Genomic DNA, 144179 nt, shown 5'->3' with positions numbered 1-144179 from the left:
GTGCCTCCGGGCCAAGAAGCTATCCCCTTCCGCCATTGAGCTAAGAAGAGGCCCAGCCCAGCTGCCAAACAGTATGGAGTTCCTGGGGGGTGGGGTTGATGGGTGTCCATGGTGTGAGACCTGGAATCTCCTGAGGGTCTGGACAGTCCCCTTGTACAGCTCAACTTGGTTTAACTCAGTTCCTGCAGTCTTCAGAGGCCAGCCCCAAACACCAGGTCCAGCTTTCTTCATCATTTGGCTCCTCAGTGATCAGCTTACTCTAAACTTTGACAGACAGTGAGGAGGCATCTCCCTCCAGGTTAGTAGCATAGTGGGGACCAGAAGCTCCTGCCTTCCATCAGGCTTTCTGTTGGTCTAGTGACAGGAGGAATAACTTCTAAGGGAACTGGGTCCTAAAATGAGCACACAAGGAGAAAAATTGGGCATAGTAGAAATTCCCCTTGAACATCTCTCGGAAGGACTTGCCCTTGTTGGAATCTGAAAGAGTCAAAACACAATCATTTTCCTCCAGGAATTTCTGCTGGACCATTTTCCTCTGGACCATTTCTGCTTCTTGGTGCCTCAGATGTCACGGCTGGCTTACTTTTGGATGAAATGAAAAAGTGTATCTAGAGTCGCTCTGTGTGCAGTGGTGATGATGTTATAAAAGGTGGCAGTGGGCTGACCGTCAGAGCACAGCTTCTATCTGACACTCACCTTGGGGTCCATGGTCAGTGGTTAAAAGGACAGCCCAAACACCTATACTATTGGATGACTTCTCTCTCTCTGGTTGTTTTGCTTCCTTGCTTGTTTGAACATATCCAGCTGACTTTGTGTAAGTTTCATGTAGCCGTAGGGAGAATCCACTTTATATCACAGTTAAGAGCAAGAACTTTGGAGTTGCACTGATGTGGATTCTAATTTGGACTCTGCCCCCGTCTTGTGATCTTGTGCTGTTTACTTAATTCTTTCTGTACTTCTTTCCTCACCTCTATAATGGGAGTTATGATACCTCATAGGGTTCTTGAGAGATTCAAATGAGAAAACATGTGCAAAGTGCTTGGCACAGGGCCTGGCTCGGACACTCAGTCAGCTGTTGGCTCTGAGGATGCACATGAGGATGGAATGATGATAATTTAGCGGTGTTCCTGGGGGCTAGACACCGTATATGTCCAGAACTCTTCTAATTTGGGATTCTATGCTCTCTGCTTTCTCACTTCCTCCTGATTTCTCTGCTGTCTCTTTTTAATTTGGCTTCGTTTACTCTTTTGCTTGTTTGGAAATAAAAGACAAAGCAAAGCAACAGAGGGTAAAGGTCTTTGTGTGGGTTGCAGATTGCAGGCACAAGGTATATATGCTTAAGTGAGATTCCCCTTCTCTCAGGGTGTGAAATAATGTCTTTTTAGCCCATGTCTCAAAGGAAAAGGCGCATATTTGACTGAGTGTAACTCTTGATCTCATTAAGGACAGAATAGTTGCATTGGGGGTATTAATTATCTAAGAACTAATAATCCAGACTAATTGTTATTTATGCTGAACAAACGGAGACATAAAAGCCAGTCCTGTGTCTATTACATAGTCACAAGTATCCTTGGGCAAGTCACTTTTCTCTGGGTCTCAGCTTTTCTCTTTGTATAATGAAGAGGTTGAATTACTTTTACTAGGAAAAGCTTTTCATCCAGCAAAATCCTACAAGGAGCTCCAATGTACAAAATTAGATCAAAACGGAGCTATTCTAGTTGAAGAGCTCTTGGGTGGCCTAGAGCTTTAGTAATTGGGGACCCTTTTTGTCTCCCCAAAGAGCTTCTTATGTACTTGCAGGATACCCTCTGCTCCGAGGAAAAAACCCTCTGTCCTCAAGTCTTAATTAAATGGTGCTTCCACCTTTAACAGTCTCAAATCCCCCAGATCCCAGTGAGAAAGGAACTAGATATAAAATAGAATTGCAAAGTGGCTATCCAAGTAAACATGCTGTCTACCATTGTTAGACTGCTCTTTCTGAACCACTGTGCTCAGTCCCTTGAAAAGATCACCTCCTTTAAACCTAACAAAGTCTCTCAAAAGTAGCTACTATTATCATTCCCATTTTACTCCAGGGGAAACTGAGAGTCAGAGAAAAGTAAGTGGCCCAATGTGATAGGGCTAGGATCTGAACCAGGTCTGTTCATCTCCAGAGTTCACAGTCTTAACCATTTATTTTTTTTTTTTTCAACGTTTATTTATTTTTGGGACAGAGAGAGACACAGAGCATGAACGGGGGAGGGGCAGAGAGAGAGGGAGACACAGAATCGGAAACAGGCTCCAGGCTCTGAGCCATCAGCCCAGAGCCTGACGCGGGGCTCGAACTCACGGACCGCGAGATCGTGACCTGGCTGAAGTCGGATGCTTAACCAACTGCGCCACCCAGGCGCCCCAAGTCTTAACCATTTATCTAGCTTCCAGTCGTTGGGGTCAAGGAGAGATTCTCAGCAGGCTTGAGGATGGCTGCTCTATTTTATTATCTTGCTCGCTTCTTAAAACCACAGTTACTGTAATTGTTTAGAAGTGGTTGCCAGATGTAATTTTTGTTAGTGGATCTGTGTAAACTTGCATGTTATGAACATAAATAATTCACATTTTGAATGAGCTTGTTTGTTGGAGTGCCCTCTTCATCAACACTGAGACCCTGAAAGAATCGTTCCATGTGTACCCTGGGAGACAGACTGTAGGATGAGTTTCGTAGATGACCCAGTCATCCTTGGGCTGGACAGGGAAGGTTGCTTTCTCTTTTGGCTGCCGTCTTAGCTTTTCCCAGTCCTTAGCCAAGTTCAGGAGCTCCTCCCCACTCAGTCATCCAATCAGCTTGCAGTCAAACTCCTGGCTGGCCAGGCACCTGTTAATCAGGATGACTCAAGCCAAGAGCTAAGCCAACAGCCGTCTTGACACGTTAAATGATGCAGGCAGCCCAAGAAACATGTTGGCTCTGCACTGTCCTTCTGACTCATCATCTTCTACGTGACTTGACTCCTCTGCCCCCCTCTCCCATGTCTGGGGTATTTTTCAGTTTACAGAAACATTTTAAAATCCATTATTTCATTTGATCCCCAAGTCACCTCCAGGAGCTAGATAAATCTTGGCCCCTATGTCTAGATGTAGAAATCAAGACCCAGTGGGGTTCCATGACTTCTCCAAATTGCATGGCTACTAATTAGCAGAGCCATGACTCAGATCCAGGCTTTCTGTGCCAAATGATATATCTCAGTTTTGACTCAGGCTATGGGATTTAAAATTTTCTGTCTTTCTTTTCTCCCCTAGTCTGACCTCTGACTTCATAAGCTCCATTCTTTTCATCCCTGATCACATTATAGGGGTTGGTAATTTCTGCTTTGGACCCTGGTCATTATTCCTTAAGGACAACACAGTGACTCCATTTTCCTCCAGTTCATTCCTTCATTTTGTCATCCAGTCATTAACATTTATTAAGCACCTACTGTGTACCACGCAGTGGTACTGTGTTCAGGGTTGGGGTTATAAGGAAGAACAAAAGACTATCCTGACGTCTGCCATGTTGGATGCCACTGACTGGGTTCTCTTTTTCTCTTTCCTTAATTGCCTTCTTCATCCATGCCTTAAATGTTGGTCCAAAACAAACAAGCCAACAAAAACACAGGAGGAGGGCCTGAGCTGAGAAATGCAGATCTAGAGCACTGGTGAGGACCGGGCTGGAGTGTGGCCTCTGGAGTCACTGCTCATGCTTTGTGCTTAAGGCTCTGGAAGGAATGAGGCTGCCTAAGGAAAGGACACAGAGCAGGGGTGCCTGCAGGCTGGATCTGCTGCTCAGATGCTTGTGTTGAGCCTACACTGAACTTAAGAAAAAAGCAAATTAGTCATCGACACTTAAAAATCAGAAAACATTTCATAAAAATCTAGATTCCTGGCTTCTCTTCAGTATTGAAAAGATCTGGCAACACTGGGCCCACATCAGAGAGCAACAGGTGATGGGAGTTGAGTTGCTGTGTCCTTGTAGAGAAGCACACACAGCCTTTTCAGGTCTCCCTTATCCCCTGCTTCTGTCACTTCTATGACCTCCCTGGCCCTTGAAGATGTTTGGGTTGTGATCCTGGTAGAGTCATGGTTAGACAGTATGCCTGGAGGACACTCATATTCATTGGAGAATGTACTCCTAGGGAGACTCCTTTTTCTGGTTACCTCAAACTCCTAATCTTTGCTCCAGATTCTATTCATAAGATGTAAGTTTGATCTTCCTAATGTGAAGGAAGGCAGAGAAGTTTTCAGAGGCAGAGAAGTTCAGTTGCAGTGGGTGTGGGTGGAGGGGGTTATTCAGTCCTACTGATAGAATGAAGCTGATCCCCTGGTCTCTAGAGCATTGGCATGTAATCAGTGTCAAAGGAAGTTGGAAATTAAAAGAATCCCAGGCCTGCCTAGTAAAAAGAAAGAATAAGGAGGGTTGGGAGTTCATGGTTCAGTTTTAGAGCCGGTAACCACTCAGACCAGGGCTGGGAAGCAATTTGTTTTTTGCTCTCCAATTGCCACTGGACTGACTTTCCCCTTGTGATGTAACCTTGTTATGCTGCGGTTACACTAGACCATGTAAATTCAGCCTTTGTTCACCAATGAGACAAATGTTCCCTGGCCTGCCCTTTCTGCTTTTATAGAAGAAAAATCATTACAGTATTTTCTACCTTAGACGGAGTATGTTTTTACAAGAAAAAGAAAAATAGGAACCCAAAGGCATATCTTATTACACATGATCCAATGAAAACGGTATTCTGGGTTCTGAGTTGTTTTTGCATCCTGTCTGAATTCTTTGAAAGCTCTGAAAATCATACTAGTTCTGCTTGTTTGTTTATTTATTTATTTAAGCAAAGTGGTTCATCATAGCTGAGGCTTTCCATAATAATGGCCCCAGTTCCAGGGCTCCCAAGGTGCCTTTTTAATTTGTTCTTTCATAAGATACTATCAGCTAGTGACCTGAATATAGTGTGTTGAGTAAAACACTTGGCTGGGAGTTAGGGTCCTGGATTCTGCTGCCAGTTTGTTGTGTGACCTCAGGCATGTCACTTTTCCTCTTGGCTTCGAATCTTCACCTGTGATATCAATGGATTAGACTGGATCGGGCTTCCCCAAATTCAGTCTCTCAAGTATCACTTTCCACAATTGTCTTATAGCCTCATATGTCTGTTTTCCTGTTGGTATACTATTTTTGGCTGCCTGTTAAGTACGTCTCTTTTACAAATACGTTTTCTATTGCTATTAAAAATGGCAAACCAAAATGTGTCTCCCAACCAAAGTACAATGAGAACAAAGCTATTACATTTCAGTCAGATACCATAAGCTGCCAAGTGATGGGAGCTCACATCAGCCAAGGGCTCTGGGCCAAGCCTGCCTGCTTCCCATGAAGTTACTCATTCAATCCCCATGGTAACTCTATGACGCGGGGACTGTCATTACCCCCATTTGACAGATGAAGAAACTGAGCCACAGAGAGGTTGGTGAACTCGCTTATGGTCCTGGAGTCAGTGTGTGCCTTACCTGGGATTTTAGCCCGAGTAGGTTGTGCTATGTTGCCTGTCAGTGTGCACCGGCCCCCTCTTTGTCAAAAAAAGGGAGAGTACCCTTGTCAGAGGGTGTTAAAGCTCTAAAGGGGAGTTTCTGACTGATGGAATCATAGGGCATAAAAGAGAATCAAAAGGGGACCTTTGCTCACCAAGGAATTCAATATTTTTTGCTCCTTAACTTATCCTGGGTGCCTGTCATTTCTCATGTCTACCCGACTGAAAAAGTTCTATTTTGTGATTCGCTTGCTCTGTACCTCAACCCTTATCTTGTTCATTTTCAGTGGCTGAATATCACATGTTGCCCCTATTTTTCTTAAACTAAATTTTAGAAGAAAGGCACAAAATGGGATTTTTCACCTGAAGCAGCTCTCCTCCATTAGAAACACAAAGGGAGTCCGAGATTAGCTGTAATCAGCTAAGTCCCCATAATGTTGCAGTAATGACTTGGAGTATCTTTTTAATAGCAGTTAACAAATCCTGGAGGATTTGAGGGCCAGAGTGGCTCCCTGGCAATTGTCATTCCCATCACTCAGCACCTCTCTCTTTCATCCTAGGTTCCTGGGTGATTCAGGGCGAATGCAGGCGACAGCAGGTGGGAATGGGAGGAGGGTATGGGAGGCAGGCAGTGAGGGAGACCGTTGTCTCTGTCTCGGGACCATCTCCGTGGAACTGAGTGGGGACTGCAAGGCTGACTCATAGCAGGCCCAGGGCCAGAGTCATGAAAAGTTGATTCAAACATTTGTGCAAAGCGCTTCCCTGATGTGCGATAAAGGGCCTCCATAAATGTGACACATTTTGCATTTTCTAAGAGATGTTGAATGTGGCTGGCAGGTGGAAGGCCTGGAACTTCCTGCCAGAAGTCCAGCTCATTCCCTCTGGCTGAGGCCTCACACCTGGGTGGCTCTCACAGCATCTGAGGAAAGGGGTCAGGTAGCTGTGGTGTGACAGGCTGATTTCACAGTATGGGGACTGCGGGCTGGTTCTTGCTCGTGCCTTAATAATCATATCAGGAATAGGTATGGAACCCATGCTGTGGATGAGGCATTGCACTAAGTGCTCAACATGCATGGTCACATTTAATACTCTCAGTCACTCTCTGGGGTTGCCATTATTATCAGCCCCATGTTAGAGATGAGAAAAGGGACCCTTGGAGCAGTGAGGTAACTAGTAGGTGGTGAAGCCAGGGTTTGAAGCCAGGCAGTCTGGCCTCAGTGCCAAAGCTGTTAAGCCCCATGATATGCAAAGGGAAGGCGTTTATTGGACAGATCCTGGGCAGCTCAGAGAATGGAAGGGAGAGGAACGTCGGGCAAGGCAGGAACCGGGGCAGATCCAGGACTCTTTCTTTAGGCCACTACTATCGAATGACTCAGCTGTAACCAGCCTTCAGGAGTGGATGATACATCAGCAGCTGTACTTCTGCTCTGTGATTTGGAGGGGCAGCTGGTCACAGACTATGCTGTGTTTTATTACCCTGTGCTCTGGGCTCAACTCTGGAGTTGGAGGTATGAAGATCATGGGCTGTGTGACCTTGGGAAAAGCATTTAACCTCTCTGGGCCTTAGTTTCCTTATCTGTAAAACAGAGGCCAAAAGAGTACCTATCACGTAGAGATATCGTGGGGATTAAATGAGTAAATATTTGTCAAGCATTTAGAATGGTGCTTGACTCTCAGCAAACCCCATGGAGTGGCTGTCAGTAGAGGATGGATGGCTGGTGGGCTCCTGACAGCTGTGGATTCCGGACACTCACAGGGTCCCACCTCTTCCTTAGATTATGCGGTCAGCTCACACAGAGGGAAGAGACCACTTTGCCTGCATGGTCTTCCAGAGAACCCTGTGACTCAAAGTGTGGTCCTCGGGCCAGTGGCAGCAAACCACTGTTTGAGATACAGGAACTCAGGCCTTACCCTAAACTGAATCAGACTCTGCACTTACTAAGCTCCCCAAGTGAGTTGTAGACACAGTCAAGTTTGAAAAACACGGGGACCCCTGGGTGGCTCAGTCGGTTAAGCATATGACTTCAGCTCAGGTCATGATCCCACCATTCAGGAGTCTGAGCACCGTGTCGGGCCCTGTGCTGACAGCTCTGAGCCTGAAGCCTGCTTCGGATTCTGTGTCTCCTTCTCTCTCTGCCTCTCTCTCTCTCTCTCAAAAATAAATAAACAGTAAAAAAATTTAGGGGCGCCTGGGTGGCTCAGTCGGTTGAGCATTTGACTTTGGCTCAGGTCATGATCTTGCAGTTCATGGGGTCTCGCCCCACTCGGGCTCTGTGCTGACAGCTCAGAGCCTGGAGCCTGCTTCGGATTCTGTGTCTCCCTCTCTCTCTGCCTCTCTCTCTCTCTCTCTCAAAAATAAATAAACAATAAAAAAATTTAAATTGACCTCTTTCCCTTAAAAAAATGTTTGAGGAGCACAGTTTTAGAAATTTTAGAAGCAGATAAAAGATGAAAAAAAAAATCTAAAACCTTCTTTTCTGTGTTGGCGATTAAGTCCAAATTATACACTTCTGGTTCCCCAAGCTAGATCCTTCAGGATAATAACTCTCACATCAGGAGCACTTTATAATCTGAGTAATGGACTTTCACACCCACTTTTTGCTTGCTCTGCAGTACCGCCACCCTGTGAGGCGCACAGAGCAGTCAATAATATCTCCCTTGTACAGATGTGAAAACTGAGGCTCAGAGCCTTATGTGGCTTTCCAGAATTATCCTGCTACGAAATGTCAGAGCCGGGAGTCAAGCCCAGGTGTTCTGTTGTAATTCGGGGCTTGCTGCATTTAACACCTGTTCATCAGTGATGAGAGAACTGTTGCCGGTTCTTTCTCCTCGATTATCCAGACACAGCCTGTCAGCAAGTCCCCTGACTGTTCCATCAGGATGACTTGGAATCAGCCTCAGCTGAGCTCTTGCAATAATAACAATATTAGAGCATATTGAGACTTACTCCACTAAGATCTTTCCTTGCATTACTTATCTCATCGAATTCTTCCAGCCACCCTGTGAGAGGGTATTATTATTATCACCATCTTATCACAGAGGATGAAACTCAGGCTCCAAATGCGAAAGTATCCAGAATCGAACAATAGCAGGTAATGGAGCTGAGATTTGAATGTGAGGCGCTGGTCGTGCCCGTGTTTGCACCTGCTTCTGAGCTAGTCTGTCCACCTATGGCCTGTGCTCCAAGCCTTTGTGACATGGCTGCTGTCTTCCCTCCCCTTCCTTCTGCCTCCCCTGGTAGCCTTTTCTTGAATAGTACGTTCCAATGAAGCTCCCTTCTTTTTGCATTTCACAGCACTTGGGAAAATGCATTACACTTTATTATAAATTACTCTATTTTTTTTTTTTTTTTGTTATTTTCATGACAGTGTAAGTTCCGTGGAGGCAGCCACGTCTTCTTGGTCACAGATGTTGTCTTGACCTATAAGAGTAGGTGCTTGGTAAATGTTTACTGAATGAACATCACTTATTGCATGACCTTGGTTTCTTCACCTAAGCAGTATCCACAACTACTTTTGTAGCCCTCACAGCACAGAAAATAGTTCTGGAACAGTGTAGATCATTACCATTCCTTTCTTAAAGTTTATTCATTTATTTATTTTGAGAGAGATAATGAGAGAGAGGCAGAGAGAGAGAGAGGGAGAGAGAGAATCCTAAGAAAGCTCTGCACCATCAGCACAGAGCCTGACTTGGGAATTGAACCCATAAAATGCGAGATCATGATCTGAGCTGAAATCAAGAGTCAGAGGCTTAACCGACTGAGGCACCTAGGCACCCAGATTATTACCATTTACTGATATGAAGCCATGTATTCTCCTCAGTTATTCATACACTCTGAGCATTTACTGAGGGCCGACATAGGCATTGGTGTTTAGTCTTCTGGGTTCTTATCTCTGTCTAGGACAAGGTAAGGTGAGCCTCTTAGAATCACCTCACTTATCACCATCAGGATCCTGATGGGAGATTTCCGGCCCCGAAAGGCCAGTAGTAAGGAGATACTCTACCTCAGATGATGTCTTGGACTGTGCTTGAGGTCCCGTGAAATCAGTGGCTCCATTGACCACAGCCTGAGTCTGGGCTCAGATGCCAGGCAGGGCCCTGCAGAAGGCCAGAGCATGCCCCTTCCCAGCCCCTTGGCAGACACCAGTGCCAATGAACTAGGGGAGGAATTTTCTGCCTTGGAGGCATGAGCCAACTGAGTGGCTGCCACAGATCAGCTAAGGACATAAGTCATCCCAGCCTCCTGTGGTTTGCCCAAGAGCTGGTGCCAGACTGGGAGCTGGGCAGACCTTCCTAGGAAGGCTGGGAGCTGCCAGAGAGAACAGCGGAGCTTAGGTGAAAGCTTTTTGGATGTGATTGCCCAGGCTCCCGGGAGTCTGACTAACCCTTTCATCTTCAGGGCATGGTCTCACAGTCCACCCCTTGGCTTGTCTTCTAACTGCTCAGAGGCCATAGCTTATTGGGAAGAATCTCCCCCTTTGGTGCATTTCAGGTTGGCAGGGGCTTTCTGTGCTATTCCATGGGGTGAGAAGATCCTTCTGGTTGATTGCTTGTCAAGGAGCTGGCCTGTGGTCTGTTCCACCTCACAGTCCTATACTGCGAGGGCTAGTTCTACCTGCCACCCACCTCTCATCTTGTGGAAGAGTCCTGTTCTTGTCTTCCCTGGAGTTGAATTTGCCTGGAGGTGAAAGCATTTCTATGACAAAGGTCTCAGAAGAGTGCCTTAAAGCAGTACAAGGGGGAGAGGAGGGGTTGTGACGGTCTCTGGGGGGCAGTCTCCTAATGTGGGCTTTGGGAAATGTGCCACCAGATGCCCCACCTCTTGCCTCTCAGCCTTTTTAGTACCATCCCAGTCCCTCTTCAAATCTCTCCCTTTCCTCAGATCCTTACTGCCTCCCTTGCCCTGCTCCACCCCTCCTCTTCCACCCAAGGTCCCAGCCTCAGTGATCAGAACCTTCTTGCAAATGACAGTTGGCTCAGGCTGAGGCAGGAAGTGGGGGTGTGTAAGTCATCAAAGTGATTTGTGAGGCAAGATGATTTATTGGAACATTAATTTGTTTTTGAACTTCCTCAATTCTCTTCTTCCTCTTCTTTTTAAGCAGGTAGTTTGGCCCTTTGGGGCTTCTTGCTTCAGGGCTTCCTGTCAACAGAAGCAGCCTGCAGCCCACAGCTCATCTGCATCTTGTGAAGAGATACCATGAGGCGTCCTTTGGGGAGGAGAAAAGGGAGGCGATGAGTGAGTCTCCTGGGGATGGACCGGTACACCTTTCTGTGGCAGCTCCCTAAGGAGATGGGAAGACCTCGTGTGGAAGACGACCTGACGCGCCCAGAAAGGCAGGAGCCTGGGACTGGAGAGCTGGGTGGCGGTGGTGTTCTGTGGAACACAGGATGAGGAGAGCAAGCCGGGCTGCCTTGTATCAGGGAGTCACCTCAGGGGTGCACCTTGAAGACCTCAGTGGTTCCCATGACAGGCTGAACACTATGGATCCTTTCTCTGTTTCCAGGGCATCACGGCATCCAACTGTTTGTATTCACATTAGGAGTCGAGGGGCTAGGGATGCTGTACTCTGGAATCCCTCATCTCCAGTCTGGCAGATTGAGGGCTCGGAGGACGAAATTAACTGATTTTAAAAACATAAAGAAGGTGCTATTTCTTTCAAACTTGCATCGGAGGCCTACAATTTGTACTTGCCTTCTTGATTCCAAGGTGCAGACACATCTTTTCCGGCGACAATATTTCCCTTACAGAACTTGCACAAGCCTCTACTTTGACATTTCCATTTATTCATTCAGTCCATAAATACCTACTATTTGTTAGGTACTGAGGTAAGTGTGGAGGATACAGTGATGTACAAAGCTGGCCTTGACTCCGCCCGTGGACCTTACCACTTCACAGGGGAGAATATATATAGTATATATATTATATATTCATCAGATAATTCCACAAATATATATATATGTATATGTATATGTATATATACATATATATATATTATACACCTGGGTAAAGACTGAAAGGAAAAGGTGAGTAGTAATGTATCTGGTACAGAGCAGGCTGGAAGTGGAGGGGTGGGCAGGAAACAGAGGAAGTGATGTTTGAGCTGAGTTTTAAGACTAGATGAGGTGCACGTGAGTGTGTGTGTGTGTGTGTGTGTGTGTGAATACATGTGCAAATGTGAGCACGCATGCATATGTATGCATGTGTATACATGTATGTGCATGAATGTGGGTGTTTCAATGAAAGGGAAGAACATTCTAGAAGACCCCAAGGTGGGGGCAGGAGCCCAGTGCCTTTAAGGAACTACACAATGTCTGTGTGGCTGCCAGTTGAGGCCTAGAAGGGAGACACATAAGGCCTCAGGGATCGGATTGGGCAGTTTGGCCTTTGTTTTTTTTTTTTTTTTTTTTTTTTTTAATTTTTTTTTTTCAACGTTTATTTATTTTTGGGACAGAGAGAGACAGAGCATGAACGGGGGAGGGGCAGAGAGAGAGGGAGACACAGAATCGGAAACAGGCTCCAGGCTCTGAGCCATCAGCCCAGAGCCCGACGCGGGGCTCGAACTCACGGACCGCGAGATCGTGACCTGGCTGAAGTCGGACGCTTAACCGACTGCGCCACCCAGGCGCCCCTTGGCCTTTGTTTTAAGAGTAATGGGAGGCCACTGAAGGTGTTTAAGTCTGGAGGTAATAGAATCTGCTTTACATTCTAAAAAGATGATTCGGACTGCTGTGTTCAGCCGGGATGATGAGAAGGCAAGAACTGAAGCAGGGAGACCAGGAATTTACAAGGAGGTAGATCTAGCTGTAATTATAGTGAAAGAAAGGCGTTTAAAACATTTGTAAGTGAAAAACAAAACAAAAACAAGTTGCAGAAACACAAGTATGATTCTCTTTGTAATTTTAAAAAGAACATGCATATGTATGTTTATAAATTCCGCGTGTGTTACTGACACCATAGAAATTTGTGCAGACATAGCTGGTTTCCAGCTCTGAGCTGTTGTTGACACTTCATTATAAAACGGAAAGCATCCTGAACTTGGGGCCCACAGGCTTGGGCTACTGCCCCTAACTGCTCACTTTGGGCATGTCTTTTAGCTACTCTGTGCCTCAGCCTTGCTATACGAGAAGGGTACTGGGCCAGATGAGCGCTAGAAATGAATTCCTTCTACTTCTGGGTTCTTTAACTCCAGGCAGAAGGAAAGTGCAAATAGGAGGGGACGCAGCGGACATTATGCAAGCGAGTCACGGAACCCGGCTCTGTTGGAACCTCGCAGAGTTAGGGTGACATTCTGTAGGAGCAGCAGCAGGACTGTGGAGAGTGAGAACATCTCACAGGGCAGCCTGACAGTAGGAGGGGTGGGCAGCTGTCTGCTGTGATTTGCCGCCTGCCTGGATCAAAATAGCCCTGTCTCCTGGCCCGTTCCAGGAAGCTCCTTGCTAGTAAATACGAAATCCACTTACCCAGGGCTGGTGCCGGATCTACATCAAACTCTTTCCTTCCAGCATCCCATGAGCCCTGACGAAGTAATTATACTGGCAGAAATGAACCAAGGGGACCCGAGGAAGGCAGGACTCAAGGCCTAGTCCGTTTTAAAAGGGAGAGTCTTGGAGGCACCCCTACCCCTTGTGACGGGCTTGATTGAGGTGAGGCTGTGTGTCGCAGGGGGCTGGGGTGGAAGGGTAGCCCTGGAGGAGGCACACTCTGAGTTACATAGTGGCTCTGAAAACTTCTGCTGGAACAGGGTCTACATCGCATCTGCTCACATCCCATCGTCCAAAGCAAGCCTTACGACCAAGCCTTACACTATCGGGACAGGGAAGTGTACTCCTCCCATGGGAGGGCACTGCCAGTCACATGGCGAGGATGAAGATGTCTAATCCTTTTGCTGGGGATCCTTGGGAACAACAGTACAGTCTGGCACAGACTAGATGATATCGTACTTCCTTCAGCTCCGGCTTTGGCCTTTCTCATTTTCTCCTAGAACATATCCAAGCTCTCGTAGTCCTGGTTTCCTCCCGAATGGAACTTTGGACCACTGATTTTTTTAATGGAACTTAATGAAAAAGAGATGATAGGCTCCACTTGTTTGCAATTGACAGCAAAATTCTAGAATGTGTTTTTGCAAAGACAGTGATGAGCATTTGGATTAAAGAGAGGTTGCTGTGATTCAGCCTGGTTCTTGCCAGATTTGTCTCAGATGGTTTTAGAGGTGTGATGAGACCGGTGGCTCTGGGGACTGACAATCACAGTGAGCTGGGCTTCAGCAGAACTTTGGTAGCGTCTCTTTTGGATGAGATGGGATATGTGACAAGGATGGTTCATTTTTTTTGCTGGGTGAGCCACTGTACCTGGCACGTACGAATGAAGAGGTTCCTGGTTTGCCTCAGGGCTTTGCACTCAGGCTTCCCCCATTCGGTCTAATGCTTCTAGCCACATTTGGGTTGAACGAGAGTTCGTCATATGTGTCCCTGATATTAACCTGGGAAGGGTAACGAATGCACGGTGTGATGGAATTGGGATCCCCAAATCATCATAGGTAAGAATCATGGGTAAAATCCACAAGATGAAATTGAACAGGAGTAAATGTTAAGGTACAGTGTTGAGATTTCCAGAACCAATTACATAAACAGATTAGGAAGGTGTGACCTGATAATTGTCCTTCTGCTAAAAGATTGTATATCCTGGAAGTTGGTTGAGAGTAAGTCTAATATGAGCTAACATAAAATGACTGCTAAAAATATGGTGTGGCTAATAATTTGAGATTTTATTAATGGAAATCTAGTGAAATCTAATTTCAAGTCTATGGACTCTGATGGGGCAGCACAATTATAGAGGGAGGGAGGGAGAAAGAGAGAAGGCAGGAAAGATATAGACTGAGAGTATGAGAGAGAGAAACTTAAATTATGTGGAAGCTTTGCCTGCCCTGCCATTCAATGAGTGTGTGTGCCTCAGTTGAGCAAGAGCTAGGATTTGTTATATTCACTTTGCTAGTTTCATCTCCTTTGTGTCTCTCAAAGTATGAATACTTGCCTGTACTAAGTCTGACTCTGTTCTATATAGGTACAAAGTACAAATACCACGTATTAAAGTGCAAGCAATTGATTTGTGATCAAAGAGCATGATCTGTTCTAGCATTGGCGGAAAACCGTAGGTGTTGGTTTCCTGAGAGGTGATAATGCTGTTCTCCAAAGTGACACCTCTTTTCAAGGGTAATTTAGGTGGCATTCAGGGTTTGCTCACTTCCTACGTGAGCTATGATTCCACTCTGTAGTGTCAGAATAGATGGATGTGATGGTTTTGCTCTAATTCGAGAGGGGTGTTGACAAGTCAGAGCCCACAAGGAGGAGGGTGAAATGCCATTAGAACAGTTGACGGAACTGGGATGTTTTGCCTGTAGAATGGGAGCTTGAGAGGATTACAAAAATTGTCTTTGAGTATCTAAAGGGCTGTAATGTGCCGGGATTTGCTCCTTCTGTATTGTTGCAGGAATGAGGTCAGATAGCCTGTGGAAGGTACATGTGACCTGATACAGGGATGATTTTTCTAAAAGTTTAGCACAAAAAGTGGAGGTCACTCTCACAAGGTAGTGAGCTCCCCGTCCTTGAGGGAACCTAGCAAGAACTGAATAACCCAATGGAAAATGGGTCCGAGATGTTTACAGGAGGTTTTTGTTCTGTTAGCAAGCTTCTATTCTCCCTTCTTTTGGTTATTATACCTGAGTTTACTCTAAGAACTCCTGACAAAAAGTCTACTCCCAATTTATGTGTTTTGGGTAAAATGATGTTGACTTCATCCTTGGCTTCCTGGATGAGGCTGTGGGATTCAGGTCTGACCTCTTGCCCCTCTGGCTACAGTGATGGGCTAGGGTGGGCACATGACTTACTTCTGGCCAAAGAGATTTGTTGAGCAAGAAGCATGGCTCTCTTTTCCATTTGGGTTTGAAGCAGGAAAAATACGTGCCAGAAAAGGATAACCCTCTTGACACCATGATGAACTTGAGAATGGAGAAATCATGAAGGGGAGTAGAGCCAAGAGCTGGAGAGGGACCAGGTTCTGAGGGCCATGACACCATGCCTGAAGTTAGCAGTCCTGCAGGACCTATCACTTATGCGAGCCAATACATCCCATTCCGTGGGTAGACACTTTGAGTAGGGTTACCTATAGCTCACAAAGAGTCCTTGATAGCTATGATATGATATGTGCGGTGCGGTTATAGTCTATGATTCTCCATGTGGTGAATTACAATGTTATTTACCCATTTATCTCTCAGACATATCAGTGGAGGAGCTAAATGCCATCAGTGAGCCTCCTGAGCAAGAAATACAATGCAAGTGGTAGAAAATTCCTGAGCACAGAGCTGGAACCCATTTCTGTTAAATGCTTCTGGATGCATCTCCTCTTATTCTAGAGGTAGAAGCAGCAGTTGAAAAGAAAAGTAGCATTTGATGTTAATATTCTTGGGTGTTACAAAAGCCACTTCAAATTCTTAGTTCATAGTTACTAACTTAACCAGAACTGCCACATGCCATCATACGTGGGTACTGATGGTGGGATAAGCAGGGCCTGTAATGTGAGAGGTTGAAATTGCACCAAAGGAATTTAATGAGCTCAGATACAACAAGAGCAGGGGGCAGAAAGATTATGGATTCATCTAATCCCAGAGATGAAAAGGACGCCTGCATGAACTCCAAGACTATATGACTTGATAGTGTGCTTTCAGTACAGTTGGAGACCTTGGAGTGCCCTTAGTGGCTTCTAATTCCAAGCTTCATTCTTTCTCCTTCATCACTGAAAACAGGAAGACCAATTCAGAGTGATTGCACATTCACTCAGTAAATATTATGGATGCTGGCTGAGACTTTCAGGTGCTGGGAATACTGCAAAGAACAAACTAAGTCCCTGTCCTCATGGAGTGCACACTTTGTGGGGAGAGACATGTACGTAAACGAACAACGTTCGATATATCTTCGCTTAGTGTGTCAGTTTCCTGTTGCTGCTGTAACAAATTACCATGTATTTAGTGGCTTAAAAAACCCAAAGTTATTCTTTTATAGTTCTGGAGGTCAGAAGTCTGGTATGGGCGTTACTGGGTTAAAATCAAGATATTGGCAGAAGTGTGTTTCCCTAACAGGCTCTAAGGGAGAACCTGTGTCCTCACCTTTTCCAGCTTCTAGAGGCTGCTCCAATTCCTTGGCTTATTCCTTCCACTTTCACTCAGACCTCTGCTTCTGCCGTCAGAGCTCCTTCTCTGACTCCAACTCTCCTGCCTCCCTCTTACAAGGATCCTTGTGTTTACATTGGGCCCACTTGGATAATCTAGGGTAATCCCAGCATTTCAAGATTCTCCATCCCACCTGCAAAGTCTCTTTTGCCCCATAACATGACATATTCACAGGCTCCAGGGTTTAGGGTGTTACTTTTGTGGGCCACTCTTCACCTCACCACAGGTCGTTGTAGGTGTTATGAAGAAAATTAAAACAAGGTGAAGGAGAAGAGAGTGGGGTGGGGAGAAGGCCCTCTGTGGCAGTAACATCTGTGCTGAAACACGAAGTGCAGGGGTGAGCTGTGGAACAGCTGAGAGGAAAGACTTTCCGCCAGAGGGACCGGTGAGGGCAAAGCCTCTGAAGCGGAATGAGCGGGGCTGCCTGAAGAACCGAAAGAAGGGCTGAGGCTGGAGCCGAGGAAGCAAGGAATGTGGAAAACAAGGAGGTTGATGAGGCAGGTCGGGCCTTGCGTGTGGGCTAGGTGTTCCCACTAAAGGTTTGGATTTTTTTTTTTTTTAATTTTTTAATGCTTACTTTTGAGAGAGAGAGAGAGACGGGCAGACAGAGTGTGAGCGGGGGAGGGGCGGAGAGCGAGGGAGACAGAATCTGAAGTAGGTTCCAGGCTTTGAGCTGCCAGCACAGAGCCTGATGTGGGACTTGAACCTGAGAACCATGAGATCATGAACCTGAGAACCATGAGATTCACCAAGTCGGATGGTGAATCGACTGAGCCACCCAGGCGCCCCTGGACTTTATTCCAAGTGTGATCAGAAAAGGTTGGAAGGCTTTGGTCAAGGAAATGACACGGTCTGACTCAATGCTGGAGGAGACCCTTCTGGCTGTTGTGTGAACAGGCCCTGGGGGCCTGGGCAGGGGTGGAGGCAGAGAGAGGAGTTGAGGCTCCCTCTGAGGGAGGGGTGATGGCGTAGCCTATGGGGTCGGGTGGAGGCACTGAAAGTGGTCAGGTCTGGGCCATGTCTTGCTCTTGGAGCCGACAGGACTTGCCGGTGGACTGCGTGTGGATTGTGAGGGGAGGAGACGTGTCGAGTGTGACATGTTTTCAACTTGAGAACCTGGGTGAGTGGGGTGCCATTTGGGCTACAAGAAAGCACGGCAGGGAGGAGCTTTTTTTTTTTTTTTTAATGAGAGTCAGGGAAGAAAATCAAGAATTCTGCTTTGGACATTTTACATTTGAAATGCCTAAAAGGCATTAAGAGGCGGTGTTGAGTGAGACGTTAGATAATCCAAGTCTGAAATTCGAAGGAAATGCTGGAGCAGGAGACACAAGTTTGGGAGCGAGCATATGGATGGTATTTAAAGCCACAGGACTGGGGGAGATCATCCAGAGAGCGAGGAGAGAAGCTGGAGAGAAGAGGGCACAAAGCAGAGCCCCTGGGGGTCTTCCAACAGAGAGGTCAGAAGGACGCAGCAGTAAAAGAAATAGAGAAGGAAGTGCAGACTTGATAGAAACCCCAGGGGAGAATGGGGGCCCTGATGCCTAGTGAAAATAAAAGGAGAGGTGGTCAGTTGTGCCACATGCTTCTGGTGGTTCAAGGAACACTTGTGAGTGAGGGCTAGGGACCGGCCACCCATTGGGTTGGTGACATGGAGGTGTCCAGACACCTCTGGGGGAGATGTTTCTGCAGAATGGAGAGCTGGAAGCCTGGCTGAAGAGGATGACAAGGACAATGCATGGGCAGGGATTGAAGGTGGCGAGCAGAGACAACTTTTTCGAGAGGTTTGCCCTAGGGGAGACAGGAAAGATGGCAGTTGCTGGAGGCGGAGGCAGATGTGGGTGCCGGGACAATGGGAGATATTGCAATGAGGCTGCAGGCCTAGGGAATGGTCCAGTGAAGAAGGAAAGGCTGGTCACATAGGAACACACAGGGAAAAAGGTATCAGCAAGGTCCCTGAATAGGAGAGAAGCAATGCCGTCCCTTGCGTTGGCCCTAGTTGGGTGATCAGTGGGGATTGGAGGTTTGTGGCCTGAAAGTTAGAGTAAGACTAGTCAGCCTTGTCTGTGTCTTCTTTTTTAGTCACAGTGAGGTAGCTGCTTGGGGTGGCAGGAAGTTGGGTTAATTCAGGGCTGGGGTTTTGCCAGGAGGCTATGCAGATGGTTGAGGGTATTAGCAGCGATCAGAGGGAGGGCTGAGGGGGAAGTGAGGAGCCTGAGGTTTTGAGCAAGGTGTGATCCTAGCCCAATGTGAATGCAGCTCAGAATTGTGCAGACTTCCGAGGAGTCTCTGAACCTCTGACTTTCTTCTCGTCCTGCTCCCTCTTCCTAACTGCCCATTCCTCCAACCCAAGGCGGGTGGTGTTTCTCAGTGATGGAGAAACACCTGGTGCCTGTTGAAAAGGCAGATCTCTGGGTCCTATCCATGACTGACTTCATTCAAATCTTTGGAGACAGGCCCACTGTTTACATTGGAAGCAAAGGCCCCGGTGTTCCCAGCTTCACCAGGTTGAGGACCAATGCCTTGGGAGCTTCAGCTTGCTTTTAAAAGTAATCTTCACTTAATTCTTGGCTTGAGGTCATAAGAGCAACTTGATGTGGAGAAACTGCCAGGAAATTTTGATTCTTTGACCATTCTTCCTTCTAACGAGCACTGCACCTTCTTTTTTTTTTTAAAATTTCCCATCCCTTCTGAAAAGCTGTCATTGAGTACTGTGCTTCCAGTGGAAATGCCTGAAAGCTGCTAATATTTGGGATCTGGAGGTTCCTGGGGTGTGGAGTGTTTGGCTAAGAAAGCGGAGCGTTGTGGGCTCATGAAGAAACTCAAAGGACATATTCTTGTCTCCTTGAAAGTTTATTTCCCAACAGGAAAGCCATCTGTTTTTCCACTACCAGCCTCAGCTCGGCAATATATGAAAGCTGGTTTGCCCCTCCCTTTTGGCCATGAACTCATGCCATTTGGCTTCACAGAGGTATCCATTATGCTCAGAAAGTTATTTCACATAAGGTGTAAAATGTTAAAACGAGGGCTTGCAGGGGACAAGTTCAAGTAGATTTGTCCCTCTTGTCAATGGGTCAGTATCAGTTGCTGTGAGAATCATTGTCTTTGCTCCACTGGTGGCCAGGCTACCCTGGTCTGCTTTCAATTTCTTTTTCAGGCCAGGGTCTTTACATATGCCCCAGGGCCTTTGCATACACCATTTCCTCTATCTGCAAGTCTCCTCCCTCAGTTCACAGGGCTGGTTCCCTTTCATTCTTCAGTCCTCTGTTTAAATATCTCCTCCTCAGAGAGGCTTCTTTGACTACCACGTCTCCTACAGGTCTTTGGAGCACTGCCCCCTCCCCCATTTCTTATCTCAGCACCATATTTGTTTCCTTTATTGCTCTTCTTACAGTTTGTAATTATTATTTATTTACTTAATTATCACCTACATCCTCCAATAGATAGTAATCAATAAGAGAGCAAGGCATAGTCTGCTTTGTCCCTCATTTTGTTCCCAGGGCCTGGCACATCATAGGTCCTTAATTTATTGATTGATTAATTTAAATATACTCAGTACAGGGAGTGATGTGATTAAAATACGTTCAGGTTCATATTCCTTCAGTACCAGTTAGGATTAAGTTCAGCAGAAGATGACAGAAAACTAAAAACAACAGAGGCTTGAACAAGATAGGACTTTATTTCTTTCTCTGGTATGATGGTTCCATGGCAACCCAGACTCAGGTTTCTTCAAGCATTTAGATGATAGGCTATGGGTATGGCCATTGTACCCAAGGTCTAAGATGACACCTAGAGTTCTAGCCATCACATCCATAATTTGAGGCAGAAGTTTAGAAAAAGAGGTGAAACATATGATTGAAAAGAGGGCCCATGCCAGCCACCTTTCAAGAAAGTTTCCCAGAAGCTATCATCACAATATTTCTGACTCCGTTTCACTGGCTAGTACTTAGTCACATGGCTATATCTATCCACAAGGAAGCCTGGGAAATGTAATTCTTTTGGGAGGCACATTTCTACTCTAAGTAAAATTCGAGGTTTTGTTAACAAGGATGATAAGAGATACGATACCTGGGTAGGCAACTCTCGATCTCTGCCATATGTCTCCTGCTCACAAACCTTCAATGGCTGCCCAGTACTTAGGTCAGGAATTTTTAACCAGGACTATGTACCAGAAACATTTTGGAAACTTTTTCAAAAGACAGATTCTTGGGTTTCAACCTCTGAGATTCAGTAGATCTGGGGAGGGGTTTGCTGTTGGGGCTTGAGAGGGTTAGTCATATTTTGTCCCCAACTTCATTGCAAGCCTGAGTTCTAGACCATTTGAGGAATCAGGCAAGTGAGGATCAAAAACTTGCCTTTCTTCTCTATAAGGCTGTTTGGAGAATGTAACTTTGAGCTGTACTGACCAATAGGTTTTCTAGCACTTCCATCCCCAGATTAGGCTGAATTATCTGGTTGTAGGTGTAGTAGGATCACCATGTGCCTCTTTGTGGAGAGGACCTTTGCCTCTGAAACTGTGGTGAGAGCAGGCCACAGCACAGGTGCTCTGTGGGCAGGCAGGTCCATAGGCACTGAGCCACCACACCCATTTCCCCTTCCAAACCCCCTGATAAGATGAGTTGTGCCTGTTTCCCGTCCACTTCCAGGGCAGGCATGAATAGGAGGGAGGCAAGAGACCAGGAGGGTTGCTATGGGAAAGCTGAAGAGTGGGGAGCAGTGTAAAGGCCCCTAAACTGCATCCTAAAGCCCAAGTTCCCTGGCAAACATCTGAGCACTTTTGTGATCAGCCTGGGACCCATGCCTGCAGCTTTCCTTCTTCTTGTTCCCTCTGCTCCAATATTTTCTTACCCTAGTGCCTTTGTTCATGCTATTTTCCTGCCTGGAGGGCCCTTCCTTTTTACCTCTGCATGTTGCACTCCAACCTCCTTCAGAGTCCAGAGCTAATGCCGTGTCCTCCAGAAGGTCCCCATCAACCCCATCGCACCTCTCTTTGCTCTGTGTTCCCATGGCATCTTGTCCCACCACTTATACCATCTTCTCATTATCAAGCATCTGTGATAGACACTGCTAATTGCCTACTAGGGAAACAACAAGAGGGAGGTTCATATGAAAAAATATAGGACACTTGGAGGGTTGGGAGGTAAACACAGGACAACCTTTGGTGCAGCCTGGTGGCTTCCCCCATCAGACCAGACATGTGTTCTCTGGTCATTATCAACCTTACCACGCCCTATATTTATTATAGGTATATAATATACCTAATATATAGGTACATACATTTATTATAGGGTCCTCACATAATTATATTACCTGTCTGACCCTTGTAGAGGTTTGGCCTTGTGATCTGTGTTCTACAGCCCCCCTCCCCCCCCCCCCCCCCGCCCCGGGCCATGGCTGAGCCCACCTTGCCTGCAATATTTCCAGAGATAGAGAAATGTTCTCTTATAGGTCAGCCCATGGCCTTGCAAACACCACCATTAATCTTCCTGTAACCTGCACCGAGTGGCCCAAGTCCCATCTCTTGGGGTCACACAGAATACATTGCCTGTCTCTTGCACATGACAGTTCTTCTGACATCTAAAGTCAGACATGTCACCACTGTTTCAATGTCCTCTCAAAGATAAGCACACAGTAATATTAATTGTTTTGTGATGATGTTAATAAAGTTATGACTGATTGTTAAATGCCAGCTGTGAGCATCTAACAAATGAAGTAGGCCTGGGTCAGCTAAAGGAAATCAGAGTGTCAGAATTCTATGGGCATTTTAGAAATCGTTAACCCAGGGATGACAGATAGCTTCATGTGCTCATTGATAAATGGGGAGTGGCTGCTTGGAGCATGGTGCTGGTTCTCTGGCATATCTGGGCTCACTGGGAGGGGAATCTGGGATGGATTAATAATGGCTGCCAGGAAGAAGGATAAGGAGACAGTGGAGGGTTGAATTTTCTTCCTTGTGACCATGCTGCCTCACTGCTGTTGGTGTCTTCCAGGGCTATTCAGAGGCCACTAATGTCTTGTCTTACCAAGATGTTAATGGGGTTTTTCTTGCTGTTCCCTTATTTTCTTACCTATTGGCTCTCTCGCCACTTCTTCCAAAGGCTGCTTTAGGCATTAATCTGCCTATGCATCTCTTTCCCTAGTTACATAAGAAAGAATCATCCGGCTTCTTCCGCTGCCATTCTTTTTGGAAAAGCACAATAATCAGTCTCTAATGAGCTTGTGACTCTGAACCGAGGTATAATAATTTCGGTGACTGTGCGCTTCCGTTGATGGAAATATATTTATTTTAGAAGCTGATGACCTGTGGGAAAAGACTATTATTCTAAATATCATGATGAGGTCATGGGAGCTCATGGAGGGCTTGGGGAGAGGGGGAGGAGAGGGGAGAGATCCAGTGAAAATTAGAATTGCATATGAATGAAAATAGACTGCTTTCTGTTCTGTTCTGCTTTCTGTCAAGAGATTCTGGTTTTGTGATTCTTTAGGGGTGTTGAAGCAAAGTGTACACAGATGGGAGAAGTTTCTTGAGGCTGGTTCAGCCCTTTGTCCAGGGCTCCATTAGGTGACACCCCTTGCAGTAGCTGAGGTCAACCTGAGGTTCCAGAATAGAAGACTCATAGGAGTGGAGAATGGGATGGCCAGTGGTTGTGTTTCACATCTTTATAGGATCTTAGACATTTTCCTGTACTGCCATTTTACCTTCTATTATATAAAAGCTGGAGCACAAAAAACGAATAAACAAGCAGAAGTGCATAGGTCCCCATAATTCCATCCCTCAGTCATTATCGCTAAGCATATATACACCGCCCCATATATAGTATGTATACACATGCACACACACATGCACACACATATCTATTTTGTAAGATGGGGTGATAGTAGACCCAGTCTTTAATTTTTTACTGTATAGTATGTTGTGATCATCTTCCTTGGTCAACAAATGCAGATCTGTGATGTTGTATTGCACATTCACTGATTGCCTTCCAAACAGCTATTCCTACCTTCCTGTTTCTTAACAGAGTGTAGAATTTCTAAGCCAAGTGGTTTAGGTGAGTCATCCTACCCCAAGCTCCAGGATGGACATTGATTAGATTGTGCCAATCAGTTTATTTTATTAACCAGACTTTGGCAATTGGTTCAGAGATGAGCACTTCACCCTGTTTGGACCCAAGAGGAGACATTTGCTGAGGACTTCTGAGATAGAAAGTTTCTCTCTCTTTCATGGAAGTGTTTGGAATTGACATTTTCTTTCACCTCAGGTGGTGTAACATAAGATGGTGGGACTAGAAGTCCAGTGACCATTATTACTCATAGGAGGGGTTCTAGCTGACACTGAAACTATAAGACAGAGTTGAGAGAATGGCAGAAAACATGAGTCAGAGCTCAGACTCCTTCAAGAACCTCTGGATCAAACCATGCCTGAGACTCATGCCACTTCTAGACTTTCAGTTCAATGAGTCAATAATTCAAGCTTATTTGAGTCATATTACTGACAGCCCAAAGCATCCCAAATAATACATTCATTTAAAATTGTATTAAAATAGTATTAAAATACTATAAAAATTGTATAGTATTACATAGACGTGTTCAAAGCATTTTCATGTTTACTACCCAATTTTATCTTTAAGTGGTCTTATGAAGCAAACAAGTATCTATTCAGCAAGTGTAGAACTAAGGCCCGGAGAGGGGACAACTGACCTATCCAAGTCAGTTAGCAGCAGAAGCAGGCTTCCTGACTTCTTGAGCAGAGCTTTAATAATCAGTTATACCTCAATACAGAAACGTTGTGGGGGCACCTGGGTGGCTCAGTAGGTTAAGTGTCTGGATTTCAGCTCAGATCATGACCTCACTGTTTGTGGGTTCGAGCTCTGCATTGGGCTCTGTACTGACAGCATGGAGTCAGCTTGGGCTTCTGTCCCTCTCTCTCTGCCCCTCCCCTGCTCATGCTCTCTCTCTCTCTCTCTCTCTCTCAAGATAAATAAATCAACTTAAAAAATAAAAAGGGAAAGATTGTGGACTAGTGAATAAAATAATTCTGAAGAATGGGACCACATTGTTAGGTTGACAGGATGTAAAAATGGCTTGTCATGTGAATCAGTTGCATCCTGGACTTGAAACCTAGGGATGTAAGGTATGAAAAGGTTTAGAGAGATTAGAGCAGTGGTCCTCAAATTGCAGTCTGGGATCGCCTAGTGATTCCTGAGATCTTTTCAAGAGGTTTGTGAGGTCAAAACTATTTTCATAATAATGTTAACATGATGTTTTCTCTCCCATTCTCATTCTCTCATAAGTGTATGGTGTGATTTTCTAGAGTCTGCATGGCACGTGACATGCAACAGGCTAAGAGTGGAAGGAACTAGGCGAATCCAGCTGTCATCTATTAAGCCAGACAAGTAAAGAGATTTGCAGAAATGTCAAACAATGTCACTCTTCCTACTAACTTTTTTGTTGTTGTTTAGAAAATACAGTATTTTCCAAAAATGTGTTACTTATGTTAACATGTAATGTTTTTATTATTTTTGAAAATGAATTTATAAATAAAAAATTCAATATTTTTTAGATTTAATTTAGAATATATTAAGTATGGATAGACACAACCTACATACACAAAAGCTATTTGGGCCTCAGGTTTGTGTTGTTGTTTTTTTTAAATCAGTATCTTCTAAATACTTTGTGGTAATATTATTTGTGTGTGTGTGTGTGTGTGTGTGTGTGTGTGTGTTTTAATGTTCATTTATTTATTTTTGAGAGAGAGAGCGTGAGCAGGGGCAGAGAGAGAGAAGGAGAGAGAGAATCTCAAGCAGGCCCCATGATGTCAGTGTAGCACCCGACATGGGGGTTGAACTCACAAACCGTGAGATCATGACCTGAGCTGAAGTCAGACATTTAACTAACTGACCCACCCAGGTGCCCCTGGGTCCTCACTATTTTTCAGAGTGTAAAGAGCCACTGCTCTAATCTCTAACTTTATGAGAACAAAGTTTGAGGACTGTTGGATTAAAGGACAAATATTTCAATTACACTTCTTTCAGAAGACTCATTCAGGACAAATTGAGTATCCCGTGGCTTCTGACACCTAGACTCCAGGAACGAAATACAATGTGCGCTGGAGAGTTTACCATCGATGGGGAATAGGATTGGTATCGCTTAAACCAGCTTGTACAACTTTGCCCACAAGTTGCCTTTGGGATCAAAATGACTTTGTTTTGTGTACTTTAATCAAATCTGTCAGAAAGTGACTAGCTCTGTTCATTACTTTGTAGACACAAAAAGCCATTAAGGTTCTGTGTCTTGAGAGGTAGGTCTCACACTGATGCGGCACCTATCAGTCAGGGTTTCTGATAGCAAGCAACAGAGTGCACTCTGGCTAATTGGGCAGAGAAGTTAGTTATCAAAAGGATATTAGGCGGTCTTTGAGTTGTTAGGCAGATTGGACGGCCAGGCTCGAGGCTCAGTTTCCAGGAACGATGAATGTAACACTCCATAGAGCCGCCATGATGAGGACCGCTGTACCTGCTGTTGTCTCATCACGCCCTCGAAGGAGACACTACTGCCACTGTGCCACATCTCAACCATGCAAACTCTGTCACCCCAAAAGTCAGACCTGTCACCAGCATTCTTGCCAGCCAAATACATCTCTTGGAAAGTCTCTTTCCTTGAGTTGCTCTCTTCAGAACTGAAGTTCATAAGGCTGTGCCTGATTGACAGAATCGGAGACACGTGCCCTCATCCATGTTGCAGGAAAGGCTGGAATTTTATTTGATTTTTCTAGGTTCTACCTTGGAGAAATGGGATGCATTTTATCCGAATTTATTTGGGCTGAAATTATCCCAAACATAACAAGGGCGTTTAACAGGAACTGAGACATGAGAAAACATGAGTGATGTCTGTAACATGTGGTGCACAGAGTCATAGAGTCATGGCTATGCAGAGAACTCCAGGGTTCAAACTCTAACCCTGTTGCTGCTGGCAGCTGTAAGACCTTAATCAAGTCGCTCGCATAGCCTCAGTGGTCTTACCTGCCTCCTTGGGTAGGTATGGAGATTAGGTTAATTTCTTGGATGCAGTAACATGTAATATAATATTGTGTGTACCTAGCAGGCACGCAATAAATGACAGTCATTAATATTACCAGTCTTTGGGCTCTGCCATTGACACATTTTCCCTTAAAGGGGCAAGGGGAAGCTGAGGCACAAGGAGGCCAAGGGACTTGCATAAAATTTGAGCAAGAACTAACTTTAGGACATGCTTTTGAGCTCACTGGTTCTGATACCAGCTCCTATCCCCATTCCTGAGACCCATCATCTCTGTGTGCAATCAAAAGGTGACAGAAGTAATAAAGATCTCATGTTAGCTGGTTATTTTGGGGTGGGAAGGTCTAAAGTAAGTTTTACTTACCTTCCTTATTCTTTCCTGTGTTGTTGGAAAATTTACTAATGAGTACATAGTATTAAAAATAAATTTTGAAAAGTTTGTAAATAGCAGTGAAGCCATTTTTATTCTGGGAAACAAAGATCTGTCTCACTTTGGGTTCCTCTCAAAGCTGTGCATGAGATGAAGATTTGGGAACAGGTAGTTTATGTTGAAAGTGATTGAAGTTTAACTTCTGTTTTTCTTTTCTTTTCTTTTTTTTAGTCTATTCAATTTTTTTTTTTGAGAGAGAGAGAGAAAGAGAGAGAGAGAGCAAGTGAGCATGCATGTGAGTGGGGGAGGGGCAGAGAAAGAAAGGGAGAGAGAATCCCAAGCAGGATCCATGCTGATAGTGCAGAGCCCCATGCAGGTCTTGATCCCATGTACCCTGAAATCATGACCTGAGACGAGGTCAAGAGTCTGAACTGAGCCACCCAGCCATCCCTGACTCCTGGTTTTCTAATGAACAAGAAATATTAACGACGAACATTTCTCAAGTGTGGATCATTGTCAAGAGTGTGTTACCAGGGATTACCCAAATAACAGGGATCCATGGTGAAATGAATTTGGGAGATGCTGGGACAAAAAGTTTGTTTTTGTTTTTGTTTTTTTGTGTTTTTTTGTTGTTGTTGTTTTGTTTTGTTTTTTTGTTTTACTGCAGGACTTCTCCGGGGTTTTGTCCTGCTAATACACAGAGAATCTCTTGAGAGGGACTCACAGCACCATTCCCCATTGTTATCCTAAAATTATTTTGTAGGGTCAATACTCTTGTGAGCATTTTGGGAAACGTTGGATGATCTCAGAGGTCATTTCAAACTATAAAGTTAGAGATTTCTGTGATCTCACTTAATCTTTTCCCCAAGTCGTCAAGATGAGTAACCACGTTCAAAATCATTCATCAAAACCAAGAAGCCGATTATGTGCAGAACTGGGACTCAAAGCCAGATCTTTGAACTTTTTTTTTTTCATACCAGATACACAGAGGGAGGACGGCAGGCATTATGGTCAAATTGTGACCCTGTAAAAGATATTAATCCCCAGTACCTCAGGATGCGATCTCACTTAGAGCCTTTATAGAAGCAACCAAGTAAAAATGAGGTCCTTAGGGAAGCCCTAATCCAAAATGACTTGTGTCCTTATAAGAAGGGGGAATTTGAACACAGATGCTCGTAGATGGAAGATGCTGTGAAGACACAGGGAGAAAGCCAGGTGAAGGTGGAGGCAGAGTCTGAAGGTATGACAACACAAGCTGAGGAACATCTGGGGCTATGAGAAGCTGAAAGAGACCAGGGAGGACCTTTCTCATACATTTCAGAGGGAACATGGCCGTGCTGCCACCTTGATTGTGGACCTCTAGAATCTAGAGCTGTGCAACAGTAAATTCCTGTTGCTCTAAGCCACCCAGTTTGTGATACTTTGTTACGACAGTTCTAGAAACTACTATAGCTGATGTAACAAGAGCCTTGGAATGTGGCTTCTGGCTCCTTTTCAGTCAGACTCAAGTCTGATCTACAAACACAGCAGGGCACTAGATGGCCTGTAGGGAAAGCTAGTGGCTTCAGCCAGGGGAGACAGTGCCTCTGTTTAACAGCTCAGAACAAGGAGAGTCTCCATGCTTCCCTTGGACCCCATCTCCTTCTTCCCCTGTTTTCTCGCCTTGGCAGCAAACAAGAGAACGTCGAGGCTTGTAAACCTTTATAAATAAATGGAGCCCCTTGGATGTTCACTTTCCAGTGTGGCTGGGAAGGTCTGTTTCCTAGTGTCAGGCTGCTGGGCCATGGAATGTGACCTCTCTCTGTGGGAAGAGCCAAGAGCAAGTTTTGCCAGTGGAGTTGGCAGGTACGGAGCTGCTCCCAGTACAGACACCTGTTGCTTGAACCTATTTGCAGAGACCTCCTGGGTGCTTGCTGCCCCACCAGGCAGAGCTCCAGCCTCTGACTGTGTGAGTCATTTCTGTATCATTGTAAGACCTTCCACTGATGTGCCCATCACAAGATACTAGGGGGCTCGTGAACTGATTTAATCCCCTCAGTGACTCTAGAAAACAGGCAGGGCATCCCCCTTTTACTAATGAGCAAACTGAGGCTCAGACTGAGGAAGGGACCCTTCCTATGGTCATAGAGTTAGTTCATGGTAGAGGAGAGACTCTCCTGAAAAAGAAGCCACCCGTGGGAAGAGCTGGATGTCTACCTGAGAAAACAGGTGCAAGGCAGTGGGTGCTTGGCGGGCAGAGAAAAGAGCAGCCTCCAGTCACCCCGCCCCTTTGCCTGCAGCTGACCCGGTGAGCGCCGGTCCCTCTGTGGTAGGCAGGCTCAGCTTTGGGAAGAAGACATCACGCTGATGCGGGGTGGGCTGGTGGGCCAGGCAAGGGCCTCGGCAGCTCGTGGGAGCTGGGGAGCCAGAGGGGCTCTCGGCCCACAGAGGCGATTTCTGCATTTTACTCTAAGGGCCTGTGAACAAAACAAAACAAAACCTGGTCCGAACTTTCCAAAATGCTCTCAAGTACTGCCAAGGCTGGATCTGTTTTCTGAGCCACGGCTGAGGCAGCCTTATCTCCTACTCCCTTCAGAGGAAAGGCACTGTGACCCTTTGGGGGCAAGCATTTGTCTTGAGCAATGTCGAAACTGCTTGATCATGCTTGTTTCCCCAAGGAGGCTCCTGGCTCCCACCCCTGTGCCCCTCATGCTGAGATACTCCAAACAGCAGCTGAGAAACAGGGTTGGGATAAAATGCAGGGTGAAGAGGTCCGTTCTGCTGCAGGTGATTAACCCCATGGCCCCTCAGTATTGAATAAGAGGCCCAAGTCCTTGAACTGTTCACTCTTCTCCTGTAGAAATGTTTGTTCCCTGCCTGGCCCCCAGCACACATCTCACAGCGACACTTCACTGCTTTCAGAGTCTTCCATGGCTCCCTATTGTCTCTACCTTCTAAGATGAAGTTAAAATTCCTTAGACTGGAGTTCAAGGCCCTTGAGGGTCTGGCCTCAGTGTTCCTCTGCAGCCTGTCCTTTCTGGGGTCTCATGTGAACCCAGACCAGCTTTACCCTGGACTTGGAGTTCCTCAAAAGCACTTGGGGATTCTATTCCATCGTGTCCATGGGAAAGACCGGTGTAGTGGAGACAATGGTAGGTGCTCGATTTGTAGCTGTTGAGTCAAATCATATCTTCTTTTCCTCTCTAGTCATCTTTACAGAACACAATAAAAATAAAGACATAGGTAAAAGTAGCTATGAAAAATTGACCTTAAACAAGGGTGATTGCCACAAATTCCTGATGCTCTCACGTCTATCCAGCCTGGATTGTAGGAGGGTTGTCTCAGAATTAAAAAGAGCAAATTAGAGCTATTGTCCTGCCCTTTGACTGGGGGCCAATAGCCCTAGGATGGACTATCCCACCCACTACTAGCCTCCATCACACTCTGCCCCCTACTCCATATTAATCACTCAAGTGGAGAATGGGGGGCTATGGAAGGAGCCTGGGAATGCCAGAGAATATGGAGGGAAAACAACAATTTGTAAGAGGGCACCTTTCTTTTCTCTGTAGGGGACCAAGTCATGTTGGTCCTGATATGATGGCTAAAACCATTTTGGATGTAGGATTCCTGGGTTGGGAAAAACCTGTTAGCCCCAGTAACCTTCTGGTGTGAGCTATAGTAGGGTGTCTCTCACTTCTCATCCGGGGGCATTTTTGCCCCCCTAGGGATATTTGGCAACGTGCAATGTCTGCAGATGACTTGGGGTGCTCTTCCCCAGGTCACGACGCAATGCTTCCTCAGAGAGGTCGTCCCTGTCCATCTCATAGTTGCTGTCTATGGTAATCATTTCACTTAATATTCTTCATAGTACTAACAATATATGATATTATCCTATGTGTTTGTGTACTTGTCTATGTTCCCCACTAGGAAGTAAGTGCCAAGAAAGCAGGACTCCTATCTGTCCTGTTAGCCCCTACATCCCAGTGTCTAGGGCAATGGCAGGTGAGAGGAAGCTTTCATCCTTGGTGGATGTTCATCCTTAACTATTCATCCTTCACTACCTGTCTACATTTCACTTCCTTAGGCCTAGGTAACTCCTTTCTTTTGTGACTCCTGTTAGCACTCTATAGCGCTGATAGACTTTTGTCTACTCTGTTGTACATTTGGATTCTGTGGGCAGTGTGTTAAGCCTTCTGCCCTGCTGTATTCTCCTTGAGGACAAGGACTGGGCTTGACCTCTGGTTGTATTTCCTGATTTCTTCCCACAGTTCACACTGCACAGAGTACTGCCTGGATATCTGTCGATGTCTGTTGCATTCGATTCCATTCTGATTGCCTCCCCAGCATGGACAGGGAGCTTTCTTCCCCCCAGGGGTCTTCAAGGTAGAGATCTAGTCTTTAGCAAACTAGATTTCACACCTAGTGAATTCTCAGGCAGACAAGTGATTGTTATGGCAAGAGGTTGTTGAGTCAGGCTATTGTCTGAGTTCCTCTCAGTGTATTTTCTCAGCAGAATCTGAGAAATCATGAAAGGATGAATAGGGCACTGAAGCAGTTGCAAAGTTCCATACTATCAGTGAAATGTGGTTTCTGATCTTCACGTAATCACTCTTCTAAGCTGGGCTGAATAATGTTCTCAGATTCTTTTTTTTTACCAGAATAATTCCATGGGAGAAGAGGAAACATTACATTCAAGAGAGCTAGAGCTGGGAGGAACCTTCCAAATAATGCAGCCTGACTCTCCTTAATAAAAGCCAAGGAGCGTGAAGCTCCCGAGTTGTATTCAACATCACACAGGAGTCGGGGGCAAATGTCAGGTAGCCAGGCTGGCCTCTGGGCCCTTGGTCAGTGCTGTTTTCATCGAAATGTGAGGCCCTTGATCCCAGCAGCTCTTCTGATGCTGTTACACAACATGTTTCTTCCCCCAAACTGCAGGTTCCAATCCTTCATGCACCCTGGCTGGTGGGAGGGGGACCTGCTTCCATGGCCTGCTTTCAAAGACATCAGGAAATCTCCCCTTTCTCCCTCCCCACCCCAGTCTCCCAACCTGGCCAGTCGCTGGTGCCAGAAATTGCACCATCAGAGACGAGCTACTCTATTATTTTTTAAAATTTATTTATTTATTTTGAGAGAGAGAGAGAACCAGCAGGGGAGGGGCAGAGAGATGGGGGACAGAGGACCTGAAGCGGGCTCTGTGCTGACAGCAGAGAGACTGATGCAGGGCTCAAATTCACGAACTGTGAGATCATGACCTGGACTGAAGCCGGACGCTCAACTGACACAGCCACCTAGGTGCCCCCCATAATGTGTCTTTAGACCAAAGATTGCAACCTCAAATGCCTATGGGGGCTGAGCAGGTAATATAAATGGTGAATTGGCACAGGTGGGCTGTGGTGGGCTGGAGAGAGAGAGAGGGTGCAGGCCAAGTCCAGAGGGCCTGAAAGGGCCACAGTGGCTCTGCTCCAGCCAGAGGACCAGATTCTTTGTGTTTTCAGGAGAAGCCAGAAATGTGAGTTTTTTATTCATTTGTACTCTTCTGAATTTTAAGCCCAGGCAACAACAACAGCAACAACAACAACAACAAAATAAAGGACAGTCTGGCTAAAAAATCAACCAAACAAAGCTCTCGCTCTTCAAGCTGGATTAGAATTTTTTTTTTTTTTTTTTTTTTTTTTTTTTTTTTTTTTTTGCACAGGAGTATGCAGCCATTTATAGTTCTTTCTGATGGAGAGGGGATGAGAGAGATCAAAGAAGTAAAATGTTTCCTCAGGGAACTTCATGGAAGCCAAATCTGGGTGGCCAGTACAAAACCCGGAGTCGGGGGAGGTGAACGAGGTGCATGGGGTGCAAAAATTAAGGGGGGCTCACTCTCAGGGCTGACCCTGAACTTGCGTGAGGAGTGAGCCCCTCCAAGCACTGGAGTGAGGTGGTGTGCAGGGGAGAAAGGACAACCATATCTACAGGTCAGGCTGAGTGGAAAAGACTCCAAGAAGCAGGTAAAGTGGCTTGAAGGCTGCAGGAGGCCCATCTTGCTGGAGGTATGGTTCTGCTCTGACCTCCCTGCCACAGAGGGGGCTGGGCAGAGTGTGTCCTGTGCTTACAGCGCCGCTGTTTGCTTCCCTGATGCAGCCACACCCTCTGGAAGACTCCACTCGGTCTTGCCCCAAGTGACCTCAGTGGAAAGTGTGAGAAAGCAAGGAGCAGCAGTTGTTTTTAATCTCCAGACCCAGCAAGGCAAACAGTTTCAACACTGTGCCTGGGTCTAGGGCCTCAGTCTCTTTGATTGTCCAGGAGCCTCCCCCCTCCCCCCCAGCGGCCGGGGGGGGGTGGGGGGGGTGGAGGACCATTTGTGGTGGGGGTGGGGCAGGGGGTGGGTGTCAGCTCAGTCAGAAGCCCCAGGAGCGGGCATCCACAGCTGCTGTTTCCTGTGGGCTCCCTGGGGGGCAGGGCAGACTTGTTGCCTTGGTTCATTCTGACAAGGGGAAGGCTCGGCCTTTGCAGGACTCAGGAGGCCTCCCTGCCTCCTGAGTGGAGCTTGGCAGGGATCTGGAGGAGCAAGACTGAGTAGCAAATCCCGCCGCCTGTTTGGCTCTCCAGCCAAATGCCTGCGGTTTCGGTCCGGTGTCGGGGACAGCTGGGTCTGTTTTGGTGTTCAAACCAGGGGGGAGGGATGTGGTTTCAACATTGAAAAAATAAATTGTTTTAAGAGAGAGACAGAGAAGGCTTCCAGCGGGAGTCCTTGAAGGCTCTAACCCCGCCTGGCCCCTCACAATGTCAGAGAATCAACGCCTGACGCGAGCCAGGAGTTAGCAGGCGGGCCCCAGGGAGATGACAAGCAACGGCCCTGGAGTGGCACCAGTTATCCCCAGGATGCCTGGAGGGCCCACAGGGTCTCTGGGACCCCCTCATTCACGGATCCTGGCTGCCAGCCACTTGCTGTTTTTTTAATACCTGCCTCAGGTGACTTCTGATACCCCCAAATCCTGTGGGGGCTGCTTGAGGGAGCCAGCAGGGAGGAGGGACTCCGGGGGGCAGGAGAGAGATGACAGCTGTCTGCAAATGCTGGATGTTAGAGAAGCTGTCAGTTGGAAATGGGGAAAAAAATAGACTTCTCTGGGACCCCAGACTTTATAATTAGGACCAGAGGTGGAGCACCTTTTCCTGCTCATATAAGCAAAACCACAACAGACCCAATTATTTTTTTTAAAGTTTATTGACTTATTTTGAGAGAGAGAGAGAGAGAGAGAGAGAGAGTAGGGGTGGCACAGAAGGAAAGAGAGAGAGGGAGAGAGAGAATCCCAAGCAGGCTCCACACCGGAAGCACACAGCCTAACCTGGGGCTCTATCTCACAAAACGTGAGATCATGACCTGAGCCAAAACCAAGAGGTGGGCACTTAACTGAGCCACCCCAGGCGACCCAGACCCAACTCTTTTTTTAAGCAATCGGGGATGTCTGCCGATTGTTGTGTGTTATCTCAGTCACCTCCTTGGTGAAGACTTCCATGAACAACTCCCCGTGGCCCCCATTTCAATTTGATCCTCTGCCCAGTTACTCTGTTCACCTCCTGCAAGTTACTTACCAAATTCAATACATGTCACTCTTACTGCCTGCTTACTTGTTTATTTTCTGCCTACGAGTCTGGACAGTAAGCTTCACAAGGGCAGAGATCTTTGTGCCCTGTTCATCCTAGCACAGGGCCCAGCACATAGTAGCTCTCACCGGAACAAACAAAGAGTGAATGAATACTTTGGGAAGAAATAAATTCCCTACCACTGGAAGGGCTTAGGCAGAGGCTGGGTGTCTGATAGTCAGGATGCTAGAAAACCCTCCCTCCTCTTCCCTGCACTGGTTCATGTTATGCTGGCTGCTGTGACCAACAGACCCAAACTATATAATGGCTCAATCATGAAAGAGTTATTTTTTCCTTATGTAACATCTCAGCTGGGTATTTCTGATGGAAAGGCAGCTCTTCTCTAGAAAGTGGTTCAGGGATTGAGGCCCCTTTCATCTTGCGGTTTCATCATCTTCAATATGTGGTTTTTTTAGGTCCCCATGCTCAACAGCATCGAGTAGTTAGGGGAAGAGGTAACTAGAGGCCATGCCTGGAAGAAGGACACATTCCTTCCATTCACATGCCATGGGCTGGAACTCCATTGCCTCCAATTGTGAGGTTTGGGTCATGGTCCAAGACAGAGGGGAGATGAGCTTGGTTCCTAATCTGTCAGGCTGAGCCACGCCTGTACTGGGCAGGAGGTGGGATCAGGTGGCTTCCAGGAACCTCTCCAGTTTCTTTTTTTTTTTTTTTTTTTTTCAACGTTTTTTATTTATTTTTGGGACAGAGAGAGACAGAGCATGAACGGGGGAGGGGCAGAGAGAGAGGGAGACACAGAATCGGAAACAAGCTCCAGGCTCCGAGCCATCAGCCCAGGGCCTGACGCGGGGCTCGAACTCACGGACCGCGAGATCGTGACCTGGCTGAAGTCGGATGCTTAACCGACTGCGCCACCCAGGCGCCCCTCCAGTTTCTAGCACTTACGTTTGAAAGTTTGCGTTTCCCTTTTGCAACAACTTAGCACATAAGGGGAAGTCACGTACTTGTCACCTCTCTTTCTTATCTAGCTTTCTAATTCTTTTTTCTTTTTCTTTCCAAGTTTTTATTTAAATTCCAGTTGGTTAACACAGTATAGTGTTAGTTTCAGGTGTAGGATTTAGTGATGCATCACTTCCATACCACACCTGGTGCTCATCACAACGAGTGCCCTCCCCAATACCCATCACCCATTTCCCCCACTGCCCTGCCCACCTCCCCTCTGGTACCCATCAGTGTGTTCTCTACAGTTAAGAGTCTGTTTCTTGGTTTGTGCACCCGTCTTCGTTTTTTCCCTTTGCTCATTTATTTTGTTTCTTAAATTCCACATACGAGTGAAGTCATGTGGTATTTGTCTTTCTCTGACTTACTTCGCTTAGCATGGTACTCTGTAGCTCCATCCACGTTGTTGTCATCTAATTCTTTTTTCTTTGGCTCAAGAATTCCCTTGGGCATTTCTGGTGTACCATCATAGACAGTGAGAACATTTGCTTACGCGACCACAGAAATACCCAAGTCACACAGACCTGGGCAGGAACCCCAGCTTCATCACTCCCTGGGTATGTGGCCTTGGGCAAGTGATCCCACCTTCCTGTGCCTCTACTTTTCCCTCTGGAAATTAAGGACAACAGGATCAGTAATATTTACTTCATAATACTGTGAGGCTTAAGAGAACAGAGGTGTACCATTTATGAGGCGTTTACTCCAGGTCACTGTCCTGAGGACCTTATTTTCATCAACTTTTTAAAGTTTTCATAACCAATCTATGAAGTAGACTCTATTATTAGCTCTAGGTTTATAGAAGAGAACACGAATCACTGAGAGAGAAAGCAGCTTGCCTGAAGTCATGCTGCTAATGTGTTGGGAACGGGGTCTTGACCGAAGTCATGCAATTCTAGAGTCCACAGGGCATGTAAAAAATGACGGCAATCGTGGGTACCATGAGGCTGACTTTTTGTGGTTATCATTTGTTCCAGAGCCTGAGCCATTCTAGGCTTACTTATAATAATAGTCATGATTTGCAAGACATTTCACAGTCTATAACGTGCCTTTATGGCTCTTAGCTTAATAGTTCTTCACTATGACTCCGAGGTACTTTCACTGTGGTATTCCTTTTATTGAGGATTAAAAATGAGCCTCAGAAGGCATGAGTCACCGGCCCAAGGTCACACAGCCAAAAACTGGTGCAGTTGGCTCTCAAACTCTGACAAACTCTTGTGACAAGGCCGTTGTGCTGGTTAAATTCAAGTTAATATTTGTTAAGCACTTAGAATGGTGCCTGGCACATAGTAAGCATGAAGTGTTCATTAAGTTAAGTGATTCAGTAAATATTATACCCTGCCAACCTCTTCAACAAAACTTTCTCTAGCACCTGCTACCATCTGGGAAGTTAGGGGGGAGCCATACCTGTGATCCCAGGGCTCTTGTTCCCCCCGTCCCCCCCAGCACCCCTGGGCCAGTGTCCTTAAGCTGCCTCCTGGCTGGGCTCGTCTGTTCACCTTCTCTCCTCACTTTGGTCTGCACTTCTGGCAACTCCTCATGATCTGGGCATGTCCCTGCAGTTAAAAAAAAATGGCTTCCCATTGTCCCTGCTTGCTTATATATAACCTGATGGAATCATCTTCTGGAAAGGTGTTGTTAGTAAGCAGTGGTCTAATGGGTCATAGTGACCTCTCAAATAGCTTGCTTACTTTATAACAGGGGGTCCAATTAACCTAAAGGAATACGGAGTGGCAGAATTTCAGGCTTCTGCACAGCCAGTCGGGAAGACACTTTTGGATGAGAGGGCCTGCAATCACACCATGGACACTTGTGAAGGAAGGGACAAGACTGCTCAGGGTTTACCTGAAGGCCCTTCTGATTGGGGGTTGAGATCCTTCCCTTTCACTCTGCCCACTTTCTCAAAGCTCTTCCTTAAGTTGCTTTAGCAAATTCCTAACATTCCTTGTCAGATCAGGCCCCAAATGACTTCTAACTCATGTTTTCAGTGGAACAGACCCAGACATTCCCAAACAATGAGGAAATGAAGTCAAGACACATGTATACATTTATTCAACAAGTTTTACTGAACCTCTGTTATATGTCAGGTTCTGTTCTAGGCACTGAGGAGGCAAGGTGAGCAAGCCAGACATCCTCCTGAGGCTTTTGACGGGGCCTGTGAAATGTGGTTCTGCCTTTCAAACCCAAAGTGGGAGCTACACGTGCAGATCCCCTAAAGTCTCTTCGGATTTAAGATCTAGGATCTTCCGACATGACAACCTCTTATTGTGGTCGTTCAAAGAACTCCTTCCTGCTGCAAGTAAAGTCGTCAGGACACCCGGGTGGCTCAGTCGGTTGAGTGTCTGACTTCAGCCCGTGAGTTTGAGCCCTGCATCAAGCTTGCTGCTGTCAGCACAGAATCCTCTTTGGATCTTCTGTCCCCCGCTCTCTCTGTCCCTTCCCTGCTTGTGCTCTCTCTCTCAAAAATAAATAAATCTTAAAAAAAAATACAAGTAAAGACATCATGAAGATTGGGTGTATCTGAGACTTCCAGCCATATCTTGATATTCTTGTGTTTTCTTCTCTAGTAGTAGAGAATGGCTGGGCATTTGGCTACAGAGAATACAGATGTTATATTCTGTCTTCTTTGCCTCTGTGAGTGTCCACGTGGCTAAATTCTGACCAATGAGATGTGAGCAGAAACATGGGTACAACTTCTGGTTATGCTCTTAAAGGGAAGATGTGCTTTCCCTCTCCATTTCTTCTCACTGCAGGGAGCAGAGATGTGGTGAGCCTTCATGCACCATGGGAATAAAAACACTCCTCCCGGGGGAGGGTGGAGCAACAAGTAGCTTTATATTTAAGCCAGTGATATTTGGGGGCCTCCCTATAGCACCTGCTTAGCTCTATCTGTTAGCAAGAAAGTGGATGGGGCACTTGGGGGGTGCAGTCGATTAAGCCTCAGACTTTGGCAAGGGTCATGATCCTGAGGCTCAGTAGATTAAGCCTCGGTCTTTCAGCTCAGGTCATTGTCTCACGCGCGGTTGGTGGGTTCGAGCCCCATGTTGGACTGTGCTGACAGCTTGGAGCCTGGAACCTGCTTCAGATTCTGTGTCTCCCTCTCTCTCTGCCCTTCCCCTACTCTCTCTCTCTCTCAAAAATAAATAAACATTAAAGCAATAAAAAAAGTAAGAAAGTGGAGTTTTCCATCAATTTTTGCTTCGTGCATTTTGAATTTTAGAAGCAAACATTTATGTATTTAAAATTACCGTGTTGTCTTGATGACGTGACCCTTTGTCACTTTGAAATGCTCCTGCTTACCTTTAGCATTGCTTTTTTGATTCAAAATATGCTTTTCCTGGTTTTTCATTTGTTGAGTAATTTTGAATCATATCCTGGATATTACAAACACTGCATCGTGAAGACTGTGGAGTCTGTCATATCCCCCGAGTGTAGATACTTCTGTTTCAGCTGTCCATTAACTCAGTTAAACCCACAGTGCAAATTCTTGCCTGTGCTCTTGGTTCAGTTTCAGTCACAAGATGCTATGCATCTGCTTAGTGCATGCCTGGGACAGGGCAGGGTTTTTACACAGAGTTTGGGGGCACCCCTTCTCTGACCTTCTCTTTCCTAACTTTGTTTTTAAAAAAAAATATATTTTTTTTTTGAAAGAAAGAGAGCACAGGCAAGGGAGAGGGGCAGAAGGAGAGAGAGAATCCTAGGCAGACTCCATGCTCAGCACTGAGCCCGACGTGTGATCACGACCTGAGCTGAAATCAAGAGTCGGACGCTCAACCCGCTAAGTCGCCCAGGCCCCCCTATTTATTTTCTTCACCATCTACCAGCTGTTCTTGCCTAGTTTCTGTCCTTTCAGGCTAACAAGATGGGGGGGGGGGTTCTTTGGAGTTTTAGCTGCTTCAGGATACATACACCACTCCTGTGGTCTCACCTAAGCTGAAGTTACAAAAGTGGAAACTTTCTTGGTGCTGGTCCCTTGTTGCAAACTTTGATCTTCCTCCAGAATATTCCTGTTTTTGTTTCACCTACTGATAGTTGTTTGTACATGCAGTCTCCAGAGTTTATAGCTGTTATTTTTCAGGATGGTCAGTCTGCTAGGAGTTTAATTTGCCATACCAGAAATGGAACTCTGAATTAACTTTTTTTCTTGGCTCTTAAAGAAAATTTTATTTATTTATTTATTTTTTTTAAATTTTTTTTTTTTCAACGTTTATTTATTTTTGGGACAGAGAGAGACAGAGCATGAACGGGGGAGGGGCAGAGAGAGAGGGAGACACAGAATCGGAAACAGGCTCCAGGCTCTGAGCCATCAGCCCAGAGCCCGACGCGGGGCTCGAACTCACGGACCGTGAGATCTTGACCTGGTTGAAGTCGGACGCTTAACCGACTGCGCCACCCAGGCGCCCCGAAAATTTTATTTTTTGAGTATAGTTGACACACAATGTTACATTAGTTTCTGGTGTATAATATAGTGATTTAACCACTCTATATGTTATGGTATGTTCACCATAAGTGTATCTGTTTCCTGTCACCATATGACTCTATTACAACACCATTTGCTCTATTCTCTATGCTATACCTTTTATCCTCGTGGCTTATTTATTCCATAACTGGAAGCCTGTATTAACTCTTTATGCATGTGTCTCAAACTATATGAAAGAATCTAAAACTCCTGAACTTATGCTATGGGACGTCAAGTCAATGGCATACGATGCAGACATTAAAAACAATTAAGACCAAGTAGCAACCATATTTGTGATTAACGAAATTTGCATGATATAAAATCATATCTCCACTTTGATCACAGCTGTCTAAAAATTCATGAATACATATAAAAAAGAATTGGAAGAAAACTTGAAAGAAGGTGACAATGTTTTATTTTGTAATATTGTTGCAATTCTTTATATATTAAAAAAGCATTTCTCTTATGTGTGCAATCAATTTCAATGCTGTTAAAAATAACTTAGGGGGAGAAAAATTAGATGGAAACACTATATTGTGTTTTGAACATAGTATTGGAGGAAAGAGAGATGAAACAAAGTCTAATTCTAGGCAGTGGACAAAGTGTCACTGGGCTGAGGCTTATAGACACCAGCCAGGTTTGGAAACCACAAGAGCCTTGGGTTTTGGAGCACATCCCCTTTTCTCTGAAGGCCAAGTCCTTGCCCTCATGGGGAGTGTAACTAACCGCTTTATAGACAAGTAGCCCAGAGCAACTCCAAAAGACATAAACTTCAAATGGGTGCTACAAACCATGGTGATATGTTTAAGGACGTGAATCAGAAACATATGGATTAAATTTTGCCTAAAATGACATGGAGGTTTTAGTAGACAGAGAAAAGCACTCTCAAGGGAACAAGTATGTTTGGGCATTCCTTACCCAAATCCCAAACATTTGAGAGATGCTTTTGAATATTTTCTTTTTTTTTTTTTTCAACATTTATTTATTTTTGGGACAGAGAGAGACAGAGCATGAACGGGGGAGGGGTAGAGAGAGAGGGAGACACAGAATCGGAAACAGGCTCCAGGCTCTGAGCCATCAGCCCAGAGCCTGATGCGGGGCTCGAACTCACGGACCGCGAGATGGTGACCTGGCTGAAGTCGGACGCTTAACCGACTGCGCCACCCAGGCGCCCCTTGAATATTTTCTTAAAAACAGAAACAAAACAAAACAAAACAAAACAAAACAAAACAAAACAAAACAAACCATCCTGACCTTCAGACCTTGAAAAGCAAGCTGAATCATTATGTTCTTTCCATAGCTTGTCGTCAACCACTCTCTCTATATAATAAGGGATTTTCCGGGTGTAATATTGGCACAGTGGAGGTCCAAGGAAAAAGCATGATCTGTATTCCAGATCTGCTCTTTGCCATTTATTACCTCCAGGAACTGGAGGGGGTTGTTTTTGTGGCATGAGCTTTAGTTTCCTCATGTGTAAAATAGGACTTTTATGCCTTCTTTTCGGAGTTGTAGGTAAGAGAAAATACCTGTAATGTCTCTGTCTAAAATTTCTGGCCATACTTAGCCCTTGATAAAGTCCTAGCAATTGTTATTTGTATTGCTATATAATTTTTTTTTTCAACGTTTATTTATTTTTGGGACAGAGAGAGACAGAGCATGAACGGGGGAGGGGCAGAGAGAGAGGGAGACACAGAATCGGAAACAGGCTCCAGGCTCTGAGCCATCAGCCCAGAGCCCGACGCGGGGCTCGAACTCACGGACCGCGAGATCGTGACCTGGCTGAAGTCGGACGCTTAACCGACTGCGCCACCCAGGCGCCCCTGTATTGCTATATAAATCTGTCTGTAGAGTATAGGGTTTTCCTCATTCCCCTAACATAGTAATAACTTTACTTTCTGGCTAAATTAGTCTTTAATTTATTGTTTGCATTAGAAGAAGGGAGAAGCTGAGGACTGGGCTAGAGAATTGGTTAAATATGCTATTTTTAAGTCATCAGAACTAGGTTCACATTCTGCCTCTACTAGTTACTGATTACTGACTTAGTCAAGGTATTTTAATTCCTCTTTTATCTATACAATGGGAACAGCAGCACTTGCCTCTTACTACTGTGATGATGAAATCAAACAGTGAATATAAACTGATCAACATACTACCTGCATAGTAATTGCTCAAAAAATGGCTGCTATCATCACCATCCTCATCATCCTCATCCTCATCATCAAGGTTCTATTAGATGACAAATAGTCTTTCCTTTCCTTACTCTTCTTTACCTTAGATATCCCAGTCGACTTAGTTACCAAAAATGACATCTAAAATAAAACACTACCTACAAATACACAGATACTTGCCTTCTTTCTTCTCTTTTTGAGTCAACTCTTCTTAACATTACTTTTCAAATTCGTCCCAGGAAGCGTTTGCAGTTACAGTTTGCTGGAAAGATGATGTCTAACTATAGATTTCTTATAATTCAATTCATTATCACCATCGAATTGAAAAGTTTTGATATCATAGTGAATGATCATTGAATGAGCCAATTTCATGCCTAACTTGAAGCCTGGGTTTCTTGGGCCTTGATTCTGCAAAAGAAGCAGATGACTCCAGGTATAGATTTACCTTCTGTATGTCCTTGAGAAGTCTGTTGGAAGTAGTCATAGCAAGTAAGGGCTACAGGGCACCTTGGAGGGAATCTTTGACAGATATTTATTGATCACCTGCTCTGTGCTCAATGCTGTGCTAAATGCAAAAACTCAAAAGGAAAATGGATAAGATACAGTCCTTGACCTCAGGGAACTCACAAACCAAATAGGATATTAGAGGCTTGTAAAAGACCAACTTTTTGCAAAGAGTAGTATCTTTGGCAGGGGACATTAATTGACTTGGCCTGGGGAATAGTGGTGCTTTACATGAATTCTCTCTGTGGTCCTTGTGACATCCTGAAACAAATGCACCTTATTATCTCCATTTAACAGATGAAGAAACCAAGACCCAGAGAGGTTATATAATCTCTCTACTAAAACAAAAAACAAAAAACAGAAAAAAAAAAAAAAACAACCAGTGAACTGTCTGTGATTTGCTGAAAGTCCGACCCAGACAAAAATAACCTTTCTAGTTGAGAGAGAGAGAGAGAGAGAGAGAAAACAAAAACACAGGACAAGCCTTTCCACTTTGCCCATCTGTAAAATGGGTTAATAGCTACTAACAAGCAAGGAACAAAAGAGACAGAGTGAGATCCCTGTAGGAAATATATTTGTTTATGGTTGGAATACTATAAAAATGTTACAGCTCATACTCAATTCTCATCTCTCCACTCTTTCCTCATTCTGTGACAGTGTTCCTAAATCAAGCTGGCTTCTGAAAGAGTGCTCCGAATATGCTAAAACATTAGGCCATTTCACATAATAAGACAACATCCAGTCTGCATGTAGATCTTTTCCCAATAAGGTTACAGTGACAAAAATCAACAAGTTTCTTGTCAGAACATCTTGGTCATTAAAAATACATTAATAGCTCATTATTCAAAATACTGTACTAATTCTGCTCATTTCCTACTGAAACTTATTAAATAGTAAGAGCCTAATCAACCCGAAGTAGTGTTCGGTGGCCACAAAGAGTATGTTCCATTAAAGGGAAAAAAAAAGAATTATGACCAAAATGGTAATTCTAACACATTGTATTTATCTGTCACTGAGCTCCTCTAATGGTTGAATGGCTTTATAATTCATAGAGTAAAGGGTTGAAGACGCAATGTATTCAAAAGTAAAATTTAAGGTGTGTGTGTGAGTGTGTGTGTGTGTGTGTGTGTGTGTGTGGTGGTGGTGAGCAATAAGGTCTTAAGGACTTTTAGAATCCTCCAAAAAGGAGAGATTGTGAAAAGTGTTTCTGCAGTGGACTTGCCTTTTCTGTTTCCCCCACTACGTAAATGTCTATATATCTAAATGAGCAGAGTAATGGAGCCACCTTGCAACCAGAATTCCCCACTCCCACATATTAGCAGTGTGACTTTGGACATTTTTAACACTTTATTTAGCCTCCAACCTTGACTATCATGTTTCAGATGTCATTCTCTGGGTCTATGTACAATCACACTAAAATACGTTGCATGGGTTGTGCTAAGATTCAAGATTAAGGTAGGTGGAATACAGGCACATTATAGACACTCAGTGATTGATGATATTACCATTCTTGCTCCCACTGGATAACTGGCAAGGATTATATTTTATTCAACTTCGTATCCTCAGCACTAGCACCATGCTTGGCACATGGTACATATTCAGGATGCATTTGCTGCACTAAACTGAAGTCTGAAATCTGAGGCAATGTCTAATCTTTAAGACCTGCCCCCCCCCCAAGCATTATAACATCTTGTTCTCTGTGGGTGCCCAATAAATGTTTGGTTTTAGCTGTTCAATAAGAATGTATTGCGTGGTGATTAGATACTGAACTCTGATTTCACCCTCAAAGAACTTAAAATTGATTTGGAAAAGCAAGGTTTATACACATGAAATGATGGGGGAACATTGCCTGTGATGAATCTCCATTTCTCTTCTCTCCCCAACATCCATTTCCTCTTTTCCTGGCAACACATCCTGGATTTTCTTGCTGAAGTTGCCACTCCACACTCCAACGTGCTTTTAAGAGCTGTTTGGCATATTCTCCAATAAAAATGTGGTATTAAAGAATCCAGTACTATAGTCATTTCTGCCATGTAGCCATGTAGAGCTGTTCAGGGAGTCATGTGACCTAGGCCTGACCAAACGGAGTGTCACATTCCTGTGGCTACAGGACTGGTTCAGAGATGAGCAGAATGTCCTCAGAAGCTTGTCAAAAATGCGCTCTTTGAACCGAACTCTTACAGAAGTTACAAATTACTTTGACAAGCTCAAAGAATATATTATGAGCAGAGTATACCAGAAGACAGCAGGCTGTGGGATGTTCAGAGACTTCAGCTTCTTGAGAGGCCCCAGTTCCCCATGGAAGATTCTCTTGGGTTGGTGGTGATGGAACTGGGTTACCTTCTTGGAGCCATGGAATAGAGGATAATTATTTGAAAATTAGAGGATATTTGGGTCAGTAACAAAGGGAGGATTCTACAGGCTGGAACAGATTTATAAAAACATGGAAGAGGGTAAGTGAAGAAAGGGAATATGGAAACAGTCTGGTGTGACAGGAAGGGCACTGGCCAAAAAGGTCAGGGTTCTAGTCCTGACTCTTTGCAAGTAACCATGTGGCCTTAGAAAGAGCACTTTTGCCTTTTAGGACTCAGTCTCCCCTATGTCAATGCACAGAATTGGATTCCTAGATCTCTAAGATCCTCTGCAACTCTACCTTCCATGGGTCTATGAAATCTTAAAAGGCTGTTCACAGTTGGTATATTTAAACATCTTTGCAGAGTTACATACATGCTCTTGGAATACAGATTCTCTCTGGTCTTGAGTCTCCTCCCCCCCTGCCCCCCACTTCCTATCCACTTGCCAAAGAGCAATCTCTTTCCCTCGTGTTCTGAATGAAATGGAAATGGACAAGCTACATTCACTGAAAAGCCATGACTTAAGTGTTGAAAGCACTTGATTGTGCCCATAGAAGGCTTGTCTCTGAGTGAGAGTGATGAAAGCAGCACTAAGGGGCCGCCTGGTTAGTTGTGCTTCTGTGGGGATTAAAGCATGAGCAAGGAACTTGGAGGAGCTTTGCTCTTTCCAAGCCATCTCCCTCGACCCCCTTCCTTTTCTGTGGAAGAGACTTTGGCACCCAGGTCTAAATTAAATTCCAAGCTGTATTGTCCGCAAATCAGATACTGAATGAGCAGTATAACTGTGTCGTCTATAGCATTTGCTGAAGTAGTGCCATGTATCCCCCCAAAAAACATTCTCATGTCCATAATGCAATGAAGACCCACACTAATTCTCACCTGGGCACACATTCTTGGTTGGAACAGGTTAAAACTGTTGCAGAAAGACGTGTGGGAATAATTAGAAATCTTCAGGCTGGATTTGAACAGAGGACTTCCTCAGGCTTGTATCCCCAAATTCTAAGTCCCCAAGTCACTCTCTAACAGTATTATGTAAGTTGGTTTACTGTCTGTCATCATCTTGAAGGCAGGCACATCACCTTATTTACCACTTAATACCTGAGGCTGGCAGAGAAAAAGGGATCAATAAATATTCAGTGAATGAGTGAATGAACAAAAACTAGGTGATAAAAGATCTATGCAGGATCTATGCGAGTTGTTTTAATTAATTAGAAACATAGATAGTTGTCTATCGGAGGTTTTGATCAGATGAGAAAAACCACAGATCCCACACAGAGCTGGTATAATTCTAGCTCAAGACAAGGATACCTGGCATTGTATGTACCTTCATTGTAGATAAATGCACAGTATTTAGCTTTTGGAAATTTTGAGAATCGTTCACGGTCTGATGGGTTCAGAGAATCCAGCTCGAGCACATTTAACTTCTCTTAACTCCTTTCATTTTGCATGTTATGTATAGAAAAAGATTTGTGTTCTGAGCACATTCCCGAGACTCCCATTTAGAGAAACTCTGGCATTACTGAGATGATGATGCTTGGTTGGATATGTCTGCCTTGACATATGAATGTTGGCCAACATCAAGGTCTTTGAGAGAGGGCCGGAACTGCTGTAATATAGACATTTTTGAGGGTGTCTGGGAAAGAGAGAGAAAAATCGAGAGAGTTGACCTGATGGGGTGGAGTGAGGGTGAGGCTGAACTGTGGGCTACGACTCCTTCTGTGACCTCTCAAATTGTTTTTAAAGTCGCTATACCCCTGGGACACTTGGGTGGCTCAGTTAGTTAAGTGTTTGACATCGGCTCAGGTTATAATCTCATGGTCTGTGAGTTTGAGCCCCACATCATCAACATGGAGCCCACTTTGGATCCTCTGTGCCCCTCTCTCTCTGACCCTCCTCTGCTCATGCCCTCTCTCTCTTTCTCAAAAGTAAATAAATATTTAAAGTCATTAAACTCATGGGCTCCTAGTAGAATTTTCCTTTTTTTTTCTTGCTTAGATGCATAGGATCTGAGTTTCTCACCTGGGAATGTTGGTGTGGGATGGATAGGGGCAGTACTTATCGACCTAAGTCAGAGATACCCATGATAAGGCATGCCTTTGAGGACTTGGAGACACTATGGTCTGCAGCAGGCAGTAGTAGATAAGGAGATGTTTGAGTCAAGGTTCTTTAGATGTCTGCGGGATGGGTGTGGCTTCAGCTGACACTAGGGTTGCGTGCACATGAGAAAGCTAAGGCAACAAGACATTGATAAAAGCAAACAAAAACAAACATAGCATAACACAGCAAAAAAGATTCTGAGTCTAGAACCAAACGCCCTGTACCTGAGTTTGAGTCCCCGCTGTCATACCAGCTCTATGGCCCTAAGCAAGTCAAAAGCCCTGTGAGCCGCCATATCCTCAGTCCCTACCTCAGGAGATTGTGAAGGTGACAGGAGAGGAAGCTTGTCAGCTCTTATCTCAGAACTCTACAAGTAGTTTGCATTATTTGGAGCATAAGGGATTTGCCCAAAGCATCCAGACCAGAGAGTACCAAAGCAAGGAATAGAAGCTGGCCCTCTTGCCACTTCATCAGCAGCCCTTTTCCCAGGCTCTGAAACTTCATTTCTATTTTCAAGGTAACAACACAGATGGAAGCACCAGCTTTGTGCTTTTCAAAGGCCCAGCTGCTACTTGATAGAAAACATCCTGCCCCACGTGGCTTTATAAAAGCCAGGACATCATGACTATTTTAAATAATAGGAGTGAATTGTTACTTCCTTTGTATTTATTAGGAAAACACTGTAAATGGGAAATTGTTGTGGTGTTCTTGGGGGAGATAAAGAATTTAATTCCATGGGAATCCCATTGTATTTCCCCATCAGGGCTCTCTTCGCTGAGGAGATATGGCATTTATCATCTGATGTCTAACATGACATTTATAGTCTTGTGGAAGCTGTTAGTAGTGTTGATGGGCTGCTGACTAGAGTCGTCTGAAATCAGAGCTTCAGTGAGGTGGGAGGGAGTCCAGTTGGATGGGCAACCCAGCTGTCTGTGTTCAAAAAGGATCCCATTTATTGTGTTTGGTTGTAGGAGGATCATTTTCCATCTTGGGGCTTCAGGACCTTTCTCATTAAAGCAAAAAATTCAGGGGCGTCTGTGTGGCTCAGTCGGTTAAGCGTCCAAATCTTGGTTTCAACTCAGGTCATGATCTCACGGTTTGCTCTGTGCTAGGAGTGAGGAGACTGCTTGGAGTTCTCGCTCCCTCTCTCTACCTCTCCTCACTCATGCCCTCTCTCTCTCTCAAAATAAATAAATTAAAAAAAAATTTAAAATAATAAAGCAAAATTAAAGGCTTGGCTTAGACAAATTTTAAGGGCCCTTCCAGCTGTAGTATTACATTATTCTAATAACTTTCAGCCAGTTTCATCACTGGTCTAGAGGGAAGTCATTCCTTTGCTGACATTTGCTTTGCATGCTCTTTGGATAGGTTCTGCATATGTCTGTGTGCTGCTTGCCCAGCAGGCAGCTTTCTGTCTTCAGAGTGAGATTCCAGGCCACTGAGCTCTGTGGACAACCTCAAATTGCCAGCTTTCTCTCGTCACCTGCCATCCTTCTCCTCACCCTGTGCTCTGCCCCTGGGATCTGCCTGGGCCTGTCCAAGGAATTCACATTGTCTTCTTTGAAGATGACAACCTTCCCAAGCCTGCAATAAGGAAGTGCTGGACTTAGTGTGTGAGAAATTCTGGAGGTTCTCAATGATGGCATCTTTCTCCGGGGAAAACTTTGTTTTCTTTTAACCAGCAGTTATAGGAGGAAGAGATCCTGCCTCTCCAACCAGGGATGGAGAAGAGAGTTAATGAGGGTTAGTCTATTTCCAGGTTTTTCTTATTCTTGATCTTAAAGGAGAGCCTGGCGCTTTCACCAGGGCTCCCTCTGAACCCCACCCCTGTCTCTCCAACTCTGTGAGAGCTAGGTTTTTAGCTTCTGACCAGCTGCCTTCTGCCGGGTTTCCTGGCTTGTCACTCCCATCCAGTTTAGGATGCAGCAAACTGCTTAATGTGGAAAGTAGAGCAAAATGTCAGGCTCATTTCTCTAGAAGTCTCTTTCCTCTGATACCTTGTGCCAGTTCTGGCTGCCTTGGCTGTTCTCTGATACCATCCAATAGACTCTTCTTTGGTCTTTGAATTTAATCCAGTTTTTATAGTTATTTTTAATTAAAAATAATAGAAGGGTATGGCAAATCAAGCTACTGTACAAATCAGAAGCACAAATAATATACTAGGTTAATTTTAACCACGTTTTAGGAGGCAATCGCCTGGGTCCTATGGTGGAGGAGCCTCAGAATCCTATAGGACCTGGCTTGAATGCCAGTGCTAACTTTCATTAATTCATTCAAGAAATATTTATTGAGTGCCAACAATATTCCAGGTACTGTGTAATAAGCACTGGGGATATAATGGGTTTCTATTCTTATAAAGCCCCCTTGGGAAGCATTAAATAATACATTAAATAATACACAGATACAAATTATAGTAAGGTCTTTGAAGAAAAAGAACATGGTGCCCAGTCAGAGAATGACAAGGTAGAAACAATCTAGACGGGAATGATGGTCAGGGAAGACCTCTTCGAGGAGTCTCTTAGGTTGTGAGCCGAAGGCTATGTCAGAGTTAGCAGGGTGGAAAATGTGGGTGGTGGGCAGGTGGCGAAGCATGCCAAGCATAAGGACCAGCATGTGCAAAGACCATGAGATAATGAAGGACTTGATGAATTCGAATAACTAAAAGTAAGGTGAATCTCTATGGAACACAGAGATCAAAGATACCATGAGTAGGATTGTGACAGACTAAGATTACTGGCCTAGGAAAAAGTTTAGGTTTTATCCCAAGAGGACTGGGAAGTCATTGCAAGGCTCCTTAAGCAGGGGAATGGTGAGATCTGATTTATTTGGTGAAGATTACACTGGCTACAGTGAAGAAAATGGATTTGGGTTGGGATAGGGCAAGATTTAGGGAAACCTGGTGTAAGGTGATTGTGGTGATCCAGCTGAGGGATGAAGGTGGCAGTGGTAATGGAGATGGGAAGAGGTAATGAATTAGAAATATTAAGGAGGAAAAGCATCAGTACAGCTTGATGCTGGTTCAGATGGGTGGGTGAGGGAGAGCGAGGAATCAGTAATGACCCCCAGGTTTCTGGCTTGAACAATGCCTGGCAAGGTGGGTCCACAGTCAGTCACTATATTAATTTGCTAGGGCTTTTGTAACAAAGTATCCCAAACTAGTGGTTTAAACAACAGACCTTTGTTATGTCACAGTTCTAGAGGCTAGAAGTCTAAGATCAAGATGTTTGCAGGGTTGGCTCCTTCTGGGACTGTAAGGGAGAATCTGTTCCATGCCTCTCCCCTGGCTTCTGGTGGTTTGCTGGCAATCTTTAGCGTTCTTGGCTTGTAGATACTTCACCCAGTCTCTGCCTTCATCTTTACATGGCGTTCTCCTTCTGGGCATGCCTCTATGTCCAAATGTCCCCTTTTTATAAGGATACCAGTCATATTGGATTAGGGCCCACTTTAATGACCTCATCTTACTTACCTAATTACATTCCCAATGACTCTGTTTCCAAATAAGGTCACATTCTGGGGTCCTGGGAGTTAGGGCTTCAACAGTTTTTGGGCAGTGGGGGACACAATTTAACCCAAACACTTAACATTTCTGTGCCTCAGTTTTTTCACCTGCAGACTGGGGACAAAAATACTTACCTCATAGAGGTGTTACAAGGAATAAACAAGGAGATATATTTAACGTGCCAAGAATGGTATTTGGCACATAATGGGATTCAGGAATTGTTAGTCTTTTTTTACCCTATTGCCTAATCCACAGAAAATGGGGAACTTCAGATCAGGAGGGAGGATAGGAGAATCCATTAGGGAGGCATCCCGGGGCACTTGGGTTTCATGGTTTCTCAAAGATCATGCCCTGTTAGTGCCTGCTTCTAAAATAGTGCAGTCTTGATTCCCCATGATGAGAGCAGTCCTGGGGTTGGATGGGTGATAGAGACTATGCCGCCCAGGTCAGGGAAACAGCACTGTCCCAGAGGTTGGGGCCTCTGAGTTCTAAGGACGGAATGAGTAAGCTTGGGCAAGCACTGCCTCCTCTGGGCCCAAGATTTCCATTCAAAATATCAAGTCACTATTTATTTGTTGGCTGAATACATGTTGGATGAATAAATTATAGAGCACTTACTCTGTGCCAGGCCTGTGCTAATGGCTTATATCCACACTCTAATTTAATTCTCTCAATAGCCCCATGAGATTTCATGGGTGGGGAGCCTGGGCCTTAGAGAAGTCCAATCATTTGCTACACAATAAGTGGTGGAATTGATATCAGGTCTCTCTTCCCTCACCATCTGGTTCTAAACCACTATTTAGTCTGACTTCCCTGTTCTCTGGCTTTAATATTCCAAGTCTCCAAACATCCCCATAAACATGCTCATACTACTTCTTCAGCCTCTGGGGCTCCATGCATGAGTCTGGACTTCTGAACCTGGCTGCCACATTGGGAGCTTCTGAATTTCCCAGCTTTGCTGGAGAGGCCCAGTAACCCTGGAAGGAGCAATTAGGAGTTGTAACCAGAGGTGTATGAATCAGAGATCCATCCCTTTAAATATTTTGATTCACTTGCCATGTATTTGAGCTCTAATCTATATTTATATCTCTATCTTTCTGAAAAGGATTTCAAAAGGGATGGGAGAGGGGCGCCTGGGTGGCGCAGTCGGTTAAGCGTCCGACTTCAGCCAGGTCACGATCTCGCGGTCCGTGGGTTCGAGCCCCGCGTCGGGCTCTGGGCTGATGGCTCAGAGCCTAGAGCCTGTTTCCGATTCTGTGTCTCCCTCTCTCTCTGCCCCTCCCCCGTTCATGCTCTGTCTCTCTCTGTCCCACAAATAAATAAACGTTGAAAAAAAATTAAAAAAAAAAAAAGGGATGGGAGAAGTAGGTATGAAGACGAAGCTTCCCCTTTCTGGACAATTAGCTAGGGTTGTTTACTGCAGGATTATTTTACCCTTAGGTAATTTCGGGGCTGCTTTTTCTCATTGCCCCTAATACCATTCATTTTGTTTCAGCTGCCAACATTTGGGCTGCCCCTGTAAGAAAGAGGAATTGTGGGTGGCTCTGAGGCAGCAACCACGGTGATGCCATTCGAATATTAGAACCTGAGTGTTGTTTGGATGGGTCCCTAGTACGGGACATGGTTTTAATGGGTTTATGAGGTTTATTGTGCCCCCTCTCATGGTGGAAGGAGAAAAAGGTACAAAGAACAGTGAGAAAGGGGGAAACCTCTCTCCTTCTCCTCCTTCTTGTTTGGTATTTAAAATATAGTTTAATGAAAACACTTTCTCATCTTTAAGTATACTTTAAGTACAGTAACAATGATTTGGATCTTTTATTTTTTTTTTAAGTTTTATTTATTTATTTGAGAAAGAGGGGGCGGGAGAGAGAGAGAGAGAGAGAGCACCCCAAGCAGGCTCCACTGTGTCAGTGCAGAGCCTGAAGTGGGGCTCAGTCTCACGAATCCTAAGATCGTGACCTGAGCCGGAATGAAGAGTTGTTCGCTTAACCGACTGAGCCATCCACATGCCTCTGAGTTGGATCTTTTGATGGGAAACTGCCTTAGCATCAGGACCAAACTGCTTCCTGGAGCACAGGGTTTCCACGCCACCACACTGCTGAGTACCCGGTGCTCTTGAGGTACACATGACACAAGGCCTCCTCCGCTGGGAGTTCTGGGGGTGGCTTCAGGGGCTTGACTGTTATCAAATGTTCATCTGCTTTCAGTTTTACATTCACTGGAGGGGTATCTTGTGAACTTGAGGAGTACGTGCTTTTTCTAATGAAGGCAGCTTCATCGTATCTGTCCCCCACTCTGGACGTCTCCTTGTACTTTTTATTCTGGTGGCAGCATGCAGTTTATGAGGGTGCTGTGGATCCGCACCATATTTTTATTGGTCTGCAGATGAAGGCTGAAACATTTTCTCTGGAATTCTTGACCTGGAAAATGAGTAATGAATCCAGGATGTACAAATGAGAGACTCCACACCTTTGCTCACGGTTTGTAGTCTGCCTGCAGGCTTCGAAACTACTGAGTGTGAAATCCCTGCCGTGAGGGTGGTGGTTATTCCCTTTAGAGGCCACCAAGGGGAAGCTGAGCAGAGGAAGGACCCTGCCTTATGAATATTAACAATAATAAATCTTTTCTGAGAGTTGGCTATGTCATAATTTCCATTTTACAGATGAAAAAATGAGGCTCAGTGAAGTGACATCGTAGGTCCCAACTGATTCCTTTGGCAAACAGCAGACCTGGGAATTCACTCCCACATTGTCTTGAACTAGAGCTCATATACACATGCCCACTCTATCTGCAAACTCAGATTTGCAAAGTAAAGTCGTCTCAGGTCACAGAACAGCTGATGGGCATCTTAGGAAAATAGCCTTGATCCTGACTTAATAATAAGAATCATAATCTGAACCTCAACTATTTATCTAGGGCATGTGATGAGCCATCACTGGTCTTAGTAAATGCTCAAGTGCATGACCTCGTTTCTTTCTCACAATGTTCCTAAAGAAGTGGGTACTATTATCACCCCCATTTCATAGGTGAAGAAACTGAGGTTCAGAAGTAAGAAGTGGCATGCTTGTGCCATGTTGCTAATAAATGGTACAGCTAGGGTTCAAAGCTGTGTATTTTATTTCATTTTCATTATTCCACTCTCAATATCAATGACTTGGAAATTTCTTTATCAACTGGAGATTGAAGCTGGGGGCATTTTCATGAACCTAAAGGCAACATTCTTATTAGTAAGCATTTGTAGTTTTCTCCTTGGTAGAAACATATTCTGAGGAATGACTTGCTCTTTATATCCCATATCCATATGGCCCTAATAATCAGACCTTTTTGCTCACTCTAATACTCCTTCTTTCAAGGCTCAGACAACAGCATTGTGTCCTCAGATCGTGTGAGGGCTGGCTGATTCAGCATGACTCAAATGGGGCAGGACCCTTTGCAGTGTCCTCCCGTGTTTATTGTTCCCTTCCCAGGTGATCAACCCCTTCTCCACACCAAAGCTGTCATATGATGATCCCCTTCCATTTCCCTTCTGTGACTTTGGTTTATGCTTTCCATCCCCAAAACCTTTGTCTCCATTTCCCTCCCTTGTAAATAGTCTTTAGTGATACACTAGAGAGAAGCGTATGATCCCTTAAAACCACAGATTGTTTCATCCTGCCTCCAGGGGGTCTTCCTTTCCATTCCAAAGGAGGTGAGTAATGCAGAAAGAAAAAATAGCTAAACACTCTGACTATGTAGAAAAAGAATAGTCAGCACAGTCATTTCCTGACATACATGAAGAAACCTGCATTAAATGAAAGCAGCAGAGTGTGGGGTTCTGGGTAAAAGGATTTTCTGGATACTTTAGGAATAATCTTGCTAGAGTGTACAAGTCTACTTTCCTGCTTCTGGAAAAGTGGCATACCAGGCATAGTGACTCTTTGCTGATTGAGCATTTTTCCTAGTCCTGAGGTCATTGTTCTGGGTAGACATGGGCTTCCATAGCTCCTCAGGCAGACCCAAGCCTAGGACTTCGCTCTTCTTGTGACAGGAGAGATACCTAAAGAATTGTGTCTTCCAGATGGTTAACAGACACATGAAAAGATGCTCAACATCACTCATCATCAGGGTAATACAACTCAAAACCACAATGAGATACCACCTCACACCTGTCACAATGGCTGAAATTAACAGCACAGGAAACAACAGATGTTGGGCAGGATGCATAAATGGGGGAACCCTCTTGCACTGTTGGTGGGAATGAAAACTGATGCAGCCACTCTGGAAAACAGTATGGAGGTTCCTCAAAAAGTTAAAAATAGAGCTACACTATGATCCAGCAATTGCAATACTAGGTATTTACCCAAAGGATAAAAAAAATACAGATTCAAAGGGGTACATGCCCCTTGATGTTTATAGCAGCATTATCAATAATAACCAAACTATGAAGAGAGCCCTAACGTCCATCTACTGATGAATGAATAAAGAAGATATGGTATATATATATATATATATATATATATATATATATATATATATGTATATATAATGGATCATTACTCAGCCATCAGAAAGAATGAAATATTGCCATTTGCAATGATGTGGATGGAGCTGGAATGTATTATGCTCAGTGAAGTAAGTCAGTCAGAGAAAGACAAGTATCATATGATTTCACTCATATGTGGCATTTAAGAAACGAAACAGATGAACAAAACAGAGGAGGAGAAAAAAAGAGAGAGGAAAACAAACCATGAGACCCTCTTAAAGATAGATAACAGGGGTGCCTTGGTGGCTCAGTCAGTTGAGTGTCTGACTCTTGATTTTGGCTCAGGTCATGATCTCATGGTTTGTGAGATCGAGCCCCATGTCAGGCTCCATGTGCTGAGAGCACAGAGTCTGCTTGTGCCTTTTCTCCCTCTCTCTCTGCCCCTCACCCACTTGTACTCTCTCTGTCTCTCTCTCTCAAAAAAAAATAAATAAATAAACATTAAAAAAAAGAGACAGAACAAACAGGGTTGACGGAGGGAGGTGGGTGGGGGATGGGCTAGTTGGGGGAGGACACCTGTGATGAGCACTGGGTATTTATGTATGTAAGTGATGAATCCTTAAATTCTACTCCTGAAACCAGTATTTCACTGTATATTAACTAACTAGAATTTAAATAAAAATTTGAAAAAAAAACCAATGTGCCCTCCACGAGGGTAGGATTTTCATTGTCTTTGCACCCTGCTATATCCCTAGCACCATTTGGCACACAATACCTACCTCTAAGACATTTTTGAATGAGCGAATAAATAATTTCTTTTCATTTGAAAAAAAATTTTGTCTTCTCTCTTTCTTCCTGACACCTAGAAATTTTCTTTCTTGATTTTCAACCAATGTATTTTATTAAAAACCAAAAATAATATTTAGGCTGACATTTCTAATGCTGAAGGGGTAGGGCTTCTTGCCTCACTGCCATCCTGACAGGAAGTTGACCCTGTGTCTCCAGTATTTAGTACTCAGCCATTAAGGCATTAATAAAGGTGGAGGGCTCTCTTGTTTTACAGGATTTGTCCAATGGCCCATTTCACTTAGGTGTGCAGGAAGGAGAAGTAAGGCACTTAGTAAGTGCAGCACCTACAAGTTACTTCTTTTAATTCTTACAAAACCCGTCAAATGTAGGCGTTCATTATCCACACCTGAGAGCCTGGGGAAACTGAGGTTCAAAGAGGGTCAGTAAGTTGCCCAAAGTGAGAGAAGAAGTGACTAAGAGAGGATTTGGGCGTAGGATTCTCAGTCTTTAATGCAGAAACTCTTCCCACCGGCACCCACTGGCTGGGTTGGAGTCCAAATATGGAAAACTCATCCCTCCCAACTTGGAGACCTCTTGGCCTTAAGCAAGGGGGGGGCCATTGGATGCTTGGCAAAGATACGTTCTGGAGGCCTCATCCTCCTGGGAACGTCTAATATTACCAACATTGTCGTTGACCAGCCCAACCCAGTGTATCCTTCCCTTGAGCTCCTCCACCTGCCCCCCTCTCCCTTTACTATAAGCAGCCTGGGAGAAGATTTCTTATAATCTCCAATGTGAGTTCATTCCCCGAACCACTGGTGCCTGGTTATGCATCTTGGCCAAATGTGGCAACACTTCTTAACTTAATTTACCTGTTTGTATATAGGTACTCATGATTCCTCACATTAATATACAAGGTTTCAAGCACATTCTCATTCCCGTGGTTTTATTTTGTCTCTAGGAATTTAAATTAATTTTTGAAAGCTCACTTATTGAGCATTTATATGCCAGGTTCAAATCTGTTTAGATTCATGTTCTAGTTTATCTTCACAATGCCCCTATGGAATCATTATTTCCATTTTAGGACTAGGAAACTGAGATTAAGTAACTCATCCAAAGCCCCATATATCCATGAAGTGAAGGAAATTGTCTAAATCAAGAGTTGAAATACACAACTTCTATCTTTTACTCTTTATTAGATTATTAGATTATAAAGTGTTCTTTCCACTTTTCAGGTGCTAAGAGATATGCCTAAATACACACATCAGCAGAATAAGGATTAGAACAGGCCTAAGGCATAACTTTATGGATGGAGTGTTTGTGACACAATCATGCAATCTTTCTTCAAATTCATAAGGATGCCTTCAAATTCATAGAGTCTGTCCCACATTACACCAAAGGCTGATGTCAACAGTTCCTTTTGAGTATTTTACTGTCCCAGATTAGAGTCTGTCCCACATTACACCACAGAAATGCGGTGCTGGTGACTCCATGAAATAAATCATATTTGCATGAAGTTAGGTAAAGCCCCCTCCCACCAAGGTCTGGAGGATGCCTAAGGCCTTTCCTCAAGCGGTCCTGCCTCCCTGTCCACCACTAAGTGAGTTTGCTGGCTCTGTGCCCATACCTAGGCCTGGGATTTATAGTCCAGGCTGCCCTCACACCCCTGGGGGCCCTCCCACAGCCTCCAGAGCCCAGACTGTGGCCTGAAGCCCCAGTGACCCTGCTCTCCCAGGAGGCATTGCTCCCTGCTGGCAAGGTGCCAGCTTTGGGTGGGGTGGGCTAAGGTAGACTGGGGCAGGAGAGGAGCCAGTAAAGAAACAGTTTATTTCTGTGCCCTGACTTTGGCACAGAGAGACATTTGGGGGAGTTTGAGTCCTAGTGACCAGCCCCAGAAGTTTTCAGGGATTTGAGATTCCTGATTTGGCCCCAAACAAGCCCATGTAGGATCTGCTGATAGTCTCCATTGCCAGAAAGCCCAAAGATGACCTGAGGTCTCCATGGGAGACCCCTTGGATGTCCACACTGGGGCCCTCCACACAGGCACGTGCCCTCCAGGCAGCCAGCATCCCTCGAGGAAGTCAACTGGGGCTGGAAGGGCAGCTTGGGGTAAAACAACACCAAACTTCCCAGAGTTGATGGTTCTGTTTTATTCTTCAAGTTTTCTCCTCTCTCCTTCCTTCAATTCCTTATCTCTTTTCTCTTCTCTCCCATCAAAGAGCCGGCACATTCTGGGTTCAGATACCAGTTCCACTTGTAATCAGCCATGTGGCTGTCAGGAAACTACTTAACCTCTCCATGTCTCAGCTTTTTTTTTTTTTTTTTACCTGTAAAATAGGAATGATAAAATCTTTGCAATTTCTAAGAATCGGAAGTAGAGTGTGTTAAATGCCAAATAAATGGCAATAATGATAATAATTTAATATTGCTACTCTGTGGCATGGTTGGGAAACTAGCTAAAGAATTTTACTTCATCTCTAAGTGTACATACCAGATGTATCATTAGAGATCAAGACTTTAAGGAATAAGCCTTTAATCAGGGCTCAGGGGCTTTTAAGAAGGAAAATATAGGTATTAAAGCTATAGGAAAACATTGTAGAGACCAATAAGGATCAATCACACATGTCGCCTTCTGAGTGCGAAGAACCCTCTGTTACTCTGGGTCTCTCTAGGTCTCTGGATACATGTACCTTTATCTGTCACTGGAAAAAATACACTCACAGACCACTCCCACCTTGAACCCTTCAATCCTGAAGAGAGACAAGAAATGAATTATAAGATCATTGCCCAAGCTCAAGAGAGAGCAAGAAATCCAGTGTGATGCTGGACAGGCTCAGCATTCCTGTCAGCAGAAGATTCTGTTGGCTGATGAAGCGGACCATGGGGACACGTTGGAGGTATACTAACTCTACGGGTGCAGTCTTGGGGAAGGCTGATGTCAACAGTTCCTTTTGAGTATTTTACTGTCCCAGATTAGAGTCTGTCCCACATTACACCAAGCCCTTTGTTCTCTAACCAACTGGCTTTTTATGTGTCACACACTGGGAACAGATAACCAGACCGAAACTAGGCGATCAGAAGGCTAGTTCTCCAAACCGGGCAACTTTACAAGGTCAGGGCAGTGGGCACTAAAGTGTCAAATGCAGGAGGCAACAAATAGACTGCAGTGATAAATGTTCAAGGCTAATTACTCGAGATTGAAAATGGGGGAACAGAGGTGAATGAAAGAGAGAAAGAGAAAGAAACCTCCTATCTGAAATTGAAATCCTTCCCCTGAAGAAGCACACATCTGGAATTCATTCTTGCAGCAGGCAGCCACAGACTAGCTCTCTACCAGGACCCTGCCCAGCCACCGTGTGACGGTGACTGAATACAGGCTGTGCTGTGCGTGGGGCTGATAGAATGTTTCTCTGATAAATATTCCTGCCAAAGTTAGTTTTCAAGCCATGGTTCATAAATATACAGTATTCCAGCAAAAAAGTACAGAATGTCCTCCTGGGGCTGACAAGCAAATAGTTTCATAAATAACCCTCTTGACACGTGTAAGATGTTAGCATTCTTGAGGTTTAGGGCAAGGGCAGATGTGGATTTAATTGCTCGATTCAGTCTGGAGCCACCCTGGACTTGGACGTTACCTCTTGGGGGCCAATGGAAATGTTTTTCTTGGCTCGAGATACCGCATTGCTTGTCAACACTGAGGACAAAGGCTTCTCCTCAGGACATTTTGGTCCAGGGTGGAGTGCTGCACAGGTGAGTCTGACCAGATCGGCATACAAGGGGATTCGCACTGGGACATCAAATAAAAGGCATTTCTTTACCTCAAGGAAGGGCTCAGCTGAGCCACAATATTGACTGCTTTGGGGGCACTGAGTGCCCAACCCCGGGCAATGTTGACAGGGAAGGGGGAGAACGTTCCAAAGAAGCCTCCTATTTTGATAATTTTTTTGTTTTGTTTGTTTGTTTTGTTTTGTTTTGTTGTTGTTTTTGGTAAAAAACAACAACAACAACAACAAAGTTTGGGCAGATTCTAGAGTAGGCCAGATCAAGCACTGAGTCTAGGGGGATTTTCATATGAGCAGCATGATTGGATCCTTAATTAGTGGGACAGAGTATAGTTTGTCAAAAATGGGTATTATACTGACCCCATCACATTTCTAGGATTCCCATCTCTGAGGTCCCATCACTGAAGTCTAACCTATTCATACAGTGTTATCTAGGTTGAAAGAATGAGGACATTACACTCCTGAGCATCTTAATAATCATTTCTATGGCGCCTTAAAGCTTTCCAGGCCCTTCGACATCCACAACTACAACTGAGTAGCCCTGTGAGGGAAATTGGGCAGGTGGTACCATTCCTATGTTACGGATGGCAATGCAGAAGCCAGGTGAGAGGAAGGTGACTGCACGGGGAACCCAGAGACTAAATGACAGAACAAGGATTCGCATCCAGGCCCTTGGCCTCTTGAAGTTATGTCAGTGAATGGCTTGGTTTCTCAAGCATGCTAGATAAGCAGGGAGCAGGAGCAGGGAGAAATGAGCTCTAGAGTGGGAAGATTTTGACGGTGGGCAATGACAGGAAGATTTCTCAACATGCTGGGGACTCTGTTCCGAGGGGACACCTTAAGCAGACTTCTGGAAGATAATAAGCCACACCAGCAACCTTACGCTCCCTCCCTGTGACTGGAGCCAGTGGCAGACACAACATCACCTTAATGTTCTGAGGTGTGAGAAGGGCCCTTGCAGGTCTCAATTACAGTGTATCGACAGACCGCATGGCGGCCTGTTTCCGAAGACGGTTCTGAATTCGCCTGTGAAGACAGCAGCTTTAATAGTTTTTAAAAACAGGGTAAGAAATCTTTCCATCCTTTCATTTACTAAGTGTATTGTATTTCTGTGCATTGACTAGAAGGGCTAAATCAGTTAGCAGTGGATAGTAAGATAAAGGTACTAGTAAGAATTGTTGTCCTCCGACAGCTGAGTCGAGTACCTGGGTTAAGCACTTGATATTTGTACCCAGTTTATCAAGTGGGCTGAACTTGGGGTGGGGGGCACCAACAGGAAGTGGATTTCTTTAGCCCTCCAGATGCTGTGCTCCTGACCACGCTACAGACCCCTTGCCAGCCCCCTGGTGGCATCTTGGACAGATCTATCCCCTGTTTTCTAATCAGTTTAGGTTATAAAAACAGGTACTGCTCTGGTTATTCACACTCAACTCAGGTATTAATGGTCCCCTCAAGGCTATACTAAAAACTTCAATATCCCCTCTCATTCAGAGTGCCTGCACCCTGAACTCAGGCTAGAGGGACATGCAGTGGGGATGGGGGGTGGTCTCTTCTTTCACTTGTTCTTAATGTTCTTTCCTGTCCCTGTGGCTGGCTGGCTTCTTCAGAGATGGGGCTGGGGGATTAAGGAAAAAGGGACCCTCTTATGGGACTGAATTGGCCATCCGTGCTCTGTTTGGCAGATGTGCATTTGGTGGCTCTTATGCATATACTTGCAAATTCTCAGAGGTCCAGACTGAACACTGAAGCAGACCTCTTGTAACATTCTTAGCTCTTGCCCTGTTGTCTGCTCAATAGCATCTTTCTACTGGGGGCCCACCATGAGGGCTTAGGCCCCTCTGGCTTCTGCAGCATCCCCATGGCCCCTGGAAAACCTCCTGTGTTCTTGCCTTGCCAGATGGGTGGCCTGGCTTTTCCCTACCAGGTCCTATATCCTGGCTCTACTGTGGCATGTGAATCCACCCCCCTCTAGTCTTTTGTAATGACCAACCTCTGTAGTCATGGATGCCACCAAAGGCATGCCATCCTATCCCAGCAGCCCTCTCACTGCTCTTGGCCTTAGTCCCAGGATAGCACTGGTCCTGCCATTCTGCACTTTTGTGAAGACCTGGCCAGGTGTGAGATGCTTGCCTTCACTTCTTCCGGGCATTCCCAGTCTCTGTGACTGTTTCTTTTGACTACACTCACCCCTCCTTCAACACATTTGTTTTGTGAAGGGACACTTCTCTGTGCTTATCCCTGAGCTCGGGAGGGGACATGCAACAAGAAACCTTTCTAGACAATTCCCACACCTTTGAACCTCCAGTCTTCTCTTTCATTGCTTGTCAATCAGTTATTCTTGCTGTACGGGTCCTGCTACCCTATATGTTATTAAGTCTTCCCCAGAGAACTAGCACCTCTGTTTAGCATATAGGGGCACTTACCTTTTATGGCACTGAGTGTGAGAGCGTTAACTGAATTTTAGAGACAATAGGAATTTAAATTTAACATTCTATTTATATACCTAAACTTGACAACAACCCTGTAGCTCTAATTATCCCCATTTTAAAGACGAACACACTGAGACCCAAGGAGTTCAGTGACATGTCAAACGACAGCGAAGCAGCAGGAGAGTCTGGATTGGTTCTCACTCTGATCTGAACCCAAAGCCAGTGCTCTCAACCTGGGACATGAAGACAGCAAGAAAGCCATTAGCCCAAAAGTCTGCAGACCTAGCGAAAGAAAGAAGTGGGAAGGAGAAATTCTCAAATCTGTGTCCTGTTTGTATCTGTTATCCGAAAGCCTTGATTTCAGTAGTCTGTATGTGATGGTGGGGCTGGAGCAGCTCAGTTAATTTGCATCTCGTGAAAGCTGAATCACGCTGGCCTTAATTGACAAGCACAAATGGCTCTGGCAAAGGTGAAGGAGCCAAGTGCAAGGGACAACGCCATCAGAGTTGACAACAGAAGTTTGATTAAAGAACGAGCTAACCAGGGTTCCCTGTGTGATGTCAGTCCTCTTACCGATCTCCTGCGTGTAGTCAAATGAATAATTATAGTCTACCTGAAACACAGATTTTCCCTTTCAAAGTGCATTCACCTTTGTGATGTTTTTAATGTGTCCCCTACAATCAGGCAGTCAGAGCAAGGACTGCAAGACCGCCCAATTTTTACATAAGAAAGCCAAGCCCTGGGAATCCTGGAGTTCCCCCAAGGGTAAGGACTGGAGATCCCTTTTCCTCCCTTCCTCTGAGTGCTTCGCTCAAGTGAGACTCTTCAACAGTATATTCAAAGAGGCCTCAAGGAAAGCAGATGTCCCTGGCTGCTCTCTGAGTTCCTGCTGGGCTGCTTTTGTAGGCACAGGGGAGAACCCTTTCCACTGGCCTGAGTCTTGCTTTTGTTCACTCTCCCTGTCTACACTCTCACTGTATATATTCAATTCCAGGCACTTTTTTTTTTTTCTTTTTTAGGAGAAAGCAGAAGACAGATCAAGGGGTTGACAACATAGGGACAAACTTAGTATTGTGCTGTCTATCTCTAGGGGGTGCACAGGCACTGCCTCCCACATTCCCTTCCCCTCTGTTCACAGGAAGAACTGGGAGCAATAATTTCAGTAGTAGCTCCTCTTTGTTGAGCACTGACAATGACTGTGTGTTAGGTATGGTGTTAGGTGTTTCACATGCATTGTTTTCCTTATTCCCTTCAACTACTGGAGAAAGAGGGACTTCAGGTCCATAGCTTCTCCTCTAAAACCCTTGAAGCCAGGTGTGTTTCAGAATTCAGAATATTTTAGTTGTTAGAAAGGTAACACGGTTCACCTGCTCTATGTTATCCAACATCCTCAGCAGGGTCTGTGGCAGCATCTTGTTACCAAACACATTCATATTTCTGTGATGAAATGGAGAAACAGCCATAAAAGAGGGATAACATAAAGGCTATAAATAGCCTCATGTCAATATAGATCAGTTTTTGCTGCCATATCAATGTATGCCAAACTTGGTGAAGAAACTTGTGTTTTTCAGAGCTCTTTGGATTGTAGAATTGCAGATGAGGGATGGTGGGTCTGTATTATTATGCTCATTTATAGGTGTAGATATAGAAGTTCAGATAGTTTCCATGAGTTGTCCGAACTACAGAGCTGCTGAATGGCAGAGCTTGGATACAAACCCAGGCCTCCTGATTCTAGCACCTGCTCTATCAGCCACAAGACTTCCATAGTACATCTGTCCCTCGAAGCATCAGACACAATATTTGCATTAACCAGCAGCTGTAGTTTTTATTCATTGAGGGCAAGGGCAGGAGAACCTTTGGAATCTCTCAATTCAGTTTTAAGAATACGTATAGTCTGCCACAGATGGGCACTGTGTGCTCTACTTAATATTGGCCCATGAACCAGCAACGTCGGCATCACCTGGGAGCTTATAAGAAATACAGGATTTCAGGGGTTCCTTGGTGGCTCAGTCGGTTGAGCATCCCACTCTTGATTTTGGCTTAGGTCATGATCTCAGGGTCGTGAGGTTGGGCTCTGTGCTGCTCACAGAGACTACCTAAGATTATCTCTCTTCCTCTCTCTCTGCCCCTCCCCCCCCCTCTCTCTTTTTTATTTTTCAAGGAATTGCCCACTTATGCTGTTTCAGATCTTCTCGTGTGATGAGAAGCTTCGTGTGGAGGCTGGGCACAGTTAGAGTGGCACATTTCCATTTTTAAAACTTTATTTATTTATTTATTTATTTTTGAGAGAAAGAGAGAGACATGGCACGAGTGGCGGAGGGGCAGAGAGAGGGAGACACAGAATCTGAATCAGGCTCCAGGCTCTGAGTTGTCAGCACAGAGCCTGATACGGGGCTCGAACTCACAAACCGTAAGATCATGACCTGAGCCGAAGCCGGACCCTCAGCCGATTGAGCCACCCAGGTGCCTCTCTCTTTTTTCCTCTTTAGGAAGAAAGAAAAGAAAGAAAAGGGTAGGATCTCAGGTCTCACCCCAGACCTCTGAATCAGAAATGCATGTAACAAGCTCCTTGAGCGGTTTACTGGCACAGCCCAGTTTGAGCAGCTGTGGCCTGGAGCTCTTTTCTTGACTAATCTCATTTAAGCCCCACAACAACTCTGTGAGGTAGGCACTGCTGTCATCCATTTTAGACAGCTAAGAAAAGTGAGGGCCCGAGAGATTAAATAACTTGCCTAAGGTCACACGACTGGTAGGTTCCAGACATTGGGGGGGTGGGGGGGGGTTGGCATGACTCCAGGGTTCAGTTCATCACCAAGCTGTCTTTTTCCTTGCAGGCAGGAAACAAAACCTGAGATACCCTCAGGGGCATTGGATGGGCCTGCTCCTGTTGAATGGTAAGGAGAGAGATGAATCCCAACTGAAAACTGGTGGTTGCAAAGGAGCCTTTTTCCTCCACCATCTCTCACCCTCAGCTCCTCTATCGGATATAGCAGCCAGCAGAGCTGTTACACCTGTTCTCATTCTCCACCTCCTAGACACAGAGTATAATTTCACTGCCTTTTTTCACTGGAACACAGGCAGGTCATATGCCTTGCTTTGGCCAGTGGGGAGTGAGTGAAAGTGCTTGCATCATCTCCGGCCGATCCATTTACTTCTCAGTGCCAGACAGAGCAGCACCCCTGATCCCTAGCATAGTGGTCCTGGAACCATAACTGGTGATGAAGCGTCTGTCAGCCTGGAGCCCTCAGCGATTTCAAGGAGCAGAGCCCCCACTAAACACACACTGGACAGATAATGCAAGTGAGAAACAACCTTTGTGTGGTTAAGCCTCTGAGATTTGGGGGGTTGTTTGTTACCCTGGCATAACCTAGCCTATCCTGGCTGACTCTCTGACTCATCTTCCTTTGCTCCGGAGGGACTGATTTACACTGCAGGAATGCCAGCCAGCAGCTCTGTGGGTGGGAAAAATGTACCTGCTTTTATGTACCCAAGCTAATAGCCGCTTTCTCCCTACTGCCTGTGAGAGTTTGTCTCTTTCTCCTCCTTTCTTTCTTGGTGCCAAATTTATTTCTGATTTGTTTTCCTTGTTGAACCTCTACAACTCCTTATTTTCCAAAGCTATTTTTAGTGACTCTATTCTACCCTGAAGGAAATAGTTCACATCTTGGTGCCCGGGGCTTTTTTAGCTCCTTTTAATGGGAGAGGATAGCACATATCAACAATTCTTTTAGTCACCAAGTCATTTCCCCAAGAGGCTTAGAGAAGAACAAAATGTCTCCATCAAATGAGTTTTGGATGCTAGACTCCAACTTCCTCATTGTGCATGATCTTCCCGGTACAAACAAGACTTTAACTTTCCATTGCTTCCTTCCTTTTGGAGGTTAAAGCCTGGGTTCCTTAAACCTGGTGATTTTCCTGGCCTACTGGACTGGTCTTTGGGAGTGGGGTTCAAAAATCTATGTCTTTTAAAAGCTCTTTAAGTGATTTTCTAGAGAGAATTTGATGACAGCTGTTTGGGAAGTCTTGGGTTGGCTATGTATTCTACATACTGAGCCACATATATTTGTTGTAACGTGATATTTCCCTGTTCATCAAGAAGTCATCCTTGATAGAAAATATATATATATATAATTAAAAACAACATTCCCCATGGATATTTATAGCAACTTTATTTATAACTGCCAAACTTGGCAACAACCGAGATGTCTTCAGTAGGTGAATGAATCTATAAACCGTGTTATATCCAGATGACAGAACAATATTCAGTGCTAGAAAGAAGTGAGCTACCAATCATGGAAAGACACAGAGAGCCTTAAACGCATATTACTAAGTGAGAGAAGCCAATCTGAAAAGGCTACATACTGTATGATTCCAGTTATATGAGATTTTGAAAAAGGCAAAACTATGGAGACCATGAAAAGGTCAGTGTGTTCTAGGGGTTGGGGGGCGGGAGGGATAAACAGGCAGAACACAAAGAAATTTTTGGGCTCTGAAACTATTCTGCACAGTAGTGCAATGGTGGAGGCATATCAGTGTATGTGTCAAACCCCATAGAATGTACAGTACCAAGAAGGTAAACTATAGACTTTGGTGATAATGATGTGTCCATGTAGGTTCATGGGTGATAACAAACGTACTGCTCTGGTGGGAGATGTTGATGGTAAGGATGATTGTGCATGTGTGGGGTCTATGGGAACTTTTTGCACCTTACTCAATTTTGCTGTGAACTTAACACTGCTCTAAAAAGCCAAGTCTACTGAAATAACAACAGTAACATTCTCTTTCATGCTTCTGGAGGAGATGATACCTTCTTGGGAGCGAGTCTGAGGGGTGAAGCTGAGCACTCCAGTTCTCTTACGGGTTTGCTATTTGCCATTCAATGTCTTCCATCTTGCCAGCAAGGCCAGTCAGAACAAAAACAGGTGTCAGAGAGTAGGAAGTGCTTAGGCATGAACTGGAATAACTAGGATGAGCAAGGCCCTATTAGGGGGCAGGTTGTGACCCATTTCTTATCCAGCAATCTACAGCCAGACTTCTCCACTCTGTCTTCTCAAGGGATGTCAGGGAAGTGATGGCTTTGTATTTTTGCTATTTGTTCTGTGGGGGCCATGATCATCATGGCTTGTGGAGACCAGGAAGGAAGCAAGGGGTAATCGGGCAAAAGGGCAGCATGTACCACAGAAGCACCTGGAGAGATGCCAACAGACCACAGGCAAGGAGGCAAGAAGTACACAAAATTCAGAAGGTAGGAGATCAGAAGCCAGGCGAGTAGACTGAGTAATGGATGGGAGGCAGGAGCATCTGACCAGTGAGAAAGCCTCTTATCAATTTTATTTTACAGGGGGAGCCTGTAGTGTGAAATGAGACACTAGGGTCCAGTGGTGGCCATGATGGTGAAGAACAAGTGGGGTAACCTCCCAGTAGGGGGAGGGAGGTGCTCAGAGTCAAGGATGCTACCGGCTCATCACTGCAACACGTGACCAAGAGTAACCAGCTTTCACAATGTCCCCTGGAAGTCAGTTGCCAAACCAAGGCTCTCCCATGCCTGGGAAGGAGAAGAAAATGGTTAAAAGACAGGAAGCAAAAGTGTCTCCATTGGGCAGCCACCGAATTTACCAGCCATCAAAACCTTTGCCTTTGGGGAGCCTGGCTAGCTCAGTCGGTTAAGTATCTGCCTTTGGCTCAGGTCATGATCTCACGGTTCGTGGGTTTGAGCCCCGCATGGGGCTCTGTGCTGTCCGCACAGAGCCCTCTTTGGATCCTCTGTCCACCTCTCTCTGCTCCTCTCCTGCTCACTCTCTCTCTCTCTCTCTCTCTCAAAAATAAATAAGTAAGTAAATAAATAAATAAATAAAATTAAAAAACCCTCTACCTTTGATACAGCCTGGGAATATTTTAAGAGAATATCTGTTGATACTTAAATTAAAATAAAAGGGTCAGCCTAGTTCATGAATAGCTGTGAAATAACAATCAAGAGCCTAGCTTATGTTTCAAGAAGGAAGCTGAAATCTGCTGGCCTAGTGTTTAGATGCTAGAAACATGCTAATGGTAATACTAGTAGTCTTTGTAATCATAGTAAGTAACAATAACAATAATAATATGTCAGTAACTGCTGAACCTCTCAGCTATGGTTAGAGAATGTTGCTGTGCAGGTCTGGCCCGGGGGCAAAGTTTCTGGGCTTTCCTGTGGTTTTCCAGTTTTCCTCTGGACTGTAAACCCACCTCCAGCCCGGGATGTGGTATAATTGACACTATAGTGTAAACAAATGTGAACGTCAATGTGATCCCTGTTTTAGGGAGGTGCTGTCCAAATCCTATTTTGATGGTGGAATGCAAGGTAAAGCTGCTGATGCTGGGCTTTAAGGTGGGAGGAGGAGTGGGGTGAGGGGTGGTATTTGGGGGGGGTGCAGACTGTGTGATGTTGAGGCTTATTAGTGGCTCTTCCACAGCCCTTGAAACCATACTTTAACAAGTGAAAAGCTTTGCAAGCTGTAAAGGACTATTAGACGCCAAAACAAATTACTTTTCTTATTATAGGTGACCAGGAGCAGATACTGATGCCACAGGAAGAGCAGAGGGAGCTGGAGGAGTGAAGGTTGAGAGGTGAGTTATTAACAATTTCCGAGTACATGAAGCACTACAGAGCAAAAGTTGAGACGCAGCTGTTCTCGACAGCCACCAGAGTCAGGAAAATAAGCATGACTGACAGCAGGAGGAGGGAATTAAAAAAGATCTAGAACAGTATTAAGTACAGGAGAGTGTGGCAAATAGTATCCATTCACGCAGTCATTCAGCAAACCTTTACTGAGCACCTACTGGGCAGCAGGCACTCTGCTAGGTGTCAGAAGTATAAAGATAAAGCCAAAGCCTCTGCCCTCAAGTGGTTCACAGAATCACATCAGCCCAGTCGTCACCTCCGCAGATATGTGCCTTCCTCCCTGTAAATGCCTCGTAGATATTCATCTCATGAATGGCTGAAATAGGATTGAACCAGTGGGAAAGACAAAGAAGTCATCAGGTATCACAGATCCTTTCTCTAGCCTGGGGTTGATGTACGCCTTTCCCGAGGCAGGAAGGTGGCTGATGGAGATCTGTGTCCAATTGAAGATGCCACTTATAATTAGGTTTCATTCCCTGACGTGCTGTTTTTGGAGAAAGTTGTCCAGTATTTGAGGAAGGCCAAGTTTAACAAGTTAGACCTGAAACTTCACCAACCCTCCAAGTCAAGTCCCCCGGCCAAGCGTTTATATTTAATTGGATGTTGTCACCAGTCATCTGCTCCAAGAATGCAGAACACTACTTTCAAAGCAGATACCTTTTTTGGAGCTGCACAGTGCAAATCTTGATGAGTGGAGTCAAAACAGCGCCTGGCAGTGTGACTGACAACCTCACATCAGTCAACTCAGAAAGAACTGGAAGGCTTCCACCTCCCTGCCCGCCTCTGCCACAAAGTGCCTCACACACCATGTGCATCTGGCTGGCCATCCCCTAGGCAGACGTCGCAGCGTGTGGTCTGAGTGAATCCCAGCCTTCTCCTTTCTGTGCCTGCAAAGCTGTCCCCAATTCCCTTGAAGCTCCCTGGACGACGCCCACACAAAGGCCTTTCCACCCGCCAGAGCTTCTTCCTGTTGCTGTGCCTTGCTTTTTTCTTCACAGCTCGATAAACCCTTCTCATCTCATATTTATCAAATGCAATCACAAAGGGACCACTTAATTAACAGGCTGCCATTGTGTGGAAGATGATTTGGAAGCGTACAGCCATTTAAGAAACCTCACACTGTTCCAGACGACAAAAACAGTAGGATGCACCATCTGGGAGGAAGCTTCCGCTGAAACAGACGCCAGTGTTTCCATGATTAAGAACCTAATATTATAACATCATAGTATGCTGTGCCATTTGGTTAGCAGAGGCAGCCTTGCGAGTGAGTGTTCTCAGGTCTCGCCTGCTTAGATGCAGCCAAATCATTCAGTATCAAAATATTTGCTCTGGCAAGGGGCCCTGGTTTATACTGCTCTTGTATCTATTCCCCCATCAAGCCTATGCGGGGTGGACACACTGAAAGAGCTTAATTAAAACTTGCCAAGGAATTTGTTGGCTCTGACTACATGTAGGGTGAGGGTGTGGGTACTATGGCTTGTGAGGGCAACTGCAGGTGAATTCACAGTTCCAAGGGGGATGAAAAAATTAATATGATGTAAATATTGCCTACAAGAACTGAAAAAAGCTTACCTGATCCCCCTAAAATATAACTGCTACTCTCTCTGTTTATACACACACACACACACACAAAACACAGCTACTCCTTATGGAAAATTTAGAAAACATAGTTAAGCAAAAATTTAAAAATAAAAATTACCCATAATCCTCAGAGAGAGCAATCTTTTTGTATATTTCCTTCCGATCTCTCCCCGCCCCCCTTGCATTTTCTGCATTATATTCTGTGTAGAGCAGTTCCTACGTTACTTCTTAGGCCATTTTTAGTCTCATGTGTACATTGCTCGTGACTACTTGCCCCCTGGTAAAAGTCTCTTTACCTCCTTTCTGGCTATCCAAATCCTACTCTGGACTAACTTCCGGCCCTACCTTCTAATCTCATCCACATTAGAAAGAATATAGGATTATAGAGGCTTTCATTTGGTCCACTGAACAAGCTGTGGACATGGGCAAACTACTTACCTTCTCTGAGCCTCAGGTGTCTCCTTATGATAATGGAGATGAGAACCTTGCAGAGTTATGGTCACAGTTAAATGAGGTGAGGTGAGTAAAGAGCAATGTCAGTAGATGAAGAGTCTGTTTCTTCCCTGGTTCTCTGTGTACCCAGAGCACCTGGAGTGTTTTGCTCCCAATTTTGCCCATTCTAGATACTTCAACACCTTCCGTTGTTTCTAGGATACAATCCCCAGTTGGTATGGTGGTCTAAAAAACTGCTGATCAGCTTTATTTTGAACCAAGCTTCCCCTCATTCTCCATGTCAGTCACCTGACTTTCCCCCAGAGCAGGGTTTGCATGCACTGGTCCCTCTACCTGGATCAATCTTGCCTCCCATCTCTACCTTGTTATCTACTTCTCATCTTTCACAGCCAGGCTCACTTGTCACATTGTTAATGATTCCTGCTCAGGCTGTCCAGAGTAGAGCAATCCTCTGCTGCCTTCTCATAGTGCCACGTACCTATGCCTGGGTCTTTTTTATTTATTTCTTTGGGTCTTTTTAAAAAATTAGTATTTTCCCTCCCAGAATTAGTCTTCATGAGAGTGAGCATCATGTCTGCTTTTGTTCTCCAGTGGATTTCTAGTGCCCATCACAGAACCTGACATACTGTTGCTTCGTGCATATCGTTCAAGAATTAAACAATTCTGTTTTCCAGTTGCTGACACCAATGAATGGCAGCCTGTTAAGGACCAGGGCTGTGTCTTCTGTTCCCGTGGGGCTCAAAGAGGGCCACTTCATCCCACCCCAGGCCCTAGAAATGATGCTGCATTAGCCTTAGTCTCACGGGCATCTCCCTCACCTTTCAAGAGGGTCTATAACAGAGCCTGGATGAGGTTCTGTGCCATGCATGGCACTTCCCAGACTGTTCCTCTTTCTCTCTCTTTCCTTTTCCTTTGAACAGAAAATCTATCAACCATGCCCAGCTTAACCACCTCCTCCACCATGAAGCCTTCCTTGGTGTTCCTTTCTCACCTGCATGGCGTCCATCCTGTCCTCTGGTACAAACAGAACTGATTTCACTCTGTTCCTCGTGGTGTGCTGAGGTGTTAGCTAGTCTGCCCTCTGGCTAAGCCCCGAGTCCTTAACTTGTTCCCCTTCCAGACCTGGCTCTCACGTCCTGTTCCTCACCTGTTCCCCACCGTTCTTCATTCCTCCTTTGCCCTCACTGTTGCAGGTGTACATAATGTTCTTCAGTCCTTCAAACCTACCATAATCTCACACTTCTGGGCTTAGGCATGAGCTGTTCTCATATTGCAATGCTCTTCCCTCCCCCTCTCCATATGCCCAATATCTAATTATCCTCCCACCTTGGTACCAAGGCTGCTTCCATCAGGAAGCCTTCCTTGATTGCCTGGGTTAGGTGGCTGCTCCCTCTCCATACTGTGTCCCTTGAGCACTTCTCACTCCTCCTTTCCCCATTTTCCCTACAGAGCACATGCTCCATGAAGGCACACAGACCAGTCAGGTTTACTTTGCTTACCCAGTACTTAGTAGGTGCTTAATAACTACCTGGTGGATGAATGCATTAAATCTGCCTCAAGTCACCTTTGTAACCTTCATTCTGCCCCCTTGACACTATTCTCTGCCCAGAGTAGGACTGAGAGATGTTTGGCAGCGGGGGGAGGGGATGGAACTGAGGTCTCCCCAGTAAATACTTCTGGAGCCCTTTCCATGCCAGCAGGGATCATTCTCATCCCTCTCTGTGTCACCAGCACAGGCCTGGGCACGGAGCAGGGGTTCTACATTGTCAAATTACAATTGTATTTCATATATTGAGACACTTGGCCATACCAGCTGTATCACCTCTAGCAAGTCGCTTTCCCTCTCCAGCCTTAGATCTGCAAAGCGGGATTTTGAGAGTTAAGTGAGTTAAGATCCATAGCGAGTTAGGACATAGAGCAGAGCACCCAGTGTGAGCAACCTGCCACTTTGTTACCTGCCACCAGAGCTCTTTATCCTGACTAGGGCTGGCTCTGACTCTGAGCGGTGGCACCCGGGCCTGGCGGTAGGGCGGAGCCTTGGGAGCTGGCGCGGCCCTGGGGAACTCCTGGGCTCCCCTCCCCTCCAACCCCGTGCTCACGGTCTGGCCGTTTTGCTTTCGAGATACACCTGGCCGCTGCCCGGCGCCTCGGGCGCCGCCGCCACTGGCCGCCACCCCCGCCCTGCGCAGCCCCCGCTCCTGGAAGTTTCCGCGGCCGGCAGTGAGTCACCGCCCTTTTTTTAGCAGCCGCGTTGGATGTGCAGCGTCACACCGCGGCTCCCGAGAGCCTGGGGCCCTGCCGCCGGCGACGTCAATGCAGAAGAGCCCAGCGCTCACGGAGAGCTAGGCCGGTGCAGGGGTGGCGACCCCGGCCCCGCGCCCCTTGGTCCCAGCGCCGCCGCCAGACTCCCCAGGCCTTCAGAGTTGCCTGGCTGCCCGGGAGCTTTCCGGGGTCGCTCACCCCTGGGGGGGGGGGGGGGGGCCGCCCTGGCGCGATCTGTCTGTGTGACTCTGGGGCCTTGGAACTGGGGAAAGGTGGGCTGCGGTGAAGAGGGAAAACAAAACAAAACAAAACAGGAGGCAGCCATCCGTGCCTGTCTGTTATCAGTCCATCCAGTCACCTGCCCAACTAGCAGCCCATCCATCCAGGCATTCGTTCACACCCTAAGTCATTTAAGACCCTTCTTCCCATCCATCCATCCATCCAACAATCCATCCATCCACCCATCCATCCACCCATCCATCCAACCATCCAACCATCCATCCATCCACCCATCCATCCATCCAACCATCCATCCATCCAACCATCCATCCATCCATCCATCCACCCATCGCACCACATCGTGCGTCCAGCGGTGTGCTCCTCCTTGTAACCACCAGCCTTCCCATCCATCCAAGCATTTACTCACAGCTAAGTCACTTACGACCCTCTCTTCCTCCCATCCATCCATCCAACCATCCACTCACCCATACCATCATTCATCTACTTTTCTGCTCCTCCAATCAACGACCTGCTTTCCCATCCAGCCAGTTGACATACTGAGTCACTTCAGGTCCTCTCTCCCCACATCCACCCATCAGTAATACAGTCATTTATTTACCTCCCACCTGACTATTTGTCTCTGCCCATCCACCTATTCATCTACATACTCATTTGTCCAAATTAGCATCCACTCTGCTAGGTGCTGACAATACCAAGATCATTAGGGCGGTATCTCCACTCCTGTGGAACTCAGAACCAGCATGGTTTAATATATCCCAGGAAAAAGTCTTTGCCCTTATTCCTCTCCAAATTAAAGAACTATATGCAATACAGTGCTATTACAGTGGGATAATAATAGTAATAGTAATAATAATGATGATACTAGCAGCTGCTAACATTAACTGAGCACGATTTGCCAAGCAGTGTTCTAAGCTTTGCACATGCAATATCTCACTGGATCCTCACTCACATTAACCTGGGAGGCAGGTACTATTAACACACCCAATTTTCAGATAAGAGAAACCAAGACTCACAGAAATTAAGAAACTCCTGCTCCACAGCTATTAAATGGCCACACGGATGAGACACCAGACTCTGACTTTGAAACCAGGGCTTCTAGTTGCTTTACTGGTGTTTGTTACCCAAGAGAGGCAACACATTAAAAGGATTTAAGTCGGATCAACTATACCACCTCTCTGAGCCTGTTTTCTGTAAAAGTAGGGACAGAGATAATGCATACTCAGAGATAATGTATATACTCAGCCCAGCATCCATTTGCAAGTACTAATGTGACTGACTGATGGACTTATTGCTGACCAATATTAGGGTGCAGAGGAAATGAGACATAGCTATTGCTATCATCCATGTTCATTACAGAGCAATTAAGAGTAAGAAAAAAATCCTCTTGTGATTCTATTATCTAGAAATAACAGCTGCTAACATTTGGTTTATGTTCTTTAAAATGTTTACTACCCATGTTTATGGATTATACACATTTGAAAGAATATAGTATGCTATGGACATCTTTCCACAAGCTCTTCACTGCTATTCTTGCCTCCAGTTGCTGTCCACAGAGTGTTCTTTTGAAAACACAAATATTAATTTTCTTGAAAATCATAAAGTTCCCCTCAACCCCCACCACCACTATTACCAGGATAAGATCCATGTTCCTTAATGCGACTATTAGGCCCCTCGCGATCTATCTTTCTTCGCTTACCTTTCAGCCTCATCTCTGCCATCTTCCTCTTGTTCTCTTTGCCTTTAACACATGGAACAACTACCAATTCCCAGTGAACCTCTAAAGTGGTAATAATCCAGATTAGAAGTGATGGTGGCTCAAACCAAGGTACCAGTAGTAGGGGTGGAGAGAAGTGAATTTAGGTGGGAGATAGATTTATTAATCGGATGTAAGGATGAGAGAAAAGAAAAAGTCAAGGACAATGCCACATTTCTGGCTGGCCCTGGGGGGCAGATGATGGTTTATCAGCAAGACAGAGGCATCTTGGTATGCAAGAGGTTTGGACATGGTGAGTTTGAGGGGTGTGATGGCCAGAATAATGGCTACCCAAAGATGTCCACATCCTAACTTCCAGAACCTATGATTATGTTACATTATGTGGCAAAGAGACTTTGCAGATGTGAGTAATTTAAGAATTTGGAGATGGGGAGATTACTCTGGATTAACTGGGTAGACCAATGCAGCAATCACAAGGGTCCTCAAAAAAGGGAGGTAGGAGGGTCAGAATCAGAGTAGGAGATGTAACCACAGAAGCAGAAGTTGGAGCGGTGACGGGCCATGAGCCAAGGAATGCAGGCAGCTTTCAAAGCTGAAATGGACAAGAAAATGGATTCTCTCATGAAGCCTCCAAAAGGGACATCTGATGCCATCCTGCCACCATCTTGATTTTAGCCCACTGAGATTGATTTTGGATAATAAGCTTGTGGTGTTTTAAACTATTATGTTTGTGGAAATAGGAAACTAATGCAAGAGGCTGGGGGATATCCAGGTGGGGATGTGCAGGAGAGAACATCCAGGACGCAGACAGGGACTGGATGGAGAGTCACTGGTGCGGGGGCTGGATGATCCCATTGGATGTCCTAGCCAGGAAGTGTGGAGTGGGAGAGAACAGCCTGGAGAGGGCCCAATACAGGAGAAACCTTTGAAGGAAAATGAGAAGGTGGACCTGGAGAAATAGGAGGAAACCTAGTGATGGAAAATCCAAGGGTAGAGTTTCAAGAAGGAAGCTATCTCTGTCAACCCCCACAGAGTGATCCATAAGGTTACAGAAAGTGCCTGTTGGATTTGATGGTCAACAGTGTATATAGTCTTGGTGAGAGCAGTTTCAGAGGCTGCGCAGGACTGAACCAGCCTGTTTGCAGGGAGAAATAAGTGAGGAGCTGGAAACACATGGAAGACTACTTTCTTAGATCATTGGCTTTGATGGGGAAAGAGATAAGACAGTAGTCGGAAAAGGATGGGGGATTAAGGGAGGACTTTTTTTTTTAACACGAGAGAGAGAGAGAGAGAGAGAGAGAGAGATGAATAAGGTTAGTTGTTTCTGGGAACGACTCAGCTGGGAGGCTGGAGGATGATCAAAGTCTGGACGGAGGGGGAGTTTAGGATGAGATCAGGTCTCTTAGGAGGCATGTGCTGGTGGTGGGATTCAGAGGGCCAGTGGGGATCAGCCTTGGATTGGAGGAGGAGGATCTTTCTGCCTGGCATAATGGGAAGAAGGCAGAGACAGGTGTGTAAGTAGGAATGAATCTACAAAATAGGAACTTTGAATCTACTGGTTAAAGTGTTCAGACATTTTAGGACAATTCCTTTCTGACTTGCTGTAGTAAATTGCCACTGAAATTTCACTACTTGGATCAAGAAAATAGAATTTAGAGAAAACAAAGAGATCAGGCTAGTGGTCAGTGGATCAGCATAGAAACCAGAGCCAGAGCTGAACAAAATTTTTTTATCTTAAGAATCATAACAACATAAAATATAGGAATTGCCATACTGGGACAGACCCATGGTCCACGCAGGCTGATACTCTGCTGCCAACAGAGGTCCCATGGGATGGGCACCCAGAGGGCACAGTCATGTTGTACCCACCCTTGATCTTGGGTAAGAGACAGAGAAACCATTTCCTCCTGACGTCAACTATAAAGGTTAGGTATATCCCAGCACCCATTTATGGCTCTGTCGTACATAAATATATCCAAATCCTCTCCAACTGCCTGCCCCATCCCCCTTGGGGTTATGTGTTTCATTAGTTTATTTCCCACTGTGTGACACAGAATTTTAAAATCTCTATTTCCATCTTACTTTGTCTGAGGTTCAAAGAGGGACCATTTATCCCACTGGGCATCAAATGCAATAATGCAAATAGAATACATTTAGTGCTGCGTAAACCCTGACACATCATAAGCGATTCATAAAGTCTAGTGATGATAATGACGAGGAGGATGATAAAGATGATGGTTCAATCCTCAATAACCCTTTCTGTTATGCGTTATCTTTCCCATTTTACAGAAAGACAAAGTAAGGAAGGCTCAGGTTGCATCCCTCTGATAAAGGAGGTCAGAGGAGAAAAAAGTTAGAGGTCAAAGAGCAGTTCACTGAAAAGTTGAAACTTGGGGTGTGGGCTAGAAGCTTAAGAAGCAACAGCTTGGAAACACCCTCTGCCCACCTCTCGTAACACACCCACCTGCCCCAGCCCCAGGGCCGCACCTGCTGGCAGCTTGCTGCCATCTATGCAGAGTCTGAACCCAGCTCAGCCGAGCCCTGGGGCCAACCAGCCCAACGAGGATTCTTCAGGTTCAGAGCACGAAAGGATCCATTTTATTTATTCTACCCTCGTGATGGAAATGGCCCAAAAAATGTCCTTGTGCTTACTAAGCTATTTCCTAGCCAAAGCCAGCCAGAGAATGTTAATTATCTCATCCTTTTTTCCCCTCCGTGATGAATTATTGACTTCCAGTGCACGCTATCTTTAATTGTGAGGTATTCCAGAACGAGCAGGTTATCAAAAATGTGCAAGGGGGAGAGCTTTGGTTGGGCACGGGGAAGCTGAGGTGGGAAAATTTATCCTTATTTATTTACATGGTAATGGGATGAGATTTTGCCAGCTTGCTAATGGGTTCTTAAAGAGAAACAGGCTTCCCGTGGCCTAGTTAGAACGATTGGTTGCCCTGCTGCCACATAAAACACCAAATCAAGATGGCAGTGGCTCCCTTTTTCTAGACTATTTTTCTGTTTGGGGAAAGAGCTGCATTATTTGCATGGGTCGAGGGATTCGCAATTTATAGGGAGACGATGGCCGCAGCTGCTGTCTGGTTTAAAGAGACCAGCCCCTAACTCTGCCACCGACCATTTATTTGGCCTCAGATGGTGCATTTAATTGCCCCTCAGCGTCAGTTTTTCTATCAGTCACATGGGGATGGTTATGCTCTGCCCTAAATCAACTCAGCAAGTTCATTGTAAAGACAAGATTAAAAAGTCAGTTTTAAGAGCGCTTAATGATTGTGAGTATTTTGTATCTCTGAGGAGCACACGTGATTTTCCAGAAAGCAAGAGACAGGTCCTAATCACATTTAAAAATAAACCTTAGCATTTTCTAAGTGCTTGTCCAATTACTCCAAATAACGTTCATTCCAGAGGCTGCTGGTGGGGTGAGTCACGTGGTGAATGTATTAGATAGTGGAGCAGCCAGACACCGGCTGCAGCATCTCATTCCAACATTGAGGAGGAAGCAGCCAGGTCCACAGATAACCCTGAATCTCTCTCTGCGGCCTTTGGAGTTTCTTTGCCAGAAATGCTGGGAAACCTCTCTGGGTGCTTCCTCCTTCATCTTCTTTACCCTTTTGCTGTTCTCATTTATGCAATAGATATTTGTTGAGTGTCTCCCACGTGCCAGGCGCTGGGCTGGGTACTGGGTACAGACATCATCTGGGAGGAGGGATGAAAGTTAAACTAACACAGAAATAAATACGCAGTTATGAAGGAAGGGAAGACTGGGGCTTTGAGAGAGAGGGTACCGGGGGAAGGAGTCATTTTACATTAGAGGATCAGGGAAGGCCTGTCTGGGGTTGTTAAATTGGAACTGAGGCCCAAAAGACGTACTGCTCAGATAGAGCACAGTAGATGTACAGGTAGAGAGCATTCTAGTCAGCGGGAACAGCACGTATGAAGGCACTGAGCAAGGAAGAGCTTGGTGTGTTTCAGAACTGAAAGGGGTGGGGTGTGTGTGAGTGTGCACACACGTGTGCATGGAAGGATCATGAAGACAGAGTGGAGATTGAGAGCAGGTGAAGTGGAAGAGGCCAGGTAGGCCTGGGTTTGAACCTTGTCTTTGCTCCCTGTTAGCTTGATAATCCTGGGCAAGTCACAGCGCCTCTCTGATCTTCAGTTCTGTCCTTTGTAAAAAAGTATAGATGGCAGGTAGCTCATGAGTCAAATTGAGGTTCAAAGTTCACCACAGTAAAACAAAACAAAATAAAGTCCACCGTAATCACCCCTGAGTCCCTCTTAATCTGGCCCATGTTACCTCTTGGAACTTCTCTGTGATTAATCTTTCCCTCCCTCCCTTAGCTCCAGCCAACTGGCCTCTTGGCTGTTTCTCATACACACAAGACATATTCTACCTCAGGGCCTTTGCACTTGTTTTCTCTGTTGGCAATGCTTTTCACCTGTAAGTCTTACTCCTCACTTCCTTCAGTCTTTATTCAAATATTGTGTTCTCAGCGTGGCCTTTCTGACTACTTTATTGAAGATTATTACCTCCATTCTATTCCAAGCATTCCAAGGCATCCATCCCTGCTCCTGGCTTGCCTGCTTGCTTTCTTTCTTCTTTCTTTCTTTCTTTCTTTCTTTCTTTCTTTCTTTCTTTCTTCTTTCTTTCTTTCTTTCTTTCTTTCTTTCTTTCTTTCTGTTTATTTGTTTTTGAGAGAGAGAAAGACAGAGTGCGAGTGATGGGGTCGGGGGGCAGAGAGAGAGGGAGACACAGAATGTGAAGCAGGCTCCAGGCTCTGAGCTGTCAGCACAGAGCCTGATATGGGGCTTGAACTCACAAACTGAAATCATGACCTGAGCCAAAGTCGGACGCTTAATTGACTGAGCCACCCAGGCACCCCATTTTTTTTCTCCATAGTACTTAGCACCATCCAGCCCACTAAATCTGTATTTTTCACATTATCTGCCCTCCCCACTAGAATGGGGGCTCCATGAAGGCATGCGGTTTGTCTATTTTGTTCATTGCAGTATCCCTAGCATCTAAGGAGAGTGCCTGGCATATATTAGGTGCTCAATTAATAATGTTGAATGTTTGCAAAGATATTTAATAAGGTAAGTAGAACAATGCTTCCCACTTGTAGAACAGTTACATCCATTTTAGCTTTTTTTTCTTCTCAGTTAGAAAGCTCTGTGCCCTTGGGACCCCTAGAGCCTGGGCTCTTTGATTCCATTTGAGTAAATTCCAGCTTTCCCTACTCTGTGCCTGTACTGAATACCCCTTTCCTCAAGGTCTCGTGAAAAGTCCCATCTCCTCCATAAATTCTTCCCTAACTTACTTCCCCAGGCTGCAGAGATCTCGCCCTCCCCAGACCACTTCTAAAACTTTCTTTTTTTATTTTTATATTTTTTAATGTTTATTTTTGAGAGAGAGAGAGAGAAACACAGAGTGAGTGCGAGTGGGGGAGGGACAGAAAGACAGAGCAAGACACAGAATCCAAAGCAGGCTCCAGCTCTGAGCTGCCAGCACAGAGCCTGACACAGGACTCAAACCCATGAACTGCAGTTGGATGATCAACTGACTGTGCCACCCAGGTGTCCCTAACACTTTCAGTGATGTTTCTTATAGGGGCCTTATTATTGAATACTCTGGGGTATCTCCTGCTCTTTCATTTAACGTTGTGATGTCTATGTTTTCTAACCAAAGCTTAGAACTGTGGATTCATAGAATTTTAGAGTGGAGAGGGATGTTAGTGATACTCTTCTTCAGTGTTATATGGCAGGGCACTTTCTGCAAGCTTCTGGAGCTTATGTTCAATTTATTTAAATTATCTTATCTGTTTATTTGGCAAATGTTTATTGAATGCTGTTGTGTGCCAATTCATGGGTTGAGTACTGTGTTATGACAGTGATCCTGTCATAGTTGGAAGTCTCAATTGCTGACATGATGGTGCTTTGCACACAGTAGGTGCTGAATAAATTTTTGTTGAAGAAATGAATGAATTGAGCGTTCGTAGCCAATTTGAAGATGATTACGGCAAATTGTCTTAAAAATAATAAGATTGCCTTTATAAACAATGTGATGTCAGTGTTTTGGGCATAGTAAATACTAATCCATGAAGATTTGGGATGGATAGAAGGAGGTGTGGGAGGTGCTTGAGGGAAATGGAGAGGTCGTGAGTTAGGATTCCCAAGAGGCCCAGAAGAAGGGGTTGAATTAACCTCCCTATGGGACACCTATCAAAGTTTGGAGGAAGGGGGGAAATGGGATGGGTGGTGGTTTCTGTTGGTTTAGAGGTGAATTAGCTCTCAGTGTCAAGAAGCTGAAGGATGAGACACTCTGGTATCTAAGATCCACTTAGGAAAACCCTGAGATCCACTAGGGGGTTCTACTCCTCCTACTGGAGACCCCTTCTCTAGAGGACAGAATTCTCTTACTGTCTTGCAAGTGATTGCTTATGGGAAACATTTTCATGCTTGGCAACAGCACATACTGTCAAATTCATTTATTTTGCTTCCAGTTTGCTCCCCAAGGGGGCCATTGTACTGCCAAATGGCTCTGCCTATGTGCCAGGCTCCAGTGGCTTCCAGCACCTGGGGGTCTGATTTCCAGCGACGCTACACTCCATCACTCAGCCTGAGAACATCTTAATTTAGCACAAAGGGTGACTTCCAGGCTGAAAGCTGCTAAGGACAAAGAGTTGTCAGAGGTGGTCAATGCCAGTTGCAAATGTGGTCAGTCTCTGGATCTTGGTTCCTCAGACACTGCTACCCATTTGGAGATGTTCCTCGTTCCAATGCCATGTCATCATCATTTTCACCACCACCACCACCATCATCATCAATTACCATTACAGATTAAGCTGCATCAGATAGGTTTGTAATTACCCCTTAACAGGGGCAATTTTCTGGGTGGAGAAGTCCTGATCAACAAAATATTGGTCTTGCAACAACCTCTGTAAGATTTTTCAACAGAGAAAATGTTTCTCTTCTACCAAAATCAAAGCAAGAATCACAATTCCGAGAAGAACACTACAAAACTCTCAGGTGCAAAAGGAAATAAAAAGTGGGAGAAAACTCGGGAAAGGTGAAGATTTAGCAAAAGATCCTGGGTTATGAATCAGAAGACCTGGACTCTAGTCCAGGGAATTTTGTTTTAATTTGGGGATTCCACTGGGAGTGTCAGTAACTCAGCCTCTTTGGGCTAAAGTCAATGTTTCTATCAACTGGGATCAATAATGCTTGCCCTATTCTACCTCAGAAAAATGTGATGGGAATTGAGTAAGTTAGTGGATAAGCAAACTTAGGAAGAATATATAAAAGGGAGTAGTGTGAGAAGTGTTTTGCTGTTACATTCAAGATTTATATTGAAGTGAGGCTAAGGACGTTAACATTAAGGGTTCCTGGTTATATTTTTAAAAAAAAATTTAATGTTTATTTTTGAGAGAGAGAATCAGCGAGGGAAGGGCAGAGAGAGAGGGAGAGAGAGAATCCCAAGCAGTCTCTGCACTATCAGCACGGAGCCCGACGCGGGACTTGAACTCACAAACTGTGAGATCATGACCTGAGCTGAAACCAAGACTCAGACACTTAACTGGCTGAGCCACCCCGATGTCCCAGGATTCTTGGTTATAAATGAGAGAAACTCAACTTGCAATGGATTAAGCAAGAAAAGGGACTTGATTGGTATACATAATTGAAAATTCCAAGGTTGAATCTTGCTTCAGGCACAGCTGGATTCAATACAAAAGATGGATGGTATGAGAATCCTGACTCTTGACCTGGCAGCCCTCTTCTAAGAGTGGTGCCTCCATTCTTAGGCTTTGAGTGATGGCAAGGGAGCTGGAGCAAGTACAGCCTCTCAAGTTCAAGCCTGATGGGAAAGTGTGAACGCTTCCTTCTTCTTGGCCTTGCAATGAACTTTCACTGAACCCGATTAATTTGATGTGAGTCACATGTCTATCCTGAACAAATTACTGTGACCAAGGAATGGAGCTGGCTTAGACCTAGGTGTCAGGACCCAAGTTCTACCCCTGGAGTAGAAAGTAGGGGGCCCCATATATATATCACTATATGAAAAACCAAGGGACATGTAGTGACGTGGTGACGAAGTGTCAGAACACAGCAAATATCCACCAAAAAGACTAACCAGTGAGAAACTCTTGAGTGGAAAAAGAATCTAAATTAGCCATTACCAGCAGCAAACAGCAATCTTTTTAAACTAGAATCTCTTTATTAGCCTACTGTTCCTCACAGGTATGTGCTTACATCTCACAGATACAGGTTGTGCATGGCACATCTTACATTTCCTAGAAAGGACTCAAGTTCACCAATCATTTTCTTCAAATGATAGGAGTGATTAAGGCTGGAACAAATATCTTCAAGCTCTCTCCCTCACTCTAATTCAAAGTGCTTGTTTGGTGATTAACCAAGCAGTGATTATGCTATGGTTTACATTTTCATTTGTACTGTTACTTTAACTCATATAATTTTTTAAGAAACCTTTTAGTGGGTTCATAGCTTGTCTTCCCATCCAGATAGTGATTTCCTTGAAGGCAGAGATTATATTTCATGCTTCTTTACCTAACGCTGTATGCTCAAAAAGTATTTGTTGATTTTCTTTAAATTAAATATTCTAATCATATATTCTTCATCAGAGCTATAAATTCTAATAAACAAAAATGCCACATAAAGGAAATGTAAATACCACTAAGATTTTAGGCAAACAAATTCATTTTCACGTTAAAAGCATAACTATTGAAGCTTACTTGTTGACTGCAGAATGGGATTGCAACTATTCAAATACCTTTGATAAGATGGCAAAATTATGATGTAAGTGCTACTTATTTTTCCAGGTCCATGGAAGCCAAAACTAATCAGTCACGCCACTCTTTTTCCATAAATCTGGATGTAGTTTTAGAATTTGTCTCAATATAGCACTTTAGGAGGGCATTACTAACTGATTAAGGTGTTGGCCCAAGAATGGACCCCATTTATCATCCTGCGATTTAATGCCTTGGGTGGTTGCCCTCTTTGACCAAATTGATAGCTTTCGGCAGTGCACCTGTGGAGCTAGACAGAATGAAAGGGACATTTTCTCAGCCAGAGCAGTCAATTCAACTCAGCAACTTGGGGTGACAGAAGATAGAGGCAAATCACCCCCCTCAGTTTACATTAAACTATATATTCTTTATTGCCATCTAATCATGAGTGCTAAGACCAAGTATCTAGTAGTTGTTAATGGAACAAATTCTCTTTGCTATTTAAGAGTCAGATAAGATGGATTCATTTATATGAACTTATTTTAGAAAACTCACCCACTCATTGACAAATCTGAACTAGAAACTACCATGTGCCACATTATCTAGGGAAAACTCCTTTTGGAGGGAATCAGGGGAGCTTTTACAGAAGAGATGACATTTCAACTGGTCTTTGCAAGGTGTGTAAAACTTTTTTAGGGAAACCGAGTATGTGTGTAGGGAAGGAGGCATAAGACTGTTGGGTTAGAAGGGATGGCAAATTTTTTTTTGTAATATTTATCAAGGAAATACATGACAAATAAAGGACAGGTTGTGACTAAGGAATAATGAGTTATCCACTGTGGCTATAATGTCCACATTATGTATGTACATGAGTAGCATGTGTCAGGAGGTCAAGGTGAAAGAATAGAGTGAAATAATATTCTGAAGAGCTTTGAATATCATATTAAGGAGTTTGGACTTATCCTATGAACAACGGGAGCCAACTGTATTATTAGGTAAGAGAAAGGATACCTGGAAATGAGTAGATTGCTTTGGCTGCAGAGCAGAGTATGGCCAGGAGAGGTTGCAAGACCAGAAGATAGGGAGATGGGCAGGAAGAAGCCACTACACCTGTCTAGATAAGCAATGATGAGAATATGAGCTAGAACAGTGATAATGGGATGGGGAGGAGGGAACAGAATAAAAAATATATATATCGAGTTTATGTGACACCAAAGGACAGAGTGGGAATCGATGAAATCTTTGAGACTTCTGGCCATCAAGATAAAATTGAAAGAGAGGCAAGTGACTAGAGTTGTCAGACTTAGTAAGGAAAAACATAGGGCACCCATTTAACTTTGCATTTCAGATAAACAGCAAGTTTTTTAGGATATATAAATGTCCCAAATATTAGATTTAACTGGGATTTTGTATTTTATCTGTCAACCCTAAAAGTTGATCCAAAGACTGGCCAGATATCATTGACTTTGACAGTCAGGAAGCCACTGATGTGCTCTTCACAGGCAGTTTCACCACAGCAGTGTGAGCAGAATCTGGAAGTTGGTGGGCAGCTGAGTGATCTGGTGACAAGGAAACAAAGATGGTGAGGAAGGGAAATTACTGAGGGAGTCAATTCTGTGCAGGATTTTGGTGTCAAAGGAAGGTGAGAAATAGAAAAGTAGCCTGAGAAGAGGAAAAGATCAGGGAAGAGTCTTCGTCTTGTTTTAGAAAAAAGAGGGAGACTTGTATGTTTGTAGGCTGACAGGGAAAAAAAAAATGCAGGGAGGGAAAAGAAGGAAAGAGACAAGAAAGAGGAGATTATCCCTGCAGTGAGATTCTGGAGGAGGATTAAGAGAATAGTGGAGAGGTCAGCCTCGGACAAGAAATAGAATAGCTTTTCCATAGAGCTGAGAGGCAAGGAGAAAGGATTAACCATGCTATAACTAATCTGGAAATGTAGGAGAGAAGGTGAAGGAGTGCATGCATGATGGCCTTTTTTTCTTTGTGATCTAGGAAGGTCCATCATTTGATGAAAGCTGATGGCAGGGTTTCTGCAAGAGCAGGATTTGAATCTAAAGAAAATGATAAAAGGAAATGTCTTGAGTGCTAGAAAGCAGAGGGCTTAAAAACATGGGTCGGAAAAATCAGCACGTACTGCCTGAGGCCAAAAAAGACTGGTGTGGATAGACAAGAACATGTGGTGGAAAAAAAGGTATAGAGTTTGGAGGTTGAGGGGCCTGGGTATGGGCTCTGGTTCTATCTATCTGGATTCAGTAGCTTTTCCTAGGTCATGCTGTGTAACATACAGCCCCCAGGTCTCAGTGGCTTCCAAAAGCATTTCTTTTCCTTCCTTCCTTCTTTCCTTCCTTCCTTCCTTCCTTCCTTCCTTCCTTTCTTTCTTTTCTTTAATGTTACATGGTAGTGGCTGAAGGTCAGTTGTTATAGCTCTTCTGCAGAAAGTGGTAGGGTTCAAGTCCATTTCTTATTCTAGGACTCAGGCTAGCAGATAAGGAACCATTGGGGCATGACTCCTCAGAGCAGAGGACACAGGAGCAAGAAACCAAACTGAAGCAAGCAATCACATTTAAATTTTTTTCTTGGATGACTTATGCCATATTTGCTCATGTTCCACTGGCCAAAGCAAGTCAAATGGCCAAACTCAACATCTATGGTGTATGGAAAGACACTTCACTATGGGCAGAGGTAAGTGAATATTTACAAATAATAATATAATCTACTATATAATCTGAAGATTTCATAATTCTGGGCAAGTTACTTCAGCTTCCTGGGCTTCAATTTCCCCATGTGTAATATGGTGACACTAGCATCATAGTTTTCTAAGTCACATTAGTTTTCTAAGATATGGGGAGGATTAAATAAGATGAACATGTGTATAAAACCTACTACGGTTCCTAGTACATAACAGATACTATATATTCATGAGATTGCCTTGCCTTGGCATTGCAATTACATAGCTCCACAATCATAGGAAATAAATTAAATGTTCTACTCTACATTTTCCATCTTTCAAATGACTGGATGGCCTGTAGGATCCTTGTTGGCTCTAAAATCTTCTATTTTTAAAAATCTTGTACTAAATAATCAAACAAGGGGCACCTGGGTAGCTCAGTTGGTTGAGTGTCCGACTTCCGGTCAAGTCATGATCTGACCAGTTTGTGAGTTCAAGCCCCGCATCTGGCTCTGTGCTGACAGCTCAGAGCCTGGAGCCTGCTTCTGATTCTGTGTCTCCCTTTCTCTCTCTCTGCCCCTCCCCCACTCATGCTCTGTCTCTAAGAAGTAATAAATAAAGGTTTAAAAAAAAAAAAGACTTTCTTTAAAAAAAAAAAAAAAGAAAAAAACTAAATAATCAAACAATCCCTTACCTCAAAAGAACACCCTGGCTTACGAAGAAACTACGAGTTCATTGGTGTTTTCATTTGGTTTATATCTCCTTGGCCCAGCCAACTACCAAGGTCAGAGAGAAGACTTGTTCACATAAACCTAAGAAATCTATGGGAACCAAGTGCGTGGTAGATCATCTCATCATCCATTAGCAACACTGTTTAAGCTTCCAGAAAGGCTTCACAGAGAAAGGTCAAGATATTCTCACTTCACCTGGAGGAGTTTATCCACCTTGAATAATAAGCTCTGTTGGTGAGATGTGAAATCTGACAACAAGTGAGGAAAATAGTTGAAGAGGAGGAATTGAAAATGCCCAGAGTCTTCCCAGGTGTCACCTGCTGCCTTGTAAATGTGTGAAAGCCTTGAAATAGTGTCTGCCAGAGCTCTGGAAAGTCCCCACCATATGTCACTGACTGTTCTTCAGAGTGGGAGCAGGTAGAGGCATGTCTGAACAATGTTCAAGACCGATTATATCAATTAGGATTGTGAGTGGCGACAAGGTTCAGAGACCAGACCACAGTGGCTTACATAGAACAGAGGTTTATTTTCCCAGGTAGCCATACTTTCGAAAGTAGATGGACAACCATTTAATGGGGGTACTAATGTCATGGGAATTTTTGGTGTGCATCAGTCTAGAAGGAGGTTGTAATGGAAAGTTTTACTAGGTGGCAAATTGGAATTTAAGCATAAACAGAAGGATCTCACAAGTGCGTTCCAAATTAAAATAGCTTAAGGGTGTTTACCAATGCCCAACTTAAATACCTAGCTTTAAAACCAAGCAGAGTTAATTGGTCAAATGTCTAATTCCGTACTGTAGTTTCTTTTTTTTTTTTTTTTTTAATTTTTTTTTTTTCAACGTTTATTTATTTTTGGGACAGAGAGAGACAGAGCATGAACGGGGGAGGGGCAGAGAGAGAGGGAGACACAGAATCGGAAACAGGCTCCAGGCTCTGAGCCATCAGCCCAGAGCCTGACGCGGGGCTCGAACTCACGGACGCGAGATCGTGACCTGGCTGAAGTCGGACGCTTAACCGACTGCGCCACCCAGGCGCCCCCGTACTGTAGTTTCTATTCTTTTTTTAAATTTTTTTTTTCAACGTTTATTTATTTTTGGGACAGAGAGAGACAGAGCATGAACGGGGGAGGGGCAGAGAGAGAGGGAGACACAGAATCGGAAACAGGCTCCAGGCTCCGAGCCATCAGCCCAGAGCCTGACGCGGGGCTCGAACTCACGGACGCGAGATCGTGACCTGGCTGAAGTCGGACGCTTAACCGACTGCGCCACCCAGGCGCCCCCGTACTGTAGTTTCTATTCTTTTTTTAAATTTTTTTTTTCAACGTTTATTTATTTTTGGGACAGAGAGAGACAGAGCATGAACGGGGGAGGGGCAGAGAGAGAGGGAGACACAGAATCGGAAACAGGCTCCAGGCTCCGAGCCATCAGCCCAGAGCCTGACGCGGGGCTCGAACTCACGGACCGCGAGATCGTGACCTGGCTGAAGTCGGACGCTTAACCGACTGCGCCACCCAGGCGCCCCTGTAGTTTCTATTCTAATTTGGGTTTGCAAATAATGAAACAAAATAAAAGATTCAGTTCAAGTTAAAAGTAAATAGATTGAATGTATAGGGGAAAGAGATTATCACATGCAGGTAAGGGTAAAAAAAAAAAAAATGACAACCTGAAGGGAAGGTGGGGATGGGAAAAGAGGGGGAAGGAGAGTGGGAGGCACAAGGTCCAGTTTATGGAGTGAATGTCACAGGGATAAAAGGCACAGCCTAGGGAACATCATCAGTGGTATTTCAACAGCGCTGTATGGTGACAGATGGTAGTGAGCATAACATAACACACAGGGAAGTTCAATCACTGAAACTAATGTCACATCATGTGTCAACTGTACTTCAATAGAAAAAATCATGACAACCTTTCTCCCATCTTTGCCTAAATCTTTATTATTTCTAGTGGGATAGCCATCAATCCCATCTCTCCAGTGAATCTAGTTTTGACGCAGCGGTCAAAGGGATCTTAACAAACATTAATCAGATATCATTGCTATGCTTAAAACCCTCCCAAACTTCAATTGCCTTTATCGCAAAATCCAAACTCCATACTGTGGCCTAGTTGGTAGGCCGGTCCTCTCCTGCCCCACTGACCTTTCATTCTCCCTGTTCCAGCCACAATGCTCGCAAGGCTAGTTTCTGCCTCAGGACCTTTGTGTTTGTCGTAGTCTTCACCCAGATCACTCTTCCCTCAGAAGAGAGGGTTGGATCCTTTCAATGTAAATGTCACCTTCTTAGGGATCTTCTCCCCCATTGCACTATCTGAAGTAGCCCTCCCTACTCTCATATTTATTTTATCCCATTATCCTATTTTAAACATTATCATTACTACCTGACTACATCTTACTTGCTTATTTGTGCTTTGCTATCTTCCACTAGACTGTAAGCTCTTTGGGGATAGAGCATAGCACATGTCTACGCTCAGTAAGTATGTGCTAAGTAATTTCAAAATCAAGTATTTCAGACTCTCTAATTATTCCAAAAAAGAAAGATATTATCATAAACCTGAGTCAGGGAACTCTTCCTGGAGGAGAGGGGAATGGGTTGGACTCAGAAGAAAGAGAAGGATCAGAGAATTGAAGGACCTTAATTGGAGGCGCCCAGGTAAAGCCATGGCTAAGGTTTGGGGGCCTTAGCCTGTGTTAATTCCTCTTCTAAAATGACAACAGTGCCCATATCTCCACCCCTGGCAGATCACAGACAGAACAACCTTCCTTAAAAATGTATTATCAAGGGCATGGAAGCAAAATACTCTGATGACTTCATTAAAAGAAAAACATGTGACTCTTGCATAGACCAAAATAAATTCCCAGACCAAGGGGGTGTGGCTGAGGGACAGTTCCCGAGCTGAAGAGAAAGTGCAGGACCTTCCAAGGCATTCTGTGAAAAAATGCTCTTTGGATAAAACTGCAACTTAAAAATAACGTCTGCTGGGTGTGGAGAGGAGAGCAACTGAAGTATTGGGGCCAGAAACCCAGAGGGAGGGCCAAATTTGGGCTAAGAAAATGCTAGATTCTTAAGATCTTTGGAAAGCAACTCCTCTGCCCCCATTTATTTACAATGAACAAAGTTTCTTAGAAACAAATATGAGGAATCTGGCAATTTGTGATGTTTAAGGTGTCAAACCAGTATGCTAATAAACAGATAATCTTCCAGTGTGATGAGGGAGGAAAAAAAGTCTGAGAAAGACAGATTTATGTTTCTAGATAAACTAATATGACACCATTGGAGAACAAGATGGTATCTAGATAAGGGCCAAATAAGATGCTTCTCACCTTTGGAGCAATAGGCATAAGGCAGCCAAACGTAGTGAAAATTGAGGACTGTCATGAGGGGTAGGCTCACGTGGGGAGAATCCAACTCTGCCACTCTTCCTGTGTGACCTCAGGTGAGTCATTTCACTTTTCCAACCCTCAGTTTCTTCATCTGTAAAATGGGAAAATGCCCATTTACCTCTGAAGGATGTTGTAGAGATTAAATAAAGTACTGCATAAGAACTGCCTCACAGAGTACCTGAATGTTGGAAAGCTTTAAAAAAAACTTAGAATTTTATTTCTCTTCCTTCTCCTTGGAGAGCTGGGGAAATTGGAGAGCTTCAGAAGATATAAAACAAGATGTTTACTTTCCTATTTAGGGAGTATAACACTTATCTACTGCCATAATAATGATGTGTTATAAGCCATTAGAAAAATCAGTGGTTTAAAATAGTGAACATGCATTTAGCACACAAATCTGCTAGTTGGAAGTTTAGTCTGGACTTAGCTGGGCGGTTCTGGTTTGGGCTCCTATGTCTGGGGGTTGACTGACTATTGGCTGGTCTAGAGTGGCCTCAGCTGTGGTGACTGACTGGTCAAGTTGGATCTCCTGTAGCAGGCTAGCCTGGGCTTGTTCCAATGGTAAAGGTAAAGGAGCAAGAGTGAGCATGCCCAATTGTGCAAGTCTTTTCAAGCCTCTGTTTGGATCACATTTGCTGACATACTATTGGCCAAAGCAAGTCACATGGGCAAATCCAGAGCCAGAGTAGGAGGCCACTACAAAGTTGCACGGTAAAGGACGTGGATACAGGAGGGATAACATAATGAAGCCATGAGTGCAATAATCTGCTGCAGGGAGACTAGACAGATACATATATAAATAATTAAATTTTATATAAATGCATAATAAACATACATATATAATTAACAAGAGATGAAAGATAATAATTTTAATTCCATAGCATTTCACTGATGCTGAAGAACCTTCCCTCAAAAATCTTTTGACTTAATCACCCCCTGTGAATAAGGAGCAGGCATCATCATTTTCCAGGTAAGGAAAATCATAGACAGTAAGGTGTGAAGCTTGCACTTGAACTTCTGATGATGAGCTTCCCCTTCATCCCATGGCTTCTAGACAAGGAGCCAAATGAGTGGAGCATGCACTTAAGGAGCAAGAACTGTCACGAGCTCAGGCAGCCAAGGAGCCTTCGTAGAGACCAAACTCACTTGGGCCATGGATGAGTGTATAATGATGAGTTCTCAATCTTTGAACCAATCCCACCATTTTTGGACAAGTTTTACGTAAAAGTTGCCAATTGTATAAATTGATAAAAAAAAAAAAGCTATTTTATTAGCATACACTTATTGTCAGGTTCAAATGTATGACATTCACTTATCAAATTAATCTATAAGAACAATGAAGCCATTTTGGGAAATTCTGGGGCTTGATTCAGGGACAGATATCAAAGGGGGCCAGTGCAGTCTTGGGTCTAGTGTGTTCCTGTAGTTTGTTTAGCCTGCCTAGTACAATGAACTTCTGTCGTTCTGCTGCCCACTCTATTCCCCATTTCCCATCTCCCATTTCTGGTCACGTGGCTCTGGAGTTGGTCCCCCTCCAGCTACAGAGGTGGGTCTGGGAGCCAGGGCCAGGAAACCCTGGGAAACAGGAGGTCTTCCTGTGCCAAAGAAGCCAACTCAGGGAAAGCTTTGCCAAGGGAAGGAGGGCAATGCGATGCCACCATAAAAGTGTTTAGATCTAGCTGGAACTTAATCCAGCCCAACCCCTGAAATTTTCTGCTATGCAAACCAGTAATATTTGTCTTTCAGGCCAATTTGACTTGAATTTCTGTCTCTTGCAACCAAAATATTTCTGACTAACATACCCAGGAGTAAGGAAATCTGATTCAAACAGATAAGTAGTTGAAAGTAATGATAGTTTTGAAAGCAGTTCATCTTGCAATGTCAGGAAATTCTTTATTAAAAAAAAAATAGGAGCAGCTTTACTCCAAATCTATACACATGCACACATGAAAGTTTAACCTGCCATACAACATGATATGTACAATAGAAACTGATGAATGGATAAAGAAGATGTGATATATATATATATATAGTGACATATTACTCAGCAGTGAGAAAGAACGGAATCTTGCCATTTGCAACAACGTGGATAGAACTGGAGGGTATTATGCTAAGTGAAATAAGTCAGAAAAAGACAGATATCATATGTTTTCACTCATTTGTGGAATTTGAGAAACTTAACAGAAGACCATGGGGGAAGGGAAGGGGAAAAAGTTAGTTTCAAACAGAGAGGGAGTCAAATAAGAAACTCTTAAATACATAGAACAAACTGAGGGCTGACAGGGCGTGGGGGAGAAGGGAAAGTGGGTGATGGGCATTGAGGAGGGCACTTGGGATGAGCACTGGGTGTTTTATGTAAGTGATGAATCATGGGAATCTATCCCCGAAGCCAAGAGCATGCTGTATACACTGTATGTTAATGAACTTGACAATAAATTATACTGAAAAAATATGTATGATAGATTCAAATTTAGGATACAGCACATTTGAGAGGATGTTTGTTTATTATAGATTTTAAAGTTGTTTATATGTATTTAAAAATGAAATTTGAAGAATATTTTGTAGGACTCCTGAGGTGTCCTTTAGAGCTCTTCCGTTTCTAGAGTATGGTTGAAAAACTATTGATACAGCATAAGAGAAAGGGATCTACGAGAATATACCAGGCCTGTGACATCTGTCTTTTAGCACCAAAATAAAATTAATAGTGTCACTAAGAAACATGAATTCATTGCCAAGCTCCACCTAGTTGTTCTGATTGAAGCCAGAGAATTCTTTAATCATCCAGTGTTTTGGTTGCATGATGGTGGTGGTGAGGTTGGGGGGGTTGGAAAGGGGAGGAGGGGTTGGGAAGCACACCATTGACTGCTGCCTCCATCTTTCACTTTACTAACTCTCATGTCCCATCCTAGGATTATACACTCCTTCCTCTGCTAGGGACTTTCTAGCAGCAACAGCAAGTGACTAGCCAGTATGGCTCTGACCCTAAACCCTACGAATCATGGTGTTCTTTGTACTCCAATCAACTATGGAGTGAAAAGGACTGAATCTCTAGGGATGCAAACAATTTCATGATCTGTGAGATTGTTCCAAAATGTCCAATAGTTATTAGGGTCAGGAAACCAGAAGAAAAAAGCCTGGAGCTGTGGTGTGTCCATTTTGCTCTCCCCAAGGAAAGTTAGCACTTGTCCTCCTCTTTCTTTCCCCGAACTGATCTCTCCACACACCTCTCCTTTGGATACACTCTGGCTCCTCTGTTCTTCCTGCACAGCCCTTGTCTCCTCATATGGCTTTCCTGCTGCCCAGTGTTCTCTCAGTCCTGATCTGCCTGCCTTCCTGACCCCTGGATCCTTGCTTACTGCTTTTTCTTCACCAGACCTTACCTCCTCTGTGTCCCACACCCTCCAGGTCTTACTAGGTAAGGGAAGCTAATTCAGAGTGCTTTCATATACATTGTGCCATTTGACCGGCACACCAACCCTGAGGGCAGGTAAGGCAGCTGTGATGGTTTTTCTCCCCATCTCACAGATGAGGAAATTGAGGTTTAGACTGAAAAGGCACAAAGCAAGGAAGCGACAGAACTGACTCAAATTCCAAGTGTGATCTTTCTCCTCAAAATAGTTAATAAGACACTAATTACAATCAGTTAATATTCTTTCAGAATAGCTTTTCATAGTGAAGGAATGGTAGTTTGTATACAGTTCGTAGTGAATATTTTTTTATTGATTCCAGAGGTTGGTCCCACCCTTAATTGATTGATTTGATCACTTAGCAAACTCTCATGGAGCATTTATCATATCCTAGGCATTATGATAAGCGTGGGAGAACCTCAAACATGGCCCATCATCACCAGCCTTAATCTGGTGGGGAGATAGGTGGGAGTGAATCCCTATAAGAAAGAGGAAGTATCATCAGGGAAATACAAATCAAAACCACACTCAGATATCACCTCACGCCAGTCAGAGTTGCCAAAATGAACAAATCAGGAGACTATAGATGCTGGAGAGGATGTGGAGAAACGGGAACCCTCTTGCACTGTTGGTGGGAATGCAAATTGGTGCAGCCACTCTGGAAAACAGTGTGGAGATTCCTCAAAAAATTAAAAATAGACCTATCCTATGACCCAGCAATAGCACTGCTAGGAATTTATCCAAGGGACACAGGAGTACTGATGCATAGGGGCACTTGTACCCCAATGTTCATAGCAGCACTCTCAACAATAGCCAAATTATGGAAAGAGCCTAAATGTCCGTCAACTGATGAATGGATAAAGAAATCGTGGTTTCTATACACAATGGGGTACTACGTGGCAATGAGAAAGAATGAAATATGGCCCTTTGTAGCAAGATGGATGGAACTGGAGAGTGTGATGCTAAGTGAAATAAGCCATACAGAGAAAGACAGATACCATATGGTTTCACTCTTATGTGGATCCTGAGAAACTTAACAGAAACCCATGGGGGAGGGGAAGGAAAAAAAAAAAAAAAAGAGGTTAGAGTGGGAGAGAGCCAAAGCATAAGAGACTGTTGAGAACTGAGAACAAACTAAGGGTTGATGGGGGGTGGGAGGGAGGAGAGGGTGGGTGATGGGTATTGAGGAGGGCACCTTTTGGGATGAGCACTGGGTGTTGTATGGAAACCAATTTGACAATAAACTTCATATATTGAAAAAAAAAAGAGGAAGTAGCAGTGTAACTTCAAGAGAGAAGAAATGCACCCCATTCCCGCACATCCAGGGAGGGCACTGGAGACAAGGATGTAGGGGAAGATTTCATGTAAAGGTAACTCATAAGTTATGTTTGGAAGAATTTTCTGAAAGCAGAAAGCATTTCTGGCAGAGGGTACAGCTTAAGTAAAGGTCTGTGGGTGTGAACACACATGCAAACTCTAGGGATGAAAGCGTCTCAGGATGGTGGCAACACAGTGTATGGAGGTGGGGGTATGGGGGGGGCAGGAAAAAGGGACTGAAAAAGTAGGTAGGGGTCTTGAGTAAGAGGGTAACTGAAGGTCAGGCTAATGGGAAGGGAGGGAGGGAAGGAGAGAGAGAGAAGAAAAGAGAAGAAAAGAAAAGCAAAGAGAAAAGAAAAGAAAAGAAAAGAAAAGAAAAGAAAAGAAAAAAAAGAAAAAAGAAAAGGAGGGAGGGAGAAAAGAAAGACGGAAGGAAGAAAGGGAGGGAGGGAGGAAGGCAGGGAGAAAAAATTTGTTCAGGCAGCAATTTGATGGTTATATGAAACACATAGTGAGTGGTAAGGAGGCATGTGCAGGGAGAGAGATTCAATACACCCAGGTCATGTATGCAGTTACTTTCTTTGCCCACTGACCAGACAGCAAAGTGAGTGGTTGAAAGTTAAGTGTGTAGTTAGATGTGCTATTAGCATCAGACCAGGGGCTCAGAAATGCCATCCCTCCTACACTCAAAGGTCTAGATTAAATGGGAAACTCATGTACTATTGGATTATTAACTGGTCTTGTGCCTGACATGCCTGCATAGACTGATAAATTGTGCTAGAACACCGAGCTTAGGCTCAAGACCAGAGCTTTCCCAGTACACACACAGTGACCTTACCCACTGTTATTGGGACCCAGTTAGCATCCTCGAGTGGTGTCTATCAGATAATTCTCTCTTGGAAAAAGGTGGACATGGAGGGGTTGGGAGAGAAGGGCTAAGACTTTCTCCTTCTCTCCTCCCCCAACAGCAATAACACCAGTGTTCTTTTTTTTTTTTTTACTGTTTTTATTTTATTTTTGAGACAGAGTGCAAGTGGAGGTGAGGCAGAGAGAGAGACATATACACAGAACCAGAAGCAGGCTGCAGGCTCTGAGCTGTCAGCACAGAGCCCGACATGGGGCTCAAACTCACAAACTGTGAGGTCATGACCTGAGCCGAAGTAGATCACTTAATGGACTGAGCCACCCAGGTGCCCCAGTAACACCAGTGTTCTAAAAAGGTTTGACTATTTTGCCAAATATAGCCGGAAGAGGTATTCACAAGAACAGCAACAAAACCTCCCTGTTGTACAAGCGTTTCTTTTTCTAAAAAAACAATGATAATAAATATACAATCGTTTCTATTCATGCAAGTGCCAAAAAAACCACAAGAAATTTCCTCCTTGAGGTAAATATTATTTTGGGGATTCCTTAAGACTATGAGATGAAATATAAAATCATGGCAATCCATGCTGTTGACTCCAACCATGAGTTCGTGGAAGGTGAGCTCAATGCTTGCCCCTTTGGATACTGTCTAATTCAGTCAAGCAAAAATGGAACTTTTATAAAAGCATTTGCATGCCTCAGATGATGATGATGGGAATAGAGGATTCCGATCTTGTTCTGGTGACCTCTAGAAACCTCAAACTCAAAAGCATGAAGGTCTAACCCTCCGGGACACTTTGTGCTATCTCAAGATAAGGTTAATTAAAAGAGGCTTGGGATGTTTGGGGAGTTCTTCCTGAACTGAGGGTCGCAAGACACAAGAAGGAATGGATTTTAAATCTGCAGTCCAACTCCCTCTCACTACAGGATTCTTTGATCTCTTCTCAGGTCTGTTCATTGCTAAATATTTTTAAATTATCTCTTATGTTGAAGTAAACTCTGTTGTAAAGGAATATAGACCTGTCTTGCCAGGCTATCCTGACAGTTGCCATTGCCAGACATAGACAGTAGAACAGGGGGGTCATGAGGCAGGCCCCTGTGGAGTATATCTGTGTCTTCCATGCCCAAAGGAGAAACCAGGTCTGGACAGGGGCCCGTAATGAGAGAAGGACTCAAGAGTTCTAGGGGATTTAGGAAGATGAGAATGGTGATAGAATCAGTTTTTAAATTTACCCTAATCTCCACATGATAACAAACAGAGCAAATACATAACAAAATCAAAAACAATGTTAGATGGTATTCCTATGAATCCCCAAATATAAGCTGTGGGGACAAAGCAGCAATTGCCCCAAGATTCATATGGTATTAATGCCTGTGTGTGAGGAAGGAAGGAAGCAATGGGGTATCCGATAGACCTGGGAACAGGAGAATCTCAACAGAGGCAGAGGGTACTTACTAGAAAACACATGAGCCAGTCTGAGAGAGGCAGCTGAAGTGGGAGGCATTCTGCCCAAACCAGGAGTGGGGCGTGCAAGGTGTCTGGAGAGAGGATTGAGGAGCTGCCGCTGTCTATCTCCTATGGTATGGACTCCCCAAACTGACCACCTGGGCTCTCCCTCCTGTATTGCGGAGAAAATGTTGGGAATAGAATAAAAATTGGATGGACAATAGGGATGGAGGAAAAGAAGCTCAGTTAAAAGTTGGGGGGGGTGAGGGGACAGTCAGGAAATCTCAGGAAGTAAATCAGAAAAATTGTTAAGAAAAAGAACAAACTGGGAGTGGGGTAACACCTTGCCCATAATTCATATGTTGAAATCCTTAACCCTCATGTGATAGTATAAGAAGATGGGGCCTTTGAGAGGTGGTTAGGTCTTTATTTTATTTTATTATTATTTTCTTAATGTTTATTTATTTTTGAGAGAGAAAGAGAGAGAGAGAGCACGAGCAGGGGAGGGGCAGAGAGAGGGAGACACAGAATCTGAGGCAGAATCTGAGCTGTCAGCATAGAACCTGACACGGGGTTCAAGCTCACAGACTATGAAATCATGACCTGAGTCGAAGTTGGACACTCAACCGACTGAACCACCCAGGTGCCCTGAGAGGCGTGTAGATCTTGAAGGTGGAGCCCTCAAGAATGAGGTCAGTGCCCTTATGAAAGGGACCCCAGAGAGCTCTCTTGCCCTCTTTCCACCATGGAAGGATACTAGAAGTCAGCAGTTTACAACCTGGAAGAGGGCCCTCTCCAGAATGCAACAATTCTTGCACCCTGATCTCAGACTTGCAACCTCCAGAACCACGAGAAATAAATTTCTGTTGTTTACAAGGCATCTGGTCAGTAGTGCTTTGTGCTAGGAGCCTGGACTGACTAAGACAGTTATTCCAGCAAAAGTCAAGATCATGGCTATTTTGGGCAGGTGGCTGTGATTGAATGCAGCCCACGAGTGGGCTTCTGGGATTTGTGTGGTTTCCTATATCTGTGTGTTATTTTACCATGAATGGGTAGTTGCAGGAGAGGGGGATCAAGGGGACCTCAGGTCCCAACTAATATTGCATACTAATACTAAAACCAATAGAATTCTTGCTCCTGTCTTTGGAGCATGTACCCTATACAAGGTGCCACACTAAGCATTTCACCACAGTGGTCATTTGCTCTGAGTCTAGAATCAAGTGGCTTGATTGTGTTCATTTATTAGCTGTGGTACTTTGGTAAGTAATTCTCTTTGACCCTCTATATGCTCATCTATAAAATAGGGTAATAGTAGTATACTATTCATAAGGTCATTGGAACAAGTGAAGTTTGCATATAAAGCCCTTAACACAATGCCTAACTCAGAGGACATGCTCACTCAGTCCTAAGCACTGCTTCATCCCTGTGAGGTGTCTATTATTACTCTCACAGTATAGGTGAAAACAAGGTTCTGAGAGGTTAAGTCGTGGAATTATTCAGTGGTGCGACTAGGCTCTCACACTTTCCCTCTGTCTTCCCAACCCATTAACTTCCTTCAAATGAAAGACAGTAAAATGGCAAGTGATAGTGACCTGGCCTGGTTCCACAGCTCCATCTTGAAGGAGATCTGAGGTCTGGCTCCCTCCCTTGCCTCCACACATGATGTTGCAATTTCGCTACCAGAGAGTGAATTCAGCAGTGCTGTCCACAGCTTAGTTCCCTGAAGCGTTCTTGGAAGAGACAGTAAGGGCAGGAAGGATGCATGGCTGTGCGGGCTCCTTCAGTGGAGGTATAAACAAGTCCCCACTCTCAGAGGGGGCCAGGGAACCCAGATAGGCGGCTGGTTGGATGCGTCACACACACACACCATGCTGAGAGAGAAAATAAGTGGCATTCCTCTGTGCTGAAGTTTAAGCATAAACAAGGAGCAAGTACTTTTCATGATAATTACCAAATATTAGAAATGTATTGTTCTTTCCCCACTCCCAAGTCACTTCTAAGGAGCTCCAGCTGTGCTAATAATGTTCCGTGTACCACTTCCAGGGCCAGAAGTATTGTTCCAAGACAAAGGTTCTTCATCTGTGTTTGTTCTTGTTTCCCATCAACACTTGAAACGTAGTTCACCTACGTTTTCTTGGGACTCCGTGCGTTGTTTGGAGCTGAGAGGAATAAAGAACAAAAAACAAAAAACAAAACAAAACAAAACAAAACCAGCATTTGAGTTAAGATCTTAAGCGAGTCTTAATTTCTTTGATCCCCGACTATCAGAAAGGGAAGTAATATTTACCTCATAATAGAACCGAGGTGAAGACGACTGAGGGCACATGTGTGAAGAGTCCAGCATAGAGCTTGGCATACAGTAGGCACCATAAATGAAGGTGGCCCCTTCCCCAGCTCCCGTGCCAGCCCACCTTGAAAATGAGAACCAAAGTGGCAGATATGTAGCCTGTAAGCTTCTTTCCCCTATGGTATCGCCGGTAGGCATTATTAATTGATTCCAATATTCTGTCCTGTTTGAATTTGGTTGCTTGCAATCGCTACAGTAGAAAGTTACCACAAATTTAATATATTAAAACAACACAATTCTGTTGTCTTATAGTTTTGTGGGTTTGAGGTCTAACATAGGCCTCGGTGGGCTGAAATCAAGATTCGGGCAGGGCTGCTTTTGTTTTTGAAAATTCTAGGAGTAAAATCCGTTTCCCTGTGTGCTCCAGCTTATCCATGAACATAGCCCACCTGCATTTCAGAACCAGCAACAGGGCATCAAATCTTTCCCATACTGCTATTACTCTCTGACCATAACCAGGAAATGTCCTCCACTTTTAAGAATTTATGTGATTAGATTGGGCCCACCGGATAATCCGGGATTATCTCCCAGTCTCGAGATCCTTAACCTTAATAAGTCTGCAAAGTCGCTTTCGTGCTTTCGTTGGGTCAGGTAAAACGTTCTCCTGTTCTGGGGATTAGGACGTAAACATCTTTGGGGGCCATTATTCCTCCTACCACACTTCTCAGTGCAGTGCTGCAGGTAGTCACTACCAGCGGATCACAGTTTGACCTGTGGTCTGGGGGACGTCAGAGCTATCCCTACTTTGGAGATTCATCAGGAAAGGAAGAAGAAAAAAAAAGAAAAGCAAAGCTGGTCAGGGGATAATGGAAATCAAAAGAAGACACTTAGCCTCCTGCTAAACACTTTTTGCTTTTGTTTTTCAATCTACTTGCCAGGATTCTCCTTGCCACGGCCAGAAGTGGAAGCGGTAATGTCTGCTCCAGCAGCCGCGGAAAGGGAACATCCTCTGAAGGTTGCATTTCTACCAATGGGATCCTGGGGTCCCACCTCCGGGCCTCTCAGCTGGGGTCCCCTCACTTGGGATCAGGTACAATCACACACCAGCCTAAACAAACGCCCTTTTAAAAAACGACTTTATTGGGGATATAACTGATATATGATACGTTGTACATATGCAAAGTGTACAATGTGCCAAGTTTTGGCATGTGTATATACCCGCGACACTATTGCCACAGTTACGATTTTGAACACATTTGTCCCCGCCAAAAGTCTACTCGTGCCTATGGTAACCCTTCCCTATTCTCCACCCCTTTCTCCCAGATAACTGCCAATCTGCTATTGTCACTCTAGATTGGTTTTCATTTTCTAGACTTTTATATAAATGAAATCATACATTAAGTACCCTTTTATTGTCTGGTGTCTTTCAGTCAGTAGGAATGATTTTGAGACTCTCAGCCATGTTGTATGTATCAGTAGTTCATAGCTTTTATTGCTGAGTAATATTTCAATGTAAACTGCAGTTTTATCTTTTTACCTGCTGAGGGAAATTTCCAGTTTTGGGCTATTACAAATAAAAATCCTATAAATATTCATGTACAAGTCTTTGTGTGGGTTTATGCTTTCATTTCTCTTGCATAAACACCTACAAGGGCAATGGCTAGGGCATATGATAGGTATATGTTTAACTTTCTAAAAACATGCCAAACTGTCTTCCAAAGTGGCTGTACCATTTTACATCATCAGCAGTGTATGAGAGCTTTAGTAGCTCCATGTCCTTGGCAATACTTACCACGGTTAGTCTTTTTAATTTTAGCAATTCTAACAGGTGGGTAGTGGTATTTCATTGTTTTATTTGCATTTTACTTAATGATGATAATGTTGACCATCTTTGTAATTTGCTTATTGCCGTCCCTTTATCTTCCTGGATAAAGTATAAGTGTAAATCTGTTATCAATTTTTTAAAAATTAGGTTGTTTGGCTTATTATTGGGTTTTAGAGTTCTTTATATATTCTGAATACAATTGTCTTGTCAGATACACGATTTACAAATATTTTCTCTCATTTTGTGAGCTGTCTTTTCATTCTCTTAACAGGGTAACTCAAAGAGCAGAAGTTCTTGGGGTGCCTGGGTGGCTCAGTCGGTCAAGCATCCGACTCTTGATTTCTGCTCAGGTCATGATCTCACGGTTCATGAGTTCAAGCCCTGCATTGGTCTCTGCACTGATGGCATGGAGCCTGCTTGGAAGTCTTTCTACCCTCTCCCGCTTGCATAGGAATGTGCTCTCTCTCTCTCTCTCTCTCTCTCTCAGATAAATAAACAAACTTTAAAAATCTATAGGGGTACCTGGATGGTTCAGTTGGTTAAGCGTCCAACTTCGGTTCAGGTCGTGATCTCATGGTTCATGGGTTCGAGCCCCACTTTGGGCTCTGTGCTGACAGCTAGGAGCCTGGAGCCTGCTTGGAATTATGTGTCTCCCTCTCCCTCTACCCTTACTCTACCCACACCCTGTTTCTCTTTGTCTCTCAAAAATGAATAAACGTTAAAAATTTTTTAATTAAAAAAAATCTAGAGTCAAAGAGCAGAAATTCTTAATTGTGATATAGTACACTATCACTTTTTTCTTTCATGAACTGTGATTTTGATGTTATATCTAAGAAATCTTTGCCTAATCATAAATCATAAAAATTTCCTCCTATTTTTTTTTCTAGGAATTTTATAGTTTTAGATTTAATATTTAGGTCTGTGATGTATTTTGAGTTGATTTTTGTATATAGTGCAAGGTATGGATTAAAGTTCTATTCCCCCTCCTTTGCCCCCATATAGATGTCCAACTATTCTAGCACTATTTGTTGAAAAGACTAACTTTTCTCCACTGAACTACCTTTGCCCCTTTACTGACCACCAGTTGTCCATATATCTGTGGGTCTATTTCAGGACTCTATTCTGATCCATGTATCTATTTATCTATCTTGACCCTAATGGTTGACACTGACAATTACTGTATCTTTATAGTAAGTCTTGAAATCAGTGTTAACCTTCTTTTTAAATTATTTTTGAAGTTATTTTGGCTATCCAAGGTCTTTGCATTTCCATATCAATTTTAAAATTATCTTGTCAATTTCTATAGTAAACTCTGCTAAGATTTTGATTGGGATTGTTTTGAAACTATACACTGATTTGAGTTATAATTGATATTTTAACAAAATTGAGTCTTCTGATCCATGAACATTATTTATATCTCCATTTATTAGATCTTCTTTAATTTCTTTTAGCAGTGTTTTGTAGTTTTCAATCTACAGATCTTACACACATCTTGTTGGAGATAATCTGTAACTATATTTTTTGATACTGTTATAAATGACATTATTTTTAAAATTTTAGTTTCTGAGGGGTGCCTGGGTGGCTCAGTTGGTTAAGCATCCGACTTCAGCTCAGGTCATGATCTCACGGTCTGTGAGTTCAAGCCCCGCGTCGGGCTCTGTGCTGTCAGTTCAGAGCCTGGAGCCTGCTTCAGATTCTGTGTCTCCCTCTCTCTGTCTGCCCCTCCCCCACTCAACTCTGTCTCTCTATAAAAAAATGAATAAACGTTAAAAAATTTTTAATTTTAGTTTCTGATTATTCATTGCTTTTATATAAATGTAATCTTTTATATTGATTTTGTATCTCGAAAACTTGGTAAACTTTTTTACAAGTTCTTGTAGTGTTTTGTTGTTGATTCCATAGGGTTTTCTACATAGATGATCATATCATGTGTGAGTAAAGACAGGTTTAGTTCTTCCTTTCTAATCTCCATACAGTTTGTTTTTTTCTCTTGCCTTACTGCATTAGCTAGATCATCAGTACAAATTTGAACAGAAGTAGTGAGAATGAACATCTTTTTCTTCTTTCTGATCTTAGCACAAAAGCATTCAGTCTTTCATTTTATTTTACCTTTAAGTATGATGTAGGGTTTTTATAGATGCTTTTTATCAAGTTAAGGAATTTCCCTCTATTCTTAGTTTGCTGAAATATGTTTTTTCTTTTTTTTAATTTTTTTTTAACGTTTATTTATTTTTGAGACAAAGAGAGACAGAGCATGAATGGGGGAGGATCAGAGAGAGAGGGAGACACAGAATCTGAAACAGGCTCCAGGCTCTGAGCGGTCAGCACAGAGCCTGATGCGGGGCTCGAACCCACGGACCGCGAGATCATGACCTGAGCCGAAGTTGGCCGCTTAACCGACTGAGCCACCCAGGCGCCCCTGAGATATGTTTTTTCTATAAAAAATAATGTACTTTGTCAAATGCTTTTCTACCTCTGTTTTGATGATTTTGTGTGTTTTTCCTTTTTACACTATTAATATGCTGAATTACATGATTTGTTAAATGTTCTATCAACTTTGAATTTCTGGGGTAAAGTCCAGAACAATGCCATTTGCTTGATCATGATATATTATCCTTCTTACATGTTTTTAGATTTGACTTACCTTTTAGTTGACACTTTACTGCATATTCATGAGGGCTATTGGTCTGAAATTTTCTTATCTACTAATGCTGCCATTTGTAATGGTGGGCTCACAGAATAAGTTGATAAGTATTCCTTCCTCTTTAACTTTCTCAAGGAGTTTGTGTATTGTTTCTTTCTTAAAAATTTGATAGATTTCACCAAGGAAGCTATCTGGTCTTTGAGTTTTGTTTTTTCCTAAGAAAGTTGTTAACTACAAATTCAAGTTATTTCTTCTTGAGTGAACTTTGTTTATGTTTTTCAAGGAATTCATCCATTTAAATTGTCAAATTTAGAGGCATTTATTATTTATTTTATAGACAGAGTTGTTCATAATGTCTTCTTATTGCTTTGATATCTGTAGAATACATAGTGCTGTCATTTTTCTGATTCTGGTTATGGGGTTAATTTATGTCTTTTCTCTTTTTTTTCTATTCACTTTGGTTAGAGGCTTATAAATTTGATTGATTTCAAAGAATCAACTTTTGATTTTAATGAATTTCTCTATTGTTTTTCTATTTTCTGTTTCATTGATTGTTCATTGATTTTTATTTATTATTTTCTTTCTTATGCTTACTTGGCTTTAACTTACTTTTCTTTTTCTAGTTTCTTAAGGTGGGAGATTGGAATTTGAGACTTTTCTTTTATTTTTTAGCATAGGCATTTCAGTGCTATAAATTTCCCCATAAGCACTGCTTTAGCAGCATGGTATAAATTCTAAAATGCTGTGTTTTAATTTCCATTAACTTAAAAATGTTTTCTTCTTTCCCTGTTAATTTCTTCAACTCAGCTGTTATTTAGAAGTGTTTTAGATAGTTTCCAAATATTTGGGAATTTTATAGATAGCTGTCTGTTATTGATTTCTAATTTAATTTCATCTTCTCCAGGAAATATATTTTGTATGACTTGAGTTCTTTTAAATGTATTAAGATTTGTTTAGGTCTCAGAACTTGGTCTATCTTGGTAACTGATCCAAACAGTGTTGAGTGCTTTATACTTTTTTATATTTAATCTTTACAACAATGCTTACTATTATTCCCATTTTAATGGAGAGGAAATAGGTGATACTGTATCCCCATTTTAAAGAGAAAAGGCTGAGGATCAATCAATTTAAATAGCTATTTAATGCCAGACAGCTATTAAGTAGTAGAACTAGAATGTGCTTCCAGGTCTGACAACAACACCAAGCTATTAACCACTCTTCCACAATTCCTCAATAGCCATTTCTCATTGCGATAAGCAGGGGAAAACCACTTCTGCTCAAGAGAGTATGAGTTCAGAGGTTAATTCCCTCTCTCTGAAAGTTCTGGGATCTATCTCCTAAATTGCTCCTTCCTAGCATAAACACAATTGCTTCAGTTGTTGCAGACATAAAGGTGAATTTTGTGTGATGGTAAGAGATGCTCTAATCCCCAACTACTAATTTGAGTCAGAACCTTGCTTCTGAGCCCTGCTGCTGGCTGATGCTCAATTACTAGGTCACTCTAAGAGCACCCAAGAACAAAGATTGACATAAGGCCCTTTTGCCTCTTTGCAGGTAGCTGGGCAGGGCTGATTGCCCCTCAGAGTCCAATAATACCGAGGGAGGCTTTGGTCTAGCGGACTCTGTTTGTATGTTCCTTGAATTTACATAATACCTTCAAGTCAATCTGGATTGAAATGACTATTTCCTTGGTCTTTTCTTGTATTTAACTGTCAGGCATTAAAAGCATCATCTTATTGCTAGTAAACATGGTTACAGTGCTTGTTTACTGGGACTGATGCCAATCTGGGAGCCTATTAGTCCAATTCAACAAAAGAATTTTTGGTCATCTGCAGCTCCGATTATCCAAGTGATCTAGCCTCTTTCATACTCCTATTACCACAGTAATTTGACTCGGCTGTTAATGATCTTTCTGGCTGCATCCAAGGCCCTGCACAATGGGTCCATGTGAATAAATGTCTTCCAGGGGCATGTTCCACTTATATACAAAGTCAATTTAACTTCTACAGTTATTTGCAGGCACCCAAATTGTTCATAATTGACTACTTCCTAATGCCACTTAGCCTAAAATCTGAAAGGAAAGGATTGTGCTGCCTAAGTGAGCTGCTCATTCCATGGTGCCATTTCTGCACCACTTGAAATGCTAAATGGTCAGCACCAAAGAAAGGGAAAGAACTCCTGGGGATCTTCTTTGAGCACCTAAATCTCTAACCTTCCACTGAAGTAGACTGGCTTTTACATGCTAATTATTAGCCTGCAGATTGCTAAGGAGTTAAAACTCTTTGGTAAGAATATATAGTCCCCAAAAGTTACTCTGTGGTGTGTAGCATCTGATTTAAATTTCTTCTGAGGAACGTCGCAAAGGATGTAGGATGGAGTTCTACAGCAACTCCAAAGTCTAAAGAAACCACTATTCTAGTTGACAGGTAATTGCTTAGGTCTTTGCTTTTTCCTAAATGGAAACTACATGGTTGAAAGAAATCTTTCCTTAAGATTTTGCAAATTTTTGACAAGTCACTAGTTAGCAATGGCAAATCAGTTTTGGCTTATGTCAGTTGATTGGCTGGCACTAGATTTTTGGGGTTCAGTTTTGAGAATGATTCTGAGATCATTTTCTTTTTTCTTTCTTTCTTTCCCTTCCCTTTTCTTTTCTTTTCTTTTCTTTTCTTTTCTTTTCTTTTCAGAGAGAGAGAATGTGCATGCTAGGAGCAGAGGGTGAGGGAGAGACAGAATCTTAAGCAGGCTCCATGCCAGGCTTGATATCATGACTGTGAGATCATGACCTGAGCCAAAATCAAAAGTCGGACACTCGACCAACTGAGCCAACCAGACACCCCTGAGGCCATATTCTTGATCAATGGGAAAGAGTAAGGTGGTGATTGATTAGTGATGTCTGTCATGAACACAGTTATAAGGAATAATGGCATACCCAGAATGCTAGACTCTACACTAGGCACTGGGAATATAGGAGTGAACAAGACAGATACAGCTGATGAACTCACAAAACTCACAGGGTGGGAATGATGACTAAGGTCACTTCTTATTTTGTCATTTTAAAATCGTATGGTCCTTTTTCTGTCTACCACTGTCACTGTTAATGAATTATTGTAAAATAGCCACAATGCCAATTAAGACACAGTTATCTAGTAGGAGAACCTGATAAGAGGAAAGGTGTTCATTACATCAAGTAAGACTTATCTTGTAGTTATTGTGTTCTCTTTCTCTTCAAGAGCGCACAGGTCAAGAAGACCTTCATCTGATGAAGATGCTCCTTGTCAAACCAGTACATTTCTCCATGGGGCTAGGTGGCTGCAATCCTAGCCAGGGTCAACTCTTGTTTATGGAGAATGGAAAACAGTGGACAGAAGAAGATTATCTGTGGAGGTGGAATGGTGGATTGCTTCTTCTCTGGGGCCACATGAGAAGGCAATTCCTGAGAGAGCAATCAGACCAGAACAAAGTGCATTCACCTTCTTGTTAACTGATCAACATCTGTTTCCAGATGTTTCCCTGTGCTGGTTATATAGTTTGTGCTCATTCACATGCAAAGCCTCTCTCCGTGTAGCTCAGCAGATGCCATCAACAGCTCTTCAGTCTGGTAGGGATAGGCTCTGTCTGCAAGAGTCTCATAACTGCAACCTAGCAATGCTGGCACCAAAGTCAGAGTTCGGAACTCACTGCAAAAGGCACCCCCTCGGTGCACAGATGATGCAGCGGATCAGTGTCTTTCTCACCATGGTGACAGCAGTTGACATGGAAACAGTTGTTCTCGCTTATATACATAATCATTGCCCCTCACTCAGGCTTGCCAAATGTTGAAAATATCTGTCTGCCCAGCATTCATTTCTTCCATCTCTAGGAAATGCACCAAGATTATCTTTTGGGAAATCATCTGGACTGAACATCCAAACCACTTGTTTTGGATATTATCTGTCCAAACTCAGCATGTGACCAATACCTGGTAAAACTGAGCCATAGGAATGTGTAACCAAGCCATTCTGAGCCCATGAGTGTCAGGTCCAGATTTTGCTAGAAGGATTGGGAAAGTGACAGGGTTTTCCCTGACATTATATGCTGATGGAAAAGAAGCCTGTGGCGGCTGGAAGCTGTCTGTACCACCAGCTGTGTAGAACATGCTTGAAAATAAAGAAAATTTAGAGGAAAAAAAGAGCTGAGGAGCTAAGAGAGACACAATATGCTGATAAAATATGAACACCTGCATGCAGCCTTACTTGAACTTAAATACACCTTTTGACTTTTCAGTTATATGAACCAATTTTTGCCCCTTTTGCTTAAGGAAGTTTGAGTTAGGCTTCTGTCACTTGCACCCACAAAAGTCCTGATCAATATACATGTTTTCTCCCTCTGTGGAGATTTTCATAGGAATTGAACAGAACTAGAGATACACCTTTGAAAGTTTCAGCATCTGAACAATCTACACCTTTCTAGAAGCCCTGCTTCTGGAAAGATATCAGTTCATCGGCACATGACTAGTTGATAATTGCTACCTGCCAAGCATTGTGTTGGATACCATGGTGAGGAAGGAAGAAGCCAGCCAGGGGCCCTGTCCTCACAGAGTTTACAGCCTGGGCAGGAAGGCAGCAGTAATACAAGTTAAAACTTAGAGCAGAAGTTCTCACCTTCAGGACCACAGCACACTGGTGAGTCACCATATATTATGAGGTATGCCACAAAGAATTTGTGACTCATGAAGCTAAAGTACCAATGTTGGCAGATGATTTAAAAAATAAACATGAATTAGAGTAGATTCAAGGTTATCACAATAATAATGTCATATTCATTCATCTGGTTCTTCAGAATGCTTTCCTGAGTGGAGAGAAAGGGTTGACATAATAGCTAACACCCACATACCTGTGTCTCCGGGAGTGTACTGTTCTCAAGGATGCTATCCAACCTGCAATGACAATGACAACAATATCCAAGTGCAGGGGCAGAAGGAGTGGCAACAACAGGAGAATTGCCCGCACTTATTGTGCACTGTTTAGGCACCAGGTACTGTGCTGGGAGCATTAGAAGGGCTGTCTCATTTACTGTACATGAGAAAGCTCTGAGTAATTATCCTCCCCGTCTGGCAGATCAAAGAACAACCCAATGCTAAACAGTGTGACTCAAGCACAACCGGTCTTCCGAGGAGGGCAGAGATCAGCATAGGCTGGATTCATTGGAAAAGGGTCAAGGGAGGGTGTGAGCCTCCAACAGGACCACAAGTGACAAGCAGAATCTGCACAAGCAGGGAGGAAGGGGGTGGGCATGTGGGCTCTGACGTAAGTGAGACACCCGCAGCACACCGGTGCCCTTCTCACCGTCCAGTCACCTTTACAGCCGGTATCAGGACATTGTGAGACAAGTGCAACTGCCCTTCACCTGCCTGGCTCTTGTGTGCACTCCTTCCCTTCTCTGGGCCTTTGTCCGTGCTGCTCACTCCACCCATGCCCCTTTGGTTAAGTGGCTCCCAAGAGACACTCTGGACACTCAGATCCTTTCTACCCTCTCTTGAGAAGTGAAGCTGTCCTTCCCTGGGCTGCTGGACAAACTTCAGGGTCCCTTCAGGCTGCCGGTTTCCTGGACTCCCCACTGTGGTGCCACCCTTGGCCAGCCCCAGCTGGAGACTTGTCCCCACTCTTCCTGTTGGCATGCCCCAAACTCCAGAGCAGCACACATAGCTGTCCTACACCCCCTCCCTCTGTTCCTTTCACTCAGCCAGCCAGCTTGCCTGTTAGCCAGCAGCTGGCATCCTGAAAAAAACCAACCAACTAACCAACCCCAAGTCTGCTCGCTTCCCTTGCCAAGACCTTTACAGTTAATAAAGAGCTTTTAGTAACTGCTCACTAAGTGCCCGGCACCATCCCAAACAGCTGTGTGTGTGTTGCTTCATCAGATCTTCCTCAGGAGACCTTGAAACAGGGCGAGTGCCACCTACACTTTACCCACCAGGAAGCCGTGGCTCCAAGAAGCGATGAAACCTATGTCATTTTCCAAGTGAAGTGGGTAGCATGAAGCCAGACACACTGGCTCTCCTGTGTCTGCCAAGGCCTCCGAGATCCAACCCCGTAGCCTCAGGCTCCCCGTAAGGCCCTCCACCATCAACCCTTGGGTTAGTTCTCTAGTCTTGACTTCCCACGTGGCCTCACAGCACACTCTGACCACTGGAGCAGACAAGGGGCAGTGGCCGGATGTCCTCTGCCTTGCCCCCGCCACTGTGCTGTTGCGTATCTGGGTTCTCTACCTGAAATGCCAGCCCTTGCCATCTCCGTTTGTCAATCCACCCTTTAAACACTGCCTATTCCTCAAGGTTTTGCAATACGCTCTGTCACCTCATTGTCATCCAAATTAATTTCTGCCATTTCCACATATATCTGTCATATCTCTTTCACAGTGCATCTCTCTTATTTTGTCATTATTTGGGGATAGTTATTTTATCATGAATCCGTGACAGGCAGAAAGCAGGTTTTGTTCTTAGTGAGTTCCACCCAGGCATTTAGATCAGTGCCCTGCATGTAGGAGCCACTCACGAAATGTTAGCAGAGTTAGCTGAATGGCCACCAAATCTACTTTCTTGAAACACCTTTCCACAACAGCCCACCTAAATGGCTTGGAACGTCCACCAGTAGAGTCATTCCTCTGATCTAAAATCTTGCCTCCAGAATGTCTCTGCTGAAATGGGAGGATTAACTCATCAGAACCTTGGGTTATTAGTAACTCAACCACTAAAGTTAAACCATTAGTTGGTCTGGAATGAATGGACTTGTTTTCCAAGGTAAGCAATGCCTCATTTTTCACTGTGGACACACTTGAGGAACTGCTCCAATCTACTTCTTTCAGCAGTGAAATGATTCCCAAGTAGTTGTGGGCTTCCAGTCCATTCCCTGTGATAATTCAATAGCTATTTACAGAGGACAACATGATCTTTCTGGTTCTGGAGGTGACATGAGTGGAATGGGGGGACACAACACTCCTGGGGTTCTGGCCACGAAGCTTGCTGGATCCCACTCAAAAGCCCTTGTGCAGAAACCCTGCAATGGAGGAGAGAGTGCAAAAGAACTCCAGCGAGCTGAATGTTGTCTTTCAAATTTATGTCCACCTAAAACCTCAGAACATGACCTTTTTTGGAAACAGGTTCATTGTAGACATAATTAAGTTAAGATGGACATCAAACTGGATTAAGCTGTCCTCAAATCCAATGACTGGTGTCTTTGTAAGAAGAGAAGAGGACATGTCCACCCACGGAGTAGAATATGTGGAGATGGGGCAGAAATGGGAGGTACTCAGTTACAAGCCAAGGAATGTCGAGTCTTGCCCACAGCTACCAGGAACTAGGGGAGAAACATGGGACAGATGCTCCCTTGGAGCCTCCAGAAAGAACCAATCTTGCCAACACCTTGATTTTGGGCTTCTAGCCTCCAGAACTGTGTGGGAATAAATTCCTGCTGTTTTAAGCCACCAAATTTGTCATGGCAGCCTGAGGAAACTAGTATAAGAATCAACATGTACATGGGGCACCTGGGTGGCTCAGTCGGTTAAGTGTCCAATTTTGGCTCAGGTCATGAGCTTGTGGTTCATGAGTTTGAACCCCACATCAGGTTGTCGCGCAAAGCCTACTTCAGATCTTTTGCCCCCTTTTCTCTCTGCCCCTCCCCCTCATGCCATCTCTGTCTCTGTCTCTCTCTCTCTCTCAAAAATAAACATTAAAAAAAAAAAAAAGGAATCAACATGTACAGGTGGTCTAACCTATACCAAGCACTTTACTTCTGCTACTACACAACCCTTAAGAAAAGAGTTATTACCCCCTTTTTATAGATGGGAAAGACCAAGACGCAGAGAGACTCGCTAGGAACTTGTCTGTCACGAAGCTGGAAAAATGGAAAAGCTGGGTTTTCAGTCTTTGAAGCTGTATTAGGCTGTGGGCAATCTTCTTCCATCCCTTACACCCTCTCAATTTTGTTTCCTTTGGGGTTTATCAAGTACCAGGCACTGCTGCAAAAGTCTATATGCTTGTTCCCAGGGCAGTTCCCTTTGTTCACAGGTGTGTCCCAAGTGCACAGAGCAGCTCCTGGCCTGTAATAGTTGCTTCATAAATATGGCTGAATAAATTAATCCTCCCCCAAATATCATGAGCTAGGTGTAATTATTATACTCATTTTACAGAAGAGGAAAATGAGGCACAGAGCAGGTCAGTAACTTGCCCAGAGTCCTGACCACTGGTATCAGATCACAGGGTGTGATTCCTTCCCTCACCCACATGCCAAATGACACTGACATTTGTAAACCCAGGTCCTTAGAATGAACTGTTCTTCATCATCTTCACATCCCCATAACCACTATCATTTAGTGCTAGTGCTGGGCAAAGTATTTTGTAAGCAGTTTTATCTTAACCCTTATTGTATACCTATGAGCTAGTTACTGCTAGTATCTGCTTAAGATACTGGGAACTGAAGCTTAGCAAAATGAAGTAATGATTCCAGTGTCACACCGCTGGTGAACAACAGGATCAGGATTCAAGGTCAAGTCTTTCTGATTCTAAAGTCTATGCTCCTAGCCATCAAGTAGATTGCCTCTCTTAGCAGGAGCCCCACTAATGTGAACAACCCCAAAAGAATAGAAGCTAGTGGCTACTGCCCTGCCCTCCTTGCCTTTCCTAGGCTCCCTCCTCCAGATCCACAGATGGGACTTCTATCTCTGCATAGCCTTGGATTGTCTGTGCTCACTCAGCTTATCTTGGGTTGGTTCTGTTTGCCTTCTGCCAGAATGTATAAGGTTCTTGCCTGGAGTCCTCTCCACCTTTCTTCACCTAAAGCTGAGGTTGGTTCATTCACTTGTCTGTCAGGGATGGGTTTAAAGATAGAAGAGGACCATGGATGCACCAGGGATGTAGCAGTGAAAAGGTAAATGCTGTTTCTCCTCTCAGGAGACTTCATCTAATGTTTTCTCTCTGCTAGTTCCCAAAAGTCCTATCTTATTTATTTCCCCAGGCAACTGCCAGCTTCATGCCATAGTGAACATTTTTTATGCAATCCCAAGATGCATTTTTTTCCTGAACTAAGGATACTTAAAACAAAGATTCGGTAATGATATTGCATTTTAACAGATTCAATATTCCAGAATAATAATCATAATAATAATACGGGAGAATTTCTGGCATCAGAAAAGGGAGTAGCTTCATGGAGAAAGGTGGGAGGGCTTCTCACCCTTGGAATTGTACCATAGAGGTGGGTGTCCACCCGGCTTGTGAGAGAGACTGGTTTTGCCTAGAGAGACCTTACATTCTCTTTGGTCTGACTGAGTTTCTAAGAAGATTTTTTGAATTTGATAGAACAATAAGGAAACCCAGAGAACATCTTGACCAGCCTCCTGCATTCACTAATGGAGAAAATGGGACTCTCCAAAGGAAGTCACTTTCCAAGCTGACAAGCACTGGTTGACTGAGTCCCAGTACCTTCCCATACACACTATTGGGTCACCACATCAGTGGTCTTTCTGGATGTCCTTGAAATGCCCCAAAGTAGGAGAAAAGGGTTTTTCTTATGAGAAGGGAAGGAAAGGGGGTCATCCACAGCCTCTCCTGGAACTTGCCATTTATAATCATGTCAAGGAGACCTACCCTGGACTTGGCTCTGAAGCCCAGGAATAAAAATGTGAAGAGGAAGGAGAGGCTGAGAAGGGGCTTGATGCAGAGCAGGCAAAGGCAGCAAAGGTGGTGCTGAGTGGAACCAGGGCTTGAGGAGTTATCTCACCAGGAAGACAATAGATTTGGCAGATGGCCTCATCAATCCTACAAAGCTGGGGCCCCTCAGAGCAGACTCTTCTCACTGAATTGTTCATTCTCTGGAAAGGACAACCCAGCTTAAGAATAAAGCCAAATGAACACCTAGTCTAGAACCACATGTTGGAGGAGGGGTCCCTTCTCATCTTCTGTCATGACCCTATTGAGGACTGAGTCATGGAAACTCTAGAACCTTCTATATGTATCCCTACATCTAGGGTGCAATAGCAGCTACTCAATCAATATTTATTGAGTGAATGAGTCTCCTGGGAGGGGTAATATATTAACATATTATCTGCTGCTAATAGCTTTGTGCAAATTAGCTTAAAATTAAAATGAGCACCTCTTCGGCACTTTGCATCTTATTAAGGCAGCATATGCAGAATTCCATTTAGTTTTCACAGTATTGTCGGAAAGGCTGTATTTGTGATCTTGGGTAAATTATTTAACCTTTCTATGCCTTGGTTTCCCCATCTATAAAATGGAACGAATAGTGCCAACCTCATAGAGGTAGAATTAATGGGATAAAAAATGTAAAGCCTGAGAGTCTTTCCATAGGAACTGTGACCTCTATGTATTGTGGCCTGTTTCCCCATTCCTGGAAGATAGGTTAATATGTAGTGACTTGGGATGAGGAGACAGAACTGCGGTTGATGTCATTTCTTCACAGTCGCCATCTTGGACCCCAGCTTAGCTGGCAGACAGTATCCCACCAAGACAGAATGTGGGCTAGTATCCACTTCTGGCCTCACAACTTTAGCCCAGAACTTTGCTTTGGAAGGCATTAGAGATTCTTTTTCCTCGGTTGTTTACTTGTTCTCAGATCATGTGGAAAGCCCTCTGGAACCTTCTGACAATGTTAATATGGGGCCAGAAAACTGGTGACAGAGAAGCTGGGAGGAAAGTGTGAGAAGGGCACAGGAGTTGCTGGGGGCCGCTGTCTTCTTGTCTTGATGTTTATTCTCCACATTTTTGTAAGCTGGATCTTCACAAGTGCCCAGGGGGTATTGCCAAGTCGAGTTCCCTCCCTCCACTCTGTCCCCTTCTGCCCCATACCTCTAGTCTGAGCCTGGTAAATGGGTCCCCACTCTTCCTGGCCCCACCTTCCTTCTTCTCTCCATGAACACTCTCTTGCAGGGGAATGGCTCTATAAACAACAGAGACAAAGAAGAGAGGAGACACAAGGCACCAAGAGAGCAAAAGGGTGAGAGTGGACAGGAATGTAAAACAAAGAAAAGAAGTAGATGCTGGGCATGGGTGGTGGGGGGTGACAATAACTCAGAAGATGGATACCCAAGAGGTAGCATGGGTTCAGCCATTGATAGGGACTTAGAACTTGGGGCATTTCACATCAGAGGTTGCAAGTGGCTAGCCTATAGGCTGAATCCAGCCAAACACTAGTTTGGGGGCTCACACAGTGTTTTAAAATTTAAGAAACTTCTCATAAAAACCCAAATATTCAGGTTGAAAAATCTGGTCATGAGAGTTCACATTTCTTCACGCCAACAATGGACCAGAGCTGGATGGGGCAAATGCCATTCCCAGTTTGCCACAGGCCCCACCACTCTGTTGCATGACACTCAGCCTGGTTCTCTAACTTAAATTACCTTCCTAGTGCCTATAGTTACCTGAGTTTGAAAGACTTATTTTACATGTATCATTTTTAGCACCAGCTGGTGAACCCACCTTTTTCTAAACTAGCCATACCCACAGTAAATGCACAGGCAATCACCATGAGATGGTTTTGAAAGGAAGAGTAGAGAAGGACGGAGGGAGAAGTAGATATAAAAAGGAAGAGAAAAATTTTAAGTGGGAAAGGAAAAAATCCAGAGCAAAAGACAGGGAGGGTAGACAAGCAGATAGAGAGTCAGAATTCTCCTTTCCCATCAGGCTCCCTGGCTCTCTGAATTTCCTTAAACAAGGCATGTGATCTTTGTGGGTCAGTAACTTTCCTCATTAGTATCAGGTTGCATCAACATGTTCATTATCAAAAAGTCAACTTTCCATGGGGCTCCTCTATAAGTAAATCAGATGGAGATTCTCAAATAAATTAATCAATGACAGCATGCTGTTTATTGTAGCCTTCCTAGGTGATTGATTTAATATTTATTGAGTCAAGAATATGTGCTACTGTATAAATGACACCATTACTACATTCTTCCAGCTTGAATTAATTTCTCAAGATAAGGCATTTGGTTGCAAGCGTTTCTAGGTTAAAGCTTTCATAAAGGGTGGTGGGGTTGTGTGAGTGGGGTAAGGACACAGAGAAAGGTGAGGTTTATTGTCAATTGTTCAGTAAAACATCAGTCAATCTTAACCACCCTTTAAATAGTTCTCATCTCCCCGCCTACCTGATGTTTTGCCAATACTGCAGCTGATTTACTATAAAAATGCTGAAATTGGATGCTATTTCTGAAAGAAAGAGCTCTTATGCTAAAGAAATTTAAAGATTTTTCTGTTCATTTGGGTCTATGAGGATTAGCTCTCTGATCAGCTTTTCCTAACCCAGTCACCAAATTAGTCTAAAAATTATACGTTTCATTCATTTAGTGAATAAATCCTGAGCACCTACTATGTACCAGGCACTGTTCCAGGCTCTGGGACAAAAAAGGAAAGGCTCATGAAACCCCAAGCCCAGAGGGTAGAGACAGGCATTAAATAAACCCACACAGATGTAGAGTAATTCCCAATGGTAGGGAATGAAGTGATTTAAATGAAGCTGAGTAAGGGAGCAGAGGGGAGAGGACTTTTTTAGAAAGATGCTCACTGAGAAGCAAATCTGCCCTGGTCCCCAAGTGATGAGAAGAAACCTTGCTAAAGATCTGGGTCAGGGTGCTCCTGGCAGAGCAAACGGCATTTGCAAGGTTTTTTGTTTGTTTTACATTTGTTTATTTGTTTTGAGAGAGAGAGAGAGAGAGAGAGAGCTGGCAGGCACACGTGGGCGGAGCAGGGGAGGAGCAGAAAGAATCCCAAGCAGGATCCACACTGGCAGTGCAGAGCATGACTCGGGGCTCGAACCCAAGAACCGTGAGATCATGACCTGAGTCAAAGTGGAGTCGGATGCTTAACTGACTGAGCCACGCAGGCGCCCCAACAATTGCAAGGTTTTGGAAGTCGGGAGGAGCTTGCTCCGTACAGGACGCTGAAGGGATAGCAGGCAGCATTGGAGCTGGGACACAAGGGCTCGCTGGAACTAGTGAGAAGATCAATTACAAAATATTTTAGGGACATACCGTTTTGCTACTTTTAAGCCCCAATACTAATTGGAAGCAGGCTAATAAATAACTGTACTGTAGAAACCCTTAGGGAGCTTACTTTGATGAATAGAGAAGTATTTGTAATTATCATAACAGGATTGTCTGTAAATAAATGCTTCTAAAAACGCCTAATTTGACATTTTAAAAACAATTTGTCCTCTTAAGCAGTTTAAACACACTGTCTCCCAAATGCTGTTAAGACCTTCCATTTGCATTCTAATTCTCCAGGCTCTTCCTTCCTCTTCCCCTCTCATAAGTTCTAAACAGCTCTTAAGAGCATGGAGTTCTTCATAGATTTTGAAAAGGTCAACACTGGCCAAGTTCTTGCCTGAATTATCACAAATTCTTAATTGATAGTCTAGATTTTGGAGGCATTCCTAGAATAATAATAGACAATAGTTCTTATATTAGTTACATACTCTATCAATTCATGATGTGGGTACATTATTAATGCCATTTTGAAACTGAAGAGTGCGAGGCTCAGAGAGGTTGTGTAACTTGGTCAAGGTTGCATGGCAAGGAAATGGAGGAGTCAAGATTTAAAACCAGGTCCCTTGAGCTACCCACTAGTAAGTGTGGTAAGTACTCTGTATTAGAAGTAAAGCAGGGGTGCCTGGGTGGCTCAGTCAGTTAAGCGGCCAACTCTTGGTTTTGGCTCAGGTCATGATCTAACAGTTCTGGTTCCGTGAGATCGAGCCCTGAGTCAGGCTCTGCGTTGACAGCACGGAGACTGCTTGGGATTCTCTGCCTCGCGCTCTCTCTCTCTCAAAATGAATAAATAAACATTAAAAAAAAAAAAAAAGAGGTTAAGCGACCTAGTTTATAATCTGTGCTCTACCATTGACCAGCTCAGGACCTTGTCAGTGTCTAACCTCCCTAGAGCTTACTTACCTCATCCTTAAAGATGCTGCTCATGATACCTGCTTATTCTTTTTTTCTTAATTTTTTTATGTTTATTTATTTTTGAGAGAGAGACAGAGCATGAGTAGGGGAGGGTCAGAGAGAGAGGGACACACAGAATCTGATGCAGGCTCCAGGCTCTGAGCTGTCAACAAAGAGCCCGACATGGGGCCCGAGCCCACAAACCATGAGATCATGACCTGAGCTGAAGTCAGTTGCTTAACTGACTGAGCCACCCAGGTGCCCCACCTGCTTATTCTAACCAGAATGCATCCATTCCACAAACATCACCTATGAAAGTGGCAAGAAGTATGCCGGGGGTGCTGCAGAACTGGGAGAAAATAAGACGCAGGATCTGGCTTCATGGAGATTTCCATCATGTGAAAGGAGTAGATATTATTCCCACAAATAAGAGTAAAATTACAATGGAAGCAGGTGTTCTCAGTCTTTACACAGATGGATCTGGCCTAGCTTGAAAGTCCAGGGAAGGCAATCTGAGTAAGTGACTTTTTAAAAAATGTTTATTTATTTTTGTGAGAGAGAGTGCACAAATTGGGGAGGGGTGGGGGGGGGGCACAGAATCCAAAGCAGGCTTGAGGCTCTGAGCTGTCAGCACAGAGCCCAACGTGGGGTTTGAACCCATGAACAGTAAGATCATGATCTGAGCTGAAGTTGGGCGCCCAACTGACTAAGCCACTGAGGTGCCCCTGAGGAAGTGACTTTTGAACTAAGAGCTGAATGTTGAGAGAAGTTAGTTCCGTGAAGGGAAGGTGGTGTCAATGGTGTGAAGGAAGATGTTCCAGGAGCAAAGGACAGACTGTGAAAAGGCCCTGTGGAGAGAGGAAACTTGGCCCCGAAATAAGGCCACTGTGTTTAGGATGTGAGAGTATGTGAAGAGAGAGGAAGCTGGAAAATTAAAGGGATCAATCATACAGGGTCATGTCAGGGTCCTAAGGGTCCTGACATTTTCCATATTTTATGACTTTTTTGTGTTGATTCCTGCCTTAACCCTGCTACCTTCTTTTCTTTCAAAAGAATGGGAAAGTCTGCCTAAGAGGGTGCCATGCCCAGGGCCTTGGCACTGGTTCTGGTCAATCTCCATTGTGTGTGCGGCCATCACAATGGGGCTCCTACCTGGCATTTGGGGCCCTAGGAACCTGCCACAGGTCAGTGAGACAGCACATTCCTGTCTGAGACAAGAAAGACCCTGACATCTGTTCCTTGGCAAAAGAGCAAGACCTTCCAGGAAGGCCCAGTGGCCGAGGACTCGAATGCTGGAGAGGAAATTAGTTTCAGCAAAAACACAGGGCTGAATGTCAGGCCCCTCCTTCCTGCCCTGGGAACTGACCTGGCTGCTGATGGTGGACTCCAGGAGACAAAGGGTCGTGTAGGCGCTCTGTGTTATGGCCCCCACCAGCCCCCAAATATTTTTCATTTCTGATGGTGTGATGAAGGATTCAGGCTGCTGGGCTCCTGCCTTAATCACATTCATTCCACTTTGTTAGGGAGGGCTGTTTTCTGGAGCCTCTGAGGAAATAAAGATGATGAATAGAGGGAAATCACATTCTTTATTAGCATGGATGGGCAGACAGATCCCAGTAGTAATTAATCCCAGGATGTTTACAAATTTTTTCTTCTTTGTCAACCGAGAGTTGGGGTTTGCCATTGTTGCCTTAAAGGAAGAATGGAAGTTGAAAAGCCATGTTAGGAAGAGGGATGGCAAAATATTGATTAATCATCCAGTAATGCTTAATGGAAAGCAGTGTCCTAAACGTCAAGATCCCAGGACCCTAAGGAGAAACAAGTTACAAGCATGCAGGACCCTCTTAGGAAAGCTCAGAAAATTCCATGGCTTAATCCTGAGTTAGCAAAGACTTTTTTTTTTGGATAGCGAAAAGGGGGATAAATAGAATGTAAGGACCCCCCAAACAATACAAAACAGCTATAAATGCTTATGGAAATTGGATTGTTTCAGGACTTTTGTGAGTCATTAAGGGTCAGGCAGAAAATCCTTTTGTTCCAATCTTGGGATTGTTCAGCATTCTTCCAGAACATCCGTGTTCTCTTTCTTGCCTACTAAGGACTGGAGAATGGCTAAAGGGTAGTCATTCTGACATGATTTAGGTTGTTTTGAGCTTTGGGGACACTATTATGAACATCAATTCTTTTTATGCTCTGACCCAAGAATAGGAGATCCAAGTCTCAGTCCTGGCTTGATAAAGCATGAATTGTGTGACCTTGGGTGAGTCACTGCACCTCTCAGAACCTCAGTTTACTCATTGAAAAACCAAGGGATCGTGGCCCTGTACAGCTTGAAATTTCCATGTGGCTGAATTTAAAGTCTGTGCTTACAGCAATTTTAGGGTATTGGACTGAGTATGTAAGACACCCCTCATGCTTTTAAAATGTATCTTGAATGTGAGAGGTTGACTTGTGGAGTGGTGGTGGGAAATGTTAAAAATAAACACCTAAGAACTATTTGTAACTTGTACACTGAATATATAGATGTTCCTAAAGAGTTCTACAATGCTTAAAACAGTTTGTTCTTTCAGACACTTTAATTATACTCTTCAAAGGTTTTGTTTGTTTGTTTTTTGCATACATTCTCACTTTGTTTTCAGCTACCTTCTTCTTAAAACATGGGAAGATCAGTCAGCCTCAACCAGTAGATTGAAAATTTGTACTGTCTGAATTAGGGAAACTTCTTATGCTTTCCAGAGCTCTGAGCATCTCATCTTGAATCTTCTAAGTTCTGGGAAGCTCCAAATCCATTTGCTGGGGCAAGAAGCAAAAAAAAAAAAAATCTTGGAGGGTATCCAAAAGAGAATTAGACCACATTCCCAGTGGTCTTCTGGTCAACCCTTGCCTTTTTTTGACTTGACATGGGTCCTGCCCATCACACTCAGCTCATGAGAAAACGGCCGAGAAACACCCGAAGTTTTAAGCAAACAAACTCTACTTCACTGGAGATGCATTATTATGCATTAGACTACCGGGCAAAGCTAATATTGGCAAACAATAAATAAATAAAGGGAAACACAAGGTTTGTTTAAAGATGGAAAGTGAGGAAGAACATCGTTTTCTCTGTCTTGGGACTCAACCTCCACTGTGAACCAAAAACTAGAGTTCACCACACTAATATTCAAAGCCTATTGAACCATATCAAAATCTCTATATCTAAATATGCTGCCAGCTGACCTTGAACAGAGCCAATATTTCACTTGGTTCAAACCCATATTCTTTTCTCTTGCTCACAGAATTGCCTAAATGATTTGGTAGCCAGCTTTTCTCACTTGAAGAGTCTTTAGAAATGGGGTGTGTGTGTGTGCATGTATGTGTGTGTGTGTGTGTGTGTGTGTGTGTGTGTGTTGTGTGGCAGTGAGCAAGATTAGTGCTCTTAGTTTTTTGTAACTTGAAATATCTATTTGTTAAGCTGCCATTCAGGTCCCTCATATCTTTGGTATGCAATAAAACACAATTTTGTGGATTCGAGGGTTTTCTTTCTTTCCTTGTGCTTTCTCTCTTTCCTTTTTTGTTACAAAAACCAACACAGCTGCAAGGACTTTCACATCCAATAACCCAAGATAGTTCCTGTTTGCCCAGTTCCCAGATAAAAGAAAAACAAAACGAGTGTGGGGTGGTTTATCGTTTTTTGAAACAGGATACATTTTTCCCATGTTCAGATCTGAAAATACTTGGCTGTAATTTAATCTACCTTTATTAGATTACACAGTTATGTCCACAAAACTGTGGAAGCCATCCTAAATTAGTAAGGTCAGGGAAGAAGCCAGCTGAGATGTGAGAATTCCTGCTGCTCCTGCCCAACGTGTCTTCTGAATGGAGAGGCAAGTCGTGGGCAAAGCATTCGATTCACCAGGGACATCACCCCTCGAGTGCCCCCAGTGGGAATTTACCTTCTACTTCTTCCATAATGACTTCAGAGTAACCCCTCACTTAAGGAATATGTTAGATAGCTGTAGAACAGGCGAGAAATGGCCAGGTCATCCAAAAGTTATCATTTACTGGTCCAAAAATACTTTAAGCCTGGAGACCCCTACATACAGTTGTCAGATAAAATATAGGACACCCAATAAAATTTGTATTTCAAATAAATAATTATTTTTAGAATGAATATATCCCAAATATTTCATGGGATATACTAATACTAAAAACTTATTTGTTGATTATCTGAGATACACATTTAACTAGAAATCGGTATATTTTTTAAATGTTTATTTATTTTGAGAGAGAGAGAGAGTGTGTGTGTGTGTTTGAATGAGCATGAGTTGGGGAGGGGCAGAGAGAGAGGATGAGAGAGAATCCCAAGTAGGCTCCAAGCTGTCAGCACAGAGCTTGACAGGAGCTGGATCCCATGAACCTTGAGATCATGACCTGAGCTGAATCAAGAGTCAGGCACTCAACCAACTGCGCCACCAAGTGCCCTGAGAAAACCTATATTTTTATTTGCTAAATCGAGCAACAAATCAAATCACCACAAAAGACCCTAATACCAATTTTAATAATAAAAACTAAATTAAATTAAATTATGACCCATGTAGCAGATCTGAAACTTAGGTCATAGATACAAGTGTGCAAGATATATATATATATATATATATATTTTTTTTTTTTTCCTTTTTTTAAAGAGAAATATGTTCTGCCTCTGGGTGCCCAAGGCAGCAGGCAATTCAGCTTCTGTCATTATAGGATCCTGCCCCTTCCCATATCAATCCAGGACCTATTCTTAGGTAGTGTCCTGAGAATAGGGTTAGAGATCCAAATTCTAAGCTGTCATGGTGGCCAGTGACATCCTCCTGGCTTGGAGGTCAGTGGTCACTTTAGGTATGGGTGTTCTATTTTCAGTCGTGTGGGACTAGGGGAACTTTTTAAATTTTTTTGAGACAAAGCAGCTCTGTACTTAGGAGCCATATTTTGGTCAATGATTCTCCATTTGAACACTGACTTCTTTTTAAATTCCATGAACTCTCTTTCTTTCTCCTCTGGTTAATTTTGAAGACGTTTTCTGACTTCTGGTTGCTCTCAAAAGTACAGTTTCTTGAATAATTTGGGAGCTTTTATAAAAAACAGGAAGAATTCTGTCTTTAAGTAGTTCTACTACCCTCTGCCTTTCAGACACAAAAGAATCCCTAGGAAAGTAATTCTTCATGGGTCTGAATACCTGCTTGAAATGGAACGAGGTAAAAACAAGAAGATTGTAGATGAGATTATTGTTCAGTATATATGCCCTTCTCCCTCCATGGGAGGAGTCTTCTTCTCTTACCCAGTGATGCTGGGATTTGTCACGTGACTTGCTTTGTCCAATGGGATGTTGATGAACATGATCAAGATAGGGCTTGAAATGTGCTGTGTGGTTGGATGTACTCTGCCATCACCATTGCCACATATCCAGGGAGGATAAGAGACCTAGACAAACTCACAGCTTAGAGCAAACCAAGTGAAGTCCAGCCCAGATCAGTGGAATCCAGCCAAATTTCAGGCACATGAACAAAAAACAATTTTGATTATCATACACTACTGGGTTTTGGGGTAGTTTGTTATGCAAAATAACTAACAACAGGGGTATAAATGAAAAGTCATATTTTAGTAGATTAGTAAATTGTCTTGACACACTTAATGCTCAGCCATGATATTAAAACACTTATTGCTTCCAAAAATTCCAGGCATATGCCTGGGATCTTATGGCACTCTCTCTTTCTCTCTCTGTCTTCATAATATTTTATATCATTCTCTAAGTTATTTCTTCTAAAAGCTTATGTTCATTTAAAGCTTGTAGTTTACAAAGTGCCCTCCCATCCATTATTCCATTGGATCTTTTTAACAAGTCAATGGTGAGGTGAGGTTGGTATTACTAGTGACATTTGAGAGACAGGGAATTGATTCGAAAAGAGGTCAAGGATTTGCCACGGGGAACAAAGGCAGTTCTGGGTTCCAAATCAGAACTGGGACTTCAATCAAGTCTTCTCATACCTCTTGCAAGGGCTTCTCCTACCATAGGGTGTTGCCCCTACAACACCCAGCACAGGGATGAGCATACTATATTCTTAGTAAATACCCGAGAAATGATGGGGGCATCAAATCTTTTGGCTGGAAATGTAAGTGTGAGGCCAAGAAGCATCTCACTAGAGGTTCTCTCCCCATGGCCTCTGTTAATGCTTCTCAAAACATATGTTAATAAAAGTTGGGGAGTAGGTGTGTAGAGGGATAGAGGTGGAAGGGTTTGATGCTATTTAATATTTTTTAGAAATTCTGGTTTAGTAAATTAACTGTCTTTTCTGCAGTGCTTTAAGTGGGTTTGAAGAGCTTATTTGCATTACTTTCTAGATGAGAGTACAGTATAATGCCTTTCTCTAAGTTATTGGACCATGGAACCTTCCCACCAGAAATTATCTTGCTGGATTAGGGTTCCATAGAACCCACTTTGGGAAACACCAGCCTATGCCATTGAACTGCCTTGGTTCTGCCCTTGGCATCTCCCTTTTGTACCACCCAGAGTTATTTGTACATCAGGCACCCTCTGGGGCTTTCTCAAGCTTTTGTTAAGGACTCGGTTCTAATTCTAAGAAGCTTTTAACTTAATGGGATGATAACTTGGTGTATTAATTAAGGCTCTTTTAGTTGCAAACATAAAAAGAAACTCTGGCTAACTTCCTTGAAGATATTAGGAAAACTCACAAAAATCATAAGAGTTGCCAAACAATTAAGATTTGAAAAGAATAGGAACCGGGCAGTTTTGCCCTGGGAATCCCTGGAGCTGCCACTCAAATAATTCTGCTTGCAGAGACATCTCTGTCCACATCTTTCTGCTCAGGTTTCAGGTTCTGGAAGGGAGAATCTGATCTTCCTCACTTGGGCCAGACATCTCATGCCCCAGGACCATTCAGGCATGAGAGAGAGCACAGAAGGTGCCACTGAGGAAACCCCCATGATCTGGGTGGTTCAGTCCCATCTTTCAGGGTCATTGGTTTGAATGGAACTCAGTAGGGTCATTGGATTCATACAGCTGTAACTACCTTTGGAAAGTCCATTACATTTTTCTCTAGGGATGGAAAGCATTGTTGATTTTTCCCCAAAATTCAGATTTCCCAAACTAAAACTCATCCTTGGCCTTGGAGAAGCCCTTTGGCAAGTAGAGTATCTCCTGAAACCAACAAACAGTTGCTCAGCAGCAAGTGGTATGGTGTTTGGTTGAACTTGCCCACATTTTCCAAATCCTGTCTTCCTCTCTCCTCTTTGGCCAAATGCAGGCAGTTGAATTCCCAGAATTCCCAGAATTCACTGTGCATGTGCTGCCACTCCACTGATAGACAGAGATGGATCCATACACTAGCCCTAAGCAAACCTTAGAAGTAAGAGGTTAATATCCTTCTTGTTCATTACTAAAAAGTGGATGAGGTCATCAAGGATGTGTCTTTGAGCAAAAGGATTGCTTGGGTGCAGGGAGGGTGGGGTGCCCTATTTGTGATGATTCAAAAGCAATTTAAACTGCTTTTTAAACAAGTCAAACTGAGATTTTCTTCTGCTTTCTGAAATTTCAAATTCAGAAGCAAATGAGGCATTAAAAAAAAATAAGCCTCCAAGGGGACCACCACCTATTACTATGCTATACTGTGGGGTTTTATTTGAATATATTTTGCTTTTATTGCTTTGTTCTCTTTCCTCACTATGATTTACAAAGCAGTGTGGGAAAATGGTTAATACAGAATAAAAGTTAAAATTAAAACCACTTTTTCCACTACGGTGCTGTCTCCTTCCAACCCCCTCATCCCTGGAGGCCTGTTCAACTGAGTTTAGTAGCACAAAGGCTACTGAGTTCCAGAACTATATTCATAATCTACCTAAGTTGGATTGATTTCCTAGCATCAGGACAAGGTAAGTGATTAGTTGGTTTTGTTGATAATATGGAGACCATTGATAAATAATGGAATAAGTTCATTTTAAGATGTCTGTACAACTCTGGGAATTTGTGGGATTTATTAAACTATTCAGGTTAGCACAAATAACTTTGTGTTTAGAGATGAGCCTGCTTTGGGACCCAAATAGTTCCCAAGGAGAACGATTACTGCTCATTGCTCTGTCCCATCAGACTTGTTAGATTGGCAGGGACTGCATCTGCTGTTTCTCTCGGCCTGCCTGGGTCTTTTCACCTTGAGGAATAGGACCTTATCAGAGAGGTATCCCGCATGCCAACCAGGGACCAGGTCCAAGCTCTTCAAATCACCCGTCTTTTTTGAACACTTACTATGTGTCAGGCAGAGTTTTGGCCACTTTTACATCTACCACCCAACATTTTATAGAACATGCTAAAATCCCATTTTACCTATGAAAATTTGAGAATCAAAGTGATTAAGACTTTTTTCTTGGTCAGACAGTTCTACTCCCAGTGATAATAATAATCCAATTAGACAGAACAGAAGGTTCCCTCAGACTATGGGACCAATGTGGAAGACTGAACCTGTACTCATGAGATAAATAAGTTAAATGCAATAACCACAATATATCTGAGGTATGGTGCAAAGTGTCTTTCGGTACCACATTTGTTTTTATTTATTTTTTTATGGTTATTTATTTACTTTTAAGAGAGACAGAGCATGGGTGGGGTAGGGGCAGAGAGAGAGGGAGACACAGAATCTGAAGCAGGCTCCAGACCTTGAGCTGTCAGCACAGAGCCTGATGTGGGGCTTGAAGTCACCAACTGTGAGATGGACACCTGAGCCCAAGTCAGATGCTCAACTGACTGAGCCACCCAGGTGCCCTGGTACCATGTTTATTTTAACCATCACATCTAGGCCATGAAGTAGGTAGTAAAAAGAATTTGTTTTAGAGATGGGAAAATAGTAGTCTAAGGGAACTTGAGAACATTGCCAATAACTGAACTTTTCATGGTAACTGCTGCAAGCCAGGCTTATGTAAAATAGCAGATACTGTGCAGAAGACATTGAGATAAGTCAGGACAGTTTCAGGCTGCAAGTAATGACAGCAAAGTCTCCAAGTGGGATGAAAAGCCTTCCACTTAAGCAAATATGTAGGCTGTAACACAACACAGCCCAAGTGTTAGAGGACGTGAATAGAAAGTTATCTCAGAGTCACGACTCTGGTAGATATCAAGGCAGAGAGGCTGACTGGTTGGCATCATCAGGGAGCTTCTCTAAGAGAAATGAGTTACATACTCTGCCCTGTTAACACAAAGGGCACTTGCCTAGGACTTTCTAGTACCAACCACACTGCAGTGTTTTCATGGAGAAATCAGGCTCCCAGGAGTGTTTGAGGATGAATAAATCACCATTACACCTAACCTTTTTGTCCACCACTACCCGCAGGTGAACAAATTCTATTTTTAAGTGAAACTATGCATAGGGTATCTCTGTGAAACACAAATGTGTTGAATTTTTAAAGGGATCAAAGGATTAAAATTAAGGAACGAACTTTAATGAGTCAGCAGAATGGCAGGGATCAGGGAAAGGGACAGTGAGATTTGGATAACAATGTCTTCCCAAGGTGCTAGAAAATACTGAACAGACAGGAAAATGTTAGGAGACTCAGAATTTGCTTCAAAATATTCTTGGGGTGTAGAGGATGGTGATGGATGAGAATAGATGAGAATATAGATAAAATTAGATGAACTATAGGTTGATCATTGTTGAATCTCTGTGATGAATATGTTGCGTGTTCATTATTTTCTTCTAGTTTATATACCTTTGAAATTTTCTGAAATAATTAAAAAAATTTTTTTAATGTTTATTTATTCTTGAGAAACAGAGAGAGACAGAGTGCAAGTTGGAGAGGGACAGAGAGAGAGTGAGACAGAATCTGAAGCAGGCTCCAGGCTCTGATCTGTCAGCCCAGAGCCCAACGCAGGCCTGAACCCAAGAACTGTGAGATCATGACCTGAGCCGAAGTCAGATGCTTAACTGACTGAGCCACCCAGATGCCCCCTGAAATTTTTTTTTTTTTTAAGAAAATAGTATAGCTATGGTCTGTCTAGTCTTCAATTCCATAGAAAATTTCATCCCACTGGAAATGTAAATGTGACCAGGGGTATGGCTTAGATTTTGGATGTGGGCACCCCTTACATCCAAACACTCTCCAAGTCCTGTCCCTTCAGCTTCCAAATGTTATCTGAAATCTGTCCATTTGTCTCCTCCACTGCCACGATCCGAGTCCTAGCCACCACCAGCATTGCTTGCTTATAATTTGCCTTCCTAATTCCAGCAGGAATATCCGTTTCCAATCTTTTCTTCCTCCGGGAGATGGAGTGATCTGTTCAAAATGCTAATCTGACATTCTCACGAGGAAAAAGCAAGATGCAGAACAGTATACATAATTTTTGTACAAGAGAGGGGAAACAACTTATTTACACACACCCACATATGTATATACTATTTCCTTATATTTGCAAAGAGAAACCCCTGGAAAGATAAACCCAAAAACTAAATAAAAATAAAAGGGGAGGAAATGCACAATGGAGGACATAGGTTGGCAGCGAAACTTCTCTAAATATGTCCCCTTACGGATCTTGACTTTGGGAATCATGTAAATGTTTACACATTCAAAAAATAACATCAAGCGAAACCAAAAGAAAATAAGAGATTTCCGAAAATTGAAACCAAATTGAAATAAAGAAAGAAAACAATTGTTTATCACATTGGTAATATTAACCACAATAAGAAAATAGTTATTTCAATTTTTTTTTATGTTTATTCATTTTTGAAAGACAGAGAGAGACAGAGCACAAGCAGAGGTGGGGCAGAGGGAGAGGGGGACACAGAATCTGAAGCAGGCTCCAGGCTCTGAGCTATCAGCACATGAGCCTGACATGGGGCTCGAACTCACAAACTGCAAGATCACGACCTGAGCCAAAGTCAGATGCTCAACTGACTGAGCCACCCAGGTGCCCAGAAAATAGTTATTTCAAATAACTTTCATAAAAAGCATTTTGACTTTACATTCTTGTGAAACATTTTATGAACCAGAAAAAAAGTTGCAAATGAATCTTAGACTTCATTCAGTACTCTTTTTATTTATTTATTTATTTATTTATTTATTTATTTAGAGAGGGAGCACGTGTGATCAGGGAAGGGGGGGGAGAGAGAGAGAGACAGAGAGAGAGAGAGAGAGAGAGAGAGAGGGAGAATCCCAAGCAGTCTCCACGCTGTCAGCACAGAGTCCAATGCAGGGCTTGAACCCATGAACCATGAGATAATGACTTGAGCCAAAATCAAGAGTTGGACGCTTAACTGATCGAGCCACCCAGGTGCTCCTGCACTCTTAATGTTAGTATTAGGTTGAACTCTATGAAATTGCCTATATTTGACCATATTGGATGTATTAAAATGACAAGTTTGTATGTTGCAAATAAATATAGTAATATATTATTATGATACAAACATGGTAATACTATTTTATAAATATAACATAATGTGTTTATATATGTAATATGAATATAATTCATATAAGTATAGCATAAATTATAGCCACATTGGTCTTATTTTTGGAAATACTTTGTATATATTATAGAATAAAACAAATAAGCAATCATGTTAATGTTAAGACAAAAATTTTCAGCAAAATAAAAAAAGTATTATTTTAGAAGTTAATAAAAAGGTTGATATTTTAAATTGAAATATAATTAACCTATAAATTATATTTGTTTGAGGTGTATAATGTGTTGGTTGGATACATTTGTATATTGCAATATGATTACTATAGTAGTGTTAGCTAGCACCTCTATCATATCACATAATTATCTGGTTTTGTGGAGTTTTTTTTTTGTATTGAGAACAATAAAGACCTAGTCTCTTAACAACTTTGAAGTTTATACAGTATCGTTGACTGTAATCACTAGGTTGTACATTAGATATTCACAACTTGTTTATCTACTAGTTGCAAGTTCGTATCTTTAAACACCTCCCCAACACCCCTAGCCCCTGGTTACGCCACTCTACTCTGTTTTTACAAGTTCACCTTTTTTAGATTCCACATATTAGTGGAATAAAGTAAAGAGGCATGAAGTATAAGTAACAAAGTATTGTGTTTCCCTTTCTGATTTATCTCACTTAGCATAATGTCCTCAAATTGAATTGCAAATATCAGCATGAACTCATGATTCTTTTTCAAATACACTCCTTTCCTAACTGTTCACTCTGAAAAGACCTACAAGCAATGGCAAGCCAGAAACAATGAGTAAGCCCACGACCCAGATTATGGTCTCTAAATATCTTCCCACTAAAAAGGAAGCAGAGATCCTTGTAGAAATTACAGAAAATAGAAAAGTTAAGTTGGGGGTGTGTTATTGTGTAAGGAAGCAAAGAAACTATCAAAGGGTATTGAGGTCCAGTTAAAGAGAGAAAGACTTGATAAGAGGAAATTCCCGTTGGCTAAAGGAGGACAATTTGGCCAAAGAGGACAATTTATATACATCAATAGAATGATGAGTATGAATGCATAAAAACCACAATTCATAATGATACTGAAAAAAAGGATCAGTGCACAAGAGCTCTTTATCCTTCACAGCCGAGCCCAGAGGTTGTTTCTGTAAAGAATTTCCTGCTGCCTTCCAAAGTTAATTTCTCCCTCCTCTGTGCCATTATTGTGCCTTACATTTACAATTTCCTTTACATTGCACTGTTTGTCTCCCCAGCCAGGCTGTGAACTCTGTAAAGCTGGAACTGTGCTTTGTTCAACTCTATTATTAAAAAGAAAGATACAAGGCCCAAGGTGGAGTCACATGCCCTCTGAACTGCAAACCCAAACTTAATTGCCGTTTCAACCTCTCCAGGAGTAGTTTTGAGCCAATCATTCTGGAATTTTGTGGTCAGTGCCAGTGAAGTAATCTGCCCCAGGGCTCTCTCCATCCTCCAGAGAAAGATAAGGTAATTCACCTAATAACCCCCTGCCCTTCCCCCTAAGAGAAGGTGACCTTGCCTGAAACAACCCTTTCTTTTCTTTTGCAAAAATGTTGTTCCACTCTCCTTCTTATAAAAAACCTTTCGTTTTATACAACTCCTTAGAGCCCCCCTCTACTTGCTAGACAGGGTATTGTTGATTGATTCATAAATCACTTAATAAAGCCAGTCAGATCTTCAGATTTACTCAGGTAAATTTTTTAACCCTATCTTACCAACACTCAGCAACATACCTTGCCTTGAATAGTGCTCAATACATTTTTGTTCAAATGCAAAACCATCAAAACTTTCAAAACTACCAAAACACACAATTACCAAGATACATATTGTCGTTAGCAGATATTACACATAAAAGAATATATTACATTCTAGGCCTTATAAAAAGATTTCTAATATGACTTCTAGTGTGACTTATGATATAGGACTCCTTATCACCCCTATTTCAAGTCTTCTGGCGCTTTCTGCTGTTATTTGCCTTTGAGACATGAGCTAGTCATTATTGTGTTGTTGCAGAATTTTTTACCTCCATACCCAGGGTTTGTTGTCTCCCGGCAACACAAATTGGGCAGCAGGCAAAAGTTTATTCGAGTATAAGATCAGAAAGGAAGAGTAGTATGAAAGCTCTCTTTACAGTGTGAGAGGGCATTCGAAAGTGAATGCCCGTCAACTACAGGTAAGAGTCTTTGTTTTATAAGGTTCTGGTAGCCCACCCCCATCCTTTCCTTCTTGTTCCTTCTCAGGTTGTACCCTTTTTGGCTGGAGAGTTCTAGGCTCTGGGTTGCCCATTCCTGATTGGCTCCACTCCATTGTGTGAGGGGTCAGACTGGTCATACTGTCCCTTGTATAACATAAGTTTCATGGTTTACTTTTTTTAGTTAGGTATCTTGATTGTCAAATTCCTGCTGGGAACCTGAGTGGGAGTAGCTGGGATCTCTCACATTCTTAAGAGGGGGAGTTGTTTACACCCGAGGGGGTTTGCTGGGCTCACAGCTCAGTATTGTTCCAAAATATGTGTTTTTCCCCATCCAGGGAACTCAGGTCTTAATCTTTCCCTCTCTGGCTACTTTATCCTATTTTTACTATCACAATGTTGCCTCTTCACTGTGAAGGTCGCCATATGCCATGTGGCCATTCATTTATTTGCTGTTTTTCAAAAGATGCCCATGTGGGAAGTTTGATTACCATAACTGGGCAGATAAAATTGGAGAAATAATAAAGCAAATTAATGTGGCAGGACTTGCAGCCTGCATTTCCCCCTGCAACTTCAAACAAACCATTTCCTTCCTTTGGGTCTCAGTTTCCTCATCTACAGAATCAGATCTCACCAGCTGATCCCAGACCCCTCTCCTATGACCCAGCGTCTATGATAATTTTACCTGGCAGAACTCAAAGAAGGGCGACAATACACCTTATGCAGCAGGCTGATTGTGTGCACGCAGGAGGTGTCTGACCAGGGGATCATTTCCTGGTAAGACAAGGAAAAAACAAAAAGCTGTTATCTGGCTGGCCCAGGACCTGATGTTGAAATTTTTCGTATCTCAGGTAGGTTGGGGAGTAGCCTGGAAGGATGATTCACTGCAGTTCTACCTACGTAAAATAGAATACACAATGGGATAAATAGAAATACAGAGCCTGTCTAGGAAGAAGGACAGAGAATACTACAAGCCATGTGATGGACCTTCCCACCCCCATCCCTACTATAACCACCTGTTGACCCAGAATTCCAGATCAACAAATTTGTAGAAGACAGTCTCCCCACACCTGACTGTTTTCCAGGGCAGACACTGCTAGCTAATCATGGCACTATTTTCTTCTTCTTCACCTTCTCCTTCCCCTTCTTCTTCTTCTTCTTCTTCTTCTTCTTCTTCTTTTCTCCTCCTCCTCCTCCCCCTCCTCCTCCTCCTTCTTCTTCTCTTTAATTAAAAAAAAGTTTTTTTTAATGTTTATTTTATTTTTGAGAGAGAGACAGACAGAGACAGAGAGTGAGTGAAGGAGGGGCAGAGAGAGAGGGAGACACAGAATCCAAAGCAGGCTCCAGGTTCTGAGCTGTCAGCACAGAGCCCAATGTGGGGCTTGAACTCACGAACCGTGAAATCGTGACCTGAACCAAAGTTGGATGCTTAACTGACTGAGCCACCCAGATGCCCCAGCACTATTTTCTTCTAAAGGCAGACTAGGGATCTTTCTCAACACAGTGTGTTCCAAATACCAGCAATTGATTGGAGTTGGTATTTAGCTAAAGTCTATTTTCCATCCTGGGCTGAAATTTCCTCCTGATTCTAGCAAAATACTAAGAAGATGTCTGTAATTTAAACTAAGTAAGGGACCTTGAGTAAGTTTCCTACTTTGGGTGCTGATTTGTAAACAGAGAATTTCCTGGACTGCTGCCCTGTGTTTTTTGGATTCTAAAATTCTTACCTCCTTTTGGAAAATAGGGGCACCTACATGACCCTGCTGTCCCAAAGCTCCGGCTTCCTCATGACATAGGATTTAGGCAGCCCAGAGTGTATCTGGACACATCTGATGTGACAAGCATTAGTTGTCTACAGAACTACAAGGGCCATGAGTCATCTTTTGATAACTCTTCCCAACTTCCAGACAACTTCTCTGGGATCAAAACAATCAGATTAGGCTGAAGTGAAGCTTGGCAGATAGTGTCCAAGAAAGCCCAGAGGGCTGGCATCTGTTAAGCAGTCATTGCTAACACCTTCCTTGTTAAGAAGCTACTTTTTCTTGTCTTGTTTCAGGCTTCAGTTGCTTTTATTTGTCCTGGAGCCTAGATCAATAATCTCAATCTCTCCCTCTCCTCCAGTAGAAATAAATAATTTCATATGGAGGGAGGGAAGTGGGACAAATGGCACAGCGACCGAGTGTAGAAGGGGAGGTATGTAAGAATGCCAGTAGAGGGAATAGTAGATGGTATTTACTGAGCACTTTCTGTGGATCAAGCACTGTGTTATCACATTTACTCTTGACAATTTAGGAGATCTGCACTATTATTAATCTCCATTTTACACATGAGAAAATTTAGGCTCAGGGTGTTAATGTTTTAGGGTCCTACAGTGAGTTTGTAGTAGAGGAAAACCTGAGGCATGTCTCTCTGACTTATTCCACCACAACGCACTGCCTGTCCCAATCCAACACTGAAGGATTTTCCTTAAACCACCGCAGGTGCATTAGTCAAATTCCTTTTCGTGTGAAGAGCGGAAAACCCATATTCAGGGAACTGTCCCTCTCCATTTATTGATTTTGCTTTTGCTCTATTCTTGGGCAGTCTATCCCTTCATGGTAGCAAGATGTTCACCATCAGCACAAGACTTTGACCTATGCCCTCAGCAACCCCAGTAGGAGAAATGATTCTTTCTCCTTATAGCTCTAGTAAAAACCTGGGATTGCATCTTTTTGTTCTGATCCATCACTACACCCCACTGAAAAGAAATTAAAATTCATTGTCCAGACCTAGGTCAGCAGCTACCCATCCCCGGAGTGAGTGGGAAGAAAAATGCTTTCAAGTTATAGAGGCTAAAAATCAGGAAGGGATATTCCCTTAAGCCAAATTCAGGTGCAGTGTCTTGTAGGAAAGTGGATTGGTATCAACAGTCAGAACAACAGATGTCTGCTCGCTAAATTTTTATCTGTGCAACATCCACAATATTCTCAAAGAATCAGACATATGGTCATGCTTTATGAAACAATTAGAAGTTGTTTGTCCTGGTCAAATCCCAGAAGTTCAGAACTTTTCCTAGTACTGGAGCCTGGTCCCAGATCTAGTGTATTAATATAGTCATCGTGGGCAGCCTCTCCATTGTCCTCCTTTGCCCCTCTAGCCAACGCTTCACAGAGGTCCCTCAGCCCTCACAGGCAGAAGCAAGTGTGGGCTCCTCTCCTCAAGTGGAGAAAGGCTGCACTTTTGCCGTAAGAGAGTTTTAAGTCCTGCCTTGTCCCTAGGCTAGGGGGTGGGAGGGACTCCAGCCTCCCACTTGGGGTCACTTGCCTCTCAGATCAGTTTCAGTGTTCTTCAAACCCCCTTTGTCATTCATGGCCAGGTTCTCATGCACCTTCTCCATGAAGTTTTTTCTATTCCATTCTACTATAGCACTTATCCCACATCTCTCATGATGCAAGATTTTCTTTATTTAAAAAGATTTTTTTGTTTAATGTCAAAATGTTTGATGCATATACAAGAGTGCTTGTAATAGATGTATAACTTGCAAGGAATAATTATCAAACAAATGTCCATGAACCTACTGCCTGATATAAGAACTCTATGTGATTTGGCCAGTGTTTAGGAATGTGGTTGATTTTTACATTTTAATCTCATGTCCAGCCACTTTCTTTCTTTCTTTTCTTTTCTTTTTTTGTTTTTGAGAGAGAGAGAGAGAGAGAGAGAGAGAGAGAGAGAGAATCTTAAGCAGTTTCCATGCTCAGTGTGGAGCCTGATGGGGGACTTGATCCCACGATCCTGGGATCATGACCTGAGCTGAAATCAAGAGTCAGACACTCAACTGCCTGAGCCACCCAGGCACCCCATTAGCCACTTTCTTAATCACTTGTTGATTGATTCTTATAATCTTTCTGTAGATTAAGCTTTTCAGGTAATCATTTCATCTGTGAATAATGGCATTTTTTTCTTTCTAGTCTTTTAAACTTTTTTGTGTGTGTTGTTCTTACTATATTGGTTAGACTTCCAAACAATATGAAATAGAAATTGTGTTAGTAGGCCTATGTGGGGGATCTGCCTTTTAGAATAAGACTCATTCTCCCAGCTGCAGGGTGCTGCTGAAGGGGGTCCTCAGTTGTATGTCTTTTCTGGGGATCACCTTGGCTGAAGAAAGCTGTCTCACTCAGGGTACACTTCCCCTCAGGACCCACCCTCCTCCAGTTACTGACACCAGAGTACAAAGGCTCAGCCTCTTTGTCCCAATTGGTTCTAAGGCACCACCTTGCTTCCAGAGCTCACTGTGAGTTTGGCTGAGGTCTTTATTGGCACCGAGGGCAAAATAAAAAAAAATTTTCAGGTAAACTGAGGGAGTTCACCTCTAGCAGATCCTCATCAAAGAACTCTTGCCTTTCAGGGGGAGAAAACTGACCCCATTCATAACAATAAAAAAAAAACAACAAAAAAAAACCTTTCAGCTTGGGAGAGATAGAAAGAATTTCCTTAACCAAATAAAGGCTATCTACCAAAACCCTACTGCAACCGTATTCTTAGTGGTGATGCGGTAACAACAGTCTCTTGAAAATGAGGACCCAAATAAGGAGGCCGTCACAGGCTGTGTTCCACAGGAAGCAGACCTGAGACGGAAGTCACCCTACAAAATACTTACAAGGAAGCGCTCTCGGGACAAACATATGCAGAAGAGAGAGGGAGAAGCTGGCTTGGCCAAGGGAGAAATTGAGCTAAGAAACAGTGCCATTCTAAGAGGTTCAGGCTAACCTGCTGTAGAGGCCACATGGTGAGAGAAAGAGGCCATGATAGAAATTTCAGACCCGGGAGAGCCTCTAGCTAAATGGAGCGACGTGAGTGACCGCAGATGATACCGTGTGGAGCAGGACCGCCCAGCTCAGTGCAGAGCTGACCCATAGACCTCTGGCAAATGATAAATCATTGCTGTCTGAAGCTGCTAAATCTTGGAGTGGCATGTTATGAGGCAACTGAATATGGAGACAGGGGTCCTTCTGAGTACATTGTCCAAAATGTTACTGGAAGCAAAAGTCCTATTTGTAGTTTCTGCCTTGATTTATATTTTCATCCCGTTCGTCTGTCCTTTAGGACAAAATTTCACAGTGCTAAAGAGCACGGACAGAGTTCCTGTCTTGGGTTGATACTACCCAAGTGACCTAAATTATATTACTTAACCTTTCTGGCTTTCATCATCATTTTCACCTATAAAATGAGGATATTAGTAGTATCTACATCATAGGATTTTTAGGTGGATTATATAACAATATATTGAAAGCAGCTATCCAGAGCTCAGTCCATAGTTATAATGTTATGATCTGAATGTTTGTGTCCCCTTCAAAAATCATATGTTGAAACCCTAATGCCCAGTGCAGCGGTATTTGGAGATGGGACGTTTAGAAGGTAATTAGGCTTAGTCATGAAGACAGATGAAGCCCCCATGATGGGATTAATAAATAGAAGAAGACATATGAGATCACTCCTAAAGAGGAGGAAAGAAGGGTGCCTCTGGCTCAGTTGGTTAAGCATCTGATTCTTGATCTCAGCTCAGGTCATGATCTCAGGGTTCATGAGATCGAGCTCCTTATCAGGCTCTGTGCTGTCAGCACAGGGAGAATAGGATCCTCTCTCCCTCTCTGTCTCCCCCTTCCCTGCTTGCATGCTCGCTCTCAAAATAAATAAAAATAAACTTAAAAAAAAAAAAAAGAGGAAGAGACATTCACCAAGGAAACACCATGTGAGGACATAACCAGAAAGAGAGCTCTCACCAAGAACTTAACCATGACCTTAGACTGCCAGCTTCCAAAACAGTGAGAAACAAATGTTGTTTAAGCCACTTAGTCTGTAGTATTTCATTATGGCAGCCCAAACTGACTAAAGACATAAGGCATGCTCAAAATGTTTTCTGTTGTTGTTTTCATTGATCTTGGTATTCAAAGCAATGCCAAACCTACTAGGTGCTAAATAAACAGTTTTAGAAATCAATGGCTCAATGAAAGACCTTGTAGATAAATCTCTTTGACTCCTCTTGCCTGGTTCTGCTTCAGCAATGATCTATTGTCATTTCTTCCTGCTCTGGGTCTTGCCCCTTCCCGGTCAAAAAGCTCTGGCATCTGGAATCATGCCATCATTCGTTCCTTTTCACTGATCCCTACTAATTTCAGAGTTGAACATATTTTAGTCAGGGATCAGATCAGCTCCTTGCAAAGAGGAATTTCTATCATCTTCTTTCAAATGTACATCCAAGGGCAGAGTTCACAAAAAGATCCAGGTGGGGAGAAAAAAAAAAAATGCTCCTCTGGCTTCTTCCCAGGTCAGAAAGCTCACTCTGGGAAGACTCTCATGTAAATCTGAAATCTGATGCTACTCATCAAAAAATGTCATTTGAATCCAGTGCTACTTTAGCATGAGGCCTGCTGAATTGTTGATTACAGTGGCTGTCTGAATACTAGTCTTTACAGTTTCGTGATGGAAGCCTAAGACAAATCACTCAGCAGAGGAAGAAAAGAACAAGTAAGATAGTGCCCTCTTACGCAAAGTTAAGGGAGCTCAGCTACTTTGATGGCCTCTAGCAATTGTTGCCAGGGTTCTCCTGTAGCTCCAAATAAGAGTGCTCCAGCATTGTCCTGAAAGAAGGAAGCAGGAACCCAGGCCCAAATTGCTGACCCATTTCCCAATGACAAACTGCTTTACTGTGGTGGATACCAGACAGATGCCTTCCCAGGAAAGCCAGGAGAGGTGGACAGACTAATGATAGTGGCATTTTGTTATTATCCTACAAGCGCCACCCATGATATTTGCTTGGAGCCCTCAGATGGGTCCCTCTTCATCTTCAACACAGGTCCATATTCACAGAACCCTAATTGCACTAACTAGTAAGAACCTGCTTCTCTCCTTTATGCTCTTGCATGGCCAGCATTTTGTTGGACTTGGCTAAGATTTCTGGTGCACTCTCTGGAGCCAAAGAGTTCATTGGCTTAAAATTGTTGAGAGTCTGTTTGTTTCAATCATCCCAGGTTCAGGGAAAAAAGAGGGACTTGTGTGCAGCTGAGCATGGAATCCCATCATCTGGGAGAGAGAGAAGGATTAAGGAAGAAGAGAAGGAAGGCAGAAAAGAAAAGTCCAATGAAAGGCCTGAGGCCACGTTGGTTGGGAAAAAGGATCCATAGGGAGTAGTGGTTAAGGTGAACAAGACAGAATTCAAATCCCATTGTTGCTACTTACTTAGTGTGGGACTTGAAGAAGTTGCTTAATCTCTCTGAGCCTCACTCTCCTCTTCTAGAAAAGGATAAAATACTCACCTTGAGTTTTGTTGTAAGAAAACTGCAGTGCATAGCACATGGTGATTTCTCAGTAAATGATTATGTGCTATGGCTTTGAATACCCCTAACTCTAGACTGGATTTTTCTGTTTTTTTCTAATATTGTGTGCTATCTACACATGATAGGCACCAATATTGTTATAAGTAAATGAGAAGAATTTGAGGAAGCAGAAAGACCACCACCTCCACCAAATATCAGTGTTGACCAGCATGGTAAATGGGGCCAGAAAATCCTATCTTTGGAGTTAATCCAACAGGCAGGAAGCTACCACATCCATTACCTATCCCTCATTTAACACAGATATTTCACCCAAGAGTATGCATCATACTAAGGCCAAGAGTCTTAAATCAGTGCATTCCACTGCCGTGTTTTGTTCTATGTTCTCTCTTTCACAGAGAGAGGAGAGCTTTTCTGGTCGCTCTTAGACAATACCAAGTGCCCTGATCACTTTAACTCTTACAGCGCAGTCTCACTCGGTCCTAACCAGGTCAAAAGGTAAGGCCCCCACCTTTGCTTCTATTTGTCACCCACTCTCAACCAGGTACAGTTGTGGGAAGGGGACCAACAGCTTTCTTTCCCCATCCTCCCTCTGTGCCCACCTATTCCTTCTCACATGTGGCCATATTTGGTTGACAGGGATAGCCTGGTTCTGGAAAATTCTGGGAGTTCCAGCCAATCCCAGCGCAGTCACCTCTCTTCAGTTTGCCTATGGCTCTAGTCAGTCCTTCTCTCACCTGTGTGCATGAAACCCCTTGGCTACCTTTACAGGTCCTGTCACCAGGTTAGAGGGAAGTGAATGGAAGAGGAGGGCAAGACTCGCAGGACAGATCTCTCCAAAGCCACACTAGACATAGATCCTCTCTTGGAATCTTTTTATGTCCTCACTGTGCGTACATGATTGAAGTGCCCCCTAACCAATTCTCAGAGGAAATTCTGCAGCCTGGTCCACCACAACTGACTTTTGGTGTTTGATATCTATTTTGTCTTGGGGCATCAGTTAAAACTTCTAGTTTAACACATTGGTACATAAACCTATATTTCTGAGAGACCGTGGTATACATGGTGTATCTTCTTGGAGCACAAACTCCAAGATTTGTTCACAAATTTGTGGTGGGAAGTGTGTGGATTGGCAGTCGGTGTGTGTGTGTGTATGTGGGGGGTGTTTAACATATTACTTGGCAAGAAATACAGATTAAACGTTCAAACAGATTGTATTGTGGATATTTATTTGTGGTGCCTTTTTCAAACAAAGCCTCTAGCTCACCCCCAACCGCCAACAGCCACCAGGAGTAAATATTTGCACTTCTCCCCCATTAGGAGAGGGCTTGGGGTAGGTGGAGGAGGCTTTTCTTGAAGCTCTGCATGAAGACATGTTGAGCTATTTACTAGTTGTAGTGGAGATTGTAGTCAAGTCACCCAGAAGCTGAAGTGACCTACTGACATTCATTATTACATTTTTTGCAGACTTGTATGTTAGATTGTCAGGGATAAACAAACAGAACAACAGCGTATTGCTTTGTGATTTGGAGCAGGGGGCAGAATGTGGGGAATAGGTGTGGAGTAGAAAGAACCTCTCAAAGCTGCACCATCTACTACAATATCTGTGTCTATCTGTAGACGCATGTGGCTACTGAGCCCTCAAAATGTGGTAAGTCCAACTGAGAAGTGCTGATATGTAAAATACAGACTAATATATATAAAAAGGAAGGGATACTATCTCATGGATAAGTTTCTATATTGATTATATGCTAAAATTATAGTTTCTGGGATATTTTGAGTTAAAAAAAACATACTATTAAGATTCATTTTACTTCTTTTTAAAAGAACTTTTGAAAAATACCGCTCTTGGAAAATTTAAAACCACATATATGACTCACGTTTGTGACTTGCATGCTATTTCTATTTCACGGCTCTGTCTTCCCAATGTCTAATCCAATATAGTCAGCAAACTATGACCCATGGGCTAAATCCCAGCCGACTGTTTTTATAAACAAAGTTGCATTGGAGCACAGCTACACCCATTTCTTTACATATCGTCTGAGTATTTTCACACCATAATGGGAGATTTGAGTTGTGGCAAATTTAAATGTATGGGCTGTAAAGCCTGAAATATTTATTATCTGGACCTTTATAGAAAAAGTGCGCTCACTTCTGGTAATCCAACTCTCTATATCTTGCAAGTAAGGAAGTGAAACCCAGAGAAAGCAAATGACTCACCCAAGGGCACATGAACAAGTGAGTCGGAGGCAGAGCCACACCCATCGCTGTCCTCTGTGCTGCATTGTGCCTGGACTTATTTGTTGGGGGTGAGATGGAGAAAGTTGTTCCATGCGTGAGGGCGGCCTCAGCCTCCACTTGATAGTGAGCCATGCAGCACCATCCCAGGGTTGGCGTAGGGCACAGCAGAGCCCTCAACAAGGAGCAAGGCATAGGAAAAGTCTCACAGAGAGATGGCTGGAGCCCATCTAGGGATCAGGGGTTAAGGGGTGAGAGTTCCTATGGCAACCCTCCTGCCGTACTACTTTGTTTCACATGATTCCAGAAATATCTTCATTGGGTCACAACCTAATGCCTTCTCCTCTGCATCTAAGAGAAGCGATACGAAAACTTCATTTAAAAAACACTGCTGAATTCTTTGCAGAATCCTTTTCTAAAATATTGGCCATTATATTACTCAGTGGTCTCCAATAAGGATAAACCACATGAGACATTTCTCCTAGGACTCAGTGACAGGAAAAATGTTGTTCTCCAGATGGACTTGTATAGGGTTTTAAATTATAAAATGAGAAACTCTATAACCAAACATGCTGCTCATTTCATGTTGGCTGCCAGGATGATTAGAGCTAAAATCTGTGCTTAATTTCAGTTACCAGCGCATCCAAGGGGGCTTGTGATGGTTAATTTTATATGTCAAATTGACTGGATCACAGAGTGTCTAGATATTTGGCTAAACATGATTTCTGGGTGTGTCTGTGAGAGTGTCTCCAGATGAAATTAGCATTTAAATCAGTGGCTTCAGTAAAGCAGATTGCCCTCCCAATGTTATGTGGGCATCATCCAATCCATCCAATCCATCCAATCCATTGAGGGCCTAAATAGAACAAAAGGTGGAGGAAAGGAGAATCCATCCATCTTCTGCCTGACTGCTAAGCTGAGACATTGTCTTTTCCTGCCCTTGGACTGAGACTTACACCATCAGCTCTCATGGTTGTCAGGCCTGTGGGCTTGGACTGAATGACCTCATGGGCTTTCCTGGGTCTCCAGCCTGAGAGAGCAGATTTTGGGACTTCTCAGCCTCCACAATTGCATAAGCCAGTTTCTCATAATAAACAAACAAATAAATAAACAAATAGGTAGATAGATAGGTGGATAGAAGATAGATAGATACATACATACATACATACATACATACGTACATACAAACATACATATAGATGATAGGTAGGTAGGTAGGTAGATAGATAGATAGATCTGTCCCATTGATTGTGTTTCTCTGGAGAGCCCTGACTAATATAGGTCTGTTATATTATACCGTTCCTTCAGCCTTGCTCAGCTTTAAACTTTTATTTTGTAACTCATGTCTTTACACACTTACAATGTTACCTCCTTTATGGTTTTTCAACAAATATTTATTTAGGGCTCACCAAGAGCCACACCCTTGAGATACAAAAGGAAATAGTTTCTATTCTCAAGAATTTATAGGATCATGTTGAAGTAAAGAAAAACACTTAGTCACTGGAAATATCAATAGTGGTGGCCAACCTTTTAAACAGGACAGGTGATACTCTGAACAGTGTGATTTCATGAACCCTGACAAGCTTTCCCTGCTATCCCATCTACAACTGGGATTGTAGATACATGGTTTATATATAGCAACCCTCAATTTCTGTGCCCATGGCAGACATCACCATATATCACAGCATTATTTTTCACAAATCTATTGTATATAAGCTGTGGCATGAGTCAAGTAGCCACTGCCAATTAATTAAAAAAAGGCTATATATGCCATCTTCTACAATCGACAAATAGAGGATCACTCGCTGGAATATAATTTCAGCTTCCTATTAAGGAATAAATAACTGTGGGAGGAGTAAAGCTTGGTGGAAAATGATATCAGTCACTAACAATTTAGCATAAATTAAATAACTCTCTCTCTCTCTCTCTCTCTCTCTCTCTCCCTTTCAACAGCAGTTTCACATATAGAGTTTTGAATGATCTTGAAAACACTGGCCACCAGAGGCTAGTAAAGAAAAAAAAATTAGAATCTTGAGGATGGTTCAGAACAAATTTTGTATACTCCACCATTTTGTAGATTAATGATATTCTACCTGAATAATAAAGGATCTCCAAATTTTCTCCCTGTTCCTCAAGGGCAAGATTTTTGCCTCAAATTGCTACCTTGTTCCTTTTCCCTTTGCTTTCTGTCTTCTTTCTCATTATACATTCTTCCTAACTGTAAAACTCCTGAACACATGTGTATTTAAAGGAGATTAATCATTCAAATACCATAATTAGTTCAAGAATTGTGTCTTTTCGAGATGGAATGAGCTAATTAATTTTTTTTTCTCCCAGGGAACCTGCTCTCAGATGTGAGCTAATTAGCGAGCTGCACATCAAAAGAAGTGAAGTGTATCTTGTAAATAGGATTTCATTTAAAACCGATCAAAGAACTATTTGCCCAAATCACTCCCCCATCCTCTGATTTCTACAAGCACCAGGCAGATGGCAAAGAGAACAACAAGTCACCAGCATGATAAACGTAACTCCAGAAGGATAACTGTGGTGTCCAAGTCAAATATTAATGAGGAGAGAGAACCAAGTACGTCCAGA

General features: G+C 43.6%; 2 long non-coding RNA genes and 1 pseudogene across 2 annotated transcripts; 1 reads left to right on the top strand and 2 right to left on the bottom strand.

The window, feature by feature from the left end:
• Window positions 1-52851: 52851 nt before the first annotated feature.
• On the bottom strand, window positions 52852-64950 carry LOC147584163 (large ribosomal subunit protein uL30m pseudogene; annotated as a pseudogene).
• A 225-nt stretch (window positions 64951-65175) lies between these two features.
• LOC147584161 (uncharacterized) lies at window positions 65176-109252 on the top strand. Its single transcript, XR_015250905.1, has 6 exons — window positions 65176-65565; window positions 66513-67125; window positions 67607-68602; window positions 68803-68868; window positions 100954-101105; window positions 107715-109252. It is a non-coding gene; the product is annotated as an uncharacterized LOC147584161 (long non-coding RNA).
• Window positions 67566-70677, bottom strand: LOC147584162 (uncharacterized). The gene is made up of 2 exons (XR_015250896.1): window positions 69082-70677; window positions 67566-67810 (listed from the first exon to the last, which is right to left on the bottom strand). It is a non-coding gene; the product is annotated as an uncharacterized LOC147584162 (long non-coding RNA).
• Window positions 109253-144179: the final 34927 nt, after the last annotated feature.

This window comes from Puma concolor, chromosome A1 (assembly GCF_028749965.1).
Source record: "Puma concolor isolate L17-30 chromosome A1, mPumCon1.1.hap2, whole genome shotgun sequence".
Lineage (NCBI taxonomy): Eukaryota > Metazoa > Chordata > Mammalia > Carnivora > Felidae > Puma > Puma concolor.
The sequence above is the reverse complement of the archived record's forward strand: the minus strand, read 5'-3'. Positions and strand labels throughout refer to the sequence as shown.